Raw genomic sequence first — 116,220 nt, 5'->3', positions numbered from 1 at the left:
TCCTGGCTCACTCCTGGCCATCCACAGGCTCCCCTTTAAACCAGACATCTGCCGTTCCGTTGGGACCTAGCTCTGCCACTGCCCGAGGGAGCTCTGCATCTCCCGAGGGAGCAGGCACCGGCTGCCACCAGCCAACTCGCTTCCCTCCCCGCAGCAGCTGCGCCTTGAGAGGCCACAGCCAGGCTGGCAGCCCCCTCCAGCACAGCCCCTGCGCGGGAAGCCCCTCTGCAGGCTGCTGCACCTCTGTGGAGGCTGCGCGGTTCCCACTCCCTCCGTGCATCGCCTCACTGCCCGTCTGTGCCAGCAAGTATAAACTGGTGTTACCCACCCCAAAACCCACCATAAGCATCAGCCTCCACCTGCTTTGAAGAGGGAAGGAGGAGGTCACGGACCTTGCAGTCGCTGCCCATTGCATCTGAAGAGGCTGCAGAGGAAGCAGGGAGCATTTTGCAGCCATTTGCTATGGATGCCCTGCTGGCCCAATGTTTGTGAATGCCCTTGAAACATACTACGACAGTGCAGCCCCACGTTGGTAGAGGACTTGGGGTGGTGCACCCCCTTTCCTGCAGCAGGCAATGTAAGCTAGGTGAGAAAAAGGAAGCAGCAGGGACAAGATTTGCCCATAAAAAATGTTTATTCCTTAAAAATACAACGATCACCTGCAGTGACACTATTCAGAACATTTCTTTAGAAGGGTTTTCATCTGCTTCCAGTGTAGCAAGTGCCAGGAGCAAGGAGGGCAGGCAGCCTGGTTCCGACAGACAGGTTTTATCACCTGTTCCTGTTGCCTGCACCCAAGCCTGGAGGGCCCTCACCAGCTGCTCCAGCTCCAGGAGGCACCCACTGCCAGGGCTCTCCCTGGAGGCAGGGAGGGTTTGATTACCTGCACCAGCATGTCCCTTCCATCCTCGCTGTCCAGGGAGCCCATCTGTAGAACAGGTTTCTCCTGGTGGCAAAGAGCACAGGGGGGTTCGGGGAAACCTCAGTCCCTCTGGAAGGGCGTTGGTAAAGAAAGCTTGGAGAGGGGAAGGAGCAGGACCCAGGACTCCTCTGGCCCTTGCTTTTACAGCAGGGAGCCATCGTTCTGTAGGTCCCAGCTCCACTCCCTTCTGCTGCCCCACAGAACAACCTGCCTGCTCCACCATGACACTGCAGAAGACCGTCTCGGCCACACCAGCTCCCACAGGATGGGCCTTTTGCTGGCCAAGATGGCCTTTCCCAGTTACCCCTTCCACCCTGCAGCTGATACTCCGGAGGACTGGAGCATCATGAGTCCTTCTGCTGCATGAGCTTTCACGTTTTAGGTTAAATCCAGGCACCATGCCTCGTTCGCCCAGCTGATCTCCTCTGGATGCAGAGTCCAAGGTACATGCCTTTCCTGACTCCTCTGTGCTCTGACCATGTCTGACCTCTCCGCTCTAAAAGTCTCATTTTCTGAAGTTTCTTTCCTCATTTTCCAAAGGAGAGGTCTCTGCCGAACGCAGACTGCTACCCCGTCCCCTCTCCACCTGGCTGGACTGAAGGGACAGGGCAATGGCAACGAGTTCCTGCAGGCACATCTCCTCCACAACCACCCCAACTTCCCGCTGCCCTTGCAGAACAGGTATGGGGCTCTGCAACTGGAACCAACAATGATGAGGACAATGGTTCATCTAGGCTGCAGGAGCTGCCAAGGTTAAGTCAGCTTACGCCCCGTGTCAAACCACTTCCATAAAGAACAGATGGGTCATTCTGATACCAGACTCCTCTGAGAGGAACAGAAGGCCCAATACGCAGAGTGGACCTGCTGCGTCCCTGGGGCCTGGGTTAAAGATGTGAAGGGACAGCTGCCTACCCTGGTACAGCCCTCAGATTATTATCCATTATTGAATTTTCCAGCAGACGGCAGTGAAGTTGCAAGAAGCCCAAGGGCAATCAAGAGAGACTTCAGGGCACTGGGACAATTGGTTAAGGGATCAGGAGCACAAGTGGTGTTCTCCTCTATCCTTCCAGTTGCAGGGAAGGATGAGAGGAGAAACAGGAACACCCAGCAGATCAATACCTGCCTCCAAGCCTGGTGTAACCAGAATTTTTGGGTTTTTTGATCATGGATTGGTCTACATAACAGAAAGGCTGCTGGTGACAGAGGGGGTACATCTGTCTCAAAGGGGGAAAAGGATCCTTGTGCAGGACTTAGCAGGGCTCACTGAAAGCCCTGAAAAGGAACGGCATGAAACCAGGCCTGCCAGAGATAAGCCAGGGGGTGGCACACCAGTGTTGGAGGGACAGTGCACTAGTGAGGTCCTCCACTCTGCTCCACAATATGCTGAGTACACTGGAGCACATACGAAATGTCCCTGCACTAACACGCGCAGCACCGTAGCCATCTCACTGGAGGCAGGGGATGGAGATCCACACAGCAGCAAAGACACAAGGGTTGTTGATGTGCTAGAAACTGTGGAAGTGTCTGAGAACAGTCACATAGGAATTAGGGCTTCTCCCCCAAAAAGGTGGCGAGATCAATAGTCCAACTGACATGCATCGACACCAATGCACACAGCACCAGCAACAAACAGGAGGAGCTGGAAGCCACTGTGCAGCTGACAAACTATGATATAGTTGCCACCACAGAAACACAGTGGGATGACCCACACAACTGCAGTGCTACAGTGGATGGCTATAAACTCTTCAGAAGGGACAGGCAAGGAGGCAGAGGTGGTGGAGGAGTCCTGTGTGTTTGGGAGAGTTTTGACTGTCTAGAGCTTGACAGTCCAGTTGGCAGCCGGTCACACATGGTGTTCCCCAGGGCTTGGTACTGGGGACGGTTCTCTTTAATATCTTTATCAGTGATCTGGACACTGGATGGAGCGCACCCTCAGTAAGTTTGCAGAGGACACCAGGCTGGGCAGGAGTGTTGATCTGCTGGAGGGCAGGAAGGCTCTACAGAGCAATCTGATGAGGTTGGACTAACAGGCCGAGGCATTTTACCCTACAGCTTACTAACCTGCTGCAGAGAGTTGGGGAGGAGGCTGCCATTTACTGAGAACATGAGGAACAGCCTTTAGGAAGATCCAGCAGGAGAAAAGTCTGTGCTGCTTGTAGCGCTTCTTGAAGTTCAGTCTCCAAAGCAAAGTGGGTGGAGAAATTTGGTGGTAAGCCATCACTAAAACAGGGGTTGGATGTAGGCTCCCTGCTCCACCCAAATCAATGGAAAACTAAATAACCTTCCCATGTAAAAAATTATTTACAGACTGACTCTATGATGCACAGACCACCAGTGGCCCTGCCATAATCAAACACGGCTCCTAGAGACACTGCCTTCATCTTAGCTTAACTGTTAAACCATTAGTAGAGAAAACAGCATGAAAAAGAACCAACTGTTTGGCTTAGAGAACTCCGAGCCACCCAAATCTGTTTAAACATACCCGGTTTTAATCATAGAAATGTCTAAAAAAATTGCTTCCCCCCCGTGCTTTTGGTGGTTCTAGAAACCAGAAAATGCATCTTTGTTGTTGCTTCAGAGGACAGTCTATGGCTGTTCCTACCAGCAAAAAGAAGGTGCAGGATGAGAAATTTGGGCACACAAAACACATACAACATTAGCAAAACATACAGTCAACACACTGTGCTTAAAAATATCAGACATGAACTTCTTTCACAAAATATATTGAACAGCACTTGCCTGTTAACAAATAACTGATCAAAGAAGCTACAGAACTTGAAGTTTCTTCCAGTGCTGCTCTGGACTTAGTTTCACTTACATCTTACACCACCCAAGTCCGTGATGCGTGCAAGATAATCATCACAAACAGAGGAAAGAGGCATCCCAGGTTTTCTTGATGTACATATCTTGCTGCTGCTTTCAGTGTTAAGTCAAAGCTCAAGTCATTTTCAATCCATCAAAGCCACAAAACTTCCACCTTTTCTCTAGACTGGCCCCAACCCCACTCAGCTCCTGCCTGAACGTGTTCTGGAGTCGAGTCATGAGAACTTCCACTTCTGCAGTGCAAATCTGTGAAAACAAAAGGAAAGCTTCACTAAAAATGAACTCTTTTGGTTATGGAAGCCCTGTAATGACTGGCGATATTCAAGCTCAAACACATTTAATTGCTAAAGTACACCACGGCTTTCCCTAGACACACTGTCCAAACACGGTGATAACCTTGGGGCGGCATGAATTGTGCTACTGTCACTTTTTGGGCCAAGATGGCTGCAGACGTAACACTAGAAACAAGGGTAAAAGGACTGTCCTTGTTTTTTCCACTGTGAAATGCAAGATAAAGAATTAAAAACTCCCAAGCATTTAAGTAACTGAACACTGAGTACTTTTACCTCTGCTTCAAGAACAGAATTCTCAGTTACTAGGTATAGAAATTAGGGACAGAGGGAATTTACATTCACATTCTGAACAGTCACAAGCCTTCCTGTACAGCGCAGCTACCATGCCCCTAACAGCACAGGAGTTGCTCAAACAGAGCTAAGACACAAGATCTGGACAATACATCGCTGCAGAAAAAAAACTAAACGGAGAAGATGGACAGATTTGCTAGAGGTCAGACTAAAGGCTTGTCAAGCCAGACTCTTGTTTCAGAGAGTGACCCATGGTGGAGGATGATCCACCCAATTCCTGTCCTGAACCAGACCAGAGGGTTGGCACAGCCCCAGGGATGTCACCCTGCCGCTGTTCAAGATGACTGGTGGCACCTTTCTTCAGGGAGCGCTCTCTGTGGTAGCTTTTTAAGCTTCTGTAACACTGCAAGAGGTAGGAAGCATAACGTGTTACACCATTATCTCATACAACTGAATCTTACTTCTAAAAACATTGACAAAATTACATGTTTTCTCAACACTGAGCTGCAACTAAAGCCTCTGTAGTGTTTTGGTGGGGTTGAAGCAGGGCATGCGCCTGCCAGCATCTTTACCCAGTCACACACCAGCTATAGAATCTCCATCAAAAGTCAAAGACACATCGGCAGGAAGGCCTGTAAATTTGACTGCTCAGGCATATACTACATACAATTAAAGTTCAGCATGTGAATAAACTTTAAGATGCTGCACACTAACAGTTACAGGACATATAAAGAGCACAAGGACCATGTCCACCTTATATTCAATTGCCTGCAACGGTTTTCTTATGGCAGCAGAAAAATTAAAACCTTATTTATTATACTCACAAGAATTCACGATTGCTTCTGCTGTGCATTTGAGACTGCTTTGACATGTGTTCAGAGCTTTCCCTGCACAATAAACTCATCTACCTCCTGGTTAGGTAGAGCATCAGGATGTATTTTTGAATAAGAACATTGATATTTTCCAAGAACGCAGCACAATGTAACATCTTCTGTTGACCTACCACAGTCACTGTCTCTTATTTTTAATTCCCTTTACAGTCTGCAGAGTTTTTGTAGCTCTGGACTTGCAGCACTGTGCGTTTCCAAGGACTGTACTTTAAGCTAGGTGTGTACTGATTGCATACCTCAGCAGTGCTTCCTTCCTGCTGGTTTCGTTTTCACCCCTGCCACGGTGGATTCAGCTTGAACGTTCTGTAATGTCCAGCCTGATCCCACTTCACTGTCTCCAATACAATGCATCACTGGATTTTCCAGAAGATAATCTTGAGTCACTGCCCCTACCATGCTTCCAAACTGATGTTCCACTCTGACCTTCCCAAGGCAGCATTACATTGCTCTTTTGATTCACGTACTTTCTGTGTATGCCAGCACGAATTACAGTTTTGAGCTAGCACTTAGCCAGGGAGAAAAGATTTTTACTTCCAAAGCACAGGGTACCATTTACCACTGGGAAGACAACATACACAGAGAGGAGAATGTTCACTCTTAAGCCCTCATTAGTGCACAGGTGCATTCCTCTGAAAGCCCTTTGGCAGTAATTGCAGGTCCACAGTTTTCAAAGTGTGCCCAACGTGACAAAGATCAAAAGCATCTGCTTTGCAAGAAGGATTTGCATTTGGTGGATGCACTTTTGTCATCGTGCTGTTCTGGTATCAGGCAAAAACAACAGTCCACATTTTGACAGAGGCAGAGAAAGAGCACAAGCTCACGCCGGCACTAAGTCTGGTAAGGCAGAGGTCCAACCTAAGACATGAAACAGAGTGGACACCCTGGGAGAAACATCACCTACACTGCCCGGCACCCGCGATGCCCAGAGTGTTGCAGACTGTTTCTGTAAGGACTGTTTCATGGCTTCAAACCACCCTCTATTTTAATTTCTGCACTGTCTGCTGGCCTTCTTGGTGAGAATGGTGGGCAGGGAACAGGGAAAAAACATTCCTCTTCCTCTCCTGCTGGCAGCATCAAAAAACCTGGTTCGGCTTTCAAGTGCTCCTCCTGAACTTCTACCTCACCTCAAGCCCAAAGATCTGCTAGACATTATAAGCAACACTCCTAGCTAATACCTAGCTCCTGCAATAACCAAGAGGGAGAGAACAGAGCTAAGATGCAACCTGGAGAAGAAATGGGAAGACCTCCTTTCAAAAGACCAGGCACAAAAGACCTGGGCAAGTCAGCAGCCTGCTGTGTTTACCTGAGTGTCAGCAAACAATAAAAAGACCAGATGCCATTGCAGAGATTAAAGGATATACTTTTCACAGGGCTTTTCTGCCAAGCTTATTGTAGAAACTTCTAGTAGCCCTTTTCTGTGCTGTAGATTCCAGAGAGGAAGTGTCAGAAGTCAGATCAATGATACAATGGCATTTCCTTAGGAGTTCTAAAGAAAAATAAAGGCAGCTGTTTGCAAAACAAATTCAGAACTAGAATGAGAAGACAGATTATTAGATGTCTTTAAAAGGCTGGAGTGAGCCTGGAAAACACAGGCCAGAGAGTTGCTCTTTCTTTGAATGGGGTAAAATAAACAGTAAGTTATAAACAAAAGCAGCTGAAAAAGAAGAAATGATTCCCACACTGTAAGTAAGAATCCTGTTCCTGGGACACTTTGAGGAAGACAACTGAAGAACAGTATAGTAGAGGAGCAAGACGTAACTTCCTTGAACATTCAATAGCCTTTGCACAGTTCCTCCCTGTTTACTCTGAACAGGAGTCTGAAGCCAGCAATACACAGAAATACTGCAGGGAACAGCAGCTTCTGGTTGTACTAAGGAAAATGCACGAGCACTGCTTTTTTTTATTATTGCCCTTCTTGACCCCTGCATGCAGGGCTTGATCCCTCCACTTAGCACAGACCCCTGTAAGCAGGGACTGTGATTCAGTGTTTGTGCTTTTGTAGTGTAAGGCCCTTGCACAGCACCCTCCTAAAAATTACTTCACTGACAGTATCAAAACAGAGACAGAAAAGGCTCAGTGAAGGGCCACAAGATCAGAGATACTGAAAAACTTTGCTCAGAGACACAAAAACAATATGACTGTCCAGTTTAGAGAGAATATATAAACAGTGGCATGGCAGATGTAAGATAATAAACAGTATGCAAGAGGTGGGTTGTTTGCTCTTTTCCTTAGAGGTCATAAGGATAAGGCAAACAGAGGCAGCAAACTTAAAACAGAATAAACAAAAATATGTTTTAGATGGAGATTGTAAAGATGGAATTCACTCCTGCAGAACACAGCTACTACCATCAAAGTGTTCTTGAATTACAAAAGCATGAATATCTGCAGTAAGAACATCATCCTCTACTCTGTATTTAGGTTAACATAAAGTTGCATAAGGGCTAAGCCAGAAGCTGGGCTGCTTTGAGAACCCTGATCTAGTGAAAGAGGTCCCCTGCCTACAGCAGGGGGTGGACTAGGTGATCTTTAAAGGTCCCTCCCAATGCAACCCATTCTGTAACTCTAAGTTCACCCCCTCCCTTGTCCTCTCCCAGCAAATTATTGCAGTTAATCGACACCAGTTATTAGTGTCCAACTCCAGCACCATTCCCAGGGAGCTCCCTCCCAGCCACAGAGCGGACACACCTGGGGCACAAACATATCGCCCAGGCTGGCTCAGGGAACTGGAAGTGCCGGTACGTCGGTACACCTACTTTGCTGTCCAGACGCTGCAGGTAGGAACAGATGTACTCTATGCTTGCTCCAAATGGGTGCACATGAAGAAATGTTGAAATTATTCCTGGGGAAAGGAACACATCAAACATTATTTCACGAGACGAACCAGCTGAGAACACCAGCTCTCTGCTACAGCTGGCTCAGCACAGAGGGACCTAATTGAGCATTTTTGGTTGTAAGTACAGTGAGGTTTGGCTCGTAGTCTGTAAAGGAAACAACAGGTAACCAACACAGCTGGTTAGTGCTTAAAACAGACCTCACCACTCTCACTCCTCACCGAGTACTGGTAACACGCCCAGTGATGAACCACACAGATTACCATACCTGTAGGGAAGCAAGGCCCAAGGAGAGGGAAAGCAGAGCTCTCCTCCAGCTATACTATCAAAGGTCAAGGAGCAGGAACTGACAGAAGGCAAATGGGGAAAGCAGCAGTGGCACGTGTGTCCCACCCCAGCAGTTTTGCAGCACTCAGCTAAACAGAGCAAACCACATTTGCACCCTGTCATGAAGAGGGTCCTTTCCAGCTCATGGCCAGCACTGCATATCAAAAAGGCTGACTTGCATTTCTGACCATCACCTGCAGAAAAAGGTGTTCCCCAAAGTCTCCTCCTTCCCAATGCAGAAACCAGCCCATGACCTGGCACAAACAGATCCACCTGCATAACAATAAATGATTTATTGTTATTCTCAAATCAGATGTAGAGGGATGGCTAAGGAGAACTTGGCTGAGTGACAATGAACTAAAGAAAATGCCTTGTCCCACCCAGCAAGGCAAGGACTTCTGTTTCTCCTTTGCAATGCTCCAGAAAATCCTCAACTACCCAGTGCTTTGGGCCAAAAAGTTGTAGCATGCCACATTAGGTTATTTTTCAATATTACTAGGAATAGGCAAGGGGAGAGGAAATAAAAAGGGTAGCAGACACACCTGTGCTGTAAATCAGAGGTCACCAATCCCTTTGTGAGCACCACTTGAAAATGCTGGCAATACTTCTCATTCCGTTGAGCCTGGACTTCTCTCCCTGCCACCTTTCTCCAACCCCTCATTCCTCTCTGGCTATATCTTCTAACACTAGTTGAGCTTATCTGCTGGGGATCCGCAGCACACCACGCCTGACCTAACGGTGTGCCTTACTGCTGTGTGGGTCCACAAGTGCCATCCACACTGTAAGGTGCTGCAGCACTCGAGGTGATTAAAGTCTTTGAGCCTTTGACGCTGCTTAGGATCCTGTAAGGTCAATTAGGCTCTAACTGAATGAAGACAGACCCTCTAACTTACTACCTTCAGCGATGCCTCCCAGAACAGCAACTTGCACTCCAATACATGCTGACCTGGACTGTCACTACACACAAGCCCACTTCACACGTGTGTGGTTTTGACTGAAAGGGGTACAGCACAAGATTTCCACATGGGCAATACATTAGGTGAAATCCTGACCCCTGCACAGCTTGAGGCTTTCCTTGGTTCCAGGACTCCTGCCTCCATTGGCATGACCAAAGGAACAAGGGGTGTCCAGAGGGAGCTGTGAGGCCACCTTGAAGTAAGTCCCACTCAGTTCAGGTCTCCAGCATTGTCACCAAGCCCATCGAAAGAACTTACCAACTAACAGAACTTCTCGTTCAGATTTCACAGGACTATTGCTCAACGTCTTCTCAGCTGGACACTCCTTCTCCTGGCTGCACGCACAAACTCTGGATGTACTGCTCTCCTGCAAAAAAACCACAGGGCCTGTTCCACGCACCAACGGCACAGCAGGCACTCTTACACATCAAGCAGCAGCCCAGTCAGACTTGACAGAGTCTGTATCTTTGTTTTCCCATTTCTGTGAGTCACTGCATTCATCGCATTGCTGTATCTACTGTTTATTTTGCAAAATGCTTCCAACAAGGCACAGCTGTGTTCATGCTGCTGTGACTGAATTATCAAGTTATATTAAAAGCCCACAAAGTTAAGTAAGATGCAACAAAGATGCTGATAAACACACTTTATCAGCCCTGTTTGCTGGTATGACGTCTGCTCTAGAAGGGCTTTATTATAAATAATAAAAGAAAACACAGACTAGAAAGCAAGCCTTACAGTGACTAATTCAGATGCAGATGCTTATTTTTCAGATGCCTAAACGGAGGCAATATGATCAACTAAGTGGCCAACGGCTGCAAAGAGTTTAGGATCAGAATGTCCTTGACCAGAGTTTGTGGTACTGAATTAAAACAAAATTTTGCATAATTTATTATCCCAAGAAAAAACACAAGACTGGCAGTGATGTAAAGACTTGGTGGGTGCACTAAAAGCAGTACTTTCTTTTATTCCCGAGTTTTATGCAAAATCCCTGTGGTCTGAGAGCTACAGACAGTTATAATTGGAAATAGCCTCCAGTCACCAGGACTGAACTTGGGCCAGTAACAGAGACAGAATTAAATGAGCCCTTTGGTTCACTTAGCTTCTTATGCCAGTGCAGTTCTCAACTACACAGGACTGAACCTCTGCAGTCCTGGCCTAAGCAGGCTATAATTTGCTTCTACAGGAGATAAAGGTCTGCACTGTGGAAATGGAACTAGCTTCAGGCTAGCACAGGGACCACAGTTCAGCCAGCAGCGTTATACTGGAAATGCACTGCCTACTTTCTCTTGGAAGTCCAACAGATACTTTTGAAGGCTAGTTGAAATAACAGTGCAACAAATTATCTTTCACACCAACACCTACTGTTCTTCCAGCCACATGTTGCTAGCAATGGATAACTTGATGATTTTAATTTGTACATAAGGACAGCCTGTATGTAGCATGCTTAGAGACTTCACAACAAACCAAACTTTAAGAGATTGCTCATTTTACAATGAGGTGTCATTACTTCCCCCAGTAAGAATTCTGAGTGAAGCAGCAGAAAATAACCACTTACATTCCCTTGACCATCAATTGCATCTCTCTCCTTGTCCTCTTCATCTGCTATGCTTTGCTATATATAGGTAAAGAAAAGGAAAGATTACTGATGATAGTCTGCTATTTCTGTTCCTTGATATCAGGCACTGAAGCTCCTGCGCTGAAGATTACTGGAATACAAAGCCAGTTTTAGTAACTAGAAAGACATTATCTTCCCTAGCTCGTGGCACAAAACGATGGGGCTACAGATTGAAAATCTGAGACCAGACCTAGCACTTGGCACTACGGTCCTCAGTGGGAAGCGCCACATAATGTTCCTTGTCTATCCCATATAATTGTGTCTGTGCTATAGAGAGGACCACGCAAGTTTAGATTCCTACACGTATCCACAATCAAGAGACACAGTGGATCACACCTGAGAAGAAACAGTATGCATTTCTGTTCAGAATAAATCCAGCAAGCATAAAAATATTACAGCACTGACAATAGTGTTTTATGGAGATCAAATCAAAACACCATCCCTAAAATGCAAGTCTAAAAATTAATGTTTGATAATTGAGACATTTTTTCTTATCATTTAAAGCTCAGGTTACAGAAAAGCACATTATAAGTACTGTATACTATAAATGAAAGTTAATCTTTTATTTATACAGTTGCTTACGTAGATTGTCTCACTGGTACATGAAGCAATCAGCAAGTTCATTACTGACACACATCCTCCAATTTGGCAGGTACTTTTTTCTAGCTTTCCAAAGACAACTGCTCCTAAGACAGTGTTAGGCATCTTCTACAAGAGTGCAGAAGGACAGAGGTCCATCACTGCGCTCGTGACGGACCACAAAATCTAAGGAGTACATTTACTACTGAGAATATGGAAGCACTGGGATGGCACGTACCTGCTCCTTCAGGCTTTCTAATAATGTTTCCATTTTTACTTTTTCTTCTCTCACTTTTTCTAACTCAGCTTCTCTCTTTTTGTATTCATCTTGCACTTTCAAAAGATGCTGGAACAGAAAAGATAAACTCAGTTCTTAACCACCTTTTACCTCCTACTATTTAAGGAATATAAAATAAATAAGGGCTTTTTCATGAAGACGGATCATATTCAGAACAATTAAAAGATTGTGCACAACAAGCAGAAATTGTTTCTACCATGTACCTTAGAAATGTCTTTGCCTGTAAGCATACAAAAAAAGCATGACTTCGCAAACATGGGGCAGTAATTCCATCATCAACAAACCTTCATTGTCCCTGAAATAACACGTGTTGTGCACTAGACTGTGGGCCTGACCCCTGTTAAAGCCAATTCCTCCTCTCCCCCACTCTGGTTCACACTATGGCCGTACCATCAGGACACAAGAAATAGCAGCACAGACACAAGTGACCTGGAGAAGTCACTTTAAAGTCCTCCTACATCTCCAGCCCCACATTAATACAGAGGTGTCTTGCAATTTAAGAAAATACTCTGAAACAGCTACTAGTAAGGAGATTTTCACTATTATTTGCACAAGTCCACACTGCAGAAAAATGTGATGACTGCTCCTTGCCCTGGGCATCAGCCCAGTGGGGCAAGGTGCTTGCGACAAACACCACAGCAAGCTGTGTGATCCCTTGAGTAGCAAAGCTCAGGAGAAAGGCTGGGCAGGGAATCACAACCCACACCTCAGAGGTGAGCAGAATGAAATTCTAAGGCCCAACCCCGTGCCTATCAACAAGAACCAAGCCGTGGTTGTGGATGTAACAGTCTGCTTTCAGAGCAAATTTGTACTCCTGAATGCGTCCACAGGGAAAGCAGATGAGTACAAAACCCTAACTGAACAAACCAACACAGGCAACAGAGGGAAAATATGATTCATCTCCCAGTAGAGGCAGAAGAAAACAGTGCTCAAACTGCTAACAGCACTGGGCCTCTCAGAAACAGGCAAGATCAAGTCACCAGGAAGAGAAAAGCTTAAACGCTAATATGGTAAAGGCACTAGCCTAGCAGCTTTCCTAAATCAAATGAAGATACATATATATCTATTTCAGTGAATGCTTTCTTCATGCTTAAAACATCCCCATTCAGTTGTTTACTTTTTTCCTCCCTCAACTAGAAAAAAAGAGAAGAAGAAAAAATATTCATGTTATTCCTTAATAGTTACAAACAAATAGCATCTTTTTTCACCAAGGCAGTTCCCTCCAGAGTATTCTCCCAGCACCATTCATCCTGGCAGCAGTGTAAATAGAAACTTGACCTGCCTGACACCTGCAAAACGGGAAATCTGTTGTCCTGCAATTCCTGCCATTTCCTCCTGCACTGAAGATGGAGACTACAGTAGGCTTTTCCTGCCAGCTCCAACATCACAAACACCGGTTCCATCAGATTCATCCAAAGGATAACCACAGCCTTCACAGCATTGCTGCAGGTTCTTATTTTAACAAGATGCTTACGTGAACTATTACATGCTCTATGTGCTTGGCTATCAGTTTGGCTTAATATCTCAAGGGCTACTGTTAAGGTTTACGAGGACCCAAGCCACTCAATATTCAGCACAGGGAAATCCCAAACAAGAAGATAAGCCCTACACATTTCCATGAGAATAAAAGCCCAGTGAAGTTCAGAAAAGGTGTCAAAGCAAGCCTGGCATTTCCCGCTTTCTTGCTTATGCTGGTAACCAGGATCTCACATGGTTATGGAGCTGGTAAGCACAGACACAGTATTTGGGGAGTCACAGTGTGGTCAAGCAAGGAGCACACAAGGAATCCATAAACTACAGATTAGTTCCATGTGACTTATGAGTTCATACACAATCACTGTTTTGAATGGTTGGTTGGCTGGCTTTTTTTTGGCAACACTGGAAGTGATAGAAAGTTGCACCCATTTGCACTGAAAACCAAAAAGCCTTTGTTTGTGTTTCTGCTCCACATCACAGCCCATCTGCCTTGGAAGCAAGGCCATAACTACATAAAAGTCTGGGCCCACCTTCTGCATCCCCTGCAGAGCCTGCTGGAGAAGCTTCATCTGCTGTTCCTTGGTTGTGTCTTCATCCCTGCTCGCTTTGCCTTGCTCCTGCTTTAGAAGTTCCACCTCATTCCGGTAGGCATCCAGTTGCCAGCGCAGACTGTCATTTTCTTCTTTCAGTGCTTCCACCTGTGATACCAGCGCTGAAGAAGAAGGCAGGTAGGGATCAAAAGTCAAAGAACTGCGGGAAAGAAGTCCTTGGGTGCTCTCCCTCAGCACCCAGTTACAAATCCAGAGTACCAAAATGAATTTCTCCCGACGACCGTTTGCAGTATCTGTTTAGAAAACAAGCTCCTCTGGACAAACAGCAACACTCAGTAGCGAATGCAGTTAAGTTGGAAGGAAAAAAAAAAGCCGCAAAAGAACATATTGGGGTGAAATGACCATGCTGGCAAGGAAGCAGGTTTCCTAACCAGCAAAGCTGAAAGACTCTGGGACAGGCTCCACTGGCACATTCATCTAGAAGAATGTCTCCATCAGGTCATGGGTTGAAACACCTGCATCAGTCTGGTGTCTATACACGGCTTGATGAATCCAGGAATGAGATTATCTAACACAACAGCTTCAAAGAGAGCTTCAGCAGGTTTCAAAACATACCCATGATGTGGAGCGCATAGCTTAACATCCCATAGCCTTGCTTGCTGTTAACCTTTGGTACTTGGGCCATGGCCAAAGCATGTGAAAGTTATGTTTGCCTGGGAATGGCACACTGTACTTGGAAGACAGGGAAGACAGACAAGACACGCTGCATGGGAAGAAGGTGGGGTTTGGGTGGGTTTTATCTAATCATCCCTGCTCATTCTCCCAGCCAGTGAGTATGTGTTGGATCCCACTCTGCACAGCTACACGTTTCACAAAGAAAGAACAGTTAGCAATATTCAGCAGATGAAAAACTGCTTTCCTCATACCAGAAAAACAAGGTGGGAATGAATTAACTCCTTAGAATGGATCTGGACAAAAAAAAAAGACAGATTCCAGGGTGAACCCCTGCTCCTTATGAATGCAAAGAATGGAAATTTTGCCTGGTCATTTGGTCATTGCGTCTGCTCTTTGCTGCCATTCATCGTCTGGCCGCAAAGAGCAGGGTCAGGCAAGACTCTCTAAGCTTCTACTACAGCTGAAAGAGATGCACATGCAAACATGCTTGTACACTGCACTGGCAAGTTTAGGAACAGTGAGGGGGATGTGGGACCACCATCAGGCAAGAAAAGCCTTCCAATGACAGCTGATAAACAGCCCATGGCAGTGGGAAATGTACCTGAACATCACTGACACTCACACAGTTAACAAGATCTGTGCCTGTTTGCCAGTGAAATGCTCAGAGCACCACTGAAACCCAGCACTTTTCAGGTGGGGACCTGCTGCTGTGTAAATGTCTGCCCAGCACTGGGGACACATCAGCGGTACACTGAAATGGGACACCTCAGGTCAACAGTGGTGTAGCTGCAAAAGCAGGGCACTCTGCACAGAGCAGCTGTGCAGATGAGCTCAGCTGAGCACCACTGCGCCTGTGCCGTTACCTGCACACGTGGCAGGGAGCTTACAGCTCCTCCACGTGCACCTCCATGAACGCCATGTGTCTCGCTAGGGACTAGCTTTACACACAGCTTTAGGTTACCCTCACCATCGCAGGGAGGAGTGACAAACACTGGCTACAGAACCAGACACCGAGAGGAAAACAACTCCAGGTAACCGCAGTTGATTTTGCTCTGCCTGTGACAATGCTGGGGTACAAAACAGTCAGAATGAGGCTTCTGAAAGAAACCACTGAAGAGACAAGTACTTTGTTTATGAGCTGTAAAAAGTGATTTTACCTGATTCTTCTGTTTCTTTCATCTCTGATGGATCTTCTATTTCTTCGTCAGACATTTCCATTTCTTCCTCTCTTCGAATACCCATTAGTTCATCATTATGAATGTTACGAATTTCCTAAGGTTCAGAAAGTAGAGTGTTTTTTTAAAATACAGATTACAAGGAACAGATTGGTTGGGTAAAAAGATGCCGAAATCTAAGTCTGCAAAACACGACTCCATGATACAAGGAAGGGGAAACAATTAAAAAAAAAAAAATTAGCACAGACTTAGATCAAAGACAATATCCAGCATGAGTCAATCTGTCAGTGCTACTGGTTTTACTGACTCTTCCATCTCCCTTTTACTCTTTCCCCCAGGGCAGGCACCCAGCCTTGTCCACAGTGTAGCTTCTCGGTGAACCCTCTCCCCACATCTGCCCTGCCTGACATCCACGTGCCTGTCCTACATTCAGCTGCTGAACCTGGTAAGCTCCACTGGACCACTACCTCATGTCTCCTTGCTCCTTGCATCTAGATCAGTAACCCACTGCCACCACAAACTGCTGTCAGTGCCACCCCCAGCTCCACACACCCAAGGGCGGTACCACTCTTACCCTTCCCTGATGCCATTCTGCCCTGCCTCTTCCCTGCTGGGCTCCTACCCCACACTCTCCAGCTCAGCGCCCGCGATGCGTGCACCCACCGAGTGGGTTCAGCCATCGCAGACACGTATGCCTGACTGAAGTCAGCCCAGCTGTGTGAGCTGTGAGAAATTGTGCTAAGCCGTGCCTTCTCAGGAGCTAACAGTGCCAGCCTGAGCTGGGACTAGACCAAACTAGAACGGCTACAGCTGCACCCCTGCGCTTACACCAAGGGGGTGTTTGACTACGAGTCCATCACTTCGACACTACAAATACCTGTAACCCCCCCCAAGCCCACTGAGCTCTCCTGAATGGCAGAGGCTGCACAGCTGTGATGCCTCTCAGGGTGACCCATCAAGGCTGAGGGACCCTTTACCCAGCATCTAATATCTATAACAAGTTAAATGACATTTTACATTATGTCTAAAAGTATACTATAAGCTAGCAACACTTTTAATGTATATCTACATATCCAGCTATAGCTGAATTATGAGGTGTGTAGTAAGTAGTAGAGCGTTTGACTGCCGTCTAACCGCTGTCAAACTGCCACTGTCAAACTGCTGTTTAATTACAATTCAATTATTGCTTAATTGCCATTTGGTTACCATTTAATTATTCAATCATCGATTAATTATCATTTGATCATCATTTAATCATCAATAAAACCCTTTTAGTTAACCTCACAACAATGACTTCTCTTAATAATTCACCTGCGACAGCACCTGCACCGGTGATGTCCCCTCCCGACCCACGTAGCTGCTAGGTGACACGTCTCCCTGGCATTTCCTTCTCCTGCCACACAACATATCCTGCACCTTCCAAGCACTGGCCTACATGGCAGCTGGTACGACCCCACACACCTCTCTTGCCCCACTGCAGCATGACCATACCCATGACCCACCGTGCTGCCCAGTCCATTCCTCTCAGCTCCATGCCTCCTCCATGCAGCTGCACAGCTACAACAAAACCTACCAGACAGAGGTCATGCCAGTTAGAAGCAAAAATTGTGAGTACGCAGACAGAGGCCAAAGACAGCCCAGCCACCTCCCGATTCTTACAAATTCTGGTGCACTTTGAAGCTTCTCTCCCTCTGTGCCAACCACTGGCACTTAGCCTCCACCACAGGGACTCTCCCTCTGGCTGCTGGGTTCCTCTCCACTCTCGGCCAGAGCCTTGGCTCACATTAGGGATCAGAAAGGAACAGGGATGCTACCTCCTATGCTAGTCCCTGAGCTACCGCAGCTCCTGCCTGTGTGCGTTGTTCTGCTCCATTCACCTCGTCCAGGCAGAGCCAGCCAGCCTCCCCTGCTCCTCCAGACAAGATCCCCTGCCACAGCCAGCTCACACTGGGCAAAGGCAGAGCTCTGCACAGACACGTATCAGCCTGTTTGCAAGGCAAGGAAACACCTAGTGCAGCCTCTCCATCCTCTCTGCAGAGCAGGACAAGCAACATTCAGAAACCAACGGTCAGTTACTCGAGGAGATGGAGATGTCAAGAATACTTACTAGAGGCTAGCACAGGCAGCCAAGTGTCCCTACCCGCTGTCAATTTACCACAACTTCACTTGGATTATACCACCCCAGAAACAACCATAGGATAAAAGATATAGAAGATTTACTTATGAAATAAAATTAATGTCCACCTCTTACTCTAATGGCCTGAAACTTTCAAAAACTCTGCTGGCCAGCACCAAGCACACATCCAACAATCCCCCAAACAGAGATAACAACCATTCTTTCAGCTTGGATGGACAGCTTGGGGACAGCGCCGTGGAACAGGCAAGAACAAGGCAGGTCCCACAGTGTGATGGGCAGCACTGGCTACACTTGCAAAGCAACTGCTGCCTGCCCTAAAATAATCCATAAAACAGCAGCTGGGTTGAAGATCAAAGGAAAATCTTCCCACTGTCTTTAACTGACCCAGTACAACAGCTGAAAGCCTAAAGCATCCTTGAAGCTGGAGAAGGCTGTGCAGAGCACAGCACCCAGCGGGGCCAGGCTTGGCCGGGCTGCACAGCAGCTATACCACAGTTCACCAGCACCCTGACTGCGCCCAAGGGGGAACCCTGGATGGGAGAGGAAAAAGCATCTGAGAAGCCAAATAGTGGAATGAGGCCCTTCCTAAGCTAGGAACATGCTGGCCGATAGCTACCGTATCACCAGGTCTCAAGCTTCCGTGGCTTCTTAAGGAGCTGCCTGCAGCTACAGGACATGCTGGCACTGCCTGGGAAAACCACCTTAAGTCATCACTGATAAAAATAAAACCCTGGCCTAACCTAACAACTCCCCAACACATCCCCATTCCCTGAGTTGCCCACCAGGCTTTCCTCCAATGCAGGGACCCACAGGATTAAATTCTGCCCAAAGCTGTACCAAGAAGATGCATCTTGTGGGTCCACCTTCATTTAAGAGAAGACCCTATGCTGGGGGAGACCATCAGGCTGAGCTGAGCAGCAAGTACTCCTGGAAGAGGCATCACCAATGGTCTCACAGCTTCTTCCCACCGGGAGAACTTACCTTGGAACAAAAGACAGCTCCAAATGGAGAGAGTGCTCCCACCCCAGTCACGGTAAGCAATCTCAATAAGCAGGATAGAGCACGAGCACTAGGGCTCTAAGCAGAGGTATGGTCTGAATCAGACTCCACCTGGTTTATCAGGTATAAAACAAAACTTTACCTACTACAAAAGGTTTGATTCAGTGGGATTTGGGAAGCCCCAGAAGTGCAGTTTCATGCAGAGATCACAGCCTGAAACTTCCCGCAAAGACAAAATCATTTAGAGTTTTCCAACATGGAGAATGATCACCTATACTTTATGAGAAGGCCACTGGCTGGGTATTATACAACCCTACAGATATTTTCAGGCTGCAGCTATATAGGAAGGCAGCCTGCATATACCCAACCGAGGGGTGATCACAGATCACCAGCCTGTCAGCTTTGCCCAGATTTACTTTTGATGTTAAATAATCTTAAAGGTGAAAGACAACTTCTGGCTTTGCTGGGATAGACTTGTTTTCCAAGTCTGTAATACGGAACTCAACACCTGAGAAAAAACACTGAACCACAGGAAGATTTACACTGATTAGACAGAATATTACACAGAAGCTTCACCTATGGGCAGACACACCACGTAGGAATTTTCCCAGTTACTGAGAGACTCCTGGTGCTGGCTACAACGGGGCTTCCCAGCTGAAGTGTGGGCATGGATGATGTCAAGGTGGCGAGTGGTGGTTGATCCTTTTCTTAGTCTCAGCAACGCTCTGCAGTAATGATCTGATTCTTTGCCCCTACTGCTCTTTTATCATATCGTGCATAATAACTAGTACTGTTTCCTTTTATCATAGTGCTTGCTGGTTTTCTTTTATTATAGTGTAATATAATAAACTGCATTTATTCTTGTATTTGATTAGGAATTCATTTTTGCTTAGCATCCAGTCAATCAGCAAGACAGCCAGGGCAAGGGGCACTGTTTTTTAAACTAAAAAAGGGCACATTTAGCCGAAACATAAAGAAGAAATTATTTATTATGAGAGTGGTGAGACACTGGAACAGGTTGACCAGAGAAGTTGTGGATGCCCCATCCCTGGAAGTGTTCAGGGTCAGGTCAGGTTGAGGTTGCTAAAAGCCCCATCCATCTAGTGAAAGATGTCCCTGCCCAGGTAAGGGGTGTTGGCCTAGATGGTCTTTGAAGGTCCTTCCCAACCCAAACCCTTCTGTGATTCTGTGGCTCTATGTATAAGCAGCCTGGAAGTCAAATCTCATAAGTAGACACATGAAAGTTCCTGACATATAACCTAGCAGAACCAAACAGAAAACTCTGTCTGCGAAGCAGAAACGTGATGAAGTTCAATGTTCTTTATTGCTATATCATGAAGGTAAAGAAAGCAAAGCTCATATAGCTCTTATACGTGACCTCTTTCTCTACAGAAAGAATGACACATGTACAATCTCTTTCCAGAAAATCAGTTTCTCCTGTCTATAAATCACGTTCTCATCTCAAATCTGTCATTTATGCCTTTGCAGGTGAGATCTATGGACAAGAGGTTTAATCAGCTACTTGATGTACTTTTTTGTTGGCTAACACTACACATGCATTGGAATATTAATGCATCATCATTTCAATAAAGATTAATGTTAACATACACTAGATAATGATAATGTACATCACCAACATTTTGCACTAACATACAAGCGTGCTGAATTAATTACTGTTTCACCAAAAGCAACCCAACCCTATAAGACCCCCTCCTACACGGAAGTATATGGTGATCTGCTTCTTTCATTTCCATGCACTGAATGAGACAACCCTATGTCTTTCACAGAATAATACGCCTCAGAATAAGATTTCTTTTTAGACACTTGTTATTACAGGCTCAGTTAAAAAAAGATGTTAGCCTTAATCATATTAAAATACCAATCCAAAATAATGTTTTCAGAGGTGTTTTAAGCAAACCTCCTCTGCTTCACACTGGGACAAGACCAGGAGGATCCACGTAGGTCTCAGGAGACACAGTGCCTAGCACTGCAAGAGGAAATGGTGAAAACATAAAGACACCCCCAGAGCTATCATAAGTAATGCTCTGGGAGCTTGGTGTTCTTGCAGAGTCATGGCTACCTAAAGAAATCACTAGACACATCTAACATTTCATTATCCAATACAGATGTATTGGAAATTGAATAGTTTAAAATATTTCCATGCCATTTCGTCTTCCTGTTCTGAGCATTGTCAGAAAAGAAATGATGATGGAAGTCATTTCTTCCAGATGCATGAGGATACCCCACATGGCACTGATATACTGCACAGGCAACTTCAGTCTAACCTATCCCTCAAATCCCCAGTAGAAATCTGTGTACATGCCTGATGGAATGGCATAATGTGGGGATTTGGGTAGAATATATGTGCTGTCTGCTCTGAGGCTCTACTTTTGAGGCAGACATCTGCTTACTGCAGAGGAGGGATCTGAGAAAGAGTAGCTGAGCAGGATTTCAGCATCACGTTGAAAGATTAACTGAACAAGATGCTGTGGTTGAAAGCTCATCTCGCTCTTCATTTGCTACTCTACAGCTTGCATGTCAGAATCCTTTTTCCTAGGAATAAACAAGCCCTTCAGAAAACACTTGCCTTTTACCACTGCTTTCACCTAGGTGGGTGTCATGAAGGATGTCCAGACTTTCAGCTCTAACCTACACAGACACCGGCACGCTCCTGCACAGTGGTTGTGTGCTAGAAGGACTGAGTGCAATCCACAACTGGAAGCCAAAAACTGGTCTTCCAGAGAATTACTGGGCAACATCAGGCAAACACTTCTTCAGTCAGTGCCTTCCCTTTCCCCATCTCAAGATGGTACATTCACTACTGGCTGCACAGGGCTCTGGAAAGCCACACAACGAGGTCCAACAGTCAGCAACCTTTGCTTTCCAAGTAAGGGTACTGAAACAAAGAAAAAAATCCAAAGCTATCAGGCAGAGTAGGGTTTCTCGCCCAAACATGACTAATTGACAGTGCATGCAGACAAGACCCTCTCAGCCGTTTACACATCTGTCACGGGAACCCTTAGACAACAGTGCCAAATGCCCAACTCCTTTCCAGTCCCTCAACCACAGCATCCAAATTGATAATTCCCAGCATGGCTTTGCTGAACACTGGCAACCCACTGGAAACCTTCTTAAGGTTATACTGAGATGGAAAAGCATCTGCTTTGCTTGATTTCTGACATACAAATGACAGGGTCAGCTCCAAACTGCTAGTGTTTCTGCAGTGAATAAAGAATATTTCCAAACGCAGCAGTGTCTCCCTGGATTAGGTTAAAAGGCAGGTATTTTTCACAGTGGTTCTTTTCTACACTTTAGATCTGGGTCCTACTACTTTGGGGAAGTCTTTATTGTCAGTGGTAAAAACTGATTCAAGCTCCAGCCTACTTTAAAAGCTCAATTAGCAAGAAAAATACCATTTCTTGCTCTTCCCTTCAAGACTATTCATACCTCAGGGTGACAATACTTCTGTTACCATTTTGAGCACTAAAGTTCCCAGGGAAGGGACACAGAAGTGAGACTCCAGGGGAGACTAGCTCTGACTAGGAGACCCACCACGGGGCTCTTCTGCTACTCTTGGTAGCCCTCCACGTGGTCAGGAGCACAGCTATCTCCTCCCTTCTTCCTCAGGCCAGACAAACATGAAGATGGGCTGCGCTGCCAGATGCAGCCAAGCAGTGTGACATCCCTACTATGCAGGCAACAGAAGGCAGCATGCATTTCATCACAGATTCCAGTACAAACATCTCCCAAAAGCATCACTTTCCCAAGAGACAGCCTTTCTTTACCTTAGCTTTCTTTTTTCTGACATTGTGCCTGACTGCAATAAGATTTGATAAGATCAGATAAGGGACTGAGAACTATTCTTCCTCTCGAAGGAAGAGTGGTTTGAGTGACATGCCTTCTTCCATCAACCCCATCCTCTTCGCCATCTTTAAATCCTGGATTTTGCTAGTGTTGTTGCTGCGTGGGATACATACACAAATATGAGAACATCCTCCCTCAACTCCATCAATAAAAATGTGATAAAATAGATCTCTGATGATGCTTAGGGTTTGTTGGTTGGGTGTGGGGTTTTTTAACATCTTTTTAGAAATCCCTTGGCTTTAACATTAAAAACAGCAGAAAACAGAACAATAATTATTACTGTACACAACTTCAATCAGTATCCACAACTCAATGTATTGCTACTAGTAACACAAATACCAAGAAAATTTATTACCTGTAATACAAGAGACGCCTTCAGTAATTCCCATCTTACACTGTGAATTAAGGTGGTGTTATGCACGTGAGCATTGTGCAAACTTAACATCAATATCCTGACAAGAAAGAGACTGTGCTGGAGGATCTAACACAATAAAAAATTACCAACCTCTGCTTGTTTGCACCACACGCTGATGTTCTTACGCTGAGCTTTCGTGAAATGGTCCCAAGCCTTTTGTTTGGAGGCAGAATGGTACACGGCCACTATCTGCTCGACTGTAGTATCAAATCAGCAGTCAAATCAGGCCAGAATATCATCCAGAGAGGGCGAACAAGAGGAGTAAAGGAGTAAAAAAGTGGAATCAGGCAGGTGGTTTAGCTAACCTTTTCTTATAACACTGTACTGTGCTGAAGCTATGCTCAGGAAAGGGACTCTGTGGCTGGAAAGAAGAGAGTGGACCTCATCAGGCCAGTGTCAAAACGCTCACAGAGTAACGATCAACTGGGAAAACAGCATCTGCTCTTAAGTGGAAAAAATGCAGGCACATGTTGTGCTGAAAAAAAATATTCAAATAACTGCACAAGGCTGCCTAGGAGTGTAACAAGTACACCCAGGTAGCACTTGCTCTCTTAAGTGGGATGATTAAGTACAAATGTGAAAGCTGGCACTTTGGATGTTCTTCTGCCCAGCGGGTGCAGTCCCAAAACAGTGCCTCAGCCTGAGCATGGCCGCATCCTGCCTGCATGCACTACAGAAGAAGGATTCTGGCATCAGCTATCAACTTTTTTTGTTCCTGAGATTTATTCCTTCTATTTCTCTAGAAAATTTGCAGAGGTTTTTGGAAATACAAAGTGCCTCTCCTTGGATGAGAGCTAATCCTACAGCAGAAAGCACATCTACCTGTGTTTTTTTTTTAAAATGCTTGTGATGTTGTAGTAGGCATCATTCTTAGGAAACAAAATCAGCTTTCTGCTACTCAGATTAATCTAAGAGTGGCTGAGATCAACAGCTGTTTTACAGAGTGGAGTTGCATGCTACTGTCTATTACTACTTACTCTGCAGTGCTTACTGTATTTCGCTCTGGACCGTGTGCCCATATTTTTTACCATCAATTGAATTTAATAATAATAAAAAAATAATCAAGTATCAAACAAATAACAGCCAAAACTATTGAATATAAAACCAAAAGTTAAGAATGTTCACAACCTAGCCAAGGGGCTCAAGGAGACTTAGTGCAATTGTGGAAAAGATACCCTGAAAGGTACTCTAAAAAAAAAGTTAAAAATAATTCAGACTTACTACAGGATGTGTAAGAGGCAATGAGTGTTTGAGGAACTGTTGTAAGTCACATCCTAGAACTAATACAGCCCATGCCTCTTCCTTGATTTCATGGTTTAATAAAGTACTAGGATTTGAAAGACCCAGATTCAAAATGCTGTTCTGCAACAGGTTTTCATCTGTGACTGAGAACTGGGTGTTAGGAACACTGCTACATCCTACCTTTGGCGAGTAAATCCTGTACACTTCGCTGAGGCACCAGATTACCAGGAACTTACCTTGTCTGTACATAGAAGTGGAGCTGAAAAGATGACGGAACTACTAACAGACTATAATTAAAAGAGGGAAAAAAATTAAGAATTCGTATTCTCCTCCCCTCCACCCCATGCGAACTCTTACTCCAGTAAAAAGTACCACAAGAAACTTCTGCCAAGTTAATGATATATGCTTATAAATTAACTGTAGCTGCACAGAAGTGATTGCTACTTCTTTTCCTGGAGCCCTTTCAACAAGGCCTCTCCAGACTCTAGAAATTAAGTGTCTTCCCTACAACAACAGACAACCAACATTCAGCCCAGAAGCACTACTCACACTGAACCAGAATCCCTGAGAGAGCAAGTTTGAATTTCTCTTTAGCTTCTTCCATCTCTTTCTCATGAGCTGCTTTCTCATTCACCAGTCTGCGAATGTGGCTGTTGGCCGACTGGATCATGGAGTAGAAGTTGTTGGCGGTCCTCCTGTTCACTTCTCCACGCTCTATCCAGGTCAGCAAGGTCTGGATGGCTTCTGAGAACTTTGTGTCATCTGCAGCAAGAAAGGACACCTTTACACCAAGAAGTGCAGGGTCACTTGTGCAGCTTTCAGACCCCTTCCCTAGCACTGCTGAAGAGCTCTTTCAAGGTCAACTTACTTCAGGCAGCTAATCACAGTTCTTGAAAGCACAGCCTTATCTGAATACAAGGCTATACAAACGAAGGTAAGTCTAATGTCAAGCTGAGGTGCAACAAGAGGAGGACCAGCTGCTAGAAACCTGCTGGAAAACTTCGTATGCCTATTCAGATGCATTCCTTCATGAAACAAAATAGCCTACAGCTTCAAAAGAATGAGGCCATACAGGGGTCTTAGGCTTCAAAGGTGGTCTTAGGACTTAACACTAGCCCTTTTAACATGAACAAAAGTGGTTTGGAAGAAACTGTTGTACTCAAGTATGTTTTTACAAAAAACACGATTCTGAAAAAAAGAGATGGCTAGGAGAGCTGCTGTGCACAGGCTGCGCACTCAGTCTGAATGGGCTCTGCAAGGTCTGGATGGCACTGTCATTTCAGTTCAGCAAGACAACCACTGGAGAATCCAAATCTCTGTCCCTGCATCCACGCAGAAGAGTGGCTGTGACCTACAGAACAACTTACCTTTCAGTTTCTCAGCAATAATGCTGCACTCATGGTCGGAGTAATGGACGACAGGAGGTGGGGAGGGTGGGCGGAAGCGCTCCTCTTCCAGCCTCCTGCGATGGCGCTCCTCTCTTGCCAGCATCCGCTGCTTACATTCCCACTCATACAGATCATCCCGAGCCTGAGCAAAATCTACATGCAGGCGCCCAGTATCCTTCTTGTCAGTGCTGGAGCCCAGCCTGATGCGATAGCCTGGCAGTGATGACAACAGTGTTCAGACAAGACAGGTGACTCACCCTGGGCTCCAGCCACCCACCAGTGCCCATCTCATTCCTACAGAGCCAGAAAGCTCCTAATCAGAAGAGTTTCACGCACAGAGAGTGATGCTGGAAAAGGAGACATTGTTAGGGGGTCTGCTGCTATCTGCCTGTGTTTTGCACATGCTAGGCAAGATCTTACATGTATTGTTCCTCTTCTAAACACTAGCAGGTACTGGGTCTCAAGTAGCAACTGTTTAACTTCACATAACCTCTCAGGCTGTGGGACTATGCCCAGCTGTTTACATGGGGAAGGCAGAACTGCTTTAGGTTCTTCCACATTTTCAAACTCCAGAAGCTGGGGATAGGAAGAGGGGCATGAGACATGAGGTGCAGCAAAGACGGCAGCAGGTAGATGGTTGTAATCTTCGGAAAGCCCCCATCATCCAGTGGGAGCAGGAATAAGGTTGGCAAATGTGCCTGTCCAATGTACGGAAACTCTTCTCACCAACATGGTTTGCAGGACTCCTTTCCTGGAGTTTCACAACAAACATGCTAGAAGGTTCTCCTTTATGATTAAGAAAAGCACAGGTGGGATATATGGAAGAAAATATGAACTACAGAGAGACTTGGTACAAAGAACAAACCCAGAAGCAATGCCTGCATGTGGAAAACACTAACGCCTGTGCGTATGACCATGGCTTTGAGCAGGAGAAGCTATAAGCAGAGAACACCTGCAGCTAAAGAGGCTGTACTGGCTATGTAGAAGCGGCAACCACAGAGACATACAACTAATGGGGCACTGCAAGTCTAACTGACTTCCACAGTCTCTGGAATGAAACACAATGTTTACAGTCAGTCAAAACAGACTACAGAAAAGTTTCCACTATTTTAAACAGCAATCTTATCTTATCTTGACAATCTCATCTCTGGGGAAAGAGTACAAGCTTTGGAGGCAGTACCCTGGTTTATTAATATACTGAAAGAACACATTTGGAAGGGATTCTAGCATGGAAATAGGAAGTACGACTGTATTTTTCTAGAATGGTAGAGTGAGGTGGAAAGCCCAGGCTGCTCAGGGCAGATGTAACCAGCAGAGCAAATGTGGGCTTGGCTGGAAACGCACAGTCTGCCAGCTACACAGTCTGTGAACACCATCTATGTGGTCTCTCACCTCCATGAAACAAACCTCTTAAAACCCTACAGATGCAGAGCAGGGGCTCCCTAGGCAAAAGAAGCCCAGGTGTCTCAGCTCTGATGACTAAAAGAGAGAGAAAAAAGTACTGATAGAAGTCAAGCAGACTATCCAATTAACAAGCAATTGAGAGCAACTGCAAATTTTGATAGGACTCTTAAGCACTATCTACATAATCTGCTGGACATTTATCCAGGTAAGATGAGGATGGACACTGACTGTACCTCATCCCAGTATTTTGTAGAGGTTTGCAGTACCCAAGGTCATAAAGCATTATTATATTTCCTATCAAGAGCAGTTCTCATGTATTCAAGCAGAAATGCAATAGCAGCAGAAAAAGAGGCAAACTGACACGTTACTCAAGTCTTCCAATTACAACAAAGCCTATTATTGCAACTACAAAGAAGTCACTACATCTCTGTCCCAGAATTTTAAGCTGCCACCTGAGACAGAAATTCACCTACCAGAAAGATAAAGTGCCTTGTCCACCATGAACTCCTCAGCAAAGCGGATATGACAGAAATTCTTCTTACTCTTCCGAATAGCTATGACTTCCCCGCACTGCTCAAACACCTCCATAATGATCTGCTCTGTTCCATTTTCCGGCAGTCCTCCAACAAACACTGTCTTACACCCTGGAGGCCTCTCTCTTGTTGCTGGAGGAGGAAGATCTGAAGAGAGCAAGAGAAGACAGATCAGGTTAGTTTTTGGTTTGTCACCACCATTCCTTTCATTTGCCCACCCCTCCTGAGATGACCACACCTTCTTGGCTTCCTTCAAACATATACCCAGCCACACCGCGTTCGACTTCACCAAGCAGCACATCTATAGCACTGCTGAGGTACTATACAAGAATAAGTATGTTTACCAGCCTGTTTCCAAACAAAAGGTCTCAAAGCCTGAAGCCCTCCAAACACTCTCCCTAGCACAAGCAAGCCCCTTGAGCTCCTGTTGTAGAACATGAGCAGCACCAGGACCTCAAAACTTTATCATGGGAGGTGCTACACAAGCACAGCTTAAAGGATTGTCCTAACATAAAGAATACATAGAAAACATATAGCGAGGATCCTAAAGGGTAAAAAACTATACAGCAGTCTGTAAAGGGTACAAAAATGTTACTGTTAAGGGAAGGTCATGAACCAAATTTAGACTAAAAGATATTACAGAAGGAAGAGATGAAGGAAATAGTATAGCACCAAGAGGTATAGAAAGAATTAACGTGGTTTTTTACCTGTATGGCTAAAATGAACCACAGAACACAAAAGCAGGCTGAAAGCTAAGCCTAGTTTGCCAGAAGCAGGTTGCCGAGTACACTCACTTCCCCACCTGGTAACCCTACAGCACACAAAAGAGACTGCATGAGACAGCTGTGATGTGGAGAAGTGTTTTTCCAGTACCAAACTCATTTCATGCCCAGGTGCCCACCTGGCAAGTGCAGTGAAACCCTCCCCAACTCAGCACATGAAGGCTGAGAAGGATTATGCACTTGTTACCTGGTGTCTTCTAACATTTGGAAAATCCTAAATTAATTTCAGTGCTGAGATCCATTGCTCCAGTTAAGTTCACAGAACTATACTACTTACACATCTATTTAACAAAACAGCTGTATTACATTCTTTTAATTCTTTGGCATATTTCCAGCAAAGTTCTTACAAAAGCAATTAGGAGGTTTATTTTCTTTTTGTTTGGAAATGGCTCCTTTTGGTTCCCACACCGAGCCTGACCACTGACTTGCTACAGCCTTATGAAACAACAGCCTTAACCTTTTCTGTAAACCCCAATTCTGCGCCAACAGTTGCTTTTAATGTCCTACTCTTACTTTACAAGAACAGAAGCTGCAAGGCAGTACCCAGCCAGGAGCTCATCCAGTCCAGTGCCAGCTCATAGCAAGGGCCTCCAGGAACGACTCACAAGCTCTGTGAGATGCTGAGGTTCCCCTCTCAGAGTAACACTGACCACAACTGCTAGGTTTTCCCCAAGAACCTGAAATCCAAGTTTAATTCTCTTTCCAGTACACCTTCATAATCTTATCAAATATTCCCTCTGTCTACTTTGCTATCAATATGAATTTTTCTTGGAAACTTCCTAATTTACCAGCCCTGATCACGCCTCAAGAGCCATCCCCGCAGTCTAACATTTATTTGTACTGAACAGTTTTGCACAGATCGTGTCTCAGATCATAGGTTAGGTCTGTCATAAGTACATAAAACACAAGATAACAGCTGTAACAGAAGGTGCTGAACCCACGCTATCTGCATTTTGCAAAAAACAGGTTTTTAAGTTGAAGGGTTGTCAAACACTGGAACAGGCTGCCCAGAGAAGTGGTGGAGTCACCACCCCTGGAGGGATTTGAAAGACTAGTAGATGTGGCACTTAGGGATGTGGTTTAGCGGTGGGCTTGGCAGCGCTGGGTTAACAGTTGGACTCGATCCTAAAGAGCTTTTCCAATCTAAACCATTCTATGATTCTTTAAGTCTTTAGCAAAATAATGGCAATAGGAGTTCTTGTAAAGTTTTCTGCTAGACTGGCTCAGAGGAAGAGAAATACCTCCCCTGGCAAATATCCCTGACACATATTTACCAGGAATTAACGTTTCAGACTACATCTGTTCACAAGGCCACACTAAAGGAGGGATTAAAACAGCAGGAGAACCAGAAGAGGACAAAAGTCCCAGGAAAACAGGACCAAGCACATTCCATGCAGTCAAGGACAGAAATGCATAGGCCTGGATGAAGTCGAAGAGCCAGTCTGTTACAAGAAGGGAAGGTTACAAGGAGGGACAGTTCTTCAAAGTAGATAAACCATTACTACAAGCAATCCACAGCACCAAGAAATGCTAGCAGCCCTGATGAATGAGAAACAGAGAGTATGGAGAGTTACAAACACAGGAGAAGGGGAGCGGAAGACATGCATGCAGGAGCACCCTGGTGCAAGTTCCGCCTACACAGCATATGCAGACCTCAGGCTGAAAAACTACCGTGTCGCTAGAAGAAATTGAAAACACATACCTCGAAAGCTGTGTCCAATTGTTTCTGTGTTTGTTATTTATCAGCATGGAGATGCACTCTTGTTACATGTTTGGAGGCCAGGAAAGGACTAACAGTGCATCTTCCTTCTAACACAGCATGCAGAATTCTTGAACTGGCTTGTCAATGAGTATTTAATTTTTTAAAAACGCAACAAAAAAACCCAACCCCAAAACTGTTTCCAGGACAAAAAGAAAAATGGAGAAGCAACTGCACTTGCTTCAGTTAGGAACCTAAACAAGAGTACTTAAACCTGCTGAAGCAGGACACATAACAAAATTGTTGGAAGAAAAATGGGCAACCTCCAAATGAAGTAGGCATGGCTATGTGCAGGAAGGACCAAAATTAGCCGTAGAGCTTTGTGGGTCAATTGTGAGACAGTGAAAAGAAGAATACCATAGATAAAATCAGAAATTACTTGGACCACAGTGCGCTTAAGGAGAGAATTTGGCTAAGACTAGAAATTTTTACATATTTTTAAGTATTATTTTAGAGTATTTTTAATGTTCTAAAACAGGGGTCCTCAAACTATGGCCCGCGGGCCGGATATGCACCCCCCCCCCCCCCCCCCCCCCGGTTCCTCAATCTGGCCCCCGGTATTTACAGAACCCCCCGCCCTCCCTTGCCCCCCCCAAGCAAGGGGCTGGGGGGGGGGGGGGGGAACCAAGCAGCTGCAGATGACTGCCCACCCCTTCATCCGCGTGCCGGCCCCCTGGTTAAAAAGTTTGAGGACCCCTGTTCTAAAAAGACATTGCTATGGTATGCTTCATGTGCTATGAAGAACTCTATGACACTAAGTTTCTCAGATAAAAGCTGAAGAACAAATGCATTGATAACGATGTTGCAAATGACAAGTCAATGCATTTCATCAGGTAGTTCTTAAGCCAATAAGAAGTGACACTTGAAATCCAAGGGGCAGTAATTTATAAACATTGCAGAGACCATCTAGGACTAAAACAAACAATCTTGATGGAGCAACCACAAGTCGATATGCTTTAACTGAAATGAAAAGCTAAAAAAGCAATGCTTTTGCTGTGGGTTTTGTAACTGAAGATGCTTTTATTTCATAGCAGCAACCTTAAGAAATTAAAGAACTGGTCTGAAAAGTTCTAAGGACTCAAATTTAATCAAAGCTTCCAATAAATAAGCTGGAGCCTGTATGTCAAAGAAAAAAAAAAAAAAAGGCCTCACCCTGCAAGCCTAACTGGATGAGTAGTCACTCAAAACCAGATTTCAGAAATACATATGCAGAGTCTGCAAGAAACAGGGAAGGAACTGATTACCATAGAAGTGTACAGGTTTGAGGCAGAAAGAGTGAGGGCAAAGTAAGATTTGACCAAAAAACGTAACCAAGACAATCTAGAATCTTTTAATGGAAATTAATACAAGTACCAGTAAGCTCCTCAACCAGAAAAATCCCAAACTAACACAAAGAACTGGAACAGACTGGATGCGAAGTACATAACTGATAAATATCTGTTCTAACAGCAATGGCTAAAGATACCCTCCAAACCCTTCCACACCTACATTTTGTTAGCTATTTCATCATCTTCATCTTTCCCTGCACAAGCCCAGCCAACTGACAGGTACCAATGGTTTTCCCCGCTGTTTTATTTTATTATGAAAGTGAGGAGAAAGGGTCAGTCAGCTAGTTTGAAGGGAATAATTGTTTCTTGCTACAGCCTGGTGAGCCCTGACTGTCTGTTTCTTAAAGTTTTCTTACTTCCAACTGCCTCTGCTCTCCTGCCATCACATTCCACAAAACCCAGAGCATGCCCATCTCTCAGCATGGACCACACTGGCTGATCCAGTGCTCTTACTTCCAAGAGCTCACTGTCTTTGAAGTCTTAGATAACATATGCAAGAATCACACTGTGAAGATTAGAGCTGAAATATCTAGAGACTTGATATGCTTTCTTCCCCAGTCCTTATCAATCTAACAACTGAAAAGGCTATTTACAGAAACGGCAGACATTCAGTGACAAGAACTTTTCCTATTGTCACCTGCTTGCTGCATCTCATCATAGTGGTCACCGCACAGCTGCTATGTCCAGGCAATGTAATGGCTCTTCTCTTACATACAGGTTTTGTAGAAAAAATATACACACACAGTATTCCTATGTAGACAGACAGAAACAGGACAAAACAGACAGTTACGTGGGTTAGGTGGGAAGAGAGTGCAGCTTTTGCAGTGAATGATCTCCTTCACAGCAGGCATGTCTGGTGGGATGGGAGGTGGGACTATCCCCAAGCCTGGCATCATGGGGTTGATCGGAGGGATTCCAGTCATCATTCCAAGAGCAGGATCAAAATCTAAATGGGAGAAAGAATAAGGGAGTCAGGTAGTGGTTTGGACTCATACAGTAACCGTTTACTCAGACAGAAAATACAGTAGTCCCCCCACACATGTCAGTGAAAATTAGCTGAATAAAGAACAATCAAGAGAGAACATTAGTGTTCATTGCGCCTTAGATCACTAGAACATCACTAGATCTGTGCCCTGACAACAACTTTTTAAACACCAGTTCATTGTGGTTGCCTCAACCAAATAAATTTTCCCTGTTCAAATAAACTACTGCCTTTTCCACTCTGTGGACACCATCTCCCATCTAGTATCAAAACCTTCCCCAGTGAGGTTTATCCACAAAGAAGTGTGGCATATGGAAACTAATGAAACCAAACTGGGTTAGGTTTTAAGTACTTTAGTAGTGCAGACAGCTTAAGTGCATCACCTTGCAAACTAGACAACTGTACCAATTTCAGCAGCTAAGAACATGTCAGAATAATACTGGGTAAAACATACGCAGAAGAGAAGCATTTAAGGAAACACTTTTTCCTGCACCTTACCCTGATTAAATTGTTCCTAGGCTTTAGTCAGCACTCTGACTATATCCAAGTAGCATTTTGCTTTAGTTTTACTTGGCATTGGAAGCAAAATCCAAAAAGAGCAAAATCAAACAGAGCCGTCAAAGGAGGGGTATTTTACCCATTCAGAAGTTGTGAACCCTGAGGAAGCAATACCTTTAAGCAACTCAAATGGGAACGGTACGACTAGATGCCTTATGGAGAAGGCTCATGGGTTTGAGAATGTCAGCAGCTGAGCTGTGAAGCCAACCAGTACCAGAAGGGCCAGCTGGTACTACCAGTGTGAGATCTTGGAAAGAACTCCCTCCTGCAAGCACATGACATCCTCTCTACCCTCTAGCACCACAAGTCTTTTTACAGCAGCAGCAGCTCTGAAGACCCAGGCAATCCCAAAATACCACAGGACACTACCACAGAATACACACTCCTGAGCACTACAGTCTTTGAATCTGGCTGCCTGTTTCAGATGTACACAGATAAAATTAATCTTGCAAGGTACAGACAAACTTACAAATAGGCAGAACTGAGTGGTACAGAGGCAACATTTTCGTTTTGTCCTAAGCTGGCATCATTTCAGATGCTATTCATATCCCTAAGGCTACATTTTTACATTCGTCTCTTCACAGCCACTACTTACAGTAATTCAGATGCAAGACAGCTTTCAGTGCCCAGACTGGATGTTTGGGTTTGGTAGCTGAACTTTATTTTCCTTTGTATTTTGAAATATTTTACTTGGACTACATTTCTATACAGTTTATGTATGTTGTTTTGCTGGCCTAATTTGGATTTCCTTGCACTTGGTACATATGGACGGCCACAGTAAAAACACAGATCTGAAGCAAATGCTCTGCCAGGAAACAAGCATTTCAGAGGAACGTGCAAGAAATCTTCTTGTAGCCAACTGTGAAATATGGATGTAGGAATACATGTGAACTGTATCTTTATCCATGGCCAGCTGATGCTGGGATGGCCTGGTCTATGACATCTGGCTTGGAAAGCATGACATTAAAGCTGCACATTTATGTTCCTTAGTAGATTTCAGAGATGATACCGTCAAAAAGATCAGGCAGACATCACTGTTTTCAGCTTTTTTAAATAGTATTTTCACTTACCTTAAAAAGATTTAAATACGGTGCAGTTTAAATTACTGCTCCCTATGATGGTGCTACATGACTCCCCAAAATGCACTGCGCACAGATTTCCAGAAGAAGTGGGTTGTGCGGAGCGACAAGGGCTGGCCTCAGTGACTGAGGCTATACCTGTACAACTGCTGTCTTGAGACACAGAGGTGGGCCTTGACTCACAGATTTGGACCAGGGAAGAGAGGATGGGGAGAGGCAACCCCATCCCAGATCCCTGCATATTCACATATTGCCAATTTGAAGTTCAACATAAAGGTCACCTCATGGATGGCTGTGACCTTCAATGACAAAACTCACTGAAGATACGAGACAGCTGAAGAAAAATTGCAGGACTTAGTCCTAAGCAAACAACAACCTGATCCAACCTGAGATGAGGGTATTGCCACAGAAGTGCAACAAGCACAGGACAGCCCATTTCCCGAAGGGCTAGAAGAACACTTACCAAAACCAGCATCCTGGCCTCCAACTTACTAATACATCTTTTGGATTTCCTAGGTTTAGGCTGGGATGCCTATTACTTCCCTCCCTTTTGGCAACACCTGTGCCAGCAAACTCAATCCCAGCTGTGAAGCATTAGACTTGTCTCACCAATGCTGCTGGACTGGGCCAGCCAGCCCCTGGGCACGCAGCAGGTACCACAGGGACGTGAAGGACCCCCCTAAGCAGCACAGAAGTCACTCCAGGACACCAGCTCTCCACAGCCTGTGCCCTGCTACACACAGGCTTGGTATTCTCCTGTTAAAGCACTCTTGAGATAGTAAAGCAACTCTTCAGTTTCTTGGAGCTGTACCCCAAAACACCAGCAGGGAGCAATCTGGACCTTGCCCAGTGGTGCCTATCAATTGAAACTGGAAGAAGAGGAACAGCCAAAGCTCTCACTGCTGAGACAGCACAGAGGATGGGAGATACACAGAGCACACGGCATCTGCTGGAAAACACAGAGACCATTCAAAACGTCTATGTGTTAAGAGTCCAAGATCCCATTTGAATTGCCAGCATAGTCTGATATAGGTACACCCAAGAGATCAAGAGTACAACCTCAGCACTGGCAGCAAGAGGGGCAAAACAAGGTGCATTTCAGCCACCTCCCCACCATCCTTGACAGTGTGGTGGCTGTTCTTCCTGTCCCTACAGCCAGTGCCAGGGGCCGCATGTCAAGGACAGGCAAGCGAACCCACTGCTACAATTTTTGCAAGCCTCTAAATTCAGTCCCTTCACATTTTATAATTCTTCATGCTAATGACAGCAGTCTCACCTTGTCCTGGTAATTTGTTGCTGCTTCCAGGTTAGCCGACAGCAACGTGCATGGATGCTAATTATAGAAAATCCTTAATGTGGGTAACAGAGGAGCTTGGGGAATCCGAGAGAGGGGACAGCTTTCTAAAAGCGTGAACAGATACAATTATTAGAAGCAAAAGAACTAGCAGGGCAATGAACTATCTTCTCACAACGAAAGGTAGAAAGTGCATGTGCAAGCAAGGGCAAACAGAACATGTGTCTGCTGGATTTGTGGTGAGCATTGCTGTTTTATGGCTCAAACCAGCAATGTGCAAGACAACTTGCCAGCTTGCAGAGAGACCTGCTTCTTCTGTTAAGAAGCTGAGCCCATGGCTACAGGCCAGCATCCAAGAGGCTTAAAAAGCAGATTCAGAAGAGCCACTCTCCGTTTTTAAGAAGAAAAAAAGAAGAAAAAAGTCCTCAAGGACTCTAGAGTTGAAAAACATCAGGCCTGCCAGGTACTTTTTGATGAAAGCTATGAAAACCTTTTTTACACAAAGCTTGGATGGAGCAAAAGGTGCTGTGCATTCATTTTAGACCCAAGGTCCTCTAAAGCATCTCACAACTATATACTTTACTTCCTCCGTAGGGAACAGAAATTGGTTGATGAATTCTTCAACATTTTTAGAACTTTTTTTTTACTGTGACCCAAAACTTTAGTCCCACCTAGCTTTCAGCAAAGATGATCCACACAGCACATCAAGCTTCCCTTACCTCTCATCTTTAATAAATACTATAGATATGTCTGGTCTGAACTTCAGATCATCACAGTGCTTGGGAACTGATCCATATTCACCAGAGCATCCTGCTTTCTTATAGCTTTATCAGAATGGTTTAGAAAAAACAGTGCTTTTAAGTTGTTTGTGTTGGGTGCAGACCTCCTGATCTCAAAAGGATCAAAACAATCACTCAGAAGCCTTCCCCTAGTCTTACAGCAGGGAATGGGAGGCTCGCTTCAAACTTGTGTGTTCTCCTAGGATTTTTTTATTTGACAGAAGCATATAAACAGAAGAATGACACTAAAAAACCACCCCTACAGGAAAGATAAATGTGAAACAAGGCCTAGGGGACAGAATAGTACAGCCTGCAAAACTTAGAGCAAGTTAAGTGATGCTGTTAGTTAAATATAGTATCAGCTGCACAGCAAACTATCTGCTCTGTGCCAGAAGAGCAGAAATAGGACTGTGGAGTGCTGCCAATGCAGAGACTCTCTCCCCAGGTGAGCAGACAATTATTCAGGCAGGAGACAGCATCCTTCTCAAGCACTTAATGCAGTAAAGCACAGAGTAATTTCATTCCAGGAGTTTGATCCTGCACTACTGAGAAACCAGGTACAGCAGAGCTCTTTTCCTACAGGAGCTCTTTAATAAATCCTGGATAGGATGACTCACCCATGCACATGTACTCTGTACTACAAGGTATTCAGTTCTGGAGCAGAATCGTCCATTAATTTCTGCCATATCCATTTTACTGCCCTATTGCTTTCTCCTTCATCTCTCTCCCACACTTCCTCTTAAGCAGTTCCAGTTCAGCTTAGAATGATGTGTTACTTGGTATCACTGGTTTCCTGAGCTCTCCGTGGGACCTTCCTTCCGTTAGTCCACTGCAGAGTATATCTAGAGGTACCTCACAATAATCATTGTTTGCATCAAAAAACATGTATTCTCATTTTCTATTAAATCAGTTTTAAACCACTGGTCTCTAAATAAATCACTTGCAGACACTAATGCATTTCAAACACAGCTTATTAGTGGTTTTTATATGCAGTAGGCATTTATCTAACTCAACTGAAACAGATTCTTCCCCAAGACACCCTTGAAAGAAAAGCCAAGTCTAGATGAGCTCACATACCAGGCAGGAGGGGTTGTCCTGTCATCCCCATGGGAGCCATCCCCAGATTGTTCATTGCAGTGGCCCAGGCAGTCGGGTCTGACATTGGCAAGCCCATCAGAATGGAGTCAAGGCTTAGATTTCTGCTACCATCTGCCAAGAGGAAAAAAGTGATTACAAGCTTAGTGCGTATCCCAACTCTTCTGCAGGGCATACGAGGCCCAGTGAGGCTCTACAGCATCAACATCCAAAACCAGATTTGAACCTAACACACAAGAAAGGCAAATGAAAGAAAAAAACCCCACCAACCAAAAAAAAAAAAATAAAAATCAGTGCTGCCCTTCTTGAGCAGACGACATTTTACAGAAGCAAGGTCTATGAAAACACTGCTTTCCAAGAGCATCTAAATTACAGTTGATCCACTACAATGCACAGCTCTAAGGGGCCTTTAAGAAACATAGATTAAAGAGGAGGAATCAAAGTATACTCCTTACAAGACATTTATGAACTAGGGACAAACATTCAGCAAGCATGAATTGTCATAACTGCACTGAATTTAACAGAGATGGCCAGACTGTTCCAGCAGAGAGTACTTCCATTGCCATTTAAAGACATTTCGCTTTCATGCTAAAAAGGGAAAGAAAGCAAAGTACATCATCATGCTGCTGACAGCAGCAGTACCAGTGTGATTTGTTCAAGGTCCAGCAGTTACCTGGCAGTCCAGGTAGAATCATTGACATTATATAAACATGTGGCTTAATTAAACACTCAGACCTTCAGTGATTTAGCTGGGTCAACCATGCCTTTAGCTGGTTAATCCCATCACCACCAAGACATATGCTTGTTCTTTTTGTTTGCACAGGTTTAACTAGAGATGCTCAAATGCAAAAAAAATATATCTGATTTCAAAAAGGAAAAAAAAAATGCTTAGCACAAAATTAGCTCTGTACGGGGGGGGGGGAAAAAAAGAAAAAAACACCACCAAAACACAAACCCCACACAACCTTTTTGTCTTGTGGAAAAACACAGAATGATTCATCCAGTTCAAAAAAGCCAACAACCAGCGCCCAGGGCATTCTGTGCATTCAGACCAGATATAAGGAAGACACTTTTTATGATGAGGGTAGTAAAACACTGGCAAGGGTTGTTCAGAGAGGTTGTCAATACCCCATCCCTGGAAACATTCAAGGTCAGGTTGGATGGGGCTCTGAGCAACCTGATCTAGTTGAAGAAGTCCCTGCTCATGGCAGGGGGGTTGGACTAGGTAGACTACACCTTTAAAGGTCCCTTCCAAATCAAACTATTCTGTGATTTCCCTCAGTTGTGTTTCAATCAGCTTTTGCAACCTATGGCCCTCCTCTCCTGAACAAAATACAAAACTGGGACAGCTCAGCATTTAACTCATTTGTTTCAGGAGATCTGGGACAAGCCTGAACTTTAGTTATCACCATTCATCTGTCAGTGTCAGACCATACAGGCTACCAGGTCAGGCACAAAGAGAGAGAAACAGAGGATACAGGAGAAATGAGATCACTGAGTTTGTAGTGGCTAGTTTAAAGGAAAGAAATGAAATCAAAGATGAAAAAGGAAGCACCGACATAGAAGCCAAAATATGCAGAGAAAGGCAGCAATGCAGTGAGATCACAGATCATCACACTGCACAAGAGTGAAAAGCTGAGAGCTCCCTCACTGTCCCATAAGCATCTATCCAGAAGACACTGCACTGGGATGGCACGCAAAACAGTGCTTCACCTACCTATCCCAAGCATACCTGGACTATTCCAGTCCAGAACCATACGTATTATTGAACAAATAATCAACAAATTCAAGTTGTGCAAGGTCCTGGTCTCACATCTCTGCATCCAGGTGTCCAAAAAAACCAACATTTGGATTTCATGATGACAGTGTGGGCAGCCAAAGGTTGTGCCAGAACAACCCACAGCCCTCTGCAAGCCTGCTCTGATGGCAGAAATCCTGACAGCTGGATCAGGGCACTGAAAGCTGCCCTGTTACAGTGCACTGCACAGCTCAGCCTGAAGAACTTGGATATTCACAGTTTCCAAGAGTAATGATCAGATTTTGATGCTTAAAAAGCAGATCTGCACCGAAACAATCCAGTGCAGGAGAGATGCAGGTGGTCTGTGTATCCACCATGCACAAGACAAACTTACAACATTTAAGGACCTCCAGGTGTATAAAGGAAACATGCAAAATAATGAAAGGAACAAGATATACCCCTGACTCCATCCACTTCCAACAGTCCTAGACTCCTCCTTTGGGACGGGTAGGTTTAGCCCCTGGGACTGTCACATTATCTGTACTCGCAAGCTGACTTAAGTCTCCCATCAGTTGTGATGCATCTCATAGCACAGAGCCAAAACCCACCACCTTCTTCCCAGAGGAAGAATGGAGGTATCCTCCTCCACCTGCTCCTCTGAGCCAGCCCCACATCTGCTTCATACACCATCTCCAGGAACAGTACCCAAGCACAAGGTACAATTACCTTGAAGGCAAGGTACTAACATACCATCAGTAGGTTACCCGAATCCCAAGGGGAACACTCAGGCTATCATGCCTCCAAGGGACCCCTGACATTCAATATCTTCTTGGTACAGAACAGAGAGATCACAATTGTGTAGTACATTACACTACACATCACAAAACCAGAGTCACAGTTACGTCTTGTTCCACAGTTGGACAAAGTCTCTACAAGGAGATGAGAACGCGATATTGTTGCCAACTGTGTGACAGAGACAACAGGAACAAGTCCTTCTTTGGCTGCAAGGAGGTATCTTAGGGTAATTCATCTTAGTTGAATCAAGAAATGAGGCTGCAGAAGAGTGATCACAGCAGAGACTGGTAACCAAAAAAACCTTATCAGAGTTAATCTAGATAGAAAAATAGAGAGCCGTTGCAAAAAAAAAATTCTCAAGAGATTATAAAGGAGAGAATTCAGTCAAACACAATGAGAAGGGGAAGGACAGGGAAGGAGACACACTAGAAGGACAGGATAAGCGCTCAGTCAGGAGGTTAAGCTCCACACTCCCAGTGGAGCTCTCCTGTGCTCTACCAGCATTTCAAAATCATCCTTAAACTGTGCTGGACTATTATCTGTAAAGTTCCAGATTTTTCTTCAAGTTTCCTTTAAAGTATTTTTCTCTTCAGGGAAACAGAATTGGACAATTACATTTCAATCTCTCTTTCCGCAACTATATGCTTTGCACATCACCTCCCCTCAGCAAGATGGCCTTCTGCTGCAAAATGGCACCTCTACCTCTGGTCCAGTCTAGACCTCCTCCTCCTCCTGCACCTGGCACCTCTCTACAGAAAAGTTACACAACTAATTCCCACAGACTGCTATCTACACGAGGTACTTAACATCTCATCTTCATGGCTTGAGCAGATGCCATGTTTCCACAGTCACCCTGGTGGGATTGTGGTTTTCAATCACAATAAAATCTGCAAACACACTTTTCAGTCTGTTTCTTTCCCAATCAGTCTGTGAGAAATACAAGGAAAATTTCTTAGATACCAGCTTCAGTAAGGCTCCTAGATCTGGTATTACAACATCATAAGCTATTATGGCTCATTTAACAATTTAATGTTTAAGATGTCATAAAATCAATGTCTCCAGTCACTCAGGCTGATCTGCCTTATTAAGCTTTTCGTTATGGTCATGATTTTAGTATTGAGGTATCGTCCAATTAGAAGAAAAGGATAAATCAACTGGGACAGATATAGAGAGATTCCATAATGACTAAAAAAAATAATACAGAAGTTGCTTTTGTTTTGCACAGAAACAACAACGAGCACTCACCCAAAGCCACACAAGCATGGAACTGCAAACACCAGCCTGACTGCAAGCGGTACCAAACCAGAGCTTCACTTCCATCTGTCCACCTTCTGCATTAACACCTCGGCACAGCAGCTGGTTTCGGTCTATGCTTACATGGATGCCTTCTCTATGGCCAGCCGCAGAGCTGCTACTTGGCTCACCTGCAGGAGCATTTGCTCTCTTCCTCTTCTTGCCCGGATCACTTCCATTCTTGGCTGGGCTTTCTGACACCCGCAAGCCAGCAGCGCTGCCAAGCTGCAGAGATTCGTTGCTGTTGCCAGGATCAAAGGACAGATGGTTTAAGCCTAAAAGAGAAAAATACACTCAGAAACTTTCTTTAAATTCGTTTGCGATGCTTCGGGATCACAGCAATAAGACAAACGCCCAGTCGAAGGTACAAGATGCCCTGCAGGTCCCTGATGGATCCCAGGAAGGATTCTGATGGAGACACCAAGGCCCAAACAGGCCCAGGAAGACCAGAATTAGGTTTCAAAAACAGTGCAACCTTTAAAATATTCACTAACTATAAAACACACTGAAATATCAAGTAACCAATAGCCTGAATATGACTCAAAAATTACTTACCTGATTACTCAAAGGTTTTTGTTCCCTAGAAGTTTTGAGGTTTTCCTTTCATTCACAAACATTCCCATCCCTACACAGGGCAAACCTTCCTCTAGACACAGTGCAGTGTCATGGTTTCTATTCTCGAGGATTACACTTCCAAGAACTTGTTAACAAACATGGTTGCTGTGTACAGCTGTAAATAGACAAGAGCGGACACGGGGAGCCTGAAGGGACTCTTCTCTTAGCTACTGAAAGGTGAGAACACAAGAAGCAGCCAAAAAAATAAGTACTATTCGGCTGGCAACAACAATAGTCACGCCCGACTATGCAAGATGCCTACAATGCTGTTTCTTAAATACCCCAAAGTTAAAATATCACTGAGGTCATGAGGGCTCAGGAAAACAAATCTCAAATGCAGCAGGTTAAAAATAGAAAGAGACCATGCGCAGCAAAGAAATAGAGAGCGCAGAAAAGAAGCTATTATAAGTTTTACCTCTATTATTATCCAGCTAACGGAAAAGGCAACGCTAAACTTCAAAGTGTGTTTTCCCATGCTTGGGCGTAGAGAAGGATGCTGACAAGCAGCAATACAGCCAGACACTTGTACTGCCAGGCCTGAAACCGATAGATGTCCTACCCTGGATGAAGATGACATGCCACGCAGACATTCAGCATTAACCTACACCTGAACATTTATGCACACCACCACTCAGGTGTTTACTTTCTAACCCACTGAAGAGCAAAGGCAGCTACTCACTCCAATTATCTCCATCATCAGTTTGAGCTGGGACACAATTACGCTCTATGGTATAGGAGTACTTGGATGCTGCATCTGCTCTAATGACTGTGCTGGAGAGGGAAGCAGCTGTCTCCAGCAGAGCTGAGCTAACAAGAAATGAAAAACTACTTGTGTTCTTTAAAAAAAAATATTTATTAATGTATTTTAAAAAAAAAAAACAAAACACAGATTCCTTAGCTACTGGATAAACGCTAGGGTCTACAGGATGCAAAGGAAGTTCTCGCAGCTGTACAGCCAAGCACCCCTACCAGTTAGGTCATGAGTTAAGCCATAAGAAATGGCCGGAACTGACAGAACAGTTCATGCCAGTCCAGAGGGGAGGCAGCACCGCCCCGAGCTGCCCAACACTCCCCACACACCTGTGCCAGCCCTGGAGACCTCCTGTGATCTGATTCTGCTCATGCTCCAGGCAGAAACTAAAGCAGCTCCAGGCAGAAACTAAAGCAGCTCCAGGCAGAAACTAAAGCAGCTCCAGGCAGAAACTAAAGCAGCTCCTGGGAAGTGGGTGATGTTCTGCTAGGATTAGTACTGCTCACAGGAGCTGCTGTGCATGCCTGAGGACCAACAGCAGAGCCTGGAAAGCACCCTCCAAAACGACTACTGCAAGTTTGAATCGGGACCAGTTGCCTCAAAGGATGAAGTTCACCACATACAAGAGGATGAGGTGGGCATGAGTAGCAATCTGACAAGGAACATGGAGACTTCAGTTCACCTTGTTATCGGCCAGCACCCCGAGCTGAGCAGCAGGTCAGGAATAACTGGGTCCCCACCCACAAAGTTGACTTTTTGTCCTAGTTTCAGCTGGGCTAGTTAATCTTCATAGTACCCAGTACGGGGCTATGTTTCGGATTTAGGATAAGAATGATACAAAATTATTTAAAGATAAAAAGAGAGAATTTAAAAAAGAGGCTGTTAATAACTCTTACAGTAAAACAGTTAACAAGACATGGCCTTGGGAGAAGGAATAGATCCCAGAAAAAACCTCAAGCTAAGAAATTACAAGCTCAAGGAAAACCAGTTAATGAGATCAAACAGAAAACTACTTCGACTACACGTGAACTACCCTAGTTAGCATACTAGAAGATCCACCCTCAGCAGAGTCCCCTACTAACAAAGCCCCTTCCCCACAGAACATGCATGGTGAAAGAATACTCTACATGGAAGCTTGTAAGAACCCATGAGAATTAAGTGCAACTAAACATACTTGTAAACAATTGTTCAAAGTGTATGAAATGTTTCACCATGTGTTAAGAGGTGTGCTAGCTTTCTGGATTTACCACCTAGCACCCACTTCTGTGCAGACATGCTTCTAAGCTAGGGGGTTTTTTGTTGTTTGTTTTTTTGGTTTAGGGTTTTAAGTTTTCTGATCTTGGATGAAAACAAAGATCCAGAGCTCTGCAGTTAGATGGTTGTCTGCTCTTCTTGACTGACATTTTGTGGGCCTACAACTCTTCCAAGATCATGTGAACTTTGACACCTTAAAGCCAGCCACTGAAAACTCGTACAAGCTACATGTTGCAGCATTCCTGCATATTCTCTTTGCAAAGAACACTGCTGTCCCACACACCTCTGAAGAACAGTAAGAAATGGTTTGCTAGCACATGGACCAAGGCTTCAACTGCCAGCTTATGAAGCTGAGTTTTAGTTTGCTACTTAATAGGCAGCAAATATAAAGAATGCTAAACAGGCGTAATACGATCACAGTGCACCATGCCAGGAATGCAACCTGCTGCTGCAGTCCATGCAAGCCATGGGCAAGAGTCCTGCTGAAAGCTCCCATGAGCTTTATCAAGTTATGCCATCAAAAAGAGATGCACTCACAATGGCTGCAACACTGACAGACAGGAGAAATCGAACAACAACCTGAACATGTCATACAGCTGGAGCTTTCAGAGCCACATGTAGACATTGGAAAGAGACAGATCTCACATGACAACTGCAGAACAAAAAGCAAGACTCTTACCCAACGGTCACAGAAGGGGATTCAACCAACAAGTGACGATGTTGCAGCAGAGGACAGGGTCACCCTAAGCTCCCTTTAGAGGGGGAAGAACAGTTACCCACACAGCCAACAGCTATCTGCATATCCACAGTTCAGAGCACAATTCCTCTCACCTAGGAACACCTCAAATCAAACTGTATTTGGTCACAGGAATCATGCCACTGGCTGCTGGTGACACTCTTCATTCACTACAGACAAAAGTACAGCCGGCCAGCTCAGACTTGCTACCTCAGGGAGAAATGAATCCCACACCTACAGTCAGGCACCTCACAACAGCAAAGCTGCTGAAGGACATACCAGCTGTGATGCACGATGTAGAGCTTATCAGCCCCAGACTTCTACCTGCTTGATATGAATGTCAGTAGGATACAACACTGCCAGTAATGTTCCAATTGCTCACCAAGAAATGCAAAGCACAATCCATGGGGCAAGAAATACACATGGCAAAAATGACAAAGAATTACCCCTGGTGTCATTCTTTGATAAAGAGGCAAAGCTGAGCAGAATATTTTGGATCACATTACAATATCTTGCACTCCATCAATTAACTTTTGTGTTCAAAATAGACTGGAAACTACTCTGAATATCACTAGCAGGTTCAAAACTATCTCAAAGTAAAACTCTGCTCAAGTATTCAGATCAGAACAGAGAGGCGAGTGGGAACTTGCTGGGAAACCCAACCATTCTCTTCTCTAAAAGCAAATCACAGACTTTCTCACTGGAAGGGGTCTCTAGTAATCATCTAGTCCAGCCCCCCACTCAAAATAGTGCCAGCTCCTGCAGCTTGCTCAGCACTGTCCCATTGGGTCCCAAACAACTCCAAGGACAGACTCCACCACCTCTCCAGGCAATCTGTTCCAGTGCTTAACCACCTCACCAGCAAGCAAAGTTTTATCATGCTTAGTTGAATTTCCTGTGTTTTGATGTGTGCCCTTTAAGCTTTCACGGGGCCCCTCTGAGAAAACTCTGGCTTCATCTTTTTCACACTTTTCCATCAACGTGCATTTGAACACACTGATAAGACTCCCTCTGCCCCAACTCCAAGCCTTCTCTTCTCCCAGTTAAACAATTCCAGCTGCCTCAGCCTCTAATTAGCAGATACCCTAACCCCTTCATCACACTAATTACCCTTCATCAGGCTCACTCCAGAACGTCTGTGACTCGTACTGGGGAGGCAGAACCGGACACAGCAGTACTGGTATGACCTCACCGGTGCCGAGGGGAAGGATCCCCTCCCTCGACCTGCTGGCAGCGCTCAACCTAATGCAGCCCAGGATGCTGCCGGCCTCCTTTGCCGCCAGGCTAAATTGTTGACTCGTGTTCAACTTATGTGAACCAGAACACTGAAGACTTTTTCCACAAAGCTTCTTTTCAGCAGTTTGTTCTCAGCATGTACCAGCACATGGAGATCATTCCTCTCCAGCATGGGGGACTGTCACCGTAGGAACTAAAGGTAACAGTAACATCAGAAGTTCAGTGGTGTATTTTTTTGAAGGAAAGTCAGGGGAAGTCTAGTATGAGATCAATGACTACCTAGAGGATGCGCTCAGTTCAGCATTACTTCAACAAAAGCAGTTCTACCTACCAATGCGCATGCACTACCTGTGAGAGATGTGGGCAAAACCCAGCAAAAGCATCATGAAGACAACCAGAGTCACCCCTGGGATAACAGCCTGTGGACTTGGCTCAAGCCACTTCATGAACATCCCACTTCCAAAAAATTTATTATTTATGGGCTCTCCATTAAATGTAATCAGATATGGTCTCTAACAGATGCAACACATGATCCTCTGACGTGAATGCAGCAACATTTTTTTGTGCTGGTACAAATTCATGGTGTCAGATTAAATGCTCAAAGGTGACCACACAGGGTGTGATTAAGGCACCAGTACCAGGAATCCAGATCCAGGTTCACTGTCTCATCAAGCCATGGCTTAGGCCATCCTACTTGAGAGACCACAGAGCTAAAACCCTCATTCTGCTCCCACTGGAGGATTTGGACTTGTTTTCAACCTCAAGCCATGTAACCACAGTCATGTCTTACATACCAATACTAAAACAGCCACACCAGTAAGCAAGGGCACAAGAATATACACAAAACCAAAAATTATATTGCTCTCAGATTTCCAGAATAAGCAACTGACTTTCTTCTAGCCTTTTTTCCAACTGATACCTCACAGGCCAACGATGCACTTTGACACAGTGCTGAGACACCAAAGTCTTTCCCGTGATTCTCTGCATTAGGATCTAAGACAAAGCTAAAATGGGACTGCTTCAAAATAAAGCTTTGTGTCTGAAAACATTACCAAACTGCGGGGGGAAAGGAAGAAACTTTGCATCCCTGCCGTGAAACTTCATTTCAATTTACAGGTTGGGGTTTTTTTATTCCAAGCCAACTATTTCTCAACACAAGAAGTCGTTTAGAGCTACCCTTCTCATTCGATAGACTCCTCCACAGTGCCTAAACCTCTTCAAAAGGTAGAAATACGACTTTCTTGATTGTAAAGCTAATACTCTGCATTTACAACTTCACTGCAGCATGCAGAACACATGGTACAAGTGCTTTGGAAGAGAAACCCGCTGCTGTCCTTATACAGCCTTGGACTAGAATTCCACAAGTCAGAAACAGTCACAGTTTATAGAAAATGGAAGTTGATGAGATCATGAACTGCAACATACTTTTCTTTGCAGGCACAGGCTTGAAATTGAGTAGCTCCTTCACAAGCCAAAACCAAAAACTGATGTATTTTCTGGGTAGTGTTGTCTAGAAACAGTGCTAGAGAGGATGCAGTTACTCTTAGTCTACTCAGACAAGAGATCCTGGTAGCTCCTCCAAAAAGGACTTCCAGGATTCCAAGACCTACTTCCACACGCACTTTTCCTTGTTTTGCTCCAGGCTCTGCGAGCAGAGAAAGCCAGGAGCTATTGCCAAGTGTCACCAAGTTGCCTTCCTCTCAAAAACCTGTTATTTACTTAATTGCGTAAGTCCAGACCTCTGCAAAGGTAACATGGAAAGCATAAAAGTCCCTGTGCAGAGCTGCCTGTCCCAGGAGCCTGCCCACAGCCAGGAACAAGGCACCTGTCAGCTACGAGCCCGAAGGCTCTGGGTGGAGGCACCCACACCACTTGGAGCAGGCAGCCTTGCCCTTGCCTGAGGGCCTCCAGGGCCCACCGAGACAGGATGAGCTACCATCCACAGGCACATTATGGCACACTCAGTATGGAGAAGCAAAACATCTTGGGAAAGCTTTACTCTCACTTCCCCAAGATGGAGAAAGAATAAATGACCCATGAAAGAAAAGGGTAGTACTGAAAAGCTGGCAACAGAAGCAATAAAAAAAACCTAGGCACCTTGTTCACTGCTCTCCTGCAGTTTGCTCCAAGAATTAAACCAAGCCAGAGAAAAGACTTACAATGCGTTTTAGAGTAAGAAAGCCCTCATTATGTCAGCTTTTCCACCCTGCAACTGCTGCATGCCATGGACAGCAGCCACCTTCAGAACAGATTGCCTCTCTTCTACCATTTCAGCAACCTAACGTTCAGCTTGAGCTCCAACCACATCCCACCAGATACACAGAATGTACACAGAAGAAAGCTGAAGCTGCAGAAAAGCTTCTTCCCTGGGTACAAAGCAGGATAAAAGCTGACAGAATCAGCCAGTAAAATTGTGAGGCACAAACATTTTTCCTTTGCGCTGCCCTTAACAAAGCATCCTTGGCCATTTTGAGCTGGTCCACTCAAGAACGAATGGATCGCCAGCACAACAGCAAGACTCAAGAGTTTTACTCAGTTTTACTGTAGTCCGCCAGGAAAGCAAGAAATGAGATTTCTGCATTTGCAGTGAAGTACTATGCAGAAGAAAAGGGGAGGGAGGAGGAGAAAAATTAGTGCTTTCAGCGAGCCTCAGACCAGTGTCAGAATTTCTAGAGAGCCCTACATGGCACAGGCGTTAGCGTGCCTCCAAGCACACCCAGTATGTATGTATCTCCATAGATTTTCAGAAAAGTGAATTTTTAGGAGCAAGATAACCAGGAGCTGCCATAATGCAGTGACTAACAAACTAAAAATAAAATTAAAAAAAAAAAATCAACTTGGACTAGAAGATTCCTCACTAGAAAAATGGACTGGGGAAAAAAGTGAAGATGCTTAAAGATGAGCAGAAAATTACTATCAGCAAGTCTTCTCACACAACAGCAGCAGGTTCCTGCAGGTGGTCTTCACTTCTGAAAATAGATGCCGAGTTGTGTCTTATGGGAAGACATGCAGCAGTTTCCCACTGTCCTAAATAGCATTAACAATGCACCGCCCCGCCTGTCCCTTTGCGTAAGTATTGATTTGGGTCTGTGCTGACGCTATATATGGCTGTAGCTTTCACAGCACACATTTAAAAAGGGCCTGGATAGAGATAGGAGAGATCTCAATGTTCCAGGCATAAATCAAGGGAAGTATCTACCATCACTGGGTCCCATGCCAGACCCTGGGCGGGACTTCATTTTCCAACCACCAGTTCCTGCTAACAGAGCTTGGTCATTTGCTGTAACGAACAGTGAAAAACAAGAAATCACAAATACTCAACAACATGAACTGAAAAGCACAGGTTTACAGATCACTCCTATTGCCAAGAGCTGAACATGCTGACAACACTTCTACCCAAGACAGAGGTTTGTGCAGCTCACTGTGCAAGGCTACGATTGTACATGAAAACAGCCCCCAAACAGGGCTTCCACTTCAAGATCTTTGTAAAATCTTCCCTACTGGGTTTACTAATGTTCAATCAAATGACAACAGGAGCTTTGACTGCAAGCCTAGCACTGCTTCAAAGGCAAGCAAACCAGCTCGCCCAGGGCCAAGCAAGTGAACCGCATGCTCTGACAGCAACCTCGCGCTGCAGCTGGTCAGACATTTGAATGGTCTTCTTGACATCCAACTATTTAATAAGAAGCAGGTACACTAATCTCTGCCCCATAACTCAAAGAAAAAAAAACAACTAGCAACAGGTACTCTGACACTTTCACATGCCTAAAAGCATTTTAATGATAGACTTAAAAAGCCCATGTAGATTACGCCTGCTCATCAAACTTTCTTACCCAGCATCAAGAGGAACTTAAGAAATGGGCTGACACAGGCTTTACTATAAATATGGATTTACCTTTTGCCAACGTTGGCAAATATATGAAGTATTGCTCAGCCTGAACAGGCGTCCCTCTTTTTTTGTGTTCAGAAATGCAATTTAGAAATAAACTGGATTCCAGGATACAATCTGCCATCTGATTACACAGTAATCATTTTAAAAATCTAAAGAAATGCACTTTAGGAGAAACCCAAAGTACACAGCATCTGCAGTAATCAATTAGAAAACAGCAAGAAAGGGAAAGGGAAAAGATACCAAGGCTTTGAAGTGACACTTTGATACCAACCAACATTTGCTTTCCAAGACTAGTTCCCAGGTTCAAAAACTACTGCTGGCCTCGTGCATGCTTGTCTACTGTACTACTGCCTTAAGCATCATGGTTAGAGCTTTAAAACTCTTTTTTTTGATCTAGAAGCCAGCTAGGCACACTGATGAGACCAGCAGGCTTTTGACAGTTACTTCTGTCAACTCCATATAATCCTGTATGCTAACAACACTAACAAGACATTATCAGAGAAATGCACTTTCAAGAAAAGCACAAAAAACATGTACTTTACCTGCATACTGCATGAGAAACATGGCAAGATGATGATCATATTTCAGTATTTCAGCCAGTTTTCCCACTGCTCCCAGCTTTATTTGTTTAAAAGATGGGAGTCCAGGGTTGAGCTCTCACACTCAGTGCAAGTCCATACAAGAATCCAAGCACAAAAGGAAAGTTGGGTTGTAATGACAGTAAAATTACCACTGCACTGCCACGTGGGTTGGAAGTGACAACCCAGACGTTGAGAGCATGGGTTGGGACTGGAGCTGGCAACCGGTGGCTGCACGTGTCACTATCAGTCTCCAGTAACTGACGCTGATGGGCGGATGGGGGACAGAGGTGGAGAAGCGATTAGCAGCAAGTACATCTGAGTTTGCAAGGGATTTTATACATCAATGCTTTTAAGCACTGGTGCAGTTAAATAAACCGTTTGAATGCCTGAGATTAGCTGCCTTTGCAGAGAAAGATTAAGTTCTAGTAATCCTTGATGGTAAGAGGCACATCCCTCACTTTCTTCTTGTACTCACAAGAAATACTAACTTCAGACAAGTTAATTATTCTAGGAGGGCACTGTAAAGAGAAAAGAGGGGAAAAAACCCACACCAAAAAGAAAGAGACACACACAGAGTCCCTTTCTTCTTTGACCCTAAAAACAAGGCATTCAGGAATACCAAAGGACTATTTGCAATGCTTTCAAGCGAATGCATATTTTCACATATATCCACAGCAACAAAACCAGAGACTTGATCAAGTCATGTATGACCTGTGCTGTTTAGTTACCACTGTAACCCAAAACAAAGGAAAAATATTATTACCTGTGTGCGTATGCACATATGTGTGTATGCTGGCACAGACACACAACCCTTGTTGCTTCCCACAGGCAGTCCTCACCAGCCACCCTAGCCATCACACCAAACTACTAAATATTCCACGTAGTGCTCTGGGGATGCTCACATGGCTCTGTGAAACCACCTTCCCTCTCAACACAGCATTTCTAAATTGTTTTGCATTAACACTGGAATTTACAGGGGACAAGCAGCTTGTCCTCCATCGCCTGGGGTGCAGAGCAGGTGACTCCAGGCTCAGAGGGGACATGCCCCACTCCATGCAGCTCATCAGTCACATCCCTCCCCATCCTAACCTCCCTCACTGCACCCCCAAAGGGCAACACATGCTACTGCATAGCAAATGCTCAAAAGCTCACATTTTCAAAAATACATTTTTGAAAGGCTAGGAGAAGAAATCTGTCAGGCAAAGGGACACAGGCTAATGGCACCGAGCTACGGGCGGTGTGGGGTGGGAATTAAAAATAAAAAAAAAAAGAGGAAGAAAAAAAGCAGTGGTGAGGGAGAAGAGCAAAGTCCCAAAGACAAGTCCAGCACAGCCAGCAATCAGGACCATTCAAAAATCCTAGTGCAAAAACCTGGACACAGAAGTGAGTGCTGCTCCCCAGACAAGAGCCTCGCAGAAGGGCAGCACCAGCACAAGGACCTGAACAGCTTCATCCTGGCCAAGAGCAGAGCAGTAGGAAGGCACTGCTTTGGGATGGACACATTGGCACCAGAAGAATGTCTACAGAAAAATTGAGGATTAGGGGAGAAATCTCACACCATCTTCGGAAGGTGCACAGAATGCCTCTCTAGCAACACCTTATCTTTGAAATTACTCTGAGATTGAAATTCACCCCTTCTACAAGCTCAAGTCACCCATAACAAAAACATGACCTTAAACTAAGAAACCTGACCTTACAGTGGCTCTGACAGAGCTTTCAACAACTCTGTATAGGGGGCTCTTTAATTAGATATTATGAAATCCCCTCAAAGTAAACACTAAGAAACAGAAAAATCAATGAGTCAGCTTCCACAGCAGAGAAAAGGTGAAAAGCCACAGTATGAAGGCATGCAAGTTTGCTGGGCAAACTCCTCCCCCAGGCTGTCTTAGCATTTTACCAGTCATCTCACAGCTCTGCTGCAATGGTCTGCAAGCTCGAAAATATGGTGCCTAATTATTGCAGCTGTGCAAGTGAAGTACGGAGGAGTCAAAGTGTATGGACTAACACATTTGTGTGAAAAACACGTGGCAGTAAAGAACAAAAGCATTTCTACTCAGCATGATCTGAATATACATTGCTGTTAATGCCTGGACTTCACACACACGACCAAAATAATTAAGGCAGTAAGAAACACACAAATATAAAGAAACTTAAGAAACCAAATAAATGCGTGTATGCATACATATATGAATCATAGTCAAAGGATCCCTATGGAGTGGGGCTGTGGGAGAGTTACAGCCCACTGGTAGCTGTGGTTACTGGTATGAGTGTGCACGAACCTAACAGTGCTTCCTACGTACGGTCTGGCTGTAGCAGAACAGATCCAGCACAAGCTGAATTACACGAGTGGGCACAGCCAAGACTGCCCAGTGTTCAGAAGAGAACCCAACCAGTTACACCCAACTAGTTACACACAGGAGGCAAGAAGCTGCTGCCACCTTCAACCACCCCCCTTGCAAACCAACCACTTTGGAGCATCAGAAGAGGCCTAAAAGTCAGTTCAATAATTTCTTCAAATGCAACAAATTTCTCCCTCCCCCTTGTACTACCTTGGTGACATTTTAACTACCGCTGAACCCAAAAGGTAGCCTGGTGACTTTCCACACAGAGTAAGTCTTTTAGAACAGCTTCCCCACCGCCCACAGGGCCAGCAGCACACTAGGGACGCCACCACCAGCTCTCCCGATGCCCTCCAGACTGCTATAAGGCTGTTGTTAATGTAAGGACCCCCCGCTGGCGAGGGCCACCCGCGCCATACAGGCCTAACCGCGCCGACCGGGAGGCCAACACCTCGGCCACCCTCCCTAGAGGCCGGCTGGGCCTGGCGCGGCGGGGCGGCCCGGAAGGAGAGCCGGCAGGCCCGGCAGGCCCGGCCGGCCCGGCGATCCAGCGCCACGGGCCGCCGCAGCCTGAGAAGCGGAGGAGGCCGAGAGCTAGCACCGCTGCCGCCCCCCCTCCGCTCTGCAAACGGGGGCCTGGCCGGAGAGGCCCCGCCGCCCCTGGCCCCATCCGCAGCCGTGCCTCACTCCCCACAGCCTCCCGCGGCGCGCAACCTAGGCCGGCCCCGAGCCGCCGCTCGGCCGCTCCCACTGGGGCTGTCCGCAGGCGGGAGCCGGACCCCCCGGACCCCCCGCCCGGCCCGGCCCGGCCCGCCCCGCACTCACCTCACCGCCCGGCCCGGCCCGCCGCGGCCGCCCCGCACATGCGCACCGCCCACCAGCTTCCGCGTGCTCCGCTGCGCCCGCCCATTGGCTGCCACCTCACCGGGAGGCGGGGCGCTGCGCGCACGGCGCGACGGGACGGTGGCGGCGTCCGCAGGCGCGGAGGCGGAGGGGCGCGTTGTGTGGCCTCGGCCCCGCAGCCGTTCCCCGCCTGCCTCCGGGCCCGCCGTGTGCACGGCAGCGTCGTCCTCCCGTCCCCCGGCGCCACGTGGGCCCTCTGCAGCCCCCAGCGCTCTCGGGGCGCCGCCGGCCGCCCGCCCCCGGGCGAGCGCAGCACCGCGGTCTCGGGCGGGCGGGATTGCCCCGGCGAGGGCCCTGCCAGGGGAAGCAGCCCGGCAGCCCCGACCCCCCACGGGTCGGTAGGAACAGAGACAGCCTGTCAGGAATGCCGTTTATTCCGGTGAAGGACAGCAAGTGGGGGAAGGGCTCCTTGTCTTTCCCTCTTTCTCCCTTGTGGCAGGATTAATTCGTCATTCCTCGCCCCGTGGCCTCACATGTGCCCACTCGTGTCCAGCCATGCTCCGGCAGCTCCCCAGAGCGCCTGGCCTGGGTGCCCAGTACCCACAGATACGCACAGCAGCAGTGGCGGAGCAGGGGGACGTGGTCTCTGGGACAAAAGATGGAAGCCGGCACGGTCTCACAAGGAGGGGCTGCTGTGCTGTCCCGGTGGGATCTGGAGGTGTCTTCCAGGAATGGAGCCCCAACTACTCCAGCCTGTGAGCACCCCCCTCGAGGGAGACGCACAGGTCAGCACGAGAGTGCAGATGCTTAGCAGGGGACTCCCCACTGTTCAGGGAGGTGCTCTGCTTCCAGCTGCACTGTGTCTTCCAGCTGCACATAAGCTTGGCAGAAGTGTCTCCTTTCCCATCCAAGCCACCTCCCTGTGTCTCTGTGGCACCAAGAAGGCTGCCTGAGCCCTGAGCCCCTCTGTGGAGTGGGATGTCATCGTCACTACAGGCCAACACAGCCAGTGCTCCGGCTCCTGTTGCTCACGCTGTTCCAGATCTGCAGTCTCACCCAGTTCTGTGCTTGGGCACAAACACTGCCGATGGCTGGCCCCACTCCAGGGCCGTGGGTGACAGAATCACAGCGGAGGCAGCAGTCAGCAAGCTCAGGAAGTGGCAAGAGGCCCACATGGAAAACGTCTCTGTTCACACTGGATACCCACCTGCGACGCTCACTGCAGAAAGCATGCTGGAGGGAGGCAGAGGACGGCTTTGGCGTGATCAGAAGTAAGGATGGCTTGGCTTTGAAAAACAACATCGGGCTCCACTGAGAACAGGCAGCAAGCAGCTCATCATATAGACAGATACTGTGTTGATCCCCAGAACTGAATCAGACTGTATCCACCTCCTAGATCCACCTACGAGGTGTCAGCCCACCCACAGAGCCAGAACTGCTCTGTAGAGGCCTCCTCTCAGGCTCATTCCATGCTGTGCAGCTAGGAACAGCATTTGCCATGTGATATTTGGTCTCAGGCCTTTCCCAGGCAGAGGTGAATGCTACAGAGGACCTTTTTTAAGGGCATTTTTATTTTTGCCTCTTACTCTAGGATGGGGAAGGCCTCAGGACCAAGGCAGGTTCTGGACACATACTGGATATGGCCTTGAGCCTTCATGTCTACCAGTGGGGCAAATGACAGAGGTGGAAACAACTGCTATTTTATGCATAGCAGCCTCATTTTCAGATTAGGGTATCTTCTCAGATAATAAACCTCTTTTAAATGACATTTTCTTGCCATGTGGATTAAATGGACATAATTTTATGAGAAGCAATTAAATATCATCATAGCCTCTGGCAAGGTCAGCAGTCTGGCCACCAATGCTATGTGGCAGGGCATGCAGACGTGTGCTCCTGGGATGAGTTGGTGTGTAGGGACCCTTGCAGTCCCAAATCCAGCCCTACAGCCCTGATAGGACAAAGCAACCCTCCTGCATGGGGCTTTCCCTGGCTCTGAGGCAGCCGTTCCTCCAGCTCCTTTGCCACAGCTCGGCATTCAGCCAGTCACTCATTAACTCACTTTACAGCCCAGGCCAAACAGCAACAGCTCAGTCTGTGCTGCCCTGCACCTCTCCCTGGTGTGCAGTGTCTGCAGCTGCTCTGCGCTTGCCATGCTAGCTCCTGGGCAGACACGGCAGCAGCCGAGGAACAGCAGGAGCCCTCTGTGTGGTCCCAGTGGCACGGCAGCAAGCTCAGACCCCTACCCCCTGCCTCTGCCTTGGGTGGGCACAACCCAGAGTGGGGACAACCCTGCCACCTCTCTGGCTGCAGGTTTGACTGCAGCAGGAGACAGGTTTAGGGGGTGGCTCAGCCAGCAGCTGTAGGATCATGAGTTTGATTTAGGAAGGGCAGTGACTGGGAGCGCTTGTGGTCCCAGATGGATTTAGGACTTGTGCACACCTCCCAGCCTCCGCCACCGGGGCCAGGAGCCAAAGGTGACAGAGCCAGTGCTGTGTGAGCAGCCCTGCCCCAGGTGCCTGGGGCTCATCACCTGGAGAGCTGGCACTGTGGGCAGAGGGGAGGGCAGGTGGATCCCAGGGCTGGGCAGGGGAAGCCAGGCAGTGACAGGTAAAGGATCTCAGCCTGTGGAATGAGTGCTGAGGGCTTGGTCCCAAGAGGCAGAAGGCTGCTCTTGCCAAGGCTCTCCAGGCAAAAACCTAATGTGTGCCACACACCTGCAATTTGGGGTGCCTGGGGCTGGTGCAAAACAGGCTGTGCTGTGCCCCTGTGAGGCTGTGGGCTGGCTGGAATTTGGCCACGCTGATGTCTGGGAGTTAGCATCCAGGTAGGTTCCACCCTGTCTGTGGTCTCCTCCACAGCTTGTGGGCCCCGAGTTCATGGTCGCAATGCAGGAGATAAGCTGGAAAGCTTGGAAAGCTGGTGGCAGCCGCTCCTTACCGTGTCAGTCCTGAAGCTGCAGGCAGGACACAGTGGGGAGAGGTTTGGTGCCTCTGCCAGGGAAACAGCGGCCGTTCCCCAGGTGAAAGAGAACTCTTCTTTTCACACCTGCAGCCAGCTGGGAGAGCTGCAGCCGCACGTCCTTCTGCCAGCAGGAGTAGAGCAGGGGGTTCAGGAGAGAGTTGCAGAGTCCCAGCAGCCAGAGGTAGTTCTCAATGACTTTGTAGGGGAAGCACTCAGTGCAGACAGTTTGCACGATGCTGGCAATGAAGAATGGCAACCAGGAGAGCGTGAAGCACCCGATGAGCACAGCCACGGTTCGCATGGCCTTCATGTCGCTGGTGGTGCGGGATGGGGGGCAGCTGCGCGCCAGCCCTGCATGCTCCACTTCCTGGATGTGCTGCACGTGCACCGAGGCAATTTTCAGCATGTCGCAGTAGAGATAAATGAAGAGAAAGAGCGCTGGGAAGAAGCCGACGCAGAAGACGGTGAGCATGTAGGTGGGGTGGAAGACCCCGAAGAAGGAGCACTTCCCATCAGCAGAGACCTTCTGAAAACCTGGGGAGAGGACTGGGAGGAAGCCGATGATGGCAGCGAGCAGCCAGAGCCCCACCAAGCGCACTCCGACCCGCAGGCCTGTCACCAGCTGGAAATAGTGGAAAGGCTTCCTGATTGCCAGGTGCCTGTCACATGCAACCAGAATCAGGGATAGGATAGAGGCAGCAGAAGAGGAGGTCACAAAAGCCATTCTCAGGACGCAGAAGATCTGGGGTCGATATAAGGGCTGGGAAAACTCATCCATGACCAGACCCATGACTGTAAAGCCAACCATGGCATCCGCAACAGCAAGATTAAGGACAAAATAGAGCCCCTTGGAGCCGCTCTTCTGGATGAGGCGAAGGAGCGCAACAGCCACCAGTGCATTGGCAGTGATGATGAGCGAGGCCAGCACAGCGAGGATGGCTCCCAGGGCCGAGCTAGCCATGGCTGTCCCCTGTGGGGCACAGCCTAAGGATGACGTGTCCCCAGCACGATTCAAGGGCATCCCTCACCTGGGGTTTCGTGGCATGTACAGCTCAGTAGCCAGGCAGCAGCGAGTGCAGCCCCTCACCCTCCAGGTGATGCAGCAAAAGCACGGGGTGTAGCGGTGTCCCTCCAGGTGGGGAGCAGAGCTCTCCTGAGCAGCTGCCTGCCGGAAGGGATGGGCGCACTCACAGCACCCGTCGTGCCCACAGAGGTCCCTCCCCTCCAGCCACGTTTCCAGACAACCCTGGAGCAGGGGTTGAGCAGCAAGCACCTGAGCAGGAAGCTGCCAGGATGGCACACGGGGTGGTGGCCATCCCCCAGCCGAGCACCAAGGAGCCAAGCAGAGGCAGTTCCCTGCTTTGGCACGGGTGCTGGAAATAGGGAACAAGCAAAGAGGGCTCCCAGCTCCCAGCCCCATGGGCATGTGTAGGTGCACAGCTCATGGGGCTCCTGCAGCGTCACTGCCAGACCCAGGGCAGCCTCTTCCCGCAGAGACCAAGGGAACAACACTGATCCCTTGTCAGAGCAGCAGCCGTAAAGGTGACCTGGTTACAATGGGGAAAAGTACTGACAAAGCGATGTCTGCTGAAGGAGAAAATGTTTGCCAGCTTGGGCACCCAGCGCGTCCTTGGCAGGTGCAGGTGGGAGACTGCAGTGCCCTTGGTAAGTGCAGCCGGGAGCCCAGGGCATCCCCCAATAAGCCCAAAACAAGGAAACTGCCATAACCTACAATGGGGCCTCCTAAGCAAGCAGAAGCCAGCAACAGATGTTCCAGGAGGAGGTGTCCTCTGCCCACTCACAGATCCACATAAAAGTAACTACCCACCTACCCCAAACGAGCCCCTCTCTCCTGAGAGCTCCCCCTGCGTGAATTTCTCTGCCCAATCTTCCAGACTGGCTGGGATGCCTGGCTGCGGCCAGGCTCTAAGATTGCAGATCATCTCCAGAGAGAAACTTCATCCATCATCGACTGACCTCACTCCTGGGAGCAGTTTAATGAACCGTACCATAATACTTTGAATGAAATACATATACTTGCTACTAATACTAAAATAAATAAATAATTATATATACACATACTTGCTTTACTAATCATAATTGTATTTACCTTACTAAAAGTAACTTGTAATGAAGAAATTCACAGCAACAAAGCCTCCGTCCTTGTGTATTACAGAATCCTACGAACCCAATGTCATGCCCTTTACGCTCCCACAGGTAGGTCACCCTCCAGACTGTGACCACAACTGCTCCATCCCTTTAAACAAAGTGCCACAAGCCACCTCTCCTGCCTCATGAGCCGGAAAAAAATCAGAGCTGCCTGGAAACGGGGCAGGTTCAAGCCTTCCTCTGTCAAACAGTAACCTGAGGAGCGCAGGTGGATGGGGAGAGGCTGAGAGCAGGGCCAGGGCACGACATGGGCATTGCACTGGGGAGGAAAGATGCAGCAGACACAGGAATTGTGGCTGCTGTGGATGCAGCTGTGGAGTGGGGAAGCCCCTGGGATGTACCCTGGGTCTGCACCACGGGTGGCCATAGGAAGGGCTCTGGTGGCCTTACACCCTTACAACTCCTCCTGTTTTGTTTGCCCAGGGAGACATTTGGGGAGCAAGTCCAAACCCCATGGTATAAGACTGAGGTGGAGGGGAGGTTAGGCAGAGAGGAGTGGCAGGACAGCTGGGGAGTAAAGCACAAATACAAAATGGAATCGGTGCCTTCCTGTTAGCACATCCTTGCCCCGTCCCATACATAACGGTGCAGTAGCTCACCATGACAGGGCAGTCCTCTGCAGCAGCTCCTCTGTCCTACTCACCAGAACAAGTATTCTCACAGGACCATTGCTCAGCAGCAGCCATGTCCAAGTTGCGAGACCACAGCTGGTTCAGCAGCCATCATGGGCAGCAACTCCTCCTTCCCACCATGTCACTTCATATTTCTACTCCACCATGCCCCTCTGCAGCAGCTCATGCTGCCTGCTTTTGCAGTTACAATGCTGAATACTTCAAATCATGACCTTTATTAGACCCCAACAGACATTGCCCTTTTATCCTGCATCAGTTTAGCTGCTTTGATGGCTTTCATAAAGGACTTAATATCAAAAGCCTTCTGAAAACCCAAACAGGCTAGATTAACTCCATCGTCCTGGTCCACGCACTTGCTGACTCCTTCAGAAACCTCCCAGCAGATTTGAAGTCTGGATTACTCCTCTTCTTCATCTGTCAGCCATTGGCCCTTCCAGCACACCACAGTCATCTATGCCTCAAGTCTTCATTAGACTTTCTACCAGTATGGCAAAGACATCGCGGTCACTGGCTGGTGGTTGTCTGAAAAAAACCCTTTCAAACCCTGTCCACACTTTTTGACGCTTCTGTAATGCGGGGAGAACTTCAAGGAAGAGGCTAAAGGGAAGAGCTTTGGCCTTTTCATCCTTGGGTCCCCTGACAATTTGGGGTGCAGGCCCAGCTCCGTGCTTACGCTCACTGAACACCCTGTCCTACCACCTCCTCTGCCCATGTTTCAGCTTGAGACTTACCCCCAAGCCTCCCAATCAGATATCTCCAACAGAGAAAGCCCTCTGAGCTCTTCTAAGTAAAACCAGGCAACCTTCAGCTTGTCTACTACAGTCTTTGCTTTTTTGAGTGGTCCTTTCATTCCTCAACTGCCCACCAGCCCCAAGGACTCCCTGGAAGGCTTCTCCTTTCTGTCTGAAAGAGGACATACCCTCAGATTTGGGATTTTATCTTGGTAAGTGGGTGCCCACCGTCCCTTTTTCAGTTTTTATGTGGATTTTTTTATATTTAAGGTATTTTTATGTGCCATTTTTATATTTAAGGTATCAGGGACCACGCAGATTTCTACTTTCCACGTTTGGGTATGACTTGTTTTCCAGGGTGCCTTGAATACCATCTCAGAGTTAAACCACATGGACCTTTCTGTGGGTGCCTGGGGAAGGTCCCTTCCAGTGTCCATCTTCCACGGGATATATATTTACCCTGTAGACTGCACACTCTAACATCCATGCCTACACTGCCTTCACACTGCTTGCAATCACTTTTTCAGCTGCTGAAGGTTGCCAGATGTTAATGGCTTCGGGGCACAAACAGAGCCCACGCCACTGACACTGGGGCAGCACTGGCTACAGAAGCTGGGGCACCACTGCCGCCTGGGACAGGATCTGCGTCCTGCTCAGCTACACTCTCACACGTTACTTGGCACGGCACAGAAAAAGTTAGAAACAGGTAAGCCTGAGCGCATGAGACAAACAGATGTTTAGGGAACGCTTCTGGGAAGGACATCCTGAGGCAATGAGCCTCTTTGGAACGCACCAGGACTCCAGCAGGGCTCCCCCCTCGGACAAGTGGTTACAATGCCGTTTACGGGCTGGGATTTTAGTTTTTTAAAAGCACCTAGCAAAATAGTAATCTACCAACTGAGAAACCTGAAGTGACTCAGCTTTTCCTTCCCTGTCAGCTGCAAAGGTGAGCTGCTCTTGGGATGAAGGAAATGCCTGGCACGGCACCAAGGTGTGCTCACAACCAGCCACCGCCTCCCTGTCACATCCGCAGAGATCACCATCGCCACACGTTTACTTGCAGTTTCTATTGACAAAGTAAGGCAGAGTGACATGTGGCAACATTTATGACAGCCAGCGCAATCAAAGCTCAGGTAAGGGACATCTCCAGGGTCTGGGGTCCACTTGGGCAAGCAGAAGAAATATCCCCAAAGCCACACAAGGGAGCTGATCCAATGGGAGGAAGAAGAGGGGAAAGAAGAGCCCCTCGCCAGCACCTTACAGCTGAGAAATGCACACAGTGAAGTGGCAGTCGTCACACTCTTCCAGCATTGCTGGGGAGCTCCCTGTAGCAGCCTGAAGAACACTAGGAGGATAGGAACTGCAAATACCAAAGAACTGTCAGGGGATTGCTCCAAAAATTGAGAGCGGCAGCAACATCCCATGGAGCTGCACAGAAGAAATGGCTCCAGTACTAAAGTTATAGAAACACTGAAGAAAACCAAAAGAATGTAATGAACTGCAGTTAAAATACATCTCTCAAATAGACTCATATTCATCCACCACATATTTATTTATGCTGTAATATTTAGAAATCCTCTTCCAGAGTGAAGCCAGGTGAGGCATATTAACCTTGTCCACTTTAAATCCACTGCTCCCGGTTTCTGGTAGCTTGTAAGCATAGCTTAACTCTGAAAATGATTGTCGCAGCCTACTGACCTGTGGCCCTGTAGCAATACCTCTGTTCAAGGCATGATTTAAGTTCAAGAGTTTATTTGAATCACTTTCCTTATGCACGTAGCTGGTAAAGGCAGCTATGGCTTTGCAAAACCACAGCAAATAATTATCTCTAATTTGTCTGGGCTGGATTTGGCTGAATTTTCCCTGTGCAATCTGCAGAAGAAACGTCAGCTTATGGCACTCCCAGGCAGGACATGCTGCTGTGTGTCACAAGGGACCTTCATCCAAGCTAAAGCCACCCCACAAAGGAGTAGGAACATAAAAGCTGTTTGCTTTTGTAGCCATAACATTTAAAGAAACAAAAAAACAGAAGAGGATGACCAAAATGTCTCCTTAATGTTCTGCTTAGCACCCACAATGTTAGAGCCACCATTTTAATGTAGTGGGACACCCGAGTTCAGCTTTACATCACCTCGATTTAAAAATAATAGAAGCAAAAATAATATAAGTATTAAGGTTAAGAGACTGAAGTTTTACAAAACTGAGCTGAGAGTGCAACACCATAATTTTCTGATACTAAAAAACTGTGTTTTAGAAACATTTCTATTGTAATGAATCTTAAAGAGTGCTTTTATACACAGGTAGATCTATTTGGAGAAAAAAAGATCTATGTAGTGTGCTGAAAAAATAGCTTCTGTTCTCTCCAAGGACAGACACACTATCTGCTCTGGAATATACCTGCAGCAAATCTGCACAAACACAAACTCAAGTAATCCAGTCAATAAATAATTTAATGAGATTACAGTTCTGCAAGAAAACATGACAGCACCCCTTCCCAGCCTCCAGCCTCACCCTGCAGGCATGGCAGGAAAATGCACACAAGCCAAACAAACCACAGCTGCACCAAAAGGCCACTGGAATGCACAGGTCTTCACAGAAGATATTGCTTCAGGCCCAGAAACTTGCACATTAATACTTGCCTCTGTGTGAAAAAACATGCGGCACCTGCCATCAGTCTCCCAGTTATACTTCAGCCAGATCATGCTCCAGGGACCATGCATTTGGGCGAGGGGGAGAGCCCAGACCCACATGTACCAAAACATCAAAACATGGGGATAGTGAAATGAAGAGGAAGGCTGCAGCAAAGCTCTCTGCTGCAAGTCCTGAAGATGACGCTCATGAAATGGAGGCAGCTGTCAGAATGGAAGTCGCTTCAACTGCTCGTATGTGATAAAAAACTGAAAGGAACGTCAAGGAATTGGCCCAAACACCTAAGGCAGCTGCACCTGGCCTCCCAACATGACCAGGCTGTGCCTGGCAGGGTAAGGCAAGGCAGGGAGAGCATCAGCACAGTACAGCTGAAGACCAATGTGGGGATGTCTCTCCTCCAGACAGCATAAACTGATCCACACAGGTAGAAGAGAGCACTGTGGGACAAGAGCTACCAGGAGAGGTAAGAGACAGACCCAGAAATAGGCCCAGGCTTGCCTAGACCACTGAGAAAGCGAGGTGGCTCTAGCCCCAGACTGGGTCTTCTTTAAAATAAATTATGTGCACAGTTTCAGAGGCCAAGAAGGATCTAGTACAGCAACGCAGCAGTGCTGGTTCTGCAGAGCAGGTCAGCACCTGTCTCAGTGCAGCAGAACATTCCCCAGGCTTCCAACAGGAGCCAATTCAGAAATCGCAGCACCTCCAGGAGCTCAGGCCAAAGGGAAAGTCTCAAATGAAGCACTTGAGAGCACTCACTTTACAGCAGACCACCCATGCTGCTGCACTGGAAGTCCCTGCACCGGCCACCTACGGAGTTGTTAGAAGCAGCAGTCACAATCAGTGGCATTGTTTGGCACTTGAGCCATCAGCAGCCACATCACAGCATATGGCTGTCCAAGCAGCACAGGGAGTCTGCTTTGGGCTGCCACAGGCAAGACAAAGGGGTGCCCCATCAGCGTGTTGGCTCTGCTCTTTGCTTTACAGTTTGGTTTTCCCCTGCCTGTCCATACCCACGACTCTCCAGCAGCACACTGAAGGATACAATGATGTTCCAGGGACCAAGCCGAAGCCAGTTGGGCCAGAAACCTTTATAGAGTGCAAAGAAGCCCTCACTCTTCCATGTCTGTGAGGAGAGAAGAGACATATCAATTGTGAGACACACCAGGCCCACGCTCTGCCCATCTCCCTAATGCCACACGTGATATAATGGGACCTTTAGCACTGCTGCAGTAAGCAGGCTGACCGGCAGAGATGCAGTTAAGTTGCATGAAGTGTGACTTACAATATATGAACCTAATCAAACTGCATCACTGACAAAGTTTTGTCCCAGGAGGTTGGTAGGATGCTCAAGCTGATGGTGACCTCAAGGGAGTGACTCTAGGCCCTGCTCTGGCTTGTCTGAAACATGCACTGACAAGCACGTTCTGTCACTGTAGAATCTAAATGCTCTTATCAGTGGCGTATGGTGCTGGAATCTGGCCAGCCTCCTAAAGCCAGGGATTTGTCCACCTCTCTCACCTCCTTACCTTCACAAGGCCATCCAGAGTGCCCTTATAGAGCTCCGTACTGCCCACTATTGCCCGCTGGTTCATCATCCGTGTCCGCACTACGTCCACAGGGTTGGAGGCAATGGCCCCAGCCAGTCCACATGTAAAACTGGAGCTACGCACACACGAAAACAGGAGAGAGGAACAGCTCTGAACATGGCCATTCTGGCTCGGACAGGCCTTGACATAAGCACAGGAGAGTATCTTTTGCTGAGCTTTATGAAAGGCATTTAGCATAAACATTAGCTGCACTACCTGTTCCCACCCAGAAAACAGGCAGAGGCAGGAACCATCCACCTCAGGACCCCAGAGAGCTAGGGGAAGGAAAACGCTCAGCTTTTTCAAATTAAGACCCTCATCAGAGCCCACTGCTGGATCTCTGTAGGTGCTGTCAAGGTGACACAGACCTGAAGGCAGCCTCTTAGAAGCGCACATCCTTCCCACCAGAGCAAACATTTCTTTGGGGCAGGGAAGGAGGGAGGAACACAAAAGGCAGCAAAAGGGAGCATGCAGCTGCCAGTCTCCTCCCTCCATGTATGGTCTAGTGCTTGTCACCTTCAGCCCACCACAGGCAAACCCAACAGAAGCACCCCAGCTCCTCCAGTTAAAGTGTCTGTCAGAAGAATAGGAAAATGTAGGTGAAAAAAGACTTTGGGAGGTCTCTAACCTAACCCCTGCTCAAAGCAGGCTGACTTAAAAAACTGGTCAGATTGCTCAGGGTCTTGTTAGCTTTGCAAGTCTTGATTCATCTCACAAAGCTCTTACAGCAATGGCTGCAAGCAAACAGTGTCTGTACAGGTGAGGACCTAGGACCAGAGCAGCTCTTTCAATTGATTGCTACAGCTAGTCACACGCCTGGAGCTCCTGCCTTGTTCATACCAGGGCACAGACACGGACAAACAGCATTTCTGGTCATAAGTGAGCTGAAATCAAGCTGACATTTCATGTCACCGAAGGATTTCTGCCAGGCTCCTTCTCCAGAAAGGTCTCCCTGGGTATATTTGCTGGTCATTCTGAGCTGCTCCAGTCAATGTAGCAGATCCCTCAGAAGTACCAAGCCTATTCTCTGCAGCTCCCGAGTGCTTGCTCTGTAAACAGGTCTCACCCCAAATCCCACCTTGCTACACACACCCCTGCCAAGCCTGGAGGGTGCAGCAGCTGTAGCAGATACTCACACGAAGTGGGCAAAGATGGTGTCACCCATCAGGCCTGACAGAATTAAGTGCTTCTTGGTGATGTCGTAGACTGGCAGCTCCACCCCCACCACGATGGCAGCTCTCTGAGCTGTTGGGACAACACCCTGCAGAGCACAAACATCAGCTGCTAGTGCAAGCTGCTGCCTGGGGATTGCTGGTGTAACATATGCCCACAGCTTCCTCTTAGGGGCCTTTCGCTGACAATCTACCTTATATCCTCCTTGTCCTGTCTCGCAGCTGCAGCTTTTCAGGTAGACCAGCTCCCCATCTCCCAACTTGACTCCAAATCTAAGGAAGATTCCTCCACCTTGGCAGCGTTACTCCAGCTAGATTAATTACATGCTGCTGCTCTCCCCCCAACCACTAGCACACAGGAATCAGGTTATAATCCACTCATCTTCCCCCACTGAATAGTACCCACTAATGTCAATATCAGAAAAGACTGCACGACGAGAACAGCAGCTGTTTGGGACTGGCCCTTCAGCGTGGCTGAATTATGAGCCAGCACACCAGGATAGCCAGCTTTCTCACCGCACAGAACCAAAGCAATTGTAAGAAGTAAAAGTACCTTTTCAGCCTTGTGGCTCCTGCCATCCCCGTCCCACCGTGCTACTGACAGTACCTGACAGTCTCCTCCGGGGTTCCTGCCTAACATAATCCTGGCACAGCCAGCTCAGACATCCCCCCAAGGTGAGTGCTAGAACTGGTGAGCACAAATGTCTTTCCCTCAACACGGTGGAAGACCGGAGGGACGAGACAGTGGTTGTCCCAGACCAGAGAGCAGTAAGGCTAGCTTGATCACTGGAACCCATCTCTAGACTGATCTTTCTCTGCACCATGTCCTGCCTGCAGCACACATCAGCAACATAGGTTTAATTTCTTTTCTAGTCTCTCTTCCCCTCTGGTGTGTCTTTGCCTAGAGAGCAGAAATAATCTCAAAGTAAATATTGTGTCAACACTGGCAGTTGATTGATGACTCCCCCCCGTCCCACACAGGACACTAACAGCTATCTTTCTGTAAAAGATTTCAGTGACCTTAAGAAGGAGAAATTGGACTGTTGCTTAGAAAAGAACATTGGGATTCTGTAGCTCCCATACCCGAGCTTGCGACTCAGCAGACTGCTGGTTAACTGAATGTATGGAAGACTTGTGACCTTGTGACAGAAGGACACAAGTTCTCTAACAAAAGCCAAAGAACCACTGCTAAAATCCATCCAAATGGTAAAGCTTGCACATGGCTTAACTCTTCAAGCCCAAGAGCCTTACACCACTAGCCTCCCCAACACCCACCACTCTGTCCTACTCTTTGCATGCTCAGAGGGCAAGTTTCAAGGGGTCTAACATGGGGCAGGTGGAGACACAGGGCAAACCTGTCCCTTTGGACCTTCAGAAAGTTACTGTATGTCCTTAGTGTTGCCCAGGTTACTTGGAAGAGTTCCTCTTCCCCCACGTGAGGAGGTGCTCAGCCACTCATATTCAGAGGTAGGTAAACTCCCCTGCTCACTCTGTGTGCGATGTCACCTCCAACTGACTCCAAGATACATCAGGCTGAGCGTCCTTCCTAAGGCAGGCCACTGAGAGGATCCAGCCCCAGACACTCGTCCGTTCAAGGCACACACATGTATCTGAAACTTTACACACACCAGCTTCAGTCCTGGAAACCAGGTCTGCCTGGCTCAGTGCTGATGCCACCATAGCACAGACTCCATCTCCACCACAGACATGCTTCTGTTTGTCCAATAACCAGAAGCGGAACTTTGCTACTACCCTTGGTTGACAGTTCTCTTCCAGAGCTGCACCTGGGTGTGGCAAATGAGTTGAGGAAACCATTAGTTCTGCTACTAGTGGGGGGGTTCCAGCAACTGGTGCTTACCCTCCAGAGGCCTCGGGTACCCTCTTGTTGGTAGATGTCTATGAAGCTGCCAATCATGCCACCCTGGAATAAACTGCCTTGAGCCTGCATTCGAATCTGAAAGAAATGTGAGAGTCAGAGGGATGACATCAGTGCCAGGGCGGCAGAGATGCCAGCTCAGTGGACCTCTTGATAGAAAGAGCAACTCAGAGCAGACACTGCTATCCGTATGCCCTCTCCCTGCAAACTGTATGGCAAATGATGATGCCAGGCAAGGAGCAGGGACAGCAACAGGGCAGAAGCACAGTACTAAACCCAGAAAAGACAACAGAAGTGATGGGCAAGACCTTCCCACTCTGACAGCAGTCTGAGAGGGTTAACTACAGAAGGAGAAGCAAGGGAAGGTTCTCCACACTCTCTTTGCTCAGAGCAGAGCTCCCTTGACCCCAGTAAGCCTGCAGCAGGGAATGGAGGGGACCAGGTGATCCCCACTGGGCTCTGGTCACTCCGCATAGCAGGTAGGACTCAGCAGCAGTATCAGCAAAGCACAGCACCGTGACTAAAAGGAAAGCAGTTGAGGAGGTCTGAAGAATAGCTGGTAGCACCCCACTCACATTTCCCAGTTAAGGTAACACAGCCTCCACCCCCTGCCATAACAGATTTCATGATCTTTAAGAGCTGCATTTTAAAAAATCTGTTTATTGCTCTGGGCTTCTACTCCCACTCATAAAAACCTCAAATCAGCAGAACTGATGCCAGCAGTGGCTGAGAGAGCACCTCACTGCAGCGGGGAGAGAGGCATCTTCACTGGAAAGCAGCAGCTTCTACATGTCAAATCACAGCCAGCCAGGAGCTGTTTCTGGCCAGAGATGCTTCTTACCTTCAGCACATCTGTTGGATTGGCAAGTGCCGAGGAGATCACCCCTGAAACCACTCCACAGATTACATTGATTAGCAACGTTTCATCTGCAACCAAGAAAAGAAAGTCAGATCCTAAAGATCTAAAGAGAAGGTGCATGGGTTATACTAAACAAGCGAGAAGCTCTGGGAAGAGTAGAGAAGCTCGGTTTGCAAATCACATGGTGAAGCGGCATGGGCAGAGGCTGGCCAGCTACCATTAGCTCATGGCAGATCTGTCCCCACACCTGCCAGAGACAGAAAGCCATAGCTGAAACACTCAGCAACACATTCTCAGGGAGAAGCGGGTCTTACTGGTGAGTCTAGCTGATCAGACAAGGAAAAGACTGTGATACGTGAAAATTTTGAACAATTATCTGAGATTTCAGTGTCCAGTGATACATTTCTCATGATGGAGACAAGCTAAGATAAAGGGAGACAACCCGACAGTTTTCAAGGCAACATGATACCAATTTGTTTTGATCTGGAGCCCCAGCTGGCTGCACTCAGAATATGCAGCCACTTTGAGAAAACTGAGAATACGCAACCCAGGCAGAGAAAGTTAGACGCAATTAGTTCCAGGGAGCAGGCGGAATAATCCAAGGCTTCCAGACCCAGTATTAGGGTGATGGTTATGTTGGGAAAAGGCACAGCCCTTTGCTGGTACTGACCACAGCACTTCCCAGAGGAGACCAGGCCACTGGCTGCCCCAGGCCTGTAGGGAAACAAACATTCAGACAATGGTACTCACAACTGGAAACACTGCAACAGCAAGTGAGGAGAGACATGCTGCCCAGCGTACATGCACAGCACCATGCACAGGGAGAGGTGTTAGTAGAGAACAGAGCAGGCCCTGGAAGGAAGCTCTAGTGTGCTGCACTCCCCAGTCCTCTCGCTGGTCTGCTGACCGGCCCACCCATCTCACTCTCCCAGGCTGGAACGGCGTTGCAACATTTACTCATGTCACACCAGGGTTTAAAACCACACGTGTAGATCTTGATGCTCCTTCAGTGAACACGTACCAGACTTCTGCTGCTCCATTCTCTAAGCAAGAGCCGCAGAGGCCCTCACCACCAGAGGTGCACAGGTCAAGAGCGTTGATGGTATCCCATCTCTGTGGTTAGAGCCAAAGCTAAAAAGCTGGACAGTACAATTCCTGTCCAGCCATGCTGAGTTCAGGCACAATGACTCAAAGGCTCCAGCACAAAGACAAGACAGACTCGCTACTGAAGCTTTCAATCTATGTAACACATCTAATGTACAGATGGGATGTGATATCTTCCCTGAGGCTAATCAGAAAAGAGAGCCAAGCTCAGGGCAGCGACACCTTATTTTTTTTCCTCTGAGGCTGCAAAACAGAGATAACAGTTGGGGAAAGAAAGACCTGGCTAGCAGGGGAGGGTGTCTGGCTACGGACTGTGGGCAGTGCCAGGCACAGTGGGAGTCACATCTGTATCGAAACCCAGCCTTGTTACTGTACAAGCAAAACCACGGTGTGACGCAACAAGAACTCCTGTTTCTGCGGTAATCTATAGCTGGGAAGGACAGAGAAAAGAATGAGCAGAACTGCACAGCACAGAGAACATGAGATTTCACACTGCACCTCTGGTGAGACAAGAGGTGCCTGCGCTGACACATTTACTGGCACTGACCTTCCATGCGATCTACAAAGAGCCGCTTCAAGCTCTGGTAAATGCCAATCTTTATGGTGCCGTAGGACGCTTGCCTCAGCAACGCGGGGGCAATCCTGAGAGGGGGAACAAATGAAACTGTTGAGCCCCGCCAGCACGGCAGCCCCCCTTGCAGGCCCGGCACAGATCCCTCCTCATCACCCCCCGGTCCGCAGGGGACAGCTCGGTCAGGCGCTCAGGACAACCACCCCGAGCAGCACCTCGGGATGCCCCCCACGCCCCCTCAGCGCGGGGGGCTGGCACCCACGCAGCCCTTGGCCTTGCCGCGCAAGTCCTCGCCCCCCCCTCGGGAAAGCCGGGAGTCTCCGGGCTGCGTGGCAGAACGGCCGCCCCGGCCCCCTCCCTCCCTGCGGGGCCCAGGGCCGGCCGGGGCCGGGGCCGGGGCGGGCCCGGCGCTTACCCCGAGTAGAGGGCGCGGCCGCCCTCCTCACGGCAGATGCGGAAGAGCGCGTGGAACATGCCGCGGTAGCGGACCTCGCGGAAGCGCGCATCGGCGCTCTGGCCCTGCACCTGCAGGCGCGTCTTGGTGAGGTCCACGGGGAAGGTGCCTGCGGGGAGAGCGGCCGTCAGCGCCCCGCCGGGCCCGCCCCGCCGCCCCGTGCCCCCCGCCGCCTCACCGAACTCGGCCACGATGGAGGCGAGCCCGCCGTACACGAAGGGTTTCCAGTTCAGCGCGGACATGGCATGGCGGAGCGGGGCCGGCGCGCCCCGGGCCGGACACCTGCCTCGCCACCGTGCGCCGACCCGGAACCGGAACCGCAGCGCCGGCGCCCCCTGGTGGCGCGCACCGCCCCCCCGCCGGTATACCCCGCCGGGCGCTGCCACCCCGGGGGTAGCGGCAGCAGTGCGGGCACTGGGCTCCGCGCCTGCGGACGACGGGGTCGGGACCCGGCCCCAGGGCAGCCCCCGCAGCCCCCCGCCAGCCTCCAGGGGCTGCTCCCCACGGCCCCGGGGGCAAGTCCCCCTCCGCCCCCTCGAGAAAGCGACATCGACCCCCCCCCCCGACCACCATCAGTCCTTGCAGCAACCCCATCTGGCTAAAAACCACCCGCCACCCCGGCCGCCACGCAGCCCCCTTTCCTCACCAACCCCCCGCCGTGGTTTTCGGGTCAAACCAGCCCGAACGAAGCGTTTGGGGAACCACGCGCCATCTGCCATCACCGAGAGGTGGAAACACCATGCCCAGGGCACGCTGCTAAACAGGTAACTTTTTATTAAGAAGCATTTAAAAAAAATCCACAACAAACAAAAACGAGTAAATCACCCTGACACGGCAGCACAGCTCACCAGGTCCATCGCAGAAGCCAGGAGAAATGCTGGGATTGACTCAAGACCCAAAGGTGGGAGGCCAACAAGGCACTCGCCGGTATCTCCCTGCAGTGCAAGAGCGGAACACCCCCACCATGACTGATGGGACAGGGTGGTTTTGGGAAGGAGACGTCCTGCCGCTCCCAGCTTCAAGCCACAGCACAGTGTCCCAGCAACCCTGCGAGCCCAACACTGCATGGAGGCAACAAAACTCACACCCTGGTGCACAGCATGGGCAGTGAGGACAGCCCCATCCAAGGATGGAACAAGAAATCCCACGGAAGCTGCAGGAGGCAAACAGTCCAGCCGTGGTGCCCACCAAGAGGCACAGGGATGCCCCAAGTGGGATTCTGGGCAGGCTTGGGGCCTCTCCCGGCCCCCAAGAGTACTCAGCAGCGGCTGGAGCCTCTCACAGAGCCCCGCTCCCTGTGCTTGGGATGGGGCTCTCTGGCACTGCGCTCCCAGGATCTGCCTCCTTCGGGACACTCTTCTCGCCAGCTGCTGTGCCCCCCGCCCTTCCTACCAGCCTCCTCTCTCTTCTCCCTCTCTTCCCACAAACCACTTTGTCCCCTCTGGTTCTGGCAGCTCTTTTCCCCTCTTCTCTCAGAAGGCCTCTGGTGCCTCCGCTCTTCATCTTCTCGCTGCATCTTGCTCACAGGCTTTCTCTCAGAGCCCTTCCAGGGCTGCTGGCTCCCACTGGCGTAGCGATCATAGGCAGGGTCCTCCTTCTCCTTCTTAATCTTGATTCTGGGATGTGCCTCCTCTGCGGACACCACCCTCTTCACAGCCTGTGAGCTCTGCTTGCGCTGCTCCTGTCTGCTTTTCTCCTTATCTGAAATACAAGGTTTGTCTTTTGGGATAGACAGTCCTGCAAGCACCACCTCAGCTTGCCACCCTCCACCCAAGCCTCACAGCCTGTTTCCCCCCCTCAGAGAGATCCTATCTCGCTTCCAACCCTAACACTTTCCTCCTCCAGCTTCAGCCATTCATCTTTAACATTCACATCATCTTCCTCCCAGCCAGGCTGCCCTTGTGCACTTCAACACAGCCCCGAGTATTGAACACCTTCCTTTCATTCTCTTTCCTCAGTAACACCCACACAGTAAGAACATCGTGATCCGTCCACCCTATGGAAATCCTCTTCTCCAGATCCAATGATTCTTTTCCCTCTTCACTCTGTTCCCTCTCTCATTTTTGTGCATCTCTTCAGCACTTTGGAGCAACAACTTATCCCCACCCTTAGTTTTGTTGCCAATTTTCTTTCCTCCAACCCTCCTCTCAAACCAGGACCCTAGCTGTACTGGCAGGCCCCACCACCCCATGCTAAGTACCCATCCATCCTGTGTCCTCCACGCACAGTGCCGAGCTCCTCTCAACAAAGCACAGTCAAGACAGGTCTCAAACCCCAATGGCACAAGGGCTCAGTTGTAGCTCCAAATACCTGCTGCTAATCCCCACTCGTCACAGGCAGAGCCCAGGCTGCAGGAGGGATGGTTGCTCTGCATGCCATGCAGTGAGCTCCAAGCTGATTTCAGAACAGACCCCCCCACCCCACCTAACTGGCTCATCCTGGGATTTACAACCCATCTTGTCAGCAAGCCATAGTAAGCAGCTCCTACTGCAAGTCACTGCTTCTATCACCCTTTTGGCTCTGACTAGTGCAACTTTCCAAGATCTCTGCTACACAGGTGGAAAAAACCCTGTCTTCTTAAAAATCCATCAGTATAGCTGCACAGGCTGGTCCTTTAAACAGCACATTCCAAGACCACTTTGGATATATTTTACAGCTTTATGTTTTCTTCTGAAAGATGTAGAGCAACAAATCCTGCTGCATCCGCTGAGAACATGAGATATTCAGGCACTCAGATTGTTTATTTTATGCTGCACTTTTAGGTCTGCCTTTCACAGAATCATGCAATAGTTGGGGTTGGAAGGGACCTTTAAGGGTCACCTAGTCCAAGGCCCTACTGACCTCCTCTGCCTTTAGTTTCCAAAGAATCTCATCTAGACCAGCCTGGTTTACGTTCTATTCAATTTGCATAGGCCACATGATGGTCATTGCATCATCTACAGTGCTCTACTCCTCCAGTAGCAGCATCCAGATTTTCAGACTAAGTGATACTTTTCCTAAGCCTTCCCTCTTCCCATTTACCCACAACACTGCTCCCCCCCTGCAGCCTGGCAGGCTTTTTTCCAGGAAAAGTGCTACTGTCTGCAAGATACAGCTCTTCAGAGGCTGGGGAAGGATATTCATGGATAAGGGCTAAACACAGGCACTTAGATACCCCCCAGGAGATCACAAAGTAAAGTCTGGTCAATAGGACTGTGGCTCTTTTCAAGAGCACACCTGTCCTTGGCACTCCCCTGAGCAAATGGCCCCTGCAAGGCAGAGGGCTCTGCGCAGACACTCCCACCTAGGATCAAGACTAGCAGGAACACACCTCACCTTTTTGCTTTTTTATGGGCACATCATCATCTTCCGACAAGGAATCGGATGACGTATGAGGTGGCGTTTTAACTCCACAACCCTTTGCATGCAGGGCTTTTGTCACATCATCCAAGTCATCGGACTCTTTGGGGGGGCGATAGTTGGCCACGTGGTCCACTCGAATCGTCCTTCCTTTGATCTACAAGAGGAGTCATGCTGTTATCAATGGCACACACTAACCTCCTGCAGGCTGCCAGCAGCCCACGCAATTGGGGCTCCCATTTGATGTGAGGCAGCACCTGGGGAGTCACAGCAGGCAGGACTTGCATCCCAGGCTGCTTCGCTCACCTTGATCCCATTGAAGTTATCAACTGCCAGAATGGTGCTCCTCTGGTCCTCATAGCACAGAAAGCAAAAGCCTTTGGACTTTCCAGTCTTCTTGTCCCGCACCAGGTTAATGTTGACAACCTCCCCGTACCTGCAACACACTCTTAGCACCCGAGGCAGCGGCAGGGACACATCGGGCCGGGGGGCTGCGGTACTTACTGCGAAAACACACAGATGACATCCCCCTCCGTCAGCTCGTAGTGCAGCCCACCTGCGGGGAGAGGGTGAGGAGGGAAGGGGGCCCCGGCCCCGGCCAGGCCCAGGCCCAGGCCCAGGCCTGGCCACGGCCCCACCACCCCGCGCGCCGGCCCGGCCCGTACCGACGAAGATCCAGGCGCTGTCCTTGTACTCCGCGTGCCACGAGACCGCCTCCTGCACGCCCAGCTCCGCCTCCCGCGCGTTCAGCTCGTTGATCAGCTTCACCTTCGTCAGGGGGCTGAGGGCGAGGGCACCGTCAGCACCGGGAGGGCCGCGGCCGGACCCACCGGCCGGCCTCCCCTCCCTCCGCGTCCCTCAGACCTACTTCATAGCGGCGGGGCACGCTGCGCGTGCGCCCGGCTCCGCGCATGCGCGCCACGCTCCGCCCCTCCCCCCAGCCGAGCCGAGCCGAGCCGAGCCGAGCCGAGCCGAGCCGAGCGTTCCGGACGGAGCCGAGCCGGGCCGAGCCGCGCAAAGCAACACCCAGAGCTGACTGGAGCCGCAGAGACTTTATTGGGGTGACCGTGACAGAGGCCGGCGGGAGCCCCGCTCAGCACGGGCAGGAGTTTTTACCGCTGGCGTTGTGCGTTGGCTCCAGCCTGCGGGCCTGGCCCGGCCACCCCTCCAGGTCCCGGCAGGGCAGTGACCGCTGGGCCTTCAGCCGGCAGGCCAGACACATGAAAATGGCATCTACGTTCTGGCTCTCCTTAGGGTCCTTGGCCGAGGTCTCAAATAAAAGCATGTTGTGAGCATCAGCAAACTTCAGGGCCATGCTGGATGGCACTTGGATCAGGTCTTTCAAGTCACACTTATTCCCAACAAGCACCCTGGGGACAAGGGGGGGCACTGCGTGCCCGTTGCACTCCTCGATCCATGTCTTGAGGTTGGTGAAGGAGGTCATCTTTGTGACATCATAAACGAAGACGACAGCATGCACGTTGCGGTAGTAGTGCTCTACCATGCTCTTCCGAAACCTCTCCTGGCCAGCTGTGTCCCACACTTGCACCTAGGAAACAAGAAAGAAGGCTGCAGGAGCACCCACCCCGGGGCAGGGCCTGCTGCGTGAGGCGCGGGCTGGCTTCTCCAGTTCCCTGCAGGAAGATGCAGGGGGGCTTCTGGCTGCTCTGTCTCTGATAGCGGTGCCACTGCCCTCAGGCAGGGTGCAGGCAAGGTGAGCCTTGCAGAGAGAGGCAATCTCTTACTAGACAAACCTGGATCCACAGATGAGTTCCACAAGCTTTTGGGGCTAAACTGACAGTGCCCAAGGCTGTGTGTGGCAGTGCATGTGCCTGTGTGATGCAACCAAGCAAGCCCACCTTATCTAGCAAGAGAGATCATGTCAGCACTTTCATTCAGGGAGCACTGCTCCAGCTTCTCATCCTCATCCCAATGTACTTTAACCACCATCCCCACCACAGAAACAAAACACACAAAGCGCTTCTCATTTCACAAACATTCTTAAGCCAGATCAGGACGTTTGTCCACCTAATCCTACACCATATGAGAGAGCCCTGACTATTACACAGTGGTATGTACAGAGAAGTCAGGGCAAAGAGAAGATGAGGAGGGGGAGGAACCCTTTGCGTGAGAGAGCAGCAGGAAGGCACAATGTTCTATGTGGCGATGGGTGAGAAGCCAAATGAGGGCTGGTGGGTGAAGATTAAAGAGCAGACCGGTATGGGTGATATTTTAGGGGGTGTCTGCTATAGGCCACCTGACCAGGAAGAACAAGCAGATGAGGCGCTCCACAGACAGAGAGGAGCAGCCTCACATTTGCAGGCCCTGGTCCTCATGGAGGACTTGAACAACCCTTACAGCTGCTGGAAGGACAATGCAGCAGGGCACAAGCAATCCAGGAGGTTCATGGAAAACACTGATGGCCACTTCCCAACCCAGGTGACAGAGGAGACAAGCTCCTGCCCTGGATGAGCAGACAGCGAGGTGGACTGGAAACTGGCTGAATGTCTGGGCCTAGAAAGTTGTGATCAGAGACAAAGTCTAGTTGAACACTGGTAACTAACTAGCAATGTACCCAAGGGGTCAATAGTGGAGCCAGTCCTGTTCAACACCTTCATTTGTGATCGGGATGGCAGGACAGACTGCACCCTCAGCAAGCGTTCCATGACACCACACTGGGAGGAGCATGGCTAGGATGAGGGATGGTTGTGCTGCCATCCAGAGGAACCTCAACAGGCTGGAGAAATGCACTAACAGGAAAGTCATGAAGCTCAACACAGAAACGCCAAGTCCTGCCCCTGGGGAGGAACAACTCCAGGCACCAGTGTGTGCTGGGGACCACCCAGCTGGAAAGCAGCTTTGCAGAAAAAGGACTTGGGGGCCCTGATGGACACCAGGCTGAACACGAGCCAGCAGCATGCCCTTGCAGCAAGGGCGGTGAATGGTATCCTGGGCTGCATTAAACAAAGTATTGCCAGCAGGCCAAAGGAGGTGATGCATCCTCTTTATTCAGTGCTGGTGAGGCTGCACCTGGAGTGCTGTGTTCAGTTCTGGGCTTCCCGGTACAGAAGAGGCATGGACTGGAGAGAGTCTAGTGAAGGGCCACAAAAATGATGAAGGAACTGGAGTGTCTCTCGTATTGGTGAAAGACTGAGAGAGCTAGGACTATTGAGCCTGAAGAAGAGAAGGCTCGGGGTGGAGGGAAATCTTACCAATGTGTATAGATACCTGAAGGGAGACTACAAAGAGGATGGAGCCTGGCTCTTTTCAGTGGTGCCCAATGCCAAGACCAGATGCCATGGGCACACACTGAAACACAGCAGGTTGCCTCCAAACATCAGGAAACACCTCTCACTGTGAGGACGACCAAGGACTGGCACAGGCTGCCCAGGGAGGCTGTGGAGCCTCCATCCTTAGAGATATTCAAAAGCCATCCGGCCATGGTCCTGGGCACTCAGCTCTGGATTGCCCTGCTTCAGCAGGGAGGCTGGAGCAAATTACTTCCAGAGGTGCCTTCCAACCCACACTTCACTGTTAGTCTGTGACTCTACAAGTTCTAGTGGCCCTTGTAGGTAACGTCTTGAAGCCTGGAACTGACAATTTCCAAACAAGTGTCTGAAGTTAATCCAAATCATCCTGTATCCCACAGAGACAGTGCCTGCCCCAGAGTCTTTCAGAGTGGAAAAAAATGCTGGCAAGGAAGAGCTGTTCCTCACTCATTTCCCTGCTGGTCTCTCCTGGGCTCTTCCACCTGAGCACAGCAGGAGAAGGAGGGCACTTCTCCCAGTGATCACCTCCCCTCCTGGATGTGTGGTCCCAGGAAAAGGCCAATTTGCTGCACTGCCTCCCACTCCTGCCTGCTGGAGCACAAATAATATCTAAAGGTAGAAAGCCTGGCAACCTTTTCAAACCAGTGGCAGTAAGACAGGCTTCATGCCAGCCTGCACAACAGCTTACAATAACATACCTGTGTGCTGTTGGATAGGGCTGGGGAAGGCGGCGGGGTGGTGGAGGGGTGAGTGTGTGTGTGTGTGTGTGTGTGGAGTTGAGCACCTCTCCTCTTACAGGAGAGAGAGAGAATAACGTTCATGGGCAGTTTAAAAGCACAACGGAAGTTCTTACCCATCAACAGTCGCTCTAATTCCATTATGATTAGTCCCTCAACTTTTGATCACCCATCTGTCAGCAAAATAACAATATTTGCTTCTTCTGGCAGTCAGTCTTACATACAGATGGCTGTAAGTGCTGATCCACCTAACCGGGGAGGCCAAACTCAGTTGCAGACTGTCTCCCCAGGCCGCTTCCTACCAGCTGCTGTTGATCTGCAGATTTACTCTGACATATCAGCCAGCTCTTCATGTTTGGGCTGATGCATTTCTTAGAGGTGTCATGCTGGCCTTTGCACAACAAATTCATCCTACTCTAGTTCTGCTGAAATAGCACCCTCCCAGTACTCGCTGACAGCATTTCTCAGCGTTAATATCACAGCTGCCAAGCCCGCTGCAACCAGCTCATGCAAGCTCCCAGCCTTCCAGTGCAGCCACTGCCAGCCTACCACCATCTGCTCCCCTGAAAATGCATTGGTTTCTGCATGCAGCTCCTTCGCCCAGCTCCCCTGCAGCTTTGCCTCTTACAGCCCAGCTCCTGAAGCTGGAGGCCACCCTGATGCTTTCAGGACCCGGTTATGTTGGGAGAGCAGGAAGACAGCAGCGTTTCACCCCAAACTATCGTTTCAGGCTACCTGCAGGCTCCAGCAAACCCCATAAATAGCGACAGTGCAGCAGCGACGGGTTAAGAAAGCGTCTCTGCAGCACGGGGACCAGAAGCCTCCCCCGGTTCCCCACCCTCGGCGTGAGCTGGAGACAGAAAAGCTGCCGAGAGGCGCTGGCAGGGGCTGGGGCTGGGGCAGGGGCAGGGGCAGGCTGCCTTGGCTACCCAGGCCCGCTGCGGGTGCTGCCGCGGCCCACCTTTATACGCTCCCCCTCGATCTCCACCGTCTTCTCGCGGAAGTCCACGCCGATGGTGGCCTCGGTCTTGTCGGGGAAGGTGCCCCCGCAGAAGCGGAAAGTCAGGCACGTCTTGCCCACGTTGGAGTCTCCGATCACGATGATCTTAAAGATGCGGGTCTGCACGTAGGGCTCCAGCGAGGAGTCGGGGCCCGGCGGCCGCCCGCCGCCGCCCGCCGCCATCCCGCGCCGCCGCCGCCCTCACCGCCTCATGGGGCCGCACCGCCCCGCGCCCCGGCACCGGCACCGGCACGGCCCCGCCCCGCGCCCCGGCACCGGCACCGGCACGGCCCCGCCCCGCGGCACAACGCCACCTGCTGTCCCCGACGGGCCCTGGGCTGCGGGGACCCGCCGGGGCACCGGGGGGGGTGACACGGCCATGGGCTCGGCACCGCAGCCCGCGGGCACAGACTGGCCCCGCAGGCGGGCAGGGATCGGGCTCCTCCCGGGAGGGCCGAGGCCAGCCCGAGGGCGCTGGCGGGAGCAATGCGGGGCGGGACCCGGCACCGGGGGACACGAGCGCCCACACGCCCAAAGTCGGGCTCTGCCAGTGCGCTCGCTGCCACCGCGATGTGCGACTCCGGGGCCACTCTCGGGCTCCTGCCGTATGCCGTGGGGGCACGCCGGCGTGCAGAGCAGCCCCGTGCGGGCAGCGCGTGGGTGCTCTGGCACCGATGGGGCTGCCCGCGCTGGCAGCGGGATGCGCAGCAGCTCCTGCTTCGAGATGAGTTGGGCCTCCACTCCCGGCTGCCCGGGGCTGCGATGGCGCTGCCGCCTGCTGCTGCCAGCACCAGACATGATGGGGAACAGGATGGGGTCTCTCTCTTGTCCCTGTCCCTCATGGGTGGAGCAGGGCAGCAGGTGCCTCTGCCTGCGCTGGGAGCCAGCACCCACGGCACAAGGGCATGGTGGCCTGTAGTGTGAAACATGCACGCAGGCGGGAGGGGTACCAGGGTAACACCACCCAGGGGAGGAGGATTACCCCCGCAGGAAGGGACTGAGGGGGCCGTCTTTCTTCTCGTGGGCAACCTCAAACAGTCCAGCCAGCATGCTGCCAGCACAGGATAGGCATCGAGGAGAACCAGAAGAGCAACACGAGGGAGAAGCGGCACATTCTGCCCTTCACTGTGTCTGCAGAACCTCACAGAGCTCTGAGGGGGCCCGTGCTGCTCCTGCTGCCCCTGGTGACACAGCCCCCCAAAACTGCCTCCTGATACAAGAGGACTCCTACAGTGCAGGCACTTGATAGGAACTGGAGCAGCCAAAAGCTGGGAAGGATTTACCAGAGGTCCCCACATAGTCACAACTGCCCCAGGGTACCAGGGCCCAGCTGCCTCCTTCCAGCAGCACTGAAATGAAACAAAGAGGATGCAATAAATCATGCAGCAGGTGGAAAAGCCTCATAAAGCTGAGTTTGGGCCTGAAACAGATCCTCCCTTCCCAGTTTTGCTCGTCTGCAGGTCTACACAGCCGAGTGAGACCACCCATTCAACTGCTGAACCACCCTGGGTCACTGGAGCACCTCCAGCATAAAGAGCAGTCACACAGAAGGGATCCTCTCCAAGGCACACATAGACATCAGCTGGACTAAAGTTTTGGCCCACAAAGGAAGCTCACCTGATGGACCCGACAGATCCATTTGGACTGTCCCCCAAAGACGTTACAAGGAAACCATTTCTGACTGTCCCCAGCTACTTCTGGCCTGGCCAAAACCCCACGGGGCGAAGTTGAGACCAGGACAGCAGCTGCAGAACTGCTGCTCAGCCCTTTCTCTGTGGGATTAGGAACACTGAGAAGGCCCTTGAAAGAAAGACCCTGTCCTTCCTCAGGGGTGGTTTGATCCTACTGGAGACTCAGCCTTGAAGGGTAGGGAGGGATCGCAAGCAGGCAAGCTCGGGAGCTGCTGTCTCTGGAAGAGACTGCTAAGCAGACTGGCTGCCACATTCATGTTTAAAATGCTTTCAGTAGAGCACCTGACGCACTCCTTATATCAGAAAAGACAAGGTAAAGGGGCCAGGAAGGAAGGTAGGAGACAGGCAAGATGGCTCTCTATTACAGAGCTGCATGATAAATATTTGCCTCAGCCACTTTTTATATCCCGTAAAATACATCAGGGAAAAAAAGCAGCAATATTAAAATCCTAGGCTGTGTCTTCAGTTCATTCTGTTACCAGCTTAACTAATTAGGTGTTACCCAAGCTTTCCTAGCTCTTAGCCCCGCACATGCAACCAATCTGCCCCAGTGTGTATGTGTCCCACATCAGGCAGAGACCTACAATGGTCACCTAGGCAGGACAGCACAGCCCTGCCCAGTCCAGTCCAGTCTTCCACTCACTCACTTCATACTACTACTGAGAGATGGGAGGAACATGCTTTTAACAAAGACAACATTTTCTGGGAGTTCCCAGAGGCTTTTATTTACAGAAGCTGTTGTCAGAGACTACAGCTTCTTGGTTTCTATCTGCTGCTGTCTTGGCTTCTCTACTCTGTGAAATAAGATGCCGGTGTCAGGTCCAAGCTGTCTGCCTTCAAAGGGACATAGCTTCCCACTGTAGCGTGGCAGAAATGTCAAACTTGAGAGATCTCTCTCTTCTGGCTCAACACCCAGCCTGGAAAGCAACCTGTCTGCAGTGTGTGGGATCACGGGCTGGAGGAGAGTCCCATAGACACGCAGACATTCCAGCGTAATGTGGATGATGGTGTCAAGCCACAGCTGCTCTGCAGGGTCTTTTCGGTTGAGTTTCCAAGGCCTGTGTCTCTGGAAGAAACTGTTGGTCTGCCTTACACACAGGGCAATACATTCTAAAGCCTTGTAGATCTGGAAACCTTCAAAATAACTAGCCACCTGCAGAGGCAGGGAAGCCACAGATGCCACGAACTCATAGTCTTCAGCAGAAGCCCTGCCCATGCCTTTTGTCTCCCTGTAATCCAAGACATTTGGAAAACAAGACTGTGAGAAACAAGGGTAAGTGTTGCTGGGGTTAATGCTGAGGGCCGTTGACCGATTCAGAAGCCCCCCAAGTGCATCTGCCAGTTCTGAATTCACTAGCTTAACAACCTTCTCATCATAATAGTCACAATCCCGTTCAGGGACACCCTGCCTTAGCAGGAAGTACCTAAATCCATCTACTGTGTACTGTCTGATACAAGCAAAAGGATCAATCACGTTGCCCAGGCTTTTGGACATCTTCTGCCCATGGACAGTCCAGTGGGAGTGCACAAAGATTCGCTCAGGGGGAGCCAGCCCTGCTGCTATCAGCAGCGCTGGCCAGTAGACAGCGTGAAACTTGAGGATGTCCTTGCCCACAACATGGTGTGCAGCAGGCCACCACTCGCCGTGTGTCTCGGGGTAGCCCACCACGCTCAGATAGTTCACCAAGGCATCTACCCATACATAAATAGTTTGTGTTGAGTCACTGGGGACAGGGATACCCCACTGCAGCCGGCTTCTCTCACGAGAGACAGACAAGTCTGGCAAGTCCTCTTCCAGCCAGTGAAGCACGAGCTGGTAGAAAGGGTCAGGGGAAATGGTGCGTGGGTTATCCCGGAGCCAATTCCGCAATGGATCCTGGAACGCTGAGAGCCTGAACATATAATTCTCCTCTTTGGTCCAGTGCACCTGAGAAGGTAGGAGAGAAAAGAATTACAGCCCAAATGCTCTGCAAAGTTTTACAATCTGAATACAGCATTCTCAGCGTGGAGTTTGTCACATGCTCCCTCTGCATTTGGGTGTGCTCCCTGCCATGTGTAAAGCCCCCGGGATCTTTCTGTGACTAGCTGAAACTTCCTCTCCTCAGACACCACCTCACTGGGCTCCCCAGGACTCAGGCATTTGGGATGGCTCATCACTCTGCTTTTAAAGATGCTTATTCCCCAGGGAAAGCAATATCTTTCTACCTGCCAGATTTATCTTTCAGCAGGCAAGAATTAGGGAGACGAGAATACACCTTCGTAAGGATTTTTTTTGCAGTAATAGTAGAAAATAATAAAAAGACAAAATGATAATTGTTAATTACTGCCTTACTAACAATCCTGGTGCATGCCTTTGCTTTTCTTCTAGGTGCTGTGTTCCTCTTTTTCCTCTTTTGAAGCATCAGTGCATCTTAGTTACTAACTTTGGTAGCCTATAATCATGTTAATGTACTGGCAGCACTTCTCCCATACATTCAAATTCATTAAACAACACATTTAGCTACATTAATGAAAAATTTCTGCATAGATATGGTATAAGTAAGCTGTGTAAAGGCACTCAAGAGATCTATGGCTAGGTCAAGAATTCTTACCTTTTAAAGCTAAATAAGGCTCTAAGATAAGAAAGTTTAGGCTTTGGCATCACACAGGAGAGTTTCAGTGTCTGACACTGAACCCAGTAACTTCTGACCGAGCCAGAAAGCACTTCACTCTCAACAAAAGCAGTAAAGAGCCTACCTCACCTCAAGCTGAGATGCCCTAAGGAATAATTAGTCCTAATGGTACAACACTGCTTTACAATGTAGTTTAATTTATCTAATTTCAGTAGCAGCCAGTAGCAAATACCACCTTTGCTTACTTGATTAGAAGGTCACCCCAAAAGAAATACTCTTCTCTACACAAATCATAAACAAGTTAGACAAAAATGTTTCGGTCCCACCCCCTAAATTCTTTGTTTTTCTGTAACCTTTTTCAGTCTCTGGGTACCAGCTCTCAGGGTTCTGTCCCGTAGTAATGCTTCACACAGAGCCAGTGCCAGTGCCATGTCCTCCCTCCAACATGCCCTTTTACACAATCCAGTGATCCTTTTGGTAACAAGTCAGGACACAAAAGCCAACTCAAAGTGGGATCTGCAATTTTGTCCAAAACTCTGACCAAGTCTGGTGTTTAGCTCTGAAGAGCTCACGTTGCGTCATCTGCTCAGTGACAAGAGCTGGGCTACCTATCAGCTAGCCACCTGCAGGAAAGGTGGTTCACAAGTGAGTAGAAAACTCCTCAGTGGGAAGGGCAAAAGAGACTAGAAATAGGCTGTCTCCTGAGAGCTAGTAAGTTAGAACTTGGAGCATACAGACAGGTTGATAAAGGGCAGAGTAATTATAACAACCTGCAAACCCATTGTCTTCGTTCAGGGCTTGCCTGTGAACAGTTACTGGAATATCTGCTCTGCAGAGAAATCTGTGAGCCATCTCTCCTGACCTTCAAACAGGCCTGACCTTAGGAGCCCAGCCTCCTACTCACAGCAGTTACCTGTGGGGTTAGAACAAGTTACTCAGGGATTTAGCCAGGCATGTCTTGAAAACCTCTAAGGATGCAGGACTGCAGAACCTCCCCAGGCAGCCTGTTCTGCTGCCTGGCTCTCATGGGAAAGAAGTTTCTCTGTAAATCCAGTCTAAGCCTCTCGAGTTTCAACTTAAGCCCATTTTCTCATCCTCCTGCCATGTACCATTAAAAGAACCTGGCTCCATCTCCTTGATGACCTCCTCGTAGCTATTGGGGAGCTTCTGCCACTAGGGCCTCCCAAAATTTTGTCTTCTCTATGGATGAAGAAGCCGGTTCCCTCAGCCTCTCCCCAAAAGGCAAGTGCTCCAGCATCCTAACCATCATGGTGGCCCTCCACTGAACTTCTTCCAGTTTCTAAACTGTTTCCTGTATTGCGGGCTGGAAAACTGGATGCAGAAACTAGACATGCTCATTAGAGTGCTGAGCAGAGGGGGACAATCACATCCCTTGAACAGGCATTGCTCCTGTTCATATAGCTCAGGATTATTCCGCTGGCTGGCTTTGCTGCCTCATGGTTCAGCTTCTTCACCAACCTCCCCAGGGCTTTCTCAGTATGCTCTGTGGACAGTTAGTTCCCAGCTCGTTTCCTCACTGGAAAGAGAATTCCTGCAGCGCCACATGCACCAACTGTCTCCTGGCTGGACCTGAGCAATGACTTCAACAAATACAGCTCCCCTTCCAGTGAATACAGAACAGTGCAGTTCCTGGTCCCGCAAAGGAGCATCTGCTCACTCTACAGGTAAACTAATCCACCTCTCCACACCAGAATGAATCCATAAAATGAGAGCAGCAGAGGTGGGGTGGGCCCTCCACCTCTCTCCAGCCCCACAGCCTGCTCACAGCAGGGCTGGCACCAGCCAAGGTGACTGGAGCTTTACCCAGCCAAGACTGGACACCCCAAGGCTGGGGCTCCCCCACATTGCTGGGGACCTGCTCCATGACTGCACCACCCTCCTGGGGGAAGAGCTTATCCTAATGCTCAGCCTGACTGCGCAGCACAGCTTGTGGCAGCATTACTTTGGTCTAGCACCTGGCACCCCCGACAAGCATAGGGCTTTGGGCTCTTTCTAACTGCCCTGTGCATAGGTGCAGTCTGCTATTAGCTTGTCCCTTCGCATCCTGTCTGCCAAATTAAACTGGTGCAGTTCCCTCTACCTCTTGTAGGCCTGCGCTCCATACCCTGACCACATTGGGGGTTTGCTCCTCTCTAGCTTCTCTGCACATTAAAGGACACAAAAGCACATAAGCAGAGTGAAGAAGGGAGATGATTTTCTACACAACAGACTCTGATCTCTCTGGGTTCAAGGAAGTCCTGAAGAACATCATTTAAAGATGAGCTTTTCACCCCCAGGCTCTACTGGACACCAAAAACCAGACACTTGACAGAAGTACAGGTTTTATGGCATGTTGTAAGCTCCCCCTTTTCCTTCACAAAACCCTCAAGCAGTGTCTCAAGCAACCCAATTGTCTTTGGTTGGAGATAAAACACCTACCATCTCTTTCCACCACCCTGCAAGATTTTCTCTGTACCACGTATGCTACTGTTTCTCTTGGACAGTTTGCTATGCAGCTAAGGCAAGTAACTGTTCTCAGGGTATATTTAACTTTGAAGCTTCACTTACTATTTTAGTTCTAAAGAATTATTTCTTTGCCTGGAAATTTCTCTTTCCCCTAAACCACATTAGCTGCTTTATCAAGAGACATTATTTGCCAACATACCCCCTTCTGCGTGAATCAATACTCCAACGCCCCAGCCCCATACAAATATCACAAGAGCATAACCTCTGCTCAGCTCTGAGGCACAACTATCTGCAACTACTGGATTAAATCATGTAACTCCCAACACCTGACAGAAAATGCAGCAGTGGAGAGACTCTTGGTCAGGTACCACACTCCTGGTTGCACTGCTATTCAGTCATTGGGCTAGACCACAGGCAGACCATGTTATGGTGTTTTATGTAGGGCTGAAACCCATGCAGCAAGATTGATGAAAAGCATCCAGAGGCCAAACCGAATTGTCTCACCAAATAGGTCTGAAACTCCAGACACGCAACAACTACCTCAGTTTTATCTTTTATCCTTCTGCACAGCCAACTTATTTCATCATGGCTTTAAAACGCTGCTTCTAGGCCACCTGCCCATGGAACCCAGCAGCAGCTGAGCCCCTCCCATAGCACACGGCTGAACTGTGCATCTACCGGTTGGGGTTTTGGCACCTCTCCCTTGCATAGCCACATACCACTGTAAACACGGAAGAGACATTCTGTGAAATACTGGCGAGTCTCTGCTGAGATAACTACAAAAGGCTACAGGAAGCATTAAACCCCCCCAAATGTGGCCAGACCAGAGTGACAGATGAGCGTGCAGTGCCTCCCACAAGCGTGGCTGCCCTTGACCGGGATGGTGCACATGCTGTTACCTGATGGCCGGTCTCCAAAGACACCCTGCACAGGCGTCCCTGGGCATCCCTGCGCTCAGCGAGCTGGCTCTCAGGCAGGAAGCACTCCTCGGGAGTGCAGTACCAGCCCTCGTAAGACCCTTTGTAGAGTGCCCCGCCATCCTGGAGGGCACCCCAGAAATGGCGCACTGCCTGCTGGTGGTGGGGCTCGCTCGTGCGGGTGAAGTCGGTGAAGGAGACGGCGGCCTGGGTCAAGGCCTGGCGGAAGAGGCCCGAGGCCCGCTCACAGAGCTCCGAGGGCGACGTTCCTGCCGCGGTCGCGGCCTGTTGGATCTTCATCCCGTGCTCATCGGTCCCTGAAACGGCAGAGAGGCCTGGGTGCCGCGGGGGCCGTGGCGGGGGGCGCGGGGCCTGCCCCCCCGCCCCCGCGGGGACACGGGCCTTGGGGACGACCTGGCGACACAGGGAACGGCGACAGACTCATGGCCCCGGGGACAGCCCCGGGGGAGGCGGCTCAGCCCCAGGGCCGGGCTGGGCCGGAGGCTGTGTGCCAGGCGCGGGGCCGCGGCGCCTGGCGGGCCCATACTCACCCGTGGAGAGGCGGCCCGGGCCGGCTCTGCGGAGGCCGCGGTAGCGGTGCAGCGCGTCGGCCAAGAGAGCGGAGTAGAGATGCCCGATGTGCGGCGGCCCGTTAGCGTAGAAGATGGGCGTGGAGAGCAGGAGACGGTGGCCGGACCCGGCGACGGTGGCGGTGGCGCGGCGAAGCGGGCGCGGGAGGCGGCGGGGCGGCCGCAACATTGCGGCCCCACCACAGAGACGGCGGGGCAGAGCGGCCGCCCGGAAGGGCCGGCGGAGGCGCGGCGCCGGCGGCCAATGGGGAGCGGGCGGCGGCGCACGCGCAGTGCGGGCGGTGGGGTCGGGCCGGCGGGAGCGAGTGCGGCGTGAGGCGACCGGCGACATGTTCCGCTGCCGCATGGCCGCCGCCGCCGCGGGGGGCCTGGTGTGTGCCCTGCGTCCTCTCAGTCCTGCGCCGCGGGGCCGCGCTGCCGCCGGTGAGTCGGGGCCGGCCGCTTCTGGTACGGAGGCGCGCTGGTACGGCAGGCCCGGGTCTGGGGTGGGGGCTCGCTCGGGGCGGCGGGCCCGGGGCTCTGCGCGGGGGGGCGGGCGGGTTCCCTGCCGCTGGCTTCCTCTCACAGGCGGGTCGGGGCGTCCCTCCCCGTGGGGCCGGGCCTGTGTGCCCGGGCTTGGCGGCGGCCCGGCCTAGAGCCCCCATCCTGCTGGGTCGCTGCCCGGGGGGGCGGGTGCGGTCGGGAGCCGCGATTTCCCAAAGCTGCAGCTTGCTCGGCGGCCCTCGGCTCCCGTCAGCCGGGGAAAGGGCACCCGGACCGCGATTCCAGCGGCGCTGGGCGGGAATTTCACAGGAAGGCTTTTGGCGGCGGGACGGGAGCGGGGCGCTGCGCTGCCCTCGGTGCACTGGCAGCTCGGCTCCGCCGCCCCGGGCGAGGCTTGTGGGTAACGGGTGCAGGGAGGTGCCGGTGCTCCGCTCCCGGGAGTGGGAAGGGAAACTTCTGTGTTTTGGAAACCGTAAGTTCGATGGGGCTATTTGGCGTATCCATATCTATTTGGATGCTGGTGACTTTGCTGCTGGTTTATATCACAAATATGTGTGTTTAGGCAAAGAGATCAAAGGGGTGTAGCAGCCGGCGTGTCGGCTGAGGCTCGGAGGAGGGTGGAAGGTGTTTCCTGCGTGGTGGGAATAAGTTCTGCAGAAAGGCCCAACCACTTCTGCAAGCTTCAGCTGGCTGGCTGGGGTATAAACACAGTGCTCAAAGCCATCACTATTTAGCGATCTAATTGGGACAGGCAAGAGTCTGTGATTAAACTATAGTAAAATAAAATATTATGTAGCTGTTCAGCTACATGCACTCTTTGTCTTGCTTGCCTGCTGGTGGATGCCTTCATCTGGATTGGCAAGCATTGCTACTCCTTTTCATTTGGAATGCCCTTTTTGTCAGCAGAAGCCTCTTTCTGCTGGTAGTTTACCTCAGTGGAATAATCTTTGTCAGCAAAGGGATTTTTTTTCCTTGTATAACCATACCTACTGCTTGTCCTGACAAGGTTACACTAGCCTCTGCTCGCACATGGTGGAGCAGAGCGCATCATTAGACCAGTCCCTGCCTCTGAGAGAAGTGGCCTGAAGAAAGGCGTAAGAACAGCAGACATGCAGTACGTGCGCATCTCTGATGAATCTCCCAGTGCTGTGCGGCTTGAAGGCTTCTTCAGCTGGAGATAGTCTTTCTAGCTTCCTCATAGACGTTCCTGCTATTAACATGTTCAGTTACTCTTTGATCTTACAGATGGCTTTGGTATCCACAGCTGCCTGGAGCAGTTTGTTGTGGCAGAGAATAATTCACTAGTCACTCTGATGTGGTCCTGGGCTTTTCAAACAAATAGCTTGTTTACATGGGTGCAGAAATTACTTGGTCTCTAAATTTCAAAACATAACTTTGTATTTTGTGTTTTTCTCTAATGAATTGTATTCTTTAGGCAACTTGTTGCAGCGCTGGAATGTTCCCATAAAACTGCAGATGAGCAGACAAGTGGCTAGCTCTGGTGTGCCTGGGGGCAAAGGCGATAGTTCTGTTTTTGTCCTTATTGTGGGCTTATCAACATTAGGAGCGGGTGCCTATGTAAGTAGAAAGGTAGTTCATGGAAAAAAGCTGCGATACATCTCTCCTATCAGGCATTTGCAGTATTTTGGCTGACTTCACGTAGCTTTTTACCTCTGTAACTATTTCTTCCTTCAGAAACCTTCAAGGGGAGCTAACTGAGCTGGCTGGAAATTAACTTCAATAATTTTTTTAACTGTAATTTCAGTTACCTTTTAGGTTTCTTTACTGTGAAGTCACACCCCCCTTTTTTTTTTCCACATATTATGATCAACCACAGCTGTCTGTTGCCTTGTGTATGATAGTAGCATATACTTGAGGGAGACTTGGATGGTACATGCTTTTGATACCAAAGTAAACCATTGTTTGCTAAATCTCAGTTCAAAACATTAGCATTTAGCTTGTGTAAGTATGCCAAATCAACCCAAAGTTTGCCAGCATACCTTTATGCCCTACTTGAAAGATTGAAAAGGATAAAGCTTTTCAGCCCAACTTAGAGAGTAAATCACATTCCCAGACAGCTGAAGGGTAGCAGCATTACCTAGGAGTGAATGGGTCCTAAGTTTACATCATACAAATACTTGTTTCAAATTCTTTCTCTGAGGGTCATATTCATTGAAAGTTCTGAGTCCTTATTTTCTGCTAATGAAACTCTTCACATGCAGAAGGCTCCTGGGAGATAAATTCAAAATAGTGCATAGAGGAAAAGTCTTTTGCTAGTCCCTTTAAATACGCTTTACTGTGCCCTGCTGTACTGTACTTTTTTTTTTTTTTTTTTTTACAAACAAGGTAACTGAAATTACAAAGCACATTCTGCTTTTCCCAGGATCTGTTTAATCAAAAGTCCTTAATGTTCAGCTCTTTCCTTCTCTTCTCTTTCATTGCCTGTCTTCAACTACAGTTTTGCAATGTCATCATCTAAGATGCCCTTCTAGATCACTGACGTCCTCAGGTGTTCCTGGCAAAGCTGGCAGCAACCTGTTGTTGTACTTAATTGTAGGAGGAACAGTCACTGGGACAGGAGCTTATGTAAGATGCTTAAATGTGTTCTAATGGGTGAGAGGGTGGACGGAGGGTACTTTTCTGTATGTCTATGTACTTTAACTAAACTTTGTGCTTCCTGGCCTCAGGAAATTAAGGATACTTAATTTCAAGGGATACTGTCAAATAATTTACGTTTACAGATTTGATATTCTCAAACAGTGTTGTTGTTAGTGGGAAAAATTGCCTTAGAATTAACTTTTCCACATTAAAGCTAAAAGCAATTGGCCATCCTCAATGTGTGACCATCTGAAAGGCACAAATTAATGCATCTATTCTGATATCAGCAGTGTTGGTATGCAAAAAAAGGAAATCAACTAAATGTAAATATGCTAGAGGAAAGAAAAGAAAACATGTCTAGCTTTGATTTCTTCAGAGAAGAGCACTGAAATATTGCTCCATTAGCTGGCAAAGTACACAGCTGTGTTTCTGATTAGAAAGAATTTGGCATTGTCCCTTTGGAAAAAACTATTCTGAAGACGTGACTTGTTTTTTGCCTGTATGTAGTAGTCACTTTTTTCTAAGGGATCAGATATAATTTGCTGTATGCAGCCCTTCAGACTCACTTAAAATAAATCTTCATGGTTCTGCTTGCAAAAGCAGAGGTAGTTTTGTTAACCGTGACTTTTATATGTTTAAGCAAAAGGCTTTAAAATTATTTTAATTCTTTTTAATGCTAATAAGTTCTTGTTTTCTGGTATTTTTGACAATTGTTTCAGTTCCCTGGATATGCTTTTGTCTGCCTGTGCTTTTTTCATGTCTGGCATTAAATTAATCAGTTCTTGTTTTAGACTGTTGGCTGTTATAAAGCACCTAATTGTGGGAATTGATAAAATGCATAATATGTAGGAAGTAAAAGATTTCAGTTCCCCAAAGGTATTAACTTCTGGTCAAACATAGTTTGGATGTCATAACACTCAGTTAGCTAACAGTACGTGGTTTGGCATTGGCTGCAGGAGGCTTTTATTTCTTGCTGGAAATGTTCCAGTTTTAATATTCTTTCACAATTCAAAATACAGCCATTGGATAGATGGTTGTGTTTCAGACTGTCTTGATGGACTTCCTCCCTTTTATAAACAATGCAAAATGAAAGTTAAATGTCTTGTACATGTGATACAGATTAGTAGCAAGACTAGTTTTGACTTAAAAAATTGTTTGCTTCCCTCTAATTAATCAGCTGTGGGGGCAAATACTATACTTCGACCTGCTTCCAGCAGTCTCATTGTCTTTTGCTTCTCTACATTACTTCTCTACATAACTTGGAAGTTAACATGATGTCTTAAAGGATGTTCCCTCCTTGTCTGTTTCACTAAATTCTGTCCCCAGAACATGCAGGCTATACTCGTACTATATCCTGAATTTAACAGACAAATAAACAGAAGGTCAGCGTTCAGGCTTGGGAATCTCTTCCAGCTGAAGGCAGTTGCTAGAACAGCCATGCTCCTGTGTTTGAAAAGCACTAACATCATGCCGGTAACATCTGGCCTGAGGAAATCCATTAAGGTCGTTTGCTTGTTCTGTCCAGCTGCTCTAGGCTTTTGAAGCTGGAGTTGCTTTTTTGCCTCGAATTTGCCTTCCTTTTTTGCAGCCTTGCATTGTGCCATGTTGCATGGCCTAGCTTGCAAATAGGCTTGGGGTTTGTTTGTCTGCGTTTCCTTTGTTGTATCTGGTTCCTCTTGAAACAGGTCTGCAGCCCAAAAACATCTGCAGAAAGGTTGCTTGCTTGCTTATGGAAAGCAACCAGACAACTTGAGATTCATGACATCATATGAAGAGCAGATAGTTTTCTGAGTGCATTCATCTTGTAGATACATATATACACACACACACCCTTTATGGACACTTTTCCCAGTGAGATATATTTGGGTCTGTATGCTTTAATTGAAAGCAGATGGATTTTCGCAGGATAGACAAAAGCCTGTCAGGGGGTAGGAGCAGAGTGGTGGCTTGATGCTGTTAGATATACAGGGTAAATATTTCTTTGTCTCCAGGTATACAAGACGTTGAGAGAAAACAAAGAGCGATTCACCAGCCGTGTCACAACAGTAACTAAGCGATCTCAAGAAAACGAATCATCTCCTTCTGGTGGGTACTAGCCTGCTAATTGTAGGTTTGGGTCTGTTCTTCAAAAGCTGCTAACTTGAGACCTCTAAAACAAATGGAACAGGGCCCTTCTGAAAACACAGTTTAACATAACATGTGCATTCACAGCATTGTCACTTCTTGGTGCATTCTGTTGTTTGTGAATTCCAGTGTGTTCCCAGCATAGAAGATGGTGCTAGCTTTCCATGACCCAGAACAAGGCTCTATTTTACAGATAAGCATGAGGATAACGTAGGTCATCTCCTGCGGCTCCTTTCTGCTGTTTATGCCTTCTGTGATAAAAAGAGGAAAGAGTTTAAAGAGTTTGTGCTGCTTTTGGCCTTTTACCCTTATGCAGTCTGGTAAAGACACTGTGGTTCTAAAGGGATAATATGATCTGTCAGCACAAAATCCTTTGTGCTGTGCTATGTCCCTGTCCCATGCATAGTGGGCTGGGCATGTGAGAAATACTGTGCTTGGGCCACATGTAGAAGGAAGGAATCGGGACAATTAGTGAGGCTTTTGATGATGCTTTGCAGAGTGTGTGTGGACCACAAGTTGCTCATTGAAGATCGCTTAATTTATGAGATCTCCAACTGCAGTGTCTGAATTACTGAGCCAAAGGATGATATATTTTGTAGTAACAGTGGTTTTAGGTCATAGAAGATAGGTCTGTTATGTCACTTTACTTAGGAAATCAACAAAAAGAATATCCTGCAGACAGAACAGACAACTGGTTGCTTTGGTTTGAGGAAGAGGATAAAACATGTTTATCAGGTTGAGACTGGAGGGCAGAGAGTAAGCCTAGATGCTGAAGCAGAGGCCTTGGTAAGTCTGTATTTCTGGAGAAACTGTCCCTTTATAGTGGAGAGCAGCCTGTTAATCCTATGGTCTCCTTGAGTCAGCCCTGAATTGCATCTTCCAAACTGCAATATCCTTGATAGCCTGTGCTTTGCTGAATTGAGTGTCTTCTCTTTCAGATACAGATGCTGCTTCTCAAGGCACAGCAGGTGAGTCTTGATGGTAATATTTAACTGTTCTATTCCTGCATGCGGTTTAACTGCATGTTGTTTAGAAACAGGACCTGCATGTAGGAAAAAATGCATTCTGGTAGGAAGTCAACAGTTGGTCTCCTTTCAGAATACAATTACAGAAAAATATGCCTTGGCATTTTAGGGAACTTTGCTTTCTTATAAACTGTTCACTGAATGGCCAGTGCAGAGTTTTGGTCTTGCTCACGAGTTGATTTGTGTCCTTAAGCTAGATTTGTGTCCACACAGCTAGATCAAACACTTTCCAGTTCGTATTTTCCAAATTTTGAAAATCATGTTCTGACTTGCATGACACCCAGCTCATATATCTTTTCCTGGTGTTTTCAATAATTTTTTGGCTATGTCCCTCTTGCTAGCTCAGCAAACTGTCACTTACTGTAAAAACTGAATGTTGGATCTCCAGTGCGTTGTTTGGCCAGAGCAGAGGCTGAGCATGTTTTTGCTGTCCTGAGTCTGCTGTGCAGTAGATGTCCTGGCCTTGCATCGGTCTTCTGAAATTGTGTATTGAATGCTGGAATCAAACTTTGGGGGTCTTTGACTTTGCAGTCACTTCACCCAGCTTTGCGAATGTAGATCAATTTCTGCAATTAAGCTCTTTGAGGGTCTACTGGACTAGTAGCACCTGTTCAGAGTATAGCTTGAAACCTGCTAATAGCCTGTGTGCATAGTGGTATTTCAAATTTGTTAACATAGATCATTCTTACTCTTAACATCTTAAACGAGAAAAGTAGATCTGTAATAGAGGAGCTAAAGCCACACGATTAAAGCTGTGCTCCTGGCCTGTTCCAAAACTCTGCAATTGCCATTGAGCTTGGCTGTGCAGATCTAGCTTAGGAAAAATAATTTGGTGAAATCTGACAGCTGGATTTATGCAGGGAGCCAGCTTTGAGTGAAGCAGCAGCATGGTTCCTGGGGGGAATGCATTGGGGTGGAAAGGAAGGGGAGGAGAAGTTTATTGAAGGGCAGTTTTCCAAAGGAAGTCTGTATGTGAAAGGCATCTGGTGACGTACTCTGTTCTTTGGGGCTGGGCTGTTTTCCCTGCTGTATCTGCAGTAAGCTGTCCAATCTGTCACCTGCAGCTCCGGGAGCTCGTCCTGAGGTCCCATCTCATGTTCCTTTCCTGCTGATCGGTGGAGGAACTGCTGCTTTTGCTGCTGCCAGATCCATTCGGGCTCGTGACCCTGGTGCCCGGGTAAGAGCTGCCCTGTTCCAGAGCAGACTTGTGTGGATGACTGAATGCTGTGCTTGCTTCAGAGCCTCTGTCACGTGTTTTGCCATTTGCCTGGCATTGGTACAGCTGATGTGTTTAATGACCAATTAAAGGTGCTGATTGTGTCTGAAGATCCTGCCCTGCCCTATATGCGTCCACCTCTTTCCAAAGAACTCTGGTTTTCAGATGATCCAAATGTGACAGAGACTCTGCGCTTCAAACAGTGGAATGGCAAGGAGAGGAGGTATGTGTCACTTAGGGGTAGCAAGAATGGAGAGTGTTTAATGAAAAGTTGACAATGATCAAACTGTTCTTGTGAGAGACCTGCTGCAGAGCTTTGAAGGATCCCCAGAGTGCTGTGTGGACAAAAAACTTAGTAGGTTTCTGTGTTTGTCTGATACAAAGAGGGCTCTGGGATGTGCATGTGTCTTGTGTACGTTGTTGCTATGCTGATCAAAGAAGAGACAGAGCACTGTCTGCTGCATGCAGAGCTTGTGTGTTATTTTGCACTGGAGTAGCTAACTGACTACCTTGTGGAGTCCGTGGGACTCCATGATGTAAGCTGCGGACTCCTGGAGTGTGGCTTCCCAGAGATGCCAAGAGGTTACAGACAAGTCAGTCGAGCACTAAAGAGCAGACTGAAAGGTGTGGCTGTGCTGGCAGTTGTCAAGATGAACGCTGCTTCGCACATGAGTTAGCTCGGTACTCAACACCTCTTGAATCTTGCTGTGATTCCCTTAGACATACACCACCACAGGCAGCAATCCTGTGAAATATGTTAATAGTTAAGGTGAGGGTATAGCTTCACGGTTTAGAGCAGAGCCCCAGGGGCCCTGGATCACACTTGAGTCTTGTGACTTGTGTGATAAAGCCTTACTGACCAACACCCTTGAACTTCAGTAGTATGAAGACCCTAATTCTTAAAAATAGTTAAGTAAGAATTCTGGAGCTTGTTATGGATGCACAGAGTTGTCTTTGTATCATTGGTGATAGCTGGTATCACAAAGAAAGTAGAACCCATTTGATAATGGAGATTTTTTCAGTATATATTTCCAGCCGCCGTCATTCTATGTGCCTGTTCGTGATCTGCCTTTTGTAGAAAATGGTGGAGTAGCAGTTCTCTGTGGCAAGAAGGTGGGTACAGCATCAGTTGTTCTAGCATCATACAGTTCTTCCCAAGCAGAGCCTGTACTGTAAGCTGAAACTAAACTGTCGATGGTGGTGTGGAGGGTTGGCTGAGGAGGAGAATGTGTACAAGGCTGGGAAAAGTATATATGATGAAGCAGGGATCTTAAGGATAGCATGAGTGACATTTGAGAACGGAAGAAGCTATGAGGAATAGTAATGAGCTGAGGGAAAATGAGGAAGTGGGAAGGATATATCTAGAGTGTGGGCATGGGAGAATATGTAGAGCTTGGAGACAGGGTGTGACAAAATGGGAACGAGGCTATATATCAGAGGGTTAGGTAAGGAGAATAGGGTGATCTGAGTAGTGGGTTATGCTGTGAGCAAGAGCATTGTGCAGAAGCAGCAGGAAGGTGGAAAAGTTAATGGTGAAGTTTCTAATATATATGCTTCCTTATTTATATGTTGCTAAAATAATATTTGTGTGACTCCTTGTACTACTGAGCTACACCAGGTATTGGAGTCCATTTCTTAGATCAGGTTGATCTTTGCAGGATCTGAGTCTGTGATGGCTACCAAAGAACTTGTCTCAATTCCTGCTTCCAATCTTCTCCCTTACCCCCTCCCACCCCCCTAAATTTAAAGGTGTGAGAATGTTACTTCCAAGTTTGCTTCTCTAATCAATAGTTCATGCAGTTTCAAAAGGCCTACAGTGCATGGAAAGTTGAGCTCTCCTGCTTGTTTAATTTTGCAGGTTGTGCATATGGATGTTAGAGGCAACATAGTGAAACTCAGTGATGGTACCCAGATATCCTATGACAAATGTCTAATTGCCACTGGTAAGTTGTTGGGTTTTTTCTCTTTGTTCTTTGTCTTGTGCCAGGCCAGAAACAAGGAAGTTTCTGCAGTATGTGTCAGATGCTTGGTAGAGCAGTCAGATGAAGGACAGTCATATGGACAACCATGCCGTTGGGTTTTGCATCTGCTTCACATCAGCCAGCTTGTCCAGGACATTCAAAGTTTTGCCCTGTGAAGATCAGTAGGGAAAGAGGAAAAGGTGGCTTTATTCCTAGGAATAAATAAAGGAACTTCTGTACAGGCCAGCCTCTGAATCCTGCCTGTAGCGTTAGTGAGCAGAACCACCAGCTCTTGCTTGGACAGAGCACTGCTCCAGCATCTAACCTTAGCACTTCTGTTCACTTCTGTGCTTAAAGTGGAAATGGCTGTCTCCAGTCAGTGGAGCAAGGTGTACAGCACTAGATCTTTTTCCCCTGGGTGACTGTTGGATCATCTACTGCTTTCATGTTAAAAACCCAGACAGCAACAGGGAATAGGGCATATTGTAACAGTTTGGAGAGCACAGTCAAGATTAAAGATAGCTTTGCATTGTCTGGATAGCCAGTGATGTGGCTGTGGTATCATTAGTCTCTCTCTCTCCCCCCTTCTCCTTCCCTCCCTCCCTCCCTGCTGTCCTCAGGTGGTACCCCAAGGAACCTGTCTGCCATTGAAAGAGCAGGAAAAGATGTACAACAAAGGCTGACGTTGTTCCGAAAGGTAATCTTGAGGTGCTGCTGGACCTGGGGTGAGGCTGAAATAATCGGAGCCAGTACCACTACTTTCAGCTTTTTAACTCTTCTGCTTTGGGTCTAGGACAGCTTGGCAACTGCATCTCTCAGCTGATAACCAGGAATCCATTTGCTGTTTATTCCTTTTCCCCAAGTGGGTAAACAGGGTAGGGTCTACTAGACCACTCATGTTTGCCTCAGGCCTGAGAGCTGTAATGTGGTTTTTTAGTTTCCCTTCTGTATGACTTTGTTGTGCCTTCCAGGCCTTGTAAAAACACAAGCAATGTAAGCTCTGCAAGTCAGTTTGGCCTGCAAGCAGTGTGTGCCTTCAGGACCTTGAGTAGACACAGGAAGCTAGCTTAGTGCTCCAGCCTGACACCCATCTTGATTATGTGTGCGCCACAGTTTTGCAGCACATGGGCAAGAGGTTGGCCTTGGGCCTGAGACAAGACAAACTGCTCTCGTGCTCTGAAATTTTGGCTGAGAATGAAGTTGAGTGTTTATGTCAGCTCTTGAATTAGCTGAGATTGTTTTCTGATGAACAAATAAACTGATATCTGTGCCTCATACATGGCATTTCTTGACCTTCATCCTGTGCCTTGGCACAGAATGAATAAGACATGGAAGTTGGTCAGCGGTCTTCTGGTTTTCACTATAGAGTTGCTTTTTGTTGACAAATTCCACTTTTCTTGAAAACGACGGATTTTAAACAGGCATGCAACAGTCTCCTTAGTCTAGTTCAGGGAATGAATCAGGAGTAAGAAGCTGTATGGGAACTTTCTGCTCTGCTGGATTTCCCCTAGGGTCAGATCTGCTTAGCTGTGGAAAGGGAAAGATGGATGACATGAGCTGTGGCATCCTTATAGTACTGTATGTGCTATAGTATATTTGCATCTAGAAATGTCTTTGTAATTGCCCTTGAAAGTTAAGGGAAAATGCAGGAAAGTCAGATTGCCTGGACAGGGAAGAGCTTGCAGAAATGTTAGGAAGCCAGAGGGTTTTTTCTGTGCAATAGACAAACAGGAGGAAGGAGAAACATGTTTCTTTTTCTAAGCTGGGGAGAGAGTTGCTCTTGGTTCAAAGGGAGAAATCGGAGGAAAATATCTTCTGCTGCTCTTCCTGTTTGAGGATATTTGAAATAGGAATAAATCTTTCAGATCGAAGACTTCAAATGTCTGGAGAAGATTTCAAGAGAAGTCAAGTCTGTCACAATTATTGGTGGTGGTTTTCTTGGCAGTGAACTGGCCTGTGCTCTGGGAAGAAGAGGTAAGTGTGCTTCTGCAGGCAGCTTGTCTTCAGCTGGCACCTTGACGGAAGTGATAGACGTTGAATGTAAGCAGCCTGACATCATAAGCTTCTTTTTGATTCCCCAGCTGCTGAGATTTTGCACAGACTTGTGGTTTGCCTGAAATAACCTTGGTGCACCTGTGTTTGGTTGGCTATATGGCATGATGTGGTTTGCCATTTTTTCTCTCATTAGCTCTCAAGCAGCCCCTGACTACAAAGGGATTTGTAAGTTGGGCTCCCTGGAAGCTTTGCAGGCTTGTGCATGTTGCAAAGCCGTTGCACTCTGTAAAAAGTTACGTTTACTCTCTCAGTGCTAAAAGCCACCCTAAAACTTATTTCAAAGGGGTTGGGAAGAACTGGATTCTTTACTATCAAGTGTGTGCAGCTTTTTGAGTAGTGTCTCTATGGTAATTTTTCTAGTAAGGGAAGTTTTCTTCAACATACTAAGCATTTTACTTAAAGTTGGCTCTGTAGGTGTATGCAAAACAGTGGTCAGTCACTGTGACACCTGTAGAAAATCTGGGAGACCAAACTCCCAGTTTTGGAAACTTCTGTCAAGCTCCTCGTGTAAAGTGAAAGCATTTGCGTATGTCCTGAAGTCTGTGCTGCTGCTCTTTCTCCATGGGTTATAAGAAGCCTGCTCTTGCTTTCCTTTCAGCACAAACCAGAGGCCTGGAGGTGATTCAGCTGTTTCCAGAGAGCGGCAATATGGGCAAAGTCTTGCCTGAATATCTGAGCAACTGGACCACAGAGAAAGTCAGAAAAGGTAAAGCTGCACTTCGACGCTCTTCCTCTGCAAGTGGCAGAGCTGTGGTGTTTAGGCCAGTGGCTGTTGCATAGCTCTTCCTTGTGACATACAGCGCTCTGCTTGTTTTGTCAGTGGAGCCTTGGGAAGACTGGGTCCCATGTGAGGTGGCCCAGGTGCAGAATGGAACAAGTTGAAGTTCAGACAGCTTGGGTAGCACAGAGCTGCTGTGAATCTGTGGCTTCTTAGCAGCTCTGAGAAAGCCAACCAAATATGCATGCTGATGCCAGTGAGGTTTTCCCTCTGGCTGTTCCTGCACAGAATGATCCCTGCTACCATACTTGCAAGTTACTTTTAGTGCCCTCTAATTTGGAACCAGAATTGTCTTACGATAACTGCCTGTTCTCTTCTGAGTTGTTCTAGTGTCAAATAATTTTACTTCTTACAGCCTAATGCAGTCAGCCTAGAGTCACTTTGCAAGAAGGGCTGTATAGCCCCATGCCTTATGCATACACCTTTGTAAGGCCACCTGCTGTAGTGTTTAGCTGATAAAGTTGGTAAGATCTGAGATACCTTTTTCCATTTGCTATATTAAATGCAGAATATATTCGCATAAGTGGAGTGGGGATAGAGGGAGGAGGGATATAGTTGGGGGTGCAGACAGCAGGGCCTGATAACCCACGGGTCTGAGTTACTTCCTTTTGCTGGCCCCTGCTTTGCATCTGCACCAAAGATGCCTGCTTCAGCTGAAATCTCTGCCCCTAAGCAGGAGCTATGTTTCCTGTGTTTGTTTCCAGAGGGTGTCAATGTCATGCCTAATGCTGTGGTCAAGTCTGTCTCTGTCTGTGGCAATCGGCTGATGATTAAACTGAAAGATGGCCGAAAGGTAAATGTAAAAGCAGGGAAAGGGTAACGTTTGCAGGGGCTTTGAGAGAATTAAGATAATAATTATGAAATCCCAAACAGGTGGAGACTGATCATATTGTGGCTGCAGTAGGGCTGGAGCCTAACGTGGAATTAGCAAAGTCAGCTGGGCTGGAGGTGGACTCTGACTTTGGAGGGTTCAGGGTGAACGCGGAGCTGCAGGCACGCTCCAATATCTGGGTGGTGAGTATGTGCAGAGGAGTTTCCTGTCTGCTGGTTATGCTGATGCAATCAGAATACACAGAGTTATGGGGGCTGATATACCTTGATTAGGTGAATGGGGTGAAAAGTAGCACATAATGAGACTAATTGCAGTGCAGATCCTGCTGGCAGCTCTGGAGTCTGTTCATGCACCACAGCACACATTGTTGCTGTGGTAACGACTGTGCAAGTTTTTGAATATTTATGCTGTGTAAGAGGAGTTGGGGTAACCTAAAGATAGCATGGATTACTATTGTGTAAGAGTCCCTTTGGTGGGAGTTGAGACTTTGATCCCTCCGGAAAAATATACCTGATACTGTCTTATTTTTAAAAAAATTGGTGAAAAATGCTGAGAAACTGGGACTTGTGTAGCCTGGGGAATGGGATGTTAGTGATGGCATTTGGGGTTTGTAAGGAAAACTCAGTTCATAGCTCCACTTTGTTCTCTTCCCAATGCCTGTTTTGTTTGTACATTAATTTTAAGCTTTTGATTTTAATGTTTAGTCTGCACTGAATGATTCTTTTTAAGGCCGGGGATGCTGCCTGCTTCTATGATATCAAACTAGGTAGGAGACGTGTAGAGCACCATGATCATGCTGTTGTGAGTGGAAGACTAGCTGGAGAAAACATGACAGGCGCTGCGAAGCCCTACTGGCATCAGTCCATGTTCTGGTAACATTGATTTCTTCTTTTGGTATTTCTTATTTGGTCACATTGCAGGAGCTATGAAAAGATACACCTTGTAAAGGTTTCTGTTTCCTGAGTGTAGTGAAGCTACTTTAGCAAATACTTGCTCCCAGAAGCTCGGGGCGTGGGAAGGCATTTGAGCATCTGCTGCTCTGCCTTGACTTCTGAAATGTTTTTCCTTCCTGCAGATCCCAGTTTCTCCTTGAATGAGTGCCATTCGGCAAAGCAAGTAGTGATAAAGAGCAGCCCCTTTCCTCATAGCAGGCCAGCTTACAGGTTGAACTCAGCAGCAGCTTGTGCTGAGGAACTTCAGATGATCTTAACAGAAAATCTGTTGGTTTCAGTTGTGTTGTGTCTTTGCTGATTAGCTGAACTGAGGCTTTAGTAGCAATGCGTCACTGCATCCAGGAGTGTATGTGAAAGTCTGTTGTTTTCCAGAGGAGAGGTATCAAGAAAACGAGCAGTTTTGCTGTATCTTTTCAAAGTTCTTTTTTAAATGAAACAAACAAAAAACCCCAGTGAAAAAAATAATCCCAAAGCCTGTTAGCTCAAGATCAGGAATTTGAAGTTAGCAGACTTTAAATATGGAGGAAAGAGTTTTACTTTTCTTGGAGAAAACCCCTCAAAAATAGTTATTTATGACTTGCCATCACTTACCTGAACACTTGGTCTGTACTGCATGGACTTGGGACCCAGAAGAGTTTCTTCACTTTTGAATAAGGACACAGAACCATCTGTTTCAATTGTGTGTTTTTCTTCAGGATATACTTTACCATGATGCAGATGGCTAGGGGGCTGTGAGTTGCAGTCTTGTGTTTTGTTGAAAAGTGTTAACTCCAGGGGTTTGCCAGCCCTCACTGAGTGAGACTTCCTTCTCCTGTGCTAAAAAGCTGGCAAATGGCAGGAACTCATCTTACATTTTCTTCAGGATGTTTGGGATCCCTCCTGAGCTCTGACTTGCTCACTGCTGGGTGCCTTGTCTGCTTAGCTGACGTATTCCCTTCAGTAACCTGAGTCTGTGATGAAGGATTCTGGCTGGGAAGGTAGTGCTGTACATGTAGTGATGTACATACAGAGATTTCCAAATTGTTTTGTGTGTATTGTGGTTTTAACTCCAGCCGGTTACTAAGTACTACGCAGTTGCTCGCTCACTCTTCCCCGAGTCCGTGTTGCCCCCCCGCCCTGCTCCCCAGGATGGGAAGAAAAATTGGGAAGGAATGTAAAACTTGAGGGTTGAGATAAGAACAATTTAACAGTTGAAATAAAATAAATTTAAAATTAATAATAATAGCAATTGTAATAAAAAGAAGGGAGAAGGGTAGAGGAATGAAGTCCAAAGGGAAGGGAGAAACCAAGTGATAACCACTACAGTTGTTCACCCTCTGCTGAGCAATGCCCACCCAGCTAGTCCCCAAGCATTGAGCATTGATTAGCCAGCTCCAGCCACCCCCCCCCCCCCCACCCCCCCCCCCCCCCAGTTTGTATGCCAAGCATGACATCCCATGGTATGGAATACCTCTTTGGTTTGTTCAGGCCAGCTGTCCTGGCTGTGTCCCCTCCCAGTTTCTTGTGCCCCTGCAGCCCTCTTACTGGCAAGGCCTGGGAAACCGAAAAGTCCTTGACTTGGTATAAATGTTATGTAGCAACAACTAAAACAACCTGTGTGTTATCAACATTGTTCTCATGCCAAATCTAAAACAGCACTGCACCAGCTACTAAGAAGAAAATTAACCCAGCTGAAACCAGGACAGCATGATGTATCAATTTCCTCTGCATAGATGGGAATATTTTTGACCTGTTATGTTTACTGGGCCCCAAACCACAGCTGCTTTGACTTCTATAAGCACCCCAGTTCAAAGTCAGCAGGTACTCGGTTCAAGGAGGTGTTACAGTAATGTGTCCTCTTTGATCTTCTTTAAATGCTCTTTGAAACATACACTAAATTTTCTGTGCTGCAAAGTCTAGTGCTTATAACTCAGCAGTGCCGGAAGTTTGGTCAAGTGGTCTTGCCAGGACCCGGAGGAACACTTGCTTCTGCCCCAACTCTGTCTCCAAGTCACTTGGTACTAAGCCAGGAATATAGAAGATTTTTACAAGTACCTAACAACTGCAAACTCATGTTTGAATGCTGAGGTCAGATGTATGAGTTTCGAAAGACTCAAGATACCTGCAGTTCTTGGAAGCCAGCCAGCTTCCTTCAAGGGAGCAGGCCTTAAGTATTTTAACTTTTTGTTCATTGTCCTGCTTTCTTCTGAAACTGATGGCCTTAGACTTGCTGTGCTTTGACTCCTTGTTCCACCATAACGTATGCAGAAGAGTCTAATTATGTCAGTCAGCCTGCATACCATAATCACTCTCTTGGACAATACTCATTAAGGGTTTGGGGATGGATGGAATTGCCTTGTATTTGTCTCAGTAATGCTACAAATTATTTTTTCCCCACTTTATTCCTAGGAGTGATCTGGGTCCTAATGTAGGGTACGAAGCCATTGGCCTTGTTGACAGTAGTTTGCCAACAGTAGGAGTCTTTGCTAAAGCAACAGCAAAAGACACACCGAAAAGTGCAACGGAGCAATCAGGTAGGCTATAGTCCTGCTTGGGAGCTGACTGGGTGCATGAAGGTTTTTGTGTCTCTTAACTCTTTGTATTGGCTGCAGAGTTGGTCTGATCTCATTGCAGAGCACTAGGAGACACCAATCTGCTTCTTTTCTAGACCAAGCTTTAAAGGCTGGTTTTGATATTAAAATGTGATTAAAAAATAACGTTCCTCCAAGAAGACCTAGTGTAACTCAGTTACCAAACTTTTTTTTCCTTAGTGAAACTTAATTTCCTCCACAGCAATAAAACAATCATTTTTTGCTGATTGTGTAGATCTAAGCATATTGATTCTGTATATACTGCCTGGAAGAAGTAGACTCTTCTTTTGTGTTTGGTGATGGGAGTTGTCAGTATTGTGCTTCATGTTAGGATTACTTCATTCTAGTGTTACTAAAACTTAACTTTTGCTGCATGCATCTCGAAGGAAAACACCTCAGTCTGTTGTAGAACCCCGCTCTTCAGTCTGCTTTCACCATCACGGGCAAACAGCTGCTGCTTTTTCTGCATGGGACTTTTGATATCTTGTATCTTTGCATTAGGGACAGGTATTCGATCAGAGAGTGAAACAGAAGCAGAAGCCTCAGAAGTTCACATTTCTCCAAGCTTTTCACCAACACCTCAAGTTCCAAAGCAAGGAGAAGATTATGGCAAAGGTGTAATTTTCTACCTCAGGGATAAAGTTGTGGTAGGAATCGTATTATGGAACATCTTCAACAGGATGCCTATTGCTCGAAAGGTCAGTACAGGACTAGTATGCTGAACAGTGAGGCTTGCTTAGATTGAGGATGGATTTTCTTGTGGAAAACTCAATCTACCAATTTTAAATGAGGATAAATAAATGCACATGCTCTGTATGGAGCAGAGCTGTGCAATACCCATGCTAGCCCTGTCTTAGGTAAATTATGGGAGATGTCCTTGTGCTTTTCTGCATGTTTGTTCAAAATTCTTACAGAAACAACTTGAATTAAGTTTATACTTCAAGACTTGCCTTTGCATGGCTGGAATTTTGGGTCTGTACTAAGTACAAGCAAGAATCACACGGGACTGAGCATCAGAGTGAAATGTCCTATTTTTGTGCTACTTTGTCTAAAGTAACAGTCTTAAACATATATTATCCTAGATACACAGCCACAAAAGGTCAGGGTTAGAAGCAGCCTTGAGTAGGTGCTTATTCTGTCTTCATACTCCAAGGTAAGATCATCTATACTTAGGTCATTTTTTTAACATCTTTGGAGAATTTTGGCAGTTTGAGTGTGATTCCACACAATCACAGGTGATCTGTCCCAAAATGAACTGTTCTTATTGTTGGAAGTTTCGGTTGGTTATTTAACCTGAAGCTTTCATGATGCAGTTTAAACTTGTTACTTTTCCCATCCCTGTGAAAGAGATATTCTTCCTTCTCTTAGCCGCCCTTCCTCTAAATCAGAGAGCCAAGTATGTACAAGGATCCTTGGCCTTAGTCTCATTGTCTAAAAGATAAGTCGCTCAAACTTGCAAACTTACACTAGCTCCTTTAAGACAGTGCAGAGAGACTGGCTCATCTTCTTGGAGTTGAGATGAATCAGTTCTGAAGATACTTGTTCCCCCCCACTGTAAAGGGAAACTCAGACATCAGAAATAAATCCTATAGGGACAGCGAGGTTGGTTTTAACTCCAGCCATTCCTGTAGGGAGATAATGCTGCATTTAACACTTCCTTATAAGTTGTGGCTGTAGTAAGTATTGTTGTCATGTTGTGGACTGCCTAAGTTGGTGAGTTGTCATCAGCAGAGCTTCAGAGAGGATCTAAGACATTCATCACATTGGCTGGTGACCATGTCCAGTCTTGCAGCGCTGGATTTTTATAGTATGTGTGTCGGGTTTTAACACATTCTTCCTTTCTTCAGATCATCAAAGATGGGGAGGAGCACGATGATCTCAACGAAGTAGCGAAGCTTTTCAACATCCACGAAGACTAAACTCCAGAATTGGAACGTCGCAAGAGGAGTGAGTAGGGCAGCAGAGGCCACTGGCTGTGTGCACCCCTTCATCTCAGACTACTTCTTCTGAGTACTTGTGAATATTTCTGATCATGTAGCGTTCTAATGTTTGCACCAATAAAATCAGATTATTCTAAGTTAAATGTCTTCTTCCTGCACCTCTGCATTGCTAGTTTTGAGAGGGGAGCGAGCTGCCTGCTGTTGTCAGTTTTTCCCCTTTTATCAACAATGGAGACACCTGCAGAGCTACCTCTTTTCATGCAGCACTTCCCGGCTGGTGAGCTTGCAGTCCTGCTGCGCAGAGGGCTGTGCCATTCGCAGCAAGAGCTGCCTGTGTAGGAAAACCACATCCCTGATGGAATGAAAAAAATGGGATGCAGTGGCTCCCGTGAAAGCTTGTATTTGAAGCCAGGTGTGTGCTCCAACCTGGTGATCAGTGTAAGATGGGGTATTGAAGGGATGGGAAAAATAAGGAGAGGGGCTTACCGTTCGTTGCTAGGACAGGAGGTAAGGGACTGAATTATCAGAGTGATGGAGGAAGTGTGCTAATGCATATTTGGAGAGCACAGGATGAAGTGGGTTGGGAGAACCAGTCACTGGTGATGCAGGACACAGGGGGCATGATGATGTCAGGAGCATGTTATTAGTTCTCTGGCCGCCATGGGTGAATTTGAGTCCTTTCTAATCACACTCAGCTCTTGGCTGTGTGTGCCAGGTAAAATGGGATGCAGGAACGGCATATAACACGACAGAGTGGGTTGGGAGTCAGAGAGGGAGGTAGTATATCCATGGAGACAGGTTGATGCTTTTGGCATGTGAGGGGAAGGGTGTTCAACTGCCCCTGCTTCCCCTGCCTCAAGAAGTGCTCCAGTGTTGCCAAAAAGTTCATCCCATGGTCTGCAATTGTTTCTGCTTATGTTGGAGCTGTTCCTCAGCATGAAAAACTAGTATGTCAGCTGCAGGGAAGGCAGTGCCCCAGGCCTTCAGCCACCAGGCCAAGACATCTGGCTCGCATCCTCCCAGGGCCTACACACTTAACATGGACGAAGACATCAGCCTCCAGCCTTGCTCCGTTTCAGGATGAGCTACAACTGTAAATGTGAGGAGTCCAGGGCGGCTGCTGCTGCAGGGAGGGAGAACTGGGTAGAAAATCATGACTGAGCTGGATTCCAGGAACCACGGTCCAGGCTTGGAGCTTGAGCAAGCGTGTGCTCCTGTGGCATGTTGGGAGATGAACCTCTTGACATCATCCCAGCAGCAGAGTCTTACTTCCAACTGTGCTGTGCCTGCGTGGTCCTTCTCTTATAAAACATTGCCAAGGGAAAAGTGTCGTCTTCCTGGAGCCAGGGAGTTGACTCTCCCTCGGCTGCTACTAAAATTTCTCATCTGTTGTGGGAAAAAAACTGACACTAATGGCATCAGTTGTGTGCAGCAGATTCTCATTCTTTCCTGCTCCTCTTGCAAATGCAAGCACTGGCATAATAGAGGGAAAAGCTAACCGTGTTTTCCAGAACCAGAAGTGTTGGAAGAAGGGTTCGCCGGAGTCAAGAAGTCGCTCAATAAAGTTGAGCAAGATGCATAACTCATATTAGTTTCTAACACTACTTATATAGAATTGATACACATGCATATTTGTAAAGCAAAAATATAATTGGTTAGTAGTCTCTAAGCGCGTGTGGTTCTCACACCCCTAATTACCATGACTAAAATAAGCATTCTATCCATGTAGCTAATTGTGTTGCTGTGCTTCAGCCTTGTAGTTTGTTACTCCCTATATTCCCATACCGCTCCCTATCTTCCTTGGCCCTGCACCTGCTTGCCCAGCAGCTGTAGCTTGTTACAGCCACGGCCTGTTGGCACAACATAATTACTTGGTCTCAGGATTCAAGAATAGCTCAAGGCTACCTTTCTTGTTAACTTCAGCACAATTCTGATTACAGGCGTATTCTAATACCAGGCCTGGATTGTGCAGATCTTCAGAGATTCTAAGTCCACGCTTCTGCAGACATTCTTCTACACAGAAGGAAGCAGGAAGTAGACGGGTGATCCTGCTCGCTCAACCCCTACCCATCCTGCAGCCTCCAAGCCGCTGAGCACTGGGCTTCTTGAAGGGTGGCCATGGGTCTGTGGAGCTGCAGAAGAGGAAGAACTGAGGTGGGCCCGGGCTGAGAGCATCTAGGGACCAGCCTGGAGGGTCTCCTACCGCTCCCCCTTGCCCTTCTGGAAGTTGGTTCTGGTGATTGCTCAGGTCACCAGGAGTCTCCCCGCATCAGCAGGCCCTTCTAGAGAGCGGAGTGTGGCTTCACACTGGCACAGCACGGCTCCCTCCAGCCCTTGGATGCTCCTCAGCCACTCACACCACCACTTGGCAAACGGTATAATTAATACACTGAAAGGACCACGGCTGACCCGAGCTGGAGGTCACCCACTGCTCTGCTTGGCTGCCAGTCTCTTGTCTCTTTCTTCAGCAATGGTCAGGCGGATACCCTTTCCATGGGGCGCGGAGATCCACGGCTTGTTGCCCTGCGGCAAGAGAGAAGAAGCCACCTCACATCATGAAACACAGGCTCTCCCTCTTTGTGGGGGGAAAGCAGCACAAGCCCCTTAGGAAGGTGCTGAAGGCGTACAGGCCTACATCTGCCCCTTCTGGTCGCGTCCATCAATTACGCACTTCAGCCAAGACAGAAACGCCACCCCCTTCCAACCTGGCAGGAGAGCCCATGGCAGACAGCGAGACAGCAGAGGCATCGCAGGGGAAGGGCGCTCTCAGCCAGAGCAGCTGCCCCGGGCACACCCAGAGCCCAGCGCTGCTCGGCTCCCAGTACTCAGAAGGTTTAGAAAACCACAGGGCTGCTCCTCGGAAACATCCCCATTCCTACACTCATGGATGCTTCCCCTTCCCAGAGCGCTCAGCCCGGAGCAGGCAGAACCACCAGGAGCAGAGCCACAGCTGATGCCAGTGCTGAAGCTTCACCGTGTGGGAAGGCAGCTGCCCACGGACAACACCCACGCCTCTCGGTGTCAGCCAGCAGCCCCCAGCAACGGGAGAGAACCCACCCGCATCGTGTCCGTGCAGGCTTACTTTGCCAAAAAACAAAGATGCTGGAGAGCCTGGTGGCAAAGCTATTGCCATTGGCGTCCCTCACCAAGTGAGACACTTCAAAAGGGGCGCAGGTGCTCACGGGTGGGGCGTGGGCATCTCCACAGCCATTGCCCAGGGCTTTGTGATGCGGGCAGCGCATCATGCCCAGAGGCCAATGTGATGCGGGTCTCCACGGTGACCGTGGGGGGTATTTAAGGGGCGAGAGCCCTGGGGTGTCCACTCCCAGAAGAGCGACTCCCTCAGGAGGCAGCATCTCCCCTGGGTGACCATGGCAGGTCAGCGGCAGACGCCGCCAAAGATGCCCACGCATGAGGAGGCGAACACCCGCCCCCAGCACCAGAGCCGGCTGCCCAGGCTGCAGACCCTGCACCAGGTGAGAGATGGGGCAGGACGGGGTGGTGGCGGTGGGACGGGGCCACATGGATCTTTCTTGGTGCTGCGGCTGGGCTTGCCAGCACTGGGGGGGCCGCTGTGCCAATGTAGCCACCTCCATCACCTGACTCATGCTCTTCCTGCCCACAGGTGGGCCATGGGCAGCCGCAGGCAGCAGCACCTTCCGAATCTTCTTCCCAGAGCAGGGAAGCTGCCAGCAGACCCCGACAGCTTGTCCCATCTCCTCGGGTCTACTGTGGTGAGTGGGATGCAGCCGGCAGGATGCAGAGCTGCAGGCGTGCCCCATGCAGCCCCACAGCCAACACCACAGCTGCACAGGAGACAAACCGGTGCCTTTTGAGGGATTCAGAAAGCAGCATGATGCTGCTGAAAAGGACAAGAAGAGATCAGGTCCGGGCAGCCAGGAGCAGCAAGGCCCCTGCCCCTAAGCCCGTGCATGACCCCCATGAACACGGGAGCACCAGTGCTGCTGGCAGGGTGTCTGTGCCAGCTTCCATGGGTACGAGGCATGTGGGGCCAGGGCACCAGGCACGAGCAGTACAGCAAGGCTCCAAAGCACCAGTGGGACGCTACAAGTGCATCCTCATAGGCAAGCCGGTGCGGAGCCAACGGAGGGCTCTTAGGAAGCCGGAGGATGTGACACGTGTGGCACACTGCTCCAGGAAGGAGGAAGATCTGCCAGAGCTGGAGTGGAGAGAGCTGGCCCGCAGGCAGCACCCGAGGAGGGGAACTCCTGCAAGCATGGCAGCCCATGTCCACGGGAAGCACTGGGCGAAGGCCGAAAGGGCCTTAGTCCCACAAGTGCCAAAGAACCACCCAGGGGCCCTGGCCAAGCTTGATAGCTGGGAAGATATCAGCACCAAAGAACTGTCCCAAGAAGAGGACATCAAGATCCACAGCATCTGGGTCAACCCTTTGTTCCCAGAGCTTTTGGAGGGGTCCTGCCGTCCCAGCAGCTCTGGCACACACGCGGCAGGAGTCACAGCTGGGCACCTGCAGGATGCGTCTCCTGACCCGGCACATTCCACAAACACCGAGCCAGCAGCTGCTGCCCTGGCTGCAGCTGCTGAGGAAGAGGAGCAGCGCTCGCCACTCGCTCCCACAGAACAGGAGGCGGCAAAGGCACCGGCTTCTCTCTTCAGCAAGCAGGGCACAGCAGCACAGACAGGGAGCCAGGCACCTGCCCCACACAGCCCCACAGCCCACACCGTGGCTCTGCAGGACGCAGCTCAGTGGGACGTAAGTGAGGTGCGGCACAAGAGGCCAGCGGAAAAGCAGGACTCAAAAAGCAGCATGATGCTGCTGAAAAGGGCAAGAAGAGATGAGGTCCAGGCAGCCAGGAGCAGCAAGGCCCCTGCCCCTAAGCCCGTGCGTGACCCTAATGAACACGGGAGCACCAGTGCTGCTGGCAGGGTGTCTGTGCCAGCTTCCATGGGTACGAGGCTTGTGGGGCCAGGGCACCAGGCACGAGCAGTACAGCAAGGCTCCAAAGCACCAGTGGGACGCTACAAGTGCATCCTCATAGGCAAGCCGGTGCGGAGCCAACGGAGGGCCCGTAGGAAGCCTGAGGTTATTTCACATGTGGCAGACTGCTCCAGGAAGGAGGAGGATCTGCAGAAGCTGAAGTCGAGATTCCTGGCCCACAGCCAGCACAGGAGGAGGGGAAGTCCTGCAGGAAGTCCTGCAAGCATGGCAGCCCATGTCCGCGGGAAGCACTGGGCGAAGGCAGAAAGGGCCTTAGTCCCACAAGTGCCAAAGAACCACCCAGGGGCCCTGGCCAAGCTTGATAGCTGGGAAGATATCAGCACCAAAGAACTGTCCCAAGAAGAGGACATCAAGATCCACAGCATCTGGGTCAACCCTTTGTTCCCAGAGCTTTTGGAGGGGTCCTGCCGTCCCAGCAGCTCTGGCACACACGCGGCAGGAGTCACAGCTGGGCACCTGCAGGATGCGTCTGCTGACCAGGCACATTCCACAAACACCGAGCCAGCAGCTGCTGCCCTGGCTGCAGCTGCTGAGGAAGAGGAGCAGCGCTCGCCACTCGCTCCCACAGAACAGGAGGCGGCAAAGGCACCGGCTTCTCTCTTCAGCAAGCAGGGCACAGCAGCACAGACAGGGAGCCAGGCACCTGCCCCACACAGCCCCGCAGCCCACACCGTGGCTCTGCAGGACGCAGCTTGGTGGGACATGAGTGATGTCCTGCACGAGCTTGAGGCTGTGATCCAAGAACGCAGCCAGCAGCCGGTGGAACAGCGGCACTCGGCACAAAGCATGGATGCGGCGATGGCAGTAAAACCACGTGCAGCAACTGAGGATAGCGAGTCTACATTGGCTGCAGAGCCTCGGGGAGAGCCCAGCACAGCCTCTCCCGTCCCAGACGAACGCCAGGATGGAGAACACATGGCTTCTCCCATGTCTGGAGACCCTCCAGGAGAGGCTAGTGCAGCCATCGTCTCCCCGGCAGCACACGATCATGAAGGGGCTTTTTTGTTGCCTGAAAATGCTGTGGACAACACCGCCACACCACACCTTGCCCCAGCAGCAGAGAACGGAGACAATGAGACAGCTTGTCCCCTGCCTTGGGAGCCTTGGCACCAGGTGAGCCAGGGGCGCGTGGCCAGCACCGAGCATCCCCAGGTACCGGAGGCAGGCGCGGCGCCCAGGGCATGTGTGGCAGGGACATGGCTGGTGGACATCCTCTCCATCTCCTCCCCACCACCACCACCACCCCCCCGGCCCCCGCCCCCGCCTTTAGTCTTGCTCTCCCCATGCAGGCGACCTCCCAGCACAGAGGCGACACGCAGCCCTCCTCTGGCTGCAGGACCGTAAGCCCAGCCAACCCGACACCTAACACTGCCAAGCCTACCACGAAACCCCATCCCCAAGCGCCGGTTTCTCCCCGCATCCAGTGACGGATGCTTAGCTCTCCCTTTGTTGTTCCTGTTTTTATAGGAGGCGCCAGGGGTCTTGGCCAAGGAGGACGACAAGTGGGAAGACAGCCTGGAGCTCTTCCAGGACCCCCACGCTGTTCCCCCGGAGGGCCAGGCAGCCTCCGAGCAGAGTGGTAACACATCGCCCTGCTCCGGCTCCAGGGATGAGCCCGAGGATGAGCCAGGTACGTCCGAGTCGAGCGCTGCCTCGGCCAGGGCAGGCCCGGTCCGGCTGTCCCGGCGCCCTGCACCCAGGCCAGGGCGGCAGGACTGCGTGCAGAGGGGCTGGCCGTTCCCTGGACACCCCTCCCTGGGGAAAGCCCTCGGTGGTGGGGAGCAGGCAGGACCTTGCCCATTACCTGCCCAGCCCCTTGCCTACAGCTCTCCTTCTTCCACAGGCATCGCCGCCCTGCCGCACACCCCAGCTCGACGGCGACGGCCCTCCCTCTTCCGCAGGGTGCTCAGGGCTCTGCGCAGGGCTTTCTCCTGTACCTGCATCACGGCACAGCGAGAGCAGCAGCGCCCTGCTGCCAGCGGGGCCCATGAAGGTGCCGGCTGCCCCTGAGCCCGTGCTGCATGCGGAAGGTGCAGCGCAGGGAGGCACTGGAGGGATGGCTGCCGGGACTGCGCCCCACGCATTCAGCTGCCCTGAGGACATCGTGGCGCCAGCCTCTGCTGGGCCCTGCATGCTTTCTGAGGCCAATAAAAGCTGACCATTTTCCCCCAGGGCTCATGTGTGCCTGCTCCACCCTGGCAGAAAGACCCGCGCAGGCAAGGCCCACGCCAGCAGGCAGAGCTGGAGAGCCCCTGTGCTCCCTCTTCTCCACGCTGAGCAGAGCCTGTGCCCTCGGCCTCTGCCCATGCCGCTGGCACTCCAGCTCCCAACCAGATGGGGCCTCCGCTGGCCTCGCCCCACGGGGCCCGTGTCTGCCCGGACTCGCGCAGCCGCAGCCCGCACCCAGTGCCCGGGCACGCACTGCCCTGTGCCCATGGCACAGAGGAACCCCTTCCCCGCAGTGCCGCCTGTGCCCTCGCTAGCGCAGCCCGGGCTGCGGAACTGCCCTTGCTGCCCGGGCACGCCGCACGCCCCTGCCCACCTTGGCCTCTGGGGCCTTTCCCACAGGCACTGCTGCTCTCCAGCCACCCGGCCACAGCCACAGCCCCTGGGCAGGGGGCATCAGCCCATCCCCGAGCCGCTGCTCAGCACCTGCCTTTGCTGGACTTCCTGGGGCCCGCAGCAGCCCATGCTTCTGGCCTGGCCAACTCCCTCCCGAGAGCTGCCAAGCCTCCACCACTGCCACTGCCACCCGCAGTGCGGGGGCCTCCCCTACCCCTGCTGTCATTGTGATTCCTCACACGCTCCACTGTGGCGACGCAAGGCGAGACGGACATAAAAACACTGTATCTACGTGGCTGGGTTCAGACAAAATGGCCAGAATGGCCTTTATTATCTGTACAGATTGCTTATATATCTTAGATAGTACGTGTGTCAGACCCTGATAGGCTTGCTGTCGTCCTCCTCTTGCTTGCTCTTTGCTCTTGCTGTAGGTGCCCGTTTGCTGCGGTTCTAAGCTCCGGTTCTACACATCCTGTTCACATACTTGTCATTTTTGTGACTGTCTTAAAGGAACACGACTTTAAGACAAGTCTTTAAAGTCAACTAACTCATCTGCAGTCGCGCTGCAGACCCCAAAAAATCCCCCTTTTTGGTTTTGAACAGCTAGTACCAGGTTTGCTGTGCGCTGCAGGGTCCTTTGCAAACACAATGGCAAACAAGGCAATAGCAAACAATCAATCCTGCCAGTCGAGTGAATCGATGCCAAAAGCCCGGCATTTTCTCAGATTTTGGTAACATGTTGCTGCAATGGGGCGCCTACAATCAATGCAGCACATGCCACCAAAATACTCTCAGCCATGTCCCTGAGTCAACAACAAAAAGTCAATAGTTGCTCTGTTTTGTAAAACTGCGTGTTGTACTCCTGGCAAATCATCAGCTAACAATCCCAGAACACTAGAGGTTTGACTCACATTCTTAACTACCTAACAAAGAAGGTGATTTAACTCTTTTAATGCTTCCCCTGCTGCTGCTCCGGGTAAGCGAAGAGCTGCTGCAATATGTTCCCATCGGTTCCATAAATCAACTACGTCATTACACGCTTCATCTAAAGCTATATGGCGTTTAAGCGCATTATGCTTATCAGCATGTTCACGGGTTGATTTATGCAGGTGTCATGGTCCCATCATGGCCTCCTACTACATTAGCATCTACAGAAAAACAACTGTCGGCATTCAAAGTGCCAACAATATCAACTTCTTGCGGTTTAACGTTATACAGAGGTAACCGATTATCCCAAATATCGGAAGGCTTTCAGTAAGGTCCTTCATTCCCCAAAGTCTTTGTCAAAATCGTACGTTTGCTTTTACGCAATGATGTCTGTTAACACACGTTGCAAGTTTTGAGGAAGGCCACATCGATCAGACATGTGTGGAAAGGTTGACTGCCTTGCACCACAGACACACCAAACCAGGACGGGTTCAGCTGCTGTGCTAAGGAGACCGCACATTAGCTGTTGGGTTGACTGGCGGCAGCGGTGCTCCCACGATCCGGCACGCTAAGCTCAGGCCGCACACAGCCAGCAGGTATCCATCGCGGACCTTCATCTGTAGAAACACAAGCATAACCTCTCCCCCAGGTTAACAATCCATGCGGTCCTGACGAATGCCTTTGTGTACAAGGTACAAGGGTCTTTCAGGCGTACTAAGACGCCTTTGTGCTTTTGCTGCTTAGCACCAATTGACACAAAGTGCCGCACAATGGGAGGCACCGCACGGTCGGCAGAGATTTTCAAAAAGATCAAAACGTAGCGTGCTTTCTCTAAACGTGCCTCTGGGGTCATTCCCTTCATTCCTCCTCCCTGTTTTTCAAGCAGGCGTTTGAGAGTACCATTCAAGCGTTCAACGATGGCTTGGCCCGGGAGGAATGGGGAAGAGCAAATTTGGGGGAGATCCCTCACAGGGAAAGGAACTGACTGACGGACTTAGAGTTATAGGCAGGTCCATTGACCGTTTTGATCGCAAGGGGGACGCCGAGCACAGACAAAGCACGTTGCCAGGGCTGAATGACGTCACGAGTGGTCTCACCTGTGCGGGCAGGAGCAATCATTGCAGAAGAATATGTATCTGTTGTAACATGGACATGTTTTTGTCTGCCAAACTCGTTGTAATGAGTTACATCTGTTTGCCAAAGCGGTAAAGCTTGAAGGCCTCTAGGATTAACTCCAGAATCGGGCACGGAGGTAACATTTTGACAGTCTGCACAGGCTGCAACAATACTGCCTGCAGCAGCCTGAGAGAGACCCTTTTGACCAAACTGATGATACAAGGATCGCCAATTCTGATGATAAAATTGGTGGGCTAACACAGCCTGCTGGTGGACATCAGGAACAGGCACCAACAGAGCCACAGAAACCAGAGCATCAACTCTAGCATTGCCTTCAATTACAAAACCGGGTAGGGAAGCATGGCTGTTAACATGCGTAACATAAAATGGAGAATGGCGTTTCCGAATCTCTTCCCAAACTAAAGTCAAAAGTGCAAAAAGCTTGGGATTGTTGACATGGCCAAGGACAGCCATCTCTAACTTGGGAAGGAGGGCTGCCACACAGGCTGAATCAGTAACGAGATTAAGAGGGCCTGGGAAGGATTGAAATGCCAAGGCCGCAGCCCGCAACCCTACAGCTTGCGGGCATCCTTCCCGATACACAATTTGGGAATGCCATTGCCCATTCTGTTTGCAAGCAACTACGGCTTTCCCCGTTTTTTCCAGACCCGTCTGCAAATACTGTGCCACCTTTGACTGGTCGTCTCTGACTCAGTTGCCGTGGCTGCAAAGTTAGATCTACAGTCATTTTCAAAAGTGGGTGAGGTGGATGATGGTACTGAACTTGCCCTTGAATATTGGCAAGAGCCACTTGGAGGGCAGTAGAGTTTGACAGCGCCCATTCAAAAGAGAATTGTTGTACGGGGCTAATCACAGCTGACGCATCAACTCCAGTCCACTCTAAACATCACTTTGGGATTTTTATGATCAAATCGGCAACAAGTTTGTACCATCCAACAGCGGTTTTCTTAGGCTGCAAAGGCAGAACCAACCACTCAAGCACATGCAGTGGATCTTCCCAAGCCTGGTTCCACTGGGCCAGCATAGCATAAGGAGAAGACTGGTCCATTAAAATAAAACCACTTAAAGGAAGCGTGATATCTACACGCCACACATGTCGTGCAGAGATCAACTGTTTGACTTCTTTCACAAGTGCCAAGGCTGCAGGTGTTAAATGCCTTGGGGCTAAAAGATCTGTGTCTCCTTTTAAAAGTTGCAAAAAAGGTTGCCTTTGTTCATTAGTAAGGCCTAAATAATAAGGCTGTAGCCAGTTCGGCATTCCTGCAAGCTTTTGGACATCG

At 48.6% G+C, this 116,220-nt stretch overlaps 7 protein-coding genes across 13 annotated transcripts; 1 reads left to right on the top strand and 6 right to left on the bottom strand.

The window, feature by feature from the left end:
- Positions 1 to 3,389: 3,389 nt before the first annotated feature.
- ENOX2 (ecto-NOX disulfide-thiol exchanger 2) lies at positions 3,390 to 53,505 on the bottom strand. 4 transcript variants are annotated; one of them, XM_055817856.1, is made up of 15 exons: positions 53,396 to 53,505; positions 41,298 to 41,441; positions 37,323 to 37,454; positions 32,344 to 32,499; positions 27,625 to 27,831; positions 25,727 to 25,960; positions 24,909 to 25,121; positions 23,208 to 23,314; positions 15,685 to 15,799; positions 13,832 to 14,013; positions 11,766 to 11,873; positions 10,889 to 10,945; positions 9,592 to 9,700; positions 7,973 to 8,058; positions 3,390 to 3,991 (listed from the first exon to the last, which is right to left on the bottom strand). In XM_055817856.1, exons 3-15 carry the CDS (start codon positions 37,417 to 37,419, stop codon positions 3,860 to 3,862), a joined length of 1,803 nt encoding a protein of 600 aa, XP_055673831.1. In that variant the 5' UTR covers positions 37,420 to 37,454; positions 41,298 to 41,441; positions 53,396 to 53,505; the 3' UTR covers positions 3,390 to 3,859. The 4 variants fall into 4 exon arrangements, with proteins under 4 accessions (XP_055673831.1, XP_013152945.1, XP_013152939.1 ...); XM_013297491.3 differs by lacking the exon at positions 53,396 to 53,505 and adding an exon at positions 51,603 to 51,623; XM_013297485.3 differs by lacking the exons at positions 41,298 to 41,441; positions 53,396 to 53,505 and adding an exon at positions 41,119 to 41,269.
- A 1,693-nt stretch (positions 53,506 to 55,198) lies between these two features.
- Positions 55,199 to 57,335, bottom strand: GPR119 (G protein-coupled receptor 119). Its single transcript, XM_005235228.2, has one exon. The coding sequence runs from the start codon at positions 57,333 to 57,335 to the stop codon at positions 56,355 to 56,357; it is 981 nt and encodes a 326-aa protein (XP_005235285.1). The 3' UTR covers positions 55,199 to 56,354.
- A 5,003-nt stretch (positions 57,336 to 62,338) lies between these two features.
- On the bottom strand, positions 62,339 to 70,499 carry SLC25A14 (solute carrier family 25 member 14). The gene is made up of 9 exons (XM_055818181.1): positions 70,356 to 70,499; positions 70,139 to 70,286; positions 69,700 to 69,794; positions 68,031 to 68,116; positions 67,172 to 67,267; positions 65,278 to 65,402; positions 64,082 to 64,217; positions 63,598 to 63,678; positions 62,339 to 62,803 (listed from the first exon to the last, which is right to left on the bottom strand). Exons 1-9 carry the CDS (start codon positions 70,417 to 70,419, stop codon positions 62,762 to 62,764), a joined length of 873 nt encoding a protein of 290 aa, XP_055674156.1. The 5' UTR covers positions 70,420 to 70,499; the 3' UTR covers positions 62,339 to 62,761.
- A 435-nt stretch (positions 70,500 to 70,934) lies between these two features.
- Positions 70,935 to 74,487, bottom strand: RBMX2 (RNA binding motif protein X-linked 2). 2 transcript variants are annotated; one of them, XM_055817798.1, is made up of 6 exons: positions 74,385 to 74,487; positions 74,182 to 74,297; positions 74,021 to 74,072; positions 73,823 to 73,952; positions 73,493 to 73,673; positions 70,935 to 71,878 (listed from the first exon to the last, which is right to left on the bottom strand). In XM_055817798.1, exons 1-6 carry the CDS (start codon positions 74,387 to 74,389, stop codon positions 71,436 to 71,438), a joined length of 927 nt encoding a protein of 308 aa, XP_055673773.1. In that variant the 5' UTR covers positions 74,390 to 74,487; the 3' UTR covers positions 70,935 to 71,435. The 2 variants fall into 2 exon arrangements, with proteins under 2 accessions (XP_055673773.1, XP_055673772.1); XM_055817797.1 differs by lacking the exon at positions 74,021 to 74,072 and having other exon boundaries at positions 73,823 to 74,019.
- A 66-nt stretch (positions 74,488 to 74,553) lies between these two features.
- On the bottom strand, positions 74,554 to 78,823 carry RAB33A (RAB33A, member RAS oncogene family). The gene is made up of 2 exons (XM_055817799.1): positions 78,484 to 78,823; positions 74,554 to 75,065 (listed from the first exon to the last, which is right to left on the bottom strand). Exons 1-2 carry the CDS (start codon positions 78,703 to 78,705, stop codon positions 74,610 to 74,612), a joined length of 678 nt encoding a protein of 225 aa, XP_055673774.1. The 5' UTR covers positions 78,706 to 78,823; the 3' UTR covers positions 74,554 to 74,609.
- A 2,088-nt stretch (positions 78,824 to 80,911) lies between these two features.
- Positions 80,912 to 86,180, bottom strand: MARS2 (methionyl-tRNA synthetase 2, mitochondrial). Its single transcript, XM_055817796.1, has one exon. The coding sequence runs from the start codon at positions 82,111 to 82,113 to the stop codon at positions 80,962 to 80,964; it is 1,152 nt and encodes a 383-aa protein (XP_055673771.1). The 5' UTR covers positions 82,114 to 86,180; the 3' UTR covers positions 80,912 to 80,961.
- A 579-nt stretch (positions 86,181 to 86,759) lies between these two features.
- On the top strand, positions 86,760 to 105,476 carry AIFM1 (apoptosis inducing factor mitochondria associated 1). 3 transcript variants are annotated; one of them, XM_055817795.1, is made up of 17 exons: positions 86,760 to 87,221; positions 89,740 to 89,867; positions 91,871 to 91,964; positions 92,942 to 92,971; positions 94,093 to 94,205; positions 94,337 to 94,467; positions 95,267 to 95,357; positions 96,103 to 96,187; positions 96,826 to 96,902; positions 98,071 to 98,179; positions 98,859 to 98,966; positions 99,743 to 99,831; positions 99,912 to 100,052; positions 100,600 to 100,742; positions 103,212 to 103,336; positions 103,895 to 104,091; positions 105,241 to 105,476. In XM_055817795.1, exons 1-17 carry the CDS (start codon positions 86,873 to 86,875, stop codon positions 105,310 to 105,312), a joined length of 2,082 nt encoding a protein of 693 aa, XP_055673770.1. In that variant the 5' UTR covers positions 86,760 to 86,872; the 3' UTR covers positions 105,313 to 105,476. The 3 variants fall into 3 exon arrangements, with proteins under 3 accessions (XP_055673770.1, XP_055673769.1, XP_055673766.1); XM_055817794.1 differs by lacking the exon at positions 89,740 to 89,867 and adding an exon at positions 88,717 to 88,859; XM_055817791.1 differs by lacking the exon at positions 89,740 to 89,867 and adding an exon at positions 88,717 to 88,859 and having other exon boundaries at positions 86,760 to 87,245.
- The last annotated feature ends 10,744 nt before the right edge of the window (positions 105,477 to 116,220 follow it).

This window comes from Falco peregrinus, chromosome 13, assembly GCF_023634155.1.
Source record: "Falco peregrinus isolate bFalPer1 chromosome 13, bFalPer1.pri, whole genome shotgun sequence".
NCBI lineage: Eukaryota > Metazoa > Chordata > Aves > Falconiformes > Falconidae > Falco > Falco peregrinus.
Note: the sequence above shows the minus strand (reverse complement) of the source record. Positions and strands in the feature narration are given on the sequence as shown.

Coding starts and splice junctions, on each gene's coding strand:
- SLC25A14 (XM_055818181.1), bottom strand. CDS start 70,419: ATGTCCGCGCTGAACTGGAAACCCTTCGTGTACGGCGGGCTCGCCTCC. Junction 69,795..70,138: donor GGCCGCGCCCTCTACTCGGG/GTAAGCGCCGGG, acceptor TCCCCCTCTCAG/GATTGCCCCCGCGTTGCTGA. Junction 68,117..69,699: donor CTTTGTAGATCGCATGGAAG/GTCAGTGCCAGT, acceptor TCTTGGTTGCAG/ATGAAACGTTGCTAATCAAT.
- RAB33A (XM_055817799.1), bottom strand. CDS start 78,705: ATGGCGGCGGGCGGCGGCGGGCGGCCGCCGGGCCCCGACTCCTCGCTG. Junction 75,066..78,483: donor TCGAGGGGGAGCGTATAAAG/GTGGGCCGCGGC, acceptor CTTGTTTCCTAG/GTGCAAGTGTGGGACACAGC.
- MARS2 (XM_055817796.1), bottom strand. CDS start 82,113: ATGTTCAGGCTCTCAGCGTTCCAGGATCCATTGCGGAATTGGCTCCGG.
- RBMX2 (XM_055817797.1), bottom strand. Junction 73,674..73,822: donor ATAACTTCAATGGGATCAAG/GTGAGCGAAGCA, acceptor CTCCTCTTGTAG/ATCAAAGGAAGGACGATTCG. Junction 71,879..73,492: donor GCCCATAAAAAAGCAAAAAG/GTGAGGTGTGTT, acceptor CTTGTATTTCAG/ATAAGGAGAAAAGCAGACAG.
- AIFM1 (XM_055817791.1), top strand. CDS start 86,873: ATGGGCGTGGAGAGCAGGAGACGGTGGCCGGACCCGGCGACGGTGGCG. Junction 87,246..88,716: donor GTCGGGGCCGGCCGCTTCTG/GTACGGAGGCGC, acceptor TGTATTCTTTAG/GCAACTTGTTGCAGCGCTGG. Junction 94,206..94,336: donor CTCGTGACCCTGGTGCCCGG/GTAAGAGCTGCC, acceptor GACCAATTAAAG/GTGCTGATTGTGTCTGAAGA.
- GPR119 (XM_005235228.2), bottom strand. CDS start 57,335: ATGGCTAGCTCGGCCCTGGGAGCCATCCTCGCTGTGCTGGCCTCGCTC.
- ENOX2 (XM_055817856.1), bottom strand. CDS start 37,419: ATGGGCTTGCCAATGTCAGACCCGACTGCCTGGGCCACTGCAATGAAC. Junction 23,315..24,908: donor CTCAGGGATTCTGGTTCAGT/GTGAGTAGTGCT, acceptor TTGATACTACAG/TCGAGCAGATAGTGGCCGTG. Junction 8,059..9,591: donor ACGAGAAGTTCTGTTAGTTG/GTAAGTTCTTTC, acceptor TCCTTTCCCCAG/GAATAATTTCAACATTTCTT.